At 36.7% G+C, this 112,126-nt stretch overlaps 12 protein-coding genes across 26 annotated transcripts; 5 read left to right on the top strand and 7 right to left on the bottom strand.

Annotated features, from left to right (window-relative positions):
- Nucleotides 1-2,365: 2,365 nt before the first annotated feature.
- LOC140036893 (squamosa promoter-binding-like protein 8) lies at nt 2,366-5,264 on the bottom strand. Its single transcript, XM_072079982.1, has 4 exons — nt 4,799-5,264; nt 3,683-4,394; nt 2,970-3,133; nt 2,366-2,831 (listed from the first exon to the last, which is right to left on the bottom strand). The coding sequence occupies exons 2-4, from the start codon at nt 4,336-4,338 to the stop codon at nt 2,665-2,667; spliced, it is 987 nt and encodes a 328-aa protein (XP_071936083.1). The 5' UTR covers nt 4,339-4,394; nt 4,799-5,264; the 3' UTR covers nt 2,366-2,664.
- Nucleotides 5,265-22,333: 17,069 nt separating this feature from the next.
- On the bottom strand, nt 22,334-27,991 carry LOC113731757 (uncharacterized). 3 transcript variants are annotated; one of them, XM_027257173.2, is made up of 6 exons: nt 27,703-27,991; nt 26,568-26,666; nt 26,225-26,483; nt 25,305-25,449; nt 25,103-25,172; nt 22,334-22,619 (listed from the first exon to the last, which is right to left on the bottom strand). In XM_027257173.2, the coding sequence occupies exons 2-5, from the start codon at nt 26,649-26,651 to the stop codon at nt 25,154-25,156; spliced, it is 507 nt and encodes a 168-aa protein (XP_027112974.1). In that variant the 5' UTR covers nt 26,652-26,666; nt 27,703-27,991; the 3' UTR covers nt 22,334-22,619; nt 25,103-25,153. The 3 variants fall into 3 exon arrangements, with proteins under 3 accessions (XP_027112974.1, XP_027112971.1, XP_027112975.1); XM_027257170.2 differs by having other exon boundaries at nt 26,568-26,653; nt 27,703-27,851; XM_027257174.2 differs by lacking the exon at nt 22,334-22,619 and adding an exon at nt 24,727-24,941 and having other exon boundaries at nt 26,568-26,653; nt 27,703-27,851.
- A 237-nt stretch (nt 27,992-28,228) lies between these two features.
- Nucleotides 28,229-30,408, bottom strand: LOC113731758 (malate dehydrogenase, cytoplasmic). The gene is made up of 7 exons (XM_027257175.2): nt 30,144-30,408; nt 29,816-29,974; nt 29,544-29,719; nt 29,013-29,293; nt 28,761-28,896; nt 28,576-28,687; nt 28,229-28,422 (listed from the first exon to the last, which is right to left on the bottom strand). The coding sequence occupies exons 1-7, from the start codon at nt 30,280-30,282 to the stop codon at nt 28,328-28,330; spliced, it is 1,098 nt and encodes a 365-aa protein (XP_027112976.1). The 5' UTR covers nt 30,283-30,408; the 3' UTR covers nt 28,229-28,327.
- Nucleotides 30,409-31,578: 1,170 nt separating this feature from the next.
- On the top strand, nt 31,579-38,325 carry LOC113731759 (3-hydroxyisobutyryl-CoA hydrolase-like protein 1, mitochondrial). Its single transcript, XM_072079977.1, has 14 exons — nt 31,579-31,944; nt 32,036-32,116; nt 32,257-32,325; nt 32,432-32,495; nt 33,374-33,453; nt 34,319-34,402; nt 34,973-35,057; nt 35,916-36,001; nt 36,091-36,212; nt 36,747-36,807; nt 37,279-37,377; nt 37,468-37,569; nt 37,656-37,697; nt 37,876-38,325. Exons 1-14 carry the CDS (start codon nt 31,810-31,812, stop codon nt 37,993-37,995), a joined length of 1,230 nt encoding a protein of 409 aa, XP_071936078.1. The 5' UTR covers nt 31,579-31,809; the 3' UTR covers nt 37,996-38,325.
- A 577-nt stretch (nt 38,326-38,902) lies between these two features.
- LOC140036891 (uncharacterized) lies at nt 38,903-42,442 on the top strand. Of its 3 annotated transcripts, XM_072079980.1 has the most exons (8): nt 39,401-39,525; nt 39,804-39,870; nt 39,974-40,207; nt 40,549-40,891; nt 41,384-41,468; nt 41,542-41,628; nt 41,723-41,965; nt 42,075-42,442. In XM_072079980.1, the coding sequence occupies exons 3-8, from the start codon at nt 40,137-40,139 to the stop codon at nt 42,149-42,151; spliced, it is 906 nt and encodes a 301-aa protein (XP_071936081.1). In that variant the 5' UTR covers nt 39,401-39,525; nt 39,804-39,870; nt 39,974-40,136; the 3' UTR covers nt 42,152-42,442. The 3 variants fall into 3 exon arrangements, with proteins under 3 accessions (XP_071936079.1, XP_071936080.1, XP_071936081.1); XM_072079979.1 differs by lacking the exon at nt 39,804-39,870 and having other exon boundaries at nt 39,387-39,525; XM_072079978.1 differs by lacking the exons at nt 39,804-39,870; nt 39,974-40,207 and having other exon boundaries at nt 38,903-39,525.
- A 152-nt stretch (nt 42,443-42,594) lies between these two features.
- On the bottom strand, nt 42,595-45,337 carry LOC140036892 (uncharacterized). Its single transcript, XM_072079981.1, has 6 exons — nt 45,125-45,337; nt 44,771-45,029; nt 43,961-44,113; nt 43,506-43,587; nt 43,275-43,389; nt 42,595-42,962 (listed from the first exon to the last, which is right to left on the bottom strand). Exons 1-6 carry the CDS (start codon nt 45,170-45,172, stop codon nt 42,924-42,926), a joined length of 696 nt encoding a protein of 231 aa, XP_071936082.1. The 5' UTR covers nt 45,173-45,337; the 3' UTR covers nt 42,595-42,923.
- Nucleotides 45,338-47,428: 2,091 nt separating this feature from the next.
- LOC140036890 (elongation factor G-2, mitochondrial-like) lies at nt 47,429-58,569 on the bottom strand. The gene is made up of 20 exons (XM_072079976.1): nt 58,034-58,569; nt 56,704-56,925; nt 56,002-56,123; nt 55,754-55,904; nt 54,622-54,693; nt 52,602-52,697; nt 52,423-52,511; nt 52,258-52,324; nt 51,822-51,860; nt 51,424-51,484; nt 51,230-51,339; nt 51,079-51,153; nt 50,877-50,945; nt 50,628-50,749; nt 49,862-49,987; nt 48,767-48,887; nt 48,459-48,559; nt 48,293-48,353; nt 47,997-48,050; nt 47,429-47,903 (listed from the first exon to the last, which is right to left on the bottom strand). Exons 1-20 carry the CDS (start codon nt 58,454-58,456, stop codon nt 47,799-47,801), a joined length of 2,286 nt encoding a protein of 761 aa, XP_071936077.1. The 5' UTR covers nt 58,457-58,569; the 3' UTR covers nt 47,429-47,798.
- Nucleotides 58,570-65,860: 7,291 nt separating this feature from the next.
- Nucleotides 65,861-68,793, bottom strand: LOC140037233 (cell number regulator 6-like). Its single transcript, XM_072081419.1, has 4 exons — nt 68,698-68,793; nt 67,686-67,800; nt 67,271-67,539; nt 65,861-66,181 (listed from the first exon to the last, which is right to left on the bottom strand). The coding sequence occupies exons 1-4, from the start codon at nt 68,791-68,793 to the stop codon at nt 65,933-65,935; spliced, it is 729 nt and encodes a 242-aa protein (XP_071937520.1). The 3' UTR covers nt 65,861-65,932.
- Nucleotides 68,794-70,018: 1,225 nt separating this feature from the next.
- Nucleotides 70,019-83,057, top strand: LOC113731760 (uncharacterized). 9 transcript variants are annotated; one of them, XM_027257181.2, is made up of 19 exons: nt 70,019-71,094; nt 72,074-72,610; nt 72,708-72,827; nt 72,910-74,853; nt 74,958-75,074; nt 75,210-75,392; nt 75,496-75,558; nt 75,920-75,991; nt 76,106-76,369; nt 77,018-77,137; nt 77,892-77,951; nt 79,234-79,274; nt 79,457-79,534; nt 79,622-79,706; nt 80,097-80,259; nt 80,380-80,522; nt 80,919-81,105; nt 82,102-82,206; nt 82,662-83,057. In XM_027257181.2, exons 1-15 carry the CDS (start codon nt 70,207-70,209, stop codon nt 80,229-80,231), a joined length of 4,707 nt encoding a protein of 1,568 aa, XP_027112982.1. In that variant the 5' UTR covers nt 70,019-70,206; the 3' UTR covers nt 80,232-80,259; nt 80,380-80,522; nt 80,919-81,105; nt 82,102-82,206; nt 82,662-83,057. The 9 variants fall into 9 exon arrangements, with proteins under 9 accessions (XP_027112982.1, XP_027112983.1, XP_027112980.1 ...); XM_027257182.2 differs by having other exon boundaries at nt 70,046-71,094; nt 82,697-83,057; XM_027257179.2 differs by having other exon boundaries at nt 70,046-71,094; nt 82,078-82,206; nt 82,697-83,057.
- Nucleotides 82,846-86,034, bottom strand: LOC113731762 (uncharacterized). Of its 3 annotated transcripts, none has more exons than XM_027257187.2 (7): nt 85,640-86,033; nt 85,474-85,533; nt 84,877-84,989; nt 84,410-84,478; nt 83,658-83,709; nt 83,453-83,540; nt 82,846-83,104 (listed from the first exon to the last, which is right to left on the bottom strand). In XM_027257187.2, the coding sequence occupies exons 1-7, from the start codon at nt 85,940-85,942 to the stop codon at nt 83,082-83,084; spliced, it is 708 nt and encodes a 235-aa protein (XP_027112988.1). In that variant the 5' UTR covers nt 85,943-86,033; the 3' UTR covers nt 82,846-83,081. The 3 variants fall into 3 exon arrangements, 2 of the variants coding, with proteins under 2 accessions (XP_027112988.1, XP_027112986.1); XR_011840454.1 differs by having other exon boundaries at nt 82,893-83,104; nt 83,341-83,540; nt 85,640-86,029; XM_027257185.2 differs by lacking the exon at nt 82,846-83,104 and adding an exon at nt 83,146-83,346 and having other exon boundaries at nt 85,640-86,034.
- A 5,711-nt stretch (nt 86,035-91,745) lies between these two features.
- On the top strand, nt 91,746-95,350 carry LOC113731763 (SPX domain-containing protein 3). The gene is made up of 3 exons (XM_027257188.2): nt 91,746-92,237; nt 94,490-94,646; nt 94,799-95,350. The coding sequence occupies exons 1-3, from the start codon at nt 91,992-91,994 to the stop codon at nt 95,164-95,166; spliced, it is 771 nt and encodes a 256-aa protein (XP_027112989.1). The 5' UTR covers nt 91,746-91,991; the 3' UTR covers nt 95,167-95,350.
- A 10,402-nt stretch (nt 95,351-105,752) lies between these two features.
- On the top strand, nt 105,753-106,343 carry LOC140036157 (uncharacterized). Its single transcript, XM_072077457.1, has one exon. The coding sequence runs from the start codon at nt 105,753-105,755 to the stop codon at nt 106,341-106,343; it is 591 nt and encodes a 196-aa protein (XP_071933558.1).
- The last annotated feature ends 5,783 nt before the right edge of the window (nt 106,344-112,126 follow it).

Raw genomic sequence — 112,126 nt, 5'->3', positions numbered from 1 at the left:
TTCTCAAAATTATTTTTGTTTATGGAGTCTACAGTGACTCTACAGACAACTCCAAAATTACACTCAAATACACTAAAAAAATAAGTAAATAAATTGTCATCCCCTTTCTTTTTCCGCAGATCACCAACCAACACCGTCAACAGCCACCATCCTTTTTCCCTATCTCTCTCCTCCCTCTTTCCTTCTGCTCTCTTTTCTCTCCTCCCCTCCCTCTTAGGCGCAGTGGAATGCAGGGGAGGGAGAGGAGGAAAGAAGAGGAGAAGACTGGTGGTGAAGGTGGAGGAGGGAGGGGCAATGGGTAGGTGGTGCAAAGTTTTCAAATTTTCAAAAGTTCACCAATAAAAATTTAAAATTCTAACCGTATCCCCAAAATATAGCTTCAAAAATGCCAAATTTAAACAAGATTAGTGATTAAAGAATATTAATCCACATATTATATATGTAATGTAATTTTAGAGTATACTAATACTTGCAAGTTAAAAGTTACACATTCAAATATTTAATAATCCAAACATGAATGATGAACCAATGTCTAAATTCTAATTACTAATGATGTGTAATATTTAGTACTATACTTATTATCTAATTATAGTTATGTATAAAATGATAAGTATTATAGTTATGTATTATTGTATATTTGTATTATAATAATCATATAACAAATACTAAAATAGTATGTTATGCATCATTATATATTTTTATTATTATAAGTACCTAATAATACTATATACTATCTATTATTAATGGCCTCTAACTATATAATATATTAATACTATATAGTATTTACCTATATATTATATAATTTTATAAACTAATTTGGTATTCAAATGCTGTAATATGGTACCCTATTTCATTTTACCAAATTTGAATTCGAAATCGGTTATTACCAAATTAAAATTTTCATTACCTATTTCATACCACATTAGAATTCGACGAATTTGATAAATACCGCTTTTTGTACCAAATTACCGAATAGTCGATTTCAAATTATCAAATTGAATTTAAAACCGGATATGAGTTTGATACGTATTGAATTTGCTCGCCGCTAGTCAACTATCTTTGAAACTTCATTCAAAACCGGTATTTTCAAAGAAAGAAAAAAAATAATTAAAAGGAAAATACGGAGTTGAATTCACAATAGAAAATAGAGGACGATTCCCCTTGTGAAAGGGTCCAAGCGAAGGAAAATTTCGTGGAACCTGCGGGGAGTTTTTATGCCTCATATCTTTGCTGAGGAAAGTTAATAACTCTCCTTTGCCCCACTATGTAGCCCCCACGTGGAAAAACTTCTTCACATGTGACACAACATCCAATTAATTGTGCATGTGAACATAAGCTGGCTAGACATGCCAAAATTTTCCAACATCAGCCATTCGATTACTTACTCCAACAGCAACTATAATTAATAAATATACTTCAATGTTTTCTCAGACAATTTTACGTTACGTTTCAGATTCCTGGATTTGTGGCCGGATGAATTGGTTTTTCGGAACATTAAGTGAATAGCAAAATACTCTTAGTCAAAGAAAGAAAGCTTAAAAAGAGAGAAGCAATGGAAGCAGGATCAATCAGAAGGCTTCTACGCACTTAAATTAAAGAGTGATAAAATAAGGCAATGGCTGGCATCATCCCCAGTCAATCAGTTGCAAAGGGGTCCGCTACAACAGCTCTGTCACCGTCCTTAAAATCACATGCCAATGCACAGTCAAAAAAAAAAAAAGAAACCATCATGTTAAAATGGACACAGGAAGGAAGGAGTCGGAAGAACAGGAAGCAATTGATGAATTGGTAGGGCATTCGTAACTGGATCTGGTACTATTCCTCATAAATCGGACCCACTTTGTATAAAAGCTTCGTCAAAAATAGCTCCCATGCAGGAGACAGCCTGACTTATTGACCTCTTCTCCAACTAGCATGTTCACTCGCCATGGCAATATTCCTCCAACCATTACTCTTATTACTGTTACTCCCACGGTCAATTAATTTCTCCTGTTTTTACCCCCCCTTTCACTGAGTTTTCATGCAATAAATATCATAGCACCGGACAAAAGAAGATAATTGCGCGCACCCTAAAAACGGTAATAATCATCGGCCCGCCCCTATGAATGAATGATCTTCTCTTCTTTTTTTTTTCCTTCTCTGCCAAAACCATATTCCTATTACCAAGGCAGAGCAGTGGGTGGAACAAATTCCACCATTATTCTAAGGAAAGGATGAAGATTCCACAAAAAAAAAAAAAAAAAAAAAAAACAAACTTTGAAGCGCCTTTACATATAAGTGCCCCGAGAAATTCACTCGCTGCAAAGCTAAGCTACACAACATGCGAATATTGAGGAAATTGACTTGCGTACGAGGAATATTGAGATTGGACAGAGAAAAAGATGATGCTGCTACATATGATAATACTAATAGTTATACATTTCTCATGCAACCCTTTTTAACAGACAGTGAATCGGCAAAGTGGAAGACTTTAGAGGGCCAAGTTACGCCTATCAATTGATATATCGTCTTCTTCCCTATGTTATTTGCTAGCTTATATAGGCTACCATATATATATATATATATATAGTACGTGAGCTTAAGACGAGGTGGTTACCACACCATATCATAATCCAACATTGGATGGCTAAAATCAAATAAGTCATGCATGAATTGTGATGAAGATCACCCGTCCGAGAAAAACAGCGAACTTGTTGACGCGGATGAATTTGTTGCTGCTGCACCAGCTCCTTGATATGATGCTCTTTGCCTAAAACAGTCCAATGAAATTCTTGGTGGCGAAACTGCTACGGTCACCGATGATGAATGAGCTCCCGAGTCAGGTGGCGACCCTACGAAAATTCCCAGAAACAACTCTTCCTTGAGTCACAATAAAGTAGCATATCATCATGATTTCAAGTTTTTTTTTTTGGGGAATTCAAATCCAACACTGACGTGAAAGGAAAAGCCAAATTAGTGCTAGAGCTTACTCGTATTGTCATTTGGGGACTTCTTGCTGTTGGTGTTGCAGTGTTCTTGGTTTGGCTGTTGCTGCTGCTGCTGCTGCTGGGATTTTCGCCTTCTACGGTTGTGATCAGCAAGTCTCTTCCGGCAACTTCTTTTCCCATTATCAAATTCAGAGAGGAGATGGAATCTGGGATTGGGAAAAATCTGTTACAATTCTGCAACTATTTTTTTTGGGGTACATGCACCTAACAAAAAGCTGAACAATGCGTTTTTACATTCTAGAATGTACAATTCATTAGAGTCCGCTTCCGCCCCCTACGGAAAAGAAAAGTATACTTTTCGGACTATAGTACGTTTTTCTAGCTTGATTAGAAAAGCTTATGCCCCGTAACATTTATCAGTTATCACAAGGAGGAAAAGTAGCCCTTACTATATAAAGCAAAAAATGCAAACCGTACGTAAAAACGTGAACCGCGGTGCAAACCTATGAGGAAACATAATTTTACGGACACAAATGCCCTCGGGATCGCCCCCGTACGGCCCAAGTCCAATCATTACCTCGTCCACATCCCCCGTTTCCCGAGGGCATTCTCGTCAATCACCTTATCCTCAACCAAGATTATGGTTTTCTCCTCGCAACAAAATGTCAGGGAAACGAGCAAAAACTTTTGGGTTTAGAGGGGAAAATGCGAGAAGAGTGCATGCGCGGGGGGGGGTGTTTAGGTCATTTTACAACCTGCTACACTGTTGGCAGAATCGCTGAGTCAACCCGGAGGCAATGACCGTGGCGGCTTTCGAGTGGAACTCACACACCTTGTGTCGCCGGTGGTAGTGCTTGGCGTTTGTCAGGTCGGCATTGCAGCCTTCAGCTTGGCATCTTGGGGAGTTGACCGAACCCGGTTCAACCACCCTGGAACGGCGATAAAGCCGGCTCACGAAGTCATCCTCGGATGAGGAAAAATAAGTCCTCCCACCCAAATTCAGCCCAATTCGACCGGCGGCAGTAAAATCGGCCCCTCCAACCACCGGCTCGCTCTTGGGTATAACCATGAAACCGGTTGAACCGGCCGGTTCAAGCGACAGCATTGAAGCTTGATGATGCGGGTTATATGAGGACGCGCCATAGGCTGCGCGTGGGTCGAACAGGGAGCTGAAGTGGGCGTTGCTAGACTGTCCCTGCGGGTCATGTGGGTGGTGGAAAGGATTGCCAGTGTGCTGGTGATGAGCGGCGGCGGAGTAGTGGACATTCTGGTGGACAAGAGCCGCGGTGGCTTCGCCGAAATTCTGGGTGCCGTAGGGGTCGAACAGCTGGCGATTTTGGTCAGCATCTTGGGTGGAATCATCTCCGGTGAACATGACCGCTGATGGGTTTCCCCATTCATAGTCCAACATTGCCTTCAAAAACTCTTATTAGCCCTCTTGGCTGGAAAAATTATGAGTTTCTTGATCTGCAGAATGAATTGAAGAGAAAACACTTGTAAGAACTGGCGAGTTCATTTATAGCAAGAAAGGGGAGTAGCAGCTTGAATTTGCAGTGTGTAGCATGGGAATCAAGAAAAGAACGAAAGCTGTCAGCTTTAAGGTGGGGGTTTGAGGATACTGTGGTGAGAAAGGCTGCAGAGATTTCTGGCGCTTGGCAGTGTGGGTTTTTTAGTAGTAGTAGCAGTAATTGGTTGCTTTTTGAGTTCAACTTTGAGAGGTTTTCAATGCCCTTTTATGTCGGGGCTAGAGGGTCGTTATTAGTTCATTACCCGTGAGGGGCACAAGAATTCCGAAACCAAAAAAATATAAAAAAGGGGGGGCGGGGGAGATAAAAGAGGGGCAGCAAGAAAGGGAGAAAGGGAGAACAAACCTTGTGAGGAGTGACAGTTTGGAAGTGAGGACTGAGAGAGATTTGCAGTGTGGAATTCAAAACCCTAGTACAGCAGCGGCAGTAGTATTACTTACTAGTGTAGGTGGTCTAGGGAGCTAGCTTAATATATAGCTTTAGGTCTTTTTACAGAGACATGTAGTAGGTGATCACTTGATTGTTGAGGAGCACCCCGGGGTGGGAGGGGGCAATAGCTTTGATTTGCCTTTTGTGCTCTCTATTATGGCATGGTAGGATTGGTATCTCTTCTCTACTGCCCACTGTTACTAACTCCTCCTCTGGGCTATAGGCCTCAATTATTTATCTTTGTTTGTTTGTGTCTGAGTTTGTAAGTTTGGAGGGTGAGGAGTGAGAGAGAGAGGAGAGAAAAGGTTTTGTCTATGAATTGTGTAGGGTGAGCAGGTTGTGAGAGCAGAGCTGAAACTACTGACTTATGAGGCGGCTTTGCTCAGAGATGCCGCTAGTTGTGCAAACGTTTTTCTGCTTTGCTTCTTTTACCATTTTAGCCTACTTTTATCTGCGAAATTGCTGTCAAACCTACCTCCTCCTGGAATTTTCTTTCTTCCCTGTATGTATGGTTCCCGTTAACCATGCGTCTCATCCACGGCTTTCTTTTGTAAGTAAAGACTTGAAAGAAGACTCGTCAGTTTTCCACTTTCTTTAAATCGATGTTATCTGAGTTTGACTCAAGTATGAGGCATCCACCGTTTAATCCAAGCTCATGTCTTATTAATTTGCTATAGGCTTTCCAGAGCTGATCATGAAATATAGAGCTAATTTTTATCATCCTTGGAAATGCGGTTTAAAAAAAATACTATAGAGCTAATCTTGAAAGGGTGGTGATCATTGACACATCTCCTGTCAAGGAAAATGGTGCAGGCATTCTTGATCTAAAATTCAGCTGCGTGCTTCTTGCCAAGAAACAGTTCCTAACTTTGGGAAACTCACATGTAGTATTTTTCGATCAGAACTAGTCTAGGTCTTGCCCTTTTTCCTTTTCTTTTATATGTACACTTGAGCATTAACGGTGTAGAGTCTGGCATTGACTTGCAATTTTTCTCCTGTAGGGTTGTATGAAAATTTCTTCGAGGAGCAATTCTTTGATTCCTTTGGTGCCTTCTCTTCTTTCAATTTATCTAGTTCAAAATATATAGTTAAGAATACGTGACAAATTAATGAGGAGAAGAAAAGTTTCTCTGGCTAGCTAGTACCTCCAAGACTCAAAATGAAGAAGACTAAACTCTTTGTTTAACGCTATATCGTCATTGTCAACATCCGAACTTTATGACAAAAGATTTATATGATGGTTTTGTTAGAGCGATAAAGAAGAAGAAGAGCTAGGATTTCTTGGCTATCATGAGAAATAAAATAGTCAAAAATTACAATACATCGATTTTGATTTATGAAATGCCATCCACGGAATCTAAGCTAGATTTATCAAACTTCATAATTGGTTACCACAAGTCGGTTTCAATTAAGTTCAACAATCAATATATATGCCTAAGCCATGATAACAGTCATTTATCTTACCTTTTTTCGGTTTGCAACTTTTCTATTGGTGGGACAAAGAAAAGCTTTTCACTTGAAATTGGGATGCCTAGTCATGAATAGGGATGCAAACGAGTTAGACTATAGCTTATTAAACTCTTAAAACTTGAGTTTAAATTCGACTTTGATTTGATTTTAGTTGTTCAAACTTGAGTTTATAATCAAACTCGATCGAACTTATCAAGCTTTGAGTAAATAAATGAATATTTTTTACATAATTATAAACAAGTGATACAACAGGTATTTAACAATAATAAATATAAAAAACAAAGTTTAACAAATACTATATTTGAAACTCGATTAAACTCATGAGTTTTCAAATCTCACATGTAAGGCTCGAATTTAAACTCATCAAGATATTCCAACTACTTAAACAAAGTTGGAGTTATGACCAAGTAATTAGCTCACAAAATAACTGCACTTAGCTCACTTCGTCTCCACGCCTAGTTACGAAACAACGGCCTTGTTTGGTAAGCAAATTGTTGGCCAAGTTTGTCTACTACAAATTTTTTAACAAATTTAGTTACAGTAATCTAAAAAAAAAAGTTTTCAAAATTTTTAAACTATATATTTCAAAATATCTAAAAATTTACATATCTCAAAAAAAATTTTACAACTTCTGCAGTAAGTTATAGTAAAATTTTAGACAAACACCCAAAAAACTCACTTGCTAAACGGCCCAACGATGCTCATATCCTACTTTTGCTTGTGTCTCCTGCACGGCTTAGCGGGAGGACACCATTAAACAAGACCTGGGACACAAAAGAGAAAAAATTACGTGACAAACAAAATGATAGCAATTGCTTAAAAATTGAGTTTGCCCATTTTTCTTCTCCATGTAAACCACACGAGGAATTGACCGAAAAAAGAAAAAGAAAAAAAACTGGACAAAGTGAATGAAAATGCATTTTACCTTTGTCAAATGAATCAAAGGGCAAATGAACGAAAAAAAGGCATTTGTCAGCTTCAGCTTTATTAGAAACGAAAGTACCTTCACAAAAAAAAAAAAATGCTAACTACAAAAAGGTATTTTTATCCACTAACATTTATCAGACTTTACGTGAAAAAAAAAAGAAAAAATTTGTCAAACAACTTCAACAGTAGTAGTTTCGCAGAGTAAAGTCATGGTCTGAGATGGAGATTTGCATTGGATTTTAGTAGGGATAGTTTTGTCATTCTAGAAGGCCTTTAACCTTCACCAAGACAAAAACGCGTAAGCGAGCTGATACATACATCGGCGATGCAACAACAGCTTTCCTTGGCTGAAGAGGAAACAAGGAACGGGAATCGCTGCAAGTTTTCTCGAAGCGGGTGGTCAAAGTTGCCCACGCAACATGCTAGCGCGTGACGGCACTTTCCTATAATTAGGTGTTGCAATTGAACAGCCACATTTATTGTTGGACTAGAGCAGTATCATCACCCACCGACCGACTAAATTTCCTTGACGATACTGTCCTTTACCAAATTCGCCATCCTCCTCCTTTTTTTTTTTTTTTTTTTTTTGTTTCCCCCTTTTTGTTTTTCCTTCTCTTTTCCTTTCCATTGATAGAGTGAGAAAGGGAAAATTTTCTGGTCTTCGACTTGTATTTTGTTGGTACCGACTACTGAGATGCTTTCAATTTCTTGAATTTGGAACCAAAACACAATAACTCATAATTCATTTTCTTTCATTTTCTTTAAGAATGACACTTTAAAGAAAATCAACTTACTCTAAAAGAATTAGAAAATAAAATTTTCTAGGTCCCTAGAGAGTTGTCTAACAAGGTCTTGTCATCAAGTTTTAGCAAAGTAACTGGATCTTACAGGTTACTACAGATTAGATGTGTCAAAATGAAAGACTCGATGGGGTTTGGATGAGTTTTCGATAATAGGTATAATCGTGTTACTTAATATATTTATATCCATTTAATAAGCTGGTTCAAATTGGTTAAATCATTTATACCCATTTAATAAAAAGGACATAGGTATATTTATAGGTATATCCAATTACCTATTATGACCTGCTTGAAATTCTACTTTTCGCATAATGTTTGACAAGAAATAACGATATTTTATTATGATTAAATTAGTGAGAAATTTAAATTTATCCCCCTAATACTAACCAAAAATTGAATTTGAATATATAATTATTTTAAAATATGTATAAATGCATGAAGCGAATCAACCCATTATACACCAATTAAATGGGTCTAATCCAAACATTATTTAAACCAATTCAAAGTGTAGTGCATACCCAAATTCACTTATTAATGAGTTTGTTTGGATGGTTCAACACAAATGAATTGTGATTAACATCTCTACTTCAGATCAATGTATATTGCATGTTGATTAAATACAGATTTTATCTTAATCAAATCCTCAACTTGATCCTATCCTCTATTTTTTTGGTGCATGGCTCCATGAGATGGATTTCACACGTATTTGATTCACAGGGAACTGAAGTTTATGACAGCAGAATGCAATACAAAGGTGCAGCCTCTTCCAACAGTAAGAACTGTTGCTGTCTGCTTTAAAGAGATCGATTGTCATCCTTATACTCTAAATAAATCTATTTGGTCAAAGATTTCAAGTGAATAATGATCCTGTAAGCATAATTTTTTGTCTTCTCTAACAAATGTACTCATGCTCAACTTCCATTCTGGTTTAATGTTTTGCGAAGAGGCAACCAGAATTTCACTCCTTAACACCATATTGTACTACTGCTACGTACGAAATAAATTTGCATAACTTACCACAGGGGACAAAAGTTCTGGCAACTGACTTTCCGCTAAAAGACGCAATAAACTGGATAAAACTGTGGAAAATTTCACTAATTTTAGCTTTCACTAGATGGGCATGTGAGCTAATATGTCACCTGATTTATGTCAGAAACCACCCAAAAAATGCACGGAGAGATCAATTTTGGTACACTATCAAAATCTGAATCCAAAGTAGTAAATTTGATAAACAAAAATGTAACTTCAATATTAAACTTATTCATCTAGTGTTTTGTCATTTAAAACGCCCAAATGAAAAGTTAAAAAAAGGTGAAAAAATGCGAGACAGATTATTCACAGGCAAATCTTGGAGAGGAATCCCCTCTCCCACACCCCCTCCCCCAAAACCCAGAAGGAAAAGGGAAAAAGTTTAGAACTTCAGGTTTTGGCCCCCAACAGGGTGTTCATAAATATTGTAGGTAAACCCTCCCTACATCCATGTATGCATAGATGTATTCGTCTCCCAATGTTCAATTCCTGAATCCGATTGTTTTCAATATTTTGTAGGTTTCAACTGCCCATATTTTCACCCAAAGAACATAGACTATCATTTAACTTCAGAATACAAAGTTACAGATGAGTTGAGTCGAATTGAAATCGAGATTTGGTTTAATCGAATCAAATTCGATTCAATTTTACCAAGTTTGAAATGGAGGTCGAATTCGATGAACTTTGAATGTAAAATTCGAAATCGACCTCGATTTCAAATTCGAGTCTAGTCGAACTCGAATTCGAGTCTACTCAAACTTTAAAAAGTAAAAAAAATAATAATTATTTTATTTTTTTAAAAAATGAATAAAATAGTCATTTTTCTTAATAATAATAAAAATATTGAGAAAATATATGTAATTTTACTATTAAAATAATACACACACATATATGTATATGTATATATACATGTGTGTATGTATATGTGTGTGTATATTTGAATAGACTCATGAGCTAACGAGTCAAGTTTCTCTATGCTCGACTCAAGTTCGATAGCTTAATTTGGTTGATTCGAGTATCATTCGAACTCAATATTTACCAAACTTGAGTCAAACTTTAACCCAATTGACTCGCAAATGACTTGATTTGTTTGCAGCCTTATTCAAATAAAACATGAGAGATATATATGAGTTCTAAAATCAATTAAAAAAATCTTTTCTAGAATTGGCACATTCGTAACATTTTCCTTTTTTTAGGAGAAAATAAATCAGAGAAGATAATAGCAAGATTTGAAAAATAGAAATTTAAAGAAATTTTTTTAAGTATGCCACAAACATGCATATGTGTGTGTATGCACATGTACATGTGACGTCCCGAAAATTTTTTTTTTCTTATTTTATATCTATTCTATTTCTTTTCATGCATTTTCTTTATATTACTTTATTACCTTAATTTCCTAAATATTTTTATAAGTGAGTCAAGCTTTTAAATCATTTTCTTGGTATAAGTTAGTACATGGTAAGTTTGAAATGTATTATGGACGTGGGACCCGCTAGTGCGGTAAGTGCGGTAAAATTTTGACTATTAGGTGAAATTTTACATAAAGAAATGTTATTTTATAAGGTGCTAGGGGATAATCAGAGGTTAACTAAATAAATTAGTTTTGGAAGACAAGAAGATGATAACAAAATCCTAAGAGTCAAGTGTCGCGAAACCGTTGGAAGTTGGACTTTGACCAAACCTTTCTTAACTTTACTAAAACCAAACATTGACCAAAATTTTCTCTTTTCTTCCCATTTTTCTTAGTCTTGGCTGAAATTCTTGAGAGGAAAAACAAGGGAGAGAAACTTCATCTTCAATCCCAACTTTCTTACTTGAATCTTGAGCTCTAACCATAGTTTGTACAAACTACTCCATAAAAGTGCTAACTAAGGTAGGTTTTAAGGTGTTAGTGGAGTAATTTTGGAGGAACAAGCATTAAGTTGCCATCTTTCTTGAGGTTACAAGGTAAGTTTGCCAAGAAATCCCTCTTTGTTTCTAATACTACTATACTAGTGGTTTAAGGTTGTTAAAGTGGTAGTTTTATGGGAAATTTCATGAGTTGAAGTGGTGTTATGAAAATTTTCAGTTTTTTTTGGTAAATTTCTGCCCACATATGATGCTTGAGTGTCGGCCATGGTTTGATAGCTTTGCTATGTGAAATATTGAGGTTTTATAGGTTAGTTTAACTTGTCTAAAGAAATTTCCAACTTATGTGCATAAATTTCAGTTTAGGGTTTCCAATTTGGGCTTGATGGTGGTTGGTTTTGGAGTCATCAATTAGCTAAAATTAAAGGGTGTTGTGGCCCTGATTAAGTGTGTTTAATAGCTTATGATTTGTATGTGCAATTGAGGCTGTTTTGGGTGAACTTTGGTGTTGATTATAGGATGGATGTTGATGTCTTCATAGGAAATGTAGACCTATGTCTTAGTTTCGAAACGCCATAAGATTCATCTCAATCTGATAAGTGTAGCTTCAGTTGTGATTAAAATGCCAAAAGGTGGGAGGAACTTGATGATTTTAGAATTTCCTTTACTTGACATGATATTTGTGATCTAGGGCTTAGACTTGAGCAAAGAAACTATCTATGACGGATGAGGATCATGAGCTGTGGTTGATGAGTGATTTCAAAACTGTTTCCAAAGTTACTTTTCGAACTATTTCTTACACTGCTTACTCGATTGCATATCATGTGTGCTTGCGTGTGTGCTATGTAATGATTTGGCTCAAATGAGTGCTTGGAAGTCTTGTACTTAACACCAATGTCTCCACCTTAATGACATTTGACTTGTCTTGAATGTTGGAGCACCAATGGCTCCCTTGTGTTACGTGATTGTTACTTGATCTATTTGAGCGTTGGATGTTTAAGTACAATTATTTCACTGGCTCACAAGAGCAATAAACTTACATTTGATCATTGATTCATGACATCATCTAAATGCATTATTGTGAAAACTTATTTGATTATTGATTTTTACTGGACCCTCGCTGAGTTTCTAACTCACCCCAAATATTTATTTTCTCTCCACAGGACTCGAGGCAAAGGAAACACTTATATTAACTTATTAGTGTGACTGGATGGAATATCTCATATATACTTTGAATTTCGATTCACTTGTGGTATGTAAATTCGTGGAGTATTTGATGTAATATTTGAGATTTACATTGTAATTTATTTGAGAACTGTAGTGAGGTAGGGTTGTCACAGTACATATATACACACACGCATACACACATGTACAAGAATTTTGTAAAATCAACTAGGGGTGTTAACAAGTTGAGTCAAACTCGAATAGTGCTATGTTCGAGTTTGAACTCAATGATACACAACCATACTTGGACTCGAGTTCGACTCTGTAAGGACCCGTAAATTTTCTTTATTTCATAATACTTTATTTTATTTTCTCGCATGCATTTTCGTCACTATACCCTATTATATTGATTTGTCCGAGATTTTTCCTTATGGTTATATGTCTGTGGGAACGTTGTCTTAAAGATTGATTGTATCTTATAGTTCGGCTCAATCGGGCTCTGAATGTTATTTCCTCGAAATTCTTCTGAGCGTTTGGTAGGGTTTCCGTTCGTTCCAGATTTGAGTCCCGACGAGAGTTGGGCAGGCGGTCCGCCGAACCCTTTGGTTCGCATTTGAGGGAGGTGGGGCTGTCACAGACTCGAGTGAACATAAAACTATGTGGCTTAACTCCACTCATTAGCATGCATTTCCAAGCTTGAACTCGACTCGTTAAGGGTGAAGATTAGTCTTGAGTTTTAACGAACTTCAAGGCTTGAAATAAAACTCGAAAAACTAAAAAAAAAAAGCTCAAAAATTATGGTAAATTACCTAAAATTCTAGTTTCTTTTTTAGTTTTTACAGTATTACTTTTTTGCCATTTAAGAATTTTTTTAAGTAGATAAAACTTATGATAAATTACCTAAAACATAAACCCTTATTAGTCATTACATAATTAAAATAAATATATAATACAAATAATATATCGGTAATTGAGCTATTTGACAAGCATTCGAACAGCACAAAATGGAGACTCAAACTTGACTTGGTATATGCATCGAGTTATTCAAGTTCGAACTCGATCTCAATTAAATCAAGTTCAAATCGAACATTTGATTAAATCGCTCGCGAGTGCCTCAATTTGCGGCAAGCCCTAAAGCCAGCTGCGGGTTCTTTGTTATAACTTTTCCTTAGGATGATGAATTGAATGATCTCTCACACTCAACTCCAAGTTCCAACCTCCAACTCCAAACGTTTGTGGAATTGGGGGGACCTCTGGCCAAGGCTACAGATCAAAGGAGAGGACTAGAACGGAGATTGAAGCATGGCCAAAAAAGTTCGAGTGGGAGGCATCTCCTGTAAATAAAGTGAAGCAGGAGGGTAGCTGTTGAATACGAACAAGGAGACAGATGAGGATACGATCGTATCTTCTAACGTACGACGTTTTCTTTTCATCTCAGCAATGCAATACGTGCCTATGCCCCTACTCCCACATGCATGCTCGCGAAATTGTCAGCACGCTCTCTCTTTTATCATTCATTCTTCAGTGCCCGCTCGCTTTAATTCTGTGCATAAGAACTTGGATAAGTTCATACTCTGATTATCAATCAAAATTTGACAAGTGTGGCGGCAGAGCAGCCGGAATTAATATGTTCTGAGCCGAGGAGTAGAGTTAAAATCATAAATGTACTGCGCAATGTGTTGTGGCTGTAGGCAGACGCGTCAATTGGGCTGGACTACTCCAATTTCGCTTTGATTTATCCAAATTCAGCATGTTGTGTCTTATGCGACGTGAGTTGAACTTACTATAGATCAAAATAATTTGCTTGATTTAAATGTCAACTGAACTCGAGTTGTATTAATCGTGGCCTAGATAATATATATGCTAGGGCTCATTGTTGGGGGGGGGGGGGGGGGGGGGGGGGGGAGGGGGGAGATTAAAAATATTTGTTTATCTAAATCTAATCAAATATAGTATTGAAATCCATGCCTTGATTGGAATTCGATTTTTTTTAGAGAAAATTTTTTATATTTTTTGTGAGTATTTCTCCTACATAAAATTTAATTATTTTTTTTATCTTCATACATCATATTCTAAAAAATTCTTAAAGTAACTTTTTTCTCCCAAAAATACATCCTAAACGGGCTCTTAAATGACTAATTTTTTTGATAAGTTGTTATTTTTCAATCTCTAGTTGACAAGTTTACGGATGTTATGATAAATTATATGATTTTTATCGTGAAATTGAAATTGTTCTTTAGATATTATAGAATGTATGTAGATTAGCTAGTTGTTGCAAACTTAAAAAATTCATGAGGTGAATTTGGTCCTACTCGAATTACATTTAATACCCAACTTTTGTTTTGGTGAACCGAGCATGAATTATAAAAATGTGAATCTAACTACGTTAAACTTGGGTTTAAAAGAATGATATTTTACATGAGTTAAATTTGAAGGTATCAAAACCTAACTCACATCTCCTAATTGATAGGTCTATCTATAAGATGGGGGATGTCCTTTCCTTTCCAAAGCATTTCAACAAAAAGTTATCAATTCATAAGTACCGATAGAAAATAAATAATAGTCACTCTTGTTGGTGTCATATCTTTGCATACACAGCTAGAGAAAACTATTTACTGGATGAAGGAACACAAGAGATTAATGTAGCGATTTGGATTGCCGGTTTCCGTCAAAAAATTACATCTTTTCCGTGATCACATTTTCCTATCACCTTTTTCCCTCACATACATCAAATCGCTACAGTATTTTTTCCATGAAAAATCACAGAAAATGCAATCCAAACACAACCTAATTTTTCTCATAATATATATAAATTTGCATGAAACTAGTCTTGCAATATGAATAGTACAATGATGATTGGAAGAAAACTGAAAAGATTGTGGAAATAATTGATCAATGCAATCATATGTTTTGAGTGGATGCTGTGAGAATTAGGGGATATTTTGCACCCCACAAACTTCCGCAAATTATACTAACATGATAGGCAGCAGGAGACGGTGAAACACGAGAGGAAGCATTATAGTAGTGGGGGGTGGTAAAATATTTATGGCGAGTGCAGGTATCATCAGAAAATCTGGGGGAGAATAGAAATTGGATTATAATGGAGAGGAACCACAAGAACGGAGCGTGGGCTGTCTCTTCGGGTGTGCCTCTGGTGGGAAAAGGCTGACACAGACGTTGACTCGCATTGTACGGAATGTCGACTTAGTCGGACTGTGTGTGTGTGAGAGAGAGAGAGAGAGAGAGCTTTGCGCCCTGTTCAACAACAAAGAGAAAGAGATGAAAGAATTACTATCACATTATCATAATTATCAAGCTAGCTAGGCGCGTGTGTTCCCTCGCCCCCTCCCCGCCTTTTCTCTCTCTCTATATATATATCTCTCTCTCTCTCTCCCGGGAACCCAAAAAAAAAAAGAAGCCCCCAAAACACAAAAATGCACTCTTTTTAGGCTAGCCTATAAGGCTTTTTTCAGGGAGGGTAGAGAAGGATGGACTTTTCAACTCCACGAGGCTCGGCTGTTTTGTTTATAAGCTTTGGGGAGTTCTGGTTTGTTTTCTATTGGACTAGTCACACTTTGATCCCCTGGACTTTAGGGCAGTCACACTTTGCTGCCACTCTACTTCTCATAAAAACTAGTTAACCTTGAAATTCTTAATTCCATCGGTTAGTGGTAAGAACTTATGATGCTACTGTACTTTTATTGTTGAAAATTACTATTATTGTCTTTTTATTGTAAAAAAAAATAAAATTTAAATTTAGATCCTATTTGATAGTCCAATTTAGCACTTAAACTTAATGGATTCAGCTTTTAACATATTCAAACCGTTTAATAACAAAAAATTTAACATCTAAATTAATTAAGTGGCACTGAATTTTCTATATAAAACTTGCTCTCAAAATTAAGTTATAAGCTATTCACTTATCACTATAATATGCACTCAAATGTATTAGATTTAATATTAAATAATTCAATAATTTAATAGATTCAAATTTCAAATTTCAGTTTTATCAAACGCACCCTTAATCTCCGTTTTCTTCTTCTAAGCTTAAAAATAAGACATATTAGCCCTTTTGAGGCAATTTTGGTTAAGCATTTAATGTTTCACTAATTTGATAAACAAAAAATGACAATAAAATTATTATTTTAGTTTATGTAAGCTTAACAATGAAATATATATTTTGAAAAATGACAAGCTTAATATTACCTTATGTGTTCAAAATTTTCCTAAATGTCTTTATTCTTATCACTATATTATTTATCCTTATTGTTTCATTTAAAGTCTAATAAGTAAGTAAGTAAGTATGTAAGTACGTATGTATGTATGTCTATGTATGAACATTAATCCAACAGGAAAAATTTTAAACATAAAAAATTAAATATAAAACTTTTTTTTCTTTTACCAAATTGATATTTTTGTATAATGAATACTAGAAAAAAGGTGTATATCTCTTAATAATAAAAGGAAAATAATAGTATGTTATAGATAATCTAATAGATAAAAGGGCAATAAAATCATTGCACTCACTTTTTCTTGCCTAATTTAAGATTTCTAAAATTCAAGGGGGGCAAATATGTGACTAAATCTTTTCTATTTTCCCCACATTTCTCCTAACTCCTATCGTCCACATGTTGTAGGCCAAGCAAGCATCCAAACCGATCAAGTTTGGTGGTGAGAAAACATGGGAATGGCCATCGGTTTAAGGCCATAAAACAGGCCTACTTGGCAAATCATGGATCTTTGCCTGGTAACTCGAAAGACTGGGACTGCATGGGAATGGCAGGCACCTGCCCCGTGGGGGGATTAATAGGCGGGGGATGGGGCGCCGGGAGGGGGATGGGAAGGAGGAGAATATTTTTCCTCTGCCCCGCCACCCATTATATATATATATATATATATATATATATATATATATATATATATATATATATATATATATATTTATATGTATATATAATATTTAATTTAATTAGTTACAAACTTACAATAATGATATTATTAGTTATAGTTATTATATAATGTATATTAGTATATAATTGATATTATCAATTATACTAATAATTATGCATGTCTACTAATAGAAATTATTAATTAGTTATACTAAATTTTTAATTATACTTAACACAATAACACTTATTTCTCGAAAGTGAAAACTTGACGTGCGACAAAAAAAAAAAAGAAAACTTGACTATTTTAGTTGTATTTGTTTCATCAAGTTAAATTGTATTCAAATAGTTTTTATGAGTTCAATTACGAAATTACAATGAATAATGATTTGATGAAATGTTGATATTCTAGTACTGAATTATTTATTAAAATTTGATTACAATAAAATTATATGACAACTTTTTATTAACCCTGCGCCGCGAGAACGAGAGGGAGGGGCGGGGTAAGCAGTGGGCAGCGGGGCGTCCCCACCCCAAACCCGCCCCGTTGCCAATCCTGGGAATGCAGCCAGTTACCACCCGACGTCCATGAGTCCATCATTTGGCTTATATAGGACACGTATTTTGGCGTCTTGACTAATTTTCACCTTGTTCAGACGTAGTTGTGTATTCTGTTAGGTGGGTAGCTAAATGAGAAAAACATTTCGAGGATAAGTTTTCTGCGGGCATGCTCTATGTACATTATCATTTTGGAAAAAAGACCGATGATCAATCGAAAAAGTACTTGCTATGCACTTCACTTAGTGGGTTTGAATTGAATTAGTTCTTCTTCTTTCAAGTTTCAAGTTTGTTACATTTGTCTCTTCTTGGTTTTCCACTTTCCAAAATGGCAAAAGAAGCTTTCATTAGTAGCTTTCAATTGGAAAAGTTCCATGTCATAAATCACATGTGCCTTCCATTCGCAAGCAATTGGCACATCGGTTGCCGTCTCTGTAGGCAGCTATAGCACGCTAGGCCTTGTTCTCCTCTCCGTCACTAACTTCTTGCCATCTCAAAGAAGTGACAATTAAATGGTTACCAGCATAATGTCTCTTTTTACTGTTAATAATTTGTGGCAGATTAAGCTCATAACGACCACTCTAGTCTTGTTCACTTGGGATAATATCAGAAACCTCCCTGAGGTTTCTTTTAATATCACCTGACACCTCTAAAATTTTAAAAAATCACTTAACTCCCTTATTTTTGTTATTTGTGTAACAAAATTTTTAAATATCATAAACTACCCATTTACTTGCTACATAAAAATTATTCCTAAACCGCTTTGTTTGCTTCGAAAAAAAACCTTTATCTAAAAAACAATTTCTAGTAATACTACCACATTATAATGCTATAGCCCATAAAAATATAATTTTGAAAAATAAAAAAAGATATTTGCAAAGAAATACACTTGCACCAACGTAACTCCATGTGCTCAAAATTAATTTCTTATGAACTTTATATTCTTTTCCAACCTCTTCTCAACTCGTGCCCAAACTTTTAAATTGTACCGTTCACTGTAAAAATCAATTCAAATTAAGTAAATAAATCATAACCCACTCTATCACTATCGCAAAAAGTAAAAGATAAATAATATTTAATTTATTGTAATTTATAAATAAAATATTGCGTAGTCATCCAAAAAATAAGTAACAGAGAATGTTGGAGCAAAGGGAAAGAGAAAAAAATGACTTTCATTTCTTTCTTTTTTTAAAAAAAATTTTTGAGCTCCGTTTATTTGATACGTGAATTATGTATCAAGTGAGAGTTAATATAATCTTTTTTATAATTATTAGTGAGAGTAAGTGATATTTTTAAAACTTCAAGAGTGCCAAGTGATATTAGGAGAAATCTCAAGGGAGGTTTCTAATGTTATCCCTTTTTAGTTAGACTAAACTTCTCTAAAACTTTTTCCACGTAAATACTTAAAAACTCTTTTTTCTTATTCCCATTTTTAAAAGCCGACACTATTCATTCAGGAAAATACTTGATCATGATCTGTTAAAGGAACATCACTGCAGAACCCAGCCCCCGCGTGTCAAAAGCACAATATACTACTGGTTCTGGTACCAGCAATAATTTTGGTTCACCAATCCTATGGTAGCTTGATTGACTCTGTAGCTCTGGCCAAGGTATAATTAATTGTGAGGTTAGGATGGATAGCTCATTTCTGTCTAAACAACACACGGGACCAGTCACATATGGTAGTAGTTTTTTTTGGGGGCAATATCATTGAACTCAAAATCAGAGATGACCCAGGTTTTGACGTCTTCCGGTTAGTGTAAATTGTCAAAAATCAGCAAAATGGTTAAAACAACGCAGCACAGAAAGAGAAGCAATCCGAATGCTACAAATTGAAGGGCTGTCTGTTGGTACTCGGAATAGAGAGTGAATGGCAAAATCGGAGACATATGCATCAACATTTTGGTGGTAGTTAAACAAATTGACATTTTCATCATCCACCAATGCATTTCTACCCTTTAATGACTTGTCAATTCTCTCCTGTATTTAGTTCTCTCTTCCAGCTGAGTTCCCTTTTTCTAGCCCATGTGATCATTAAGCATAGAAACTTTCCGCATGGAAAAAAAAAGAAGAAGATTTCATGCAATAATATAATCCCACATCGTCAGCCAAAGTCTCTAAGTTAACTAATAGTAAAAATCTTAATCCCTCCAATTATTTTCAATGAATTTTGAGTTGAAACCTCAGGTTCTTTAACACCGCTAGCTCTAACCATTACTATAACATTGTAGTTGGGGTTTTAGTCTTGTGCCTTTATTTTTATTTGGTTGGCATAAAGTGCACAAGTTCGTCAGTCGAGTAGTTTGTGAATTGGAAGGTCTAAATTAATTAGGATGCCGACAATTCAGTTTAGATGATCTAAGAGGATTATGAGTTATGACACCTACCCACCACCAAAGCACCACCAAAGCCCAATCATGGGATGCAGCTGTTAATCTTGTCTTCAGTCGATGATTTAACATCATCAAACGACTATTTCAATAGCCTAGGACAGTCCGAGCAAAAATCCTAGCAAGGGGGTCTTCACTTCTGCTGATGTTGTCTCTAGTGGAAGATTTAACATCATCAAACATCTAGTATTTTGATAGCCAAGTACAATCCGAGCAAAAAATCTTTGCTAGGGGGTCTTCACTTCCTTTGAATTCTGTCTGTCATGCGTAAAGGGAACAATTCAGTGTAAACCATCGTTCCTATCTTTTAGAGCAAGGAATGTACGGGAAAGCAAAGGAAAGTTGAGATAAGGGAAACCATTTCTAAGATTAAAAGCTGGTGCATTTTCTCAAAGTCATCCATCTGTTTGGTTGAAAACGAAACAGTCGCAGGTGCCAACAAAAGACTCAACCGAACCTCAAAAGAGTTTTAACCTTCGCTATTTGAAAGCAACCTTCCTCTGCCTCTTTTCACAGACGTTTTATCTTCAACAGTTTGGACATAATATTATCCCACCTGCCTAGTTAGGTATATTCTTGAACAACATTTGTTCTAATTGACAGAGTCAAGCCCCCAAAAGTTGGCCCATATCAAAACATAGCTGATTGAGCTGAGTATTACGTGCATTCAATCACACTATTGATGAAGGGTTAACAACTCATATTTTGCACCCCCCCCTCCTTCACACTATTACTAGAGTCACATTTACTTTGATTTATGTATTGAAGCCCCACCACATCAACATGTCATTAGGCAAACAAAAGGAAGTCCATGTGAAAGACACCTAACTTGCATATACTGAAGGTCAAATTGTATGTAGTCTGTCACGCATCTAAATGATTAACAACTCCTTTTATTGATAAAAAGAAGTTGCGACATGCTTAAACTTCCCTTTGTTTTTTTTTTAAACCAAAAAAAAAAAAAACTGTCCAGTAACTTTTTTAAGGGATTAATTTTTGTGATGGTTATCTCCGTCTTAGAGTTTATAAACAGCACTTTAAGATTTCATGCAACTATAATGGAACATGCATGATGATTAACCTAACAGTAGTATTATTGCCTCCATTTCTTGAAGGGATCCCGGCTCCACAGGTCTTGTCACCTTAAATGACAACAAAGGCAAGAAGATCGTGCAAGAACATACAAGTCAAATTGGAGGTGGTAACCGTGGCTACCCCCGTTTCGCCAGACAGAAAATATAAAATTGTAGGAAACAGCATAATATTCGCAATGCATGCAAGTCAGGCAGCATTATCATCATTGAATACTTGATGTTGAATACTTACATAATAGGCAAGGGCAAGGGCAAGAGTAGTTCTGCTGCGCCAAAACTATTTTCTGTGGCTTGTCAACATCTCAAGTCTAATGATGCAGAAAATGATAGTGATAATACATTCCCAATACAGTGATTTAGATTATAAATCATGTGCAGGTCCCTCTTTGGCTCGTACCGTGACTCAGAAAAAAAATATCAAGTCAAAATGATATGTTCGCCGCACTGACAAGAAAACTTTTAGGCATTGGTCCACTTTTTAAGATTCTAATTTATTGTGTTACACCAACATGACAACGTCAATCCAGCTTGATCACTAGAACAACACCTACTCAAATTTTAGATCGATGAGGAATGGCCAGAAACAATAAAGCGTCTGAATCCCACATAACACGAGATGAGAAAAAGCATGGATGATTATAGCATCAGACACAGAATTATGATGGTCTCGTATCTTCTGTGGTCCAAAGGGAAACATGTTTAGTCATTCCATGGATTATGACGTCAATAAATGCAAGCAATACAAATCATCACCAGAGAACCAAAAATCATGAATGGCGAAGCCAGTTTCAAACAGGAGATGCAGAGAACCAAGCGAACATCTCGCATACTCAACCAATGAAAAGGGTACGATGCCCAAATTTAGAATTTTTGGATGCACAATTATTGTTCTTTTTTTTTTTTTTCCAGCAACGATAACAATTTGTATAATCTATTCTAACCTAATCTAAGAAGAAAGAGAGGGAAAAGCCACAAATAGTGATTGATGAGAGGCAAGGATCAAACCCTTGACCTCCCACCTCCACCGAGACTTGACTTAAAGATGTCTTGGTGGCACAATTATTGTTCTTTTTCCACTTGACAATTTTCTTTATTTTCTCTCTTTGTAACTCGTTGTTTGTAACGTTCATTTCTAATGGGACCATATGTTGATCCTCTGATTAATTGAGTTAAATGGCGCGCGTATGGGCACACGCACATGCAAGAGTGTGCTTAAATGTTTTTCTTTAGTGTTGCAGCACAAAAAAAATAAAAGTTCTGAAAAGTGCCCACCAATCTCCAGGTATCAGTAGAAGAACTGATTGTGCCTTTAATGTAAATATATTCAGCAAAATGATAATGCAAGTAGACGGCCAGATGTCAAAATCTTTTAGTTTTTCAAGGAATAAGTTACAGGCATCGGGTGCACATCATTGAGATAATTGTTCTGGTTCGCAGACCGATTTGGATTGTTTGTTGAATGTTGACGAGAGATTGGAGAACACCCTGGAACTAATCTTGTTAGCATAAACTCCAATCCCCTTTTTCTGACATTTAAAGGGGCCTCTCCGTCACTTTGCTCCACGCAAATTCTGCATAACATTTCAGCAGACAGGCAATTAAGGACCAAGAACAGGTGGAGGGTCGAAAGTAGTTAGATACTTCAAGCTGTACAGACAAATTTTGCCTAATGTGGTCGAACGCACTAGCAAGAATAAGCAGCAGTGAACAATTAACACTGGTTTTTCTTTCAAGATCTTTACAAGTAAACAAAACGAACTTCGCTGAAGGTGGAAGATACCATTGACATGCAAACTTACAGTAAGACCATTTTGAATATAGGCTAAACGGATCTCACGTAACAGTAGCGAGTTAAAACCTTCAAGAAAAACTTTGCAAATACGCATAATCCATTAACCTGGGATAATTCGTGATCTGTCACATCAAAGGCTTCTACAATTCAGGCAAATGCAGCGTCCAAAGCCACAAGAATATATATATGGGCCAAATTAGGTTAGCCTGAACTCCCCATCAATTTTTCTTTCAAACTGCCATTGCTCCTTTGACATGTCAAGGGTTCTAGCCTTTTAACGAGGCAGTGGGATCAACCCTAATATGTATATGCTAATGTAATACAGGACTTTTGTGCCACACAAAATGCATATTTACACCAGCGAGAGCTTCTAGAGAAACTATTCCATGAACATCTAAATAACAAATTCATTACAGTCAACCATATTGTATCGCTCAGTTATTTTGCCAACCAATCCACCCTACCTAAGTTTTAGTACGTTTAGCATCTCCTTCCGGCACTTTAAGCAACTATTACTCCATGAATTCGATTTGCATCTAAAGGCAATTGTGGATGACATCTCCGTTCCACAGCACATATCTATGTTCATAGCGTCATTAAGCAAATGATTGTCTACTTTCTCGCATCAGCAGGATGCTTTCCCGGCCAACTAGATTATTTCAGTATCCAGCAACCAATTCAAATGAATGTACACCAAAAGGTTTCCAATGAATTGGCCATTCAATGTTTACCTCTTCCCAGGAACCAATTCAAATGAACGTACACTGAAAAATTTTTCTAACGAATTGGCCATTCAGTCTTTACCTCTTCCCAGTGAATCAAGACCAAAATGGAGGGAGAGAAAAAAGATGGGGAAAAAGGAGGAGGTTAGAGAAGACATCAAGCAGAATTAACGGCATTGCTTGAATGTCTTCATACCAACTTCAATCTCTGAAGTTGGTGTGAAAAGGAAAACTCCCCAGGACAAAGAGAAGAAAAATCACTAATCATCTTCTTCAGTTATAAAAGTTCCATTTGGCCCCACAGCCACCACATAACTACCACATTAACATATACTACGTCTATTGTACAGGAAAACCAAGAATTCTTACCAGGCTTATGTAATCCAATATTCCTGGACCTATAAAATTTACGGAGAGTATCAATCCATACTTACCTTCGTAACACTGGAGCACCAACCAGAAAGAAATAAAACTTTGACAACAAGATCCAATTTTGTTAAGCTACTAGCACTACATGCATACAATTAGCAGAACAGCAAGCACATTTTTCCAGTAAATAACACTCAGAAAAGAACCACCACATTTCTGCATTAAGCTGTAGAACATGTAATAACAAATCCAAATGCCCAGACTATAGGAACTAACTACACAGAACATTTTATTTTCCTCACAAGATGAACTCAGAGGAGCAAAGTCAATGGCATGACAAATACTATGAAATCCAACTCCCAGCTAAATAAGTTTGGGGTTGGCATTGGCCCTCGGTGAAACAAAATGAAAACCCCACTGACAGCAACCTATTCAATTAGTTTGCCAACAATCATGTATTGTATATATCCATTGACACAATTTAACTTTGCAATTGGGCATAATTCTACAAGATCCTCAAAACGGTCATCTCGACCACTAATGAAAAAGCTTGGTAGCTCATAGAAACAAGGTACAAAGAACCTTCACTTCTCAAAAGCACAAATTAGTCCCATGAAAAGTACAAGAACACAGACAAATAATCTAATAAGTATACTTGAATGATGAGAAGAGGAGACCAACCTTGGGAGTAACTGCTATATGCTCATGAAGCCAGGTATTATATACACAATAAGAAAAATGAATGCGAAAGATACAAGTTCACAAGTTGTGAACAGACTAACCATGATTTCCAAGTTCACAAAACCTGTATGATGTGGTGCTTGATTACACATTACCCAACATGAATGAATACACAAATATACATCCATGGAAGCATACAGTTTCTTGCTGAGTCACAAGTCACAATGCCAAAAATGGAATTTCACCAAAAATATAGAACATGCACAGTGGACAAATTACAATTCTCTTAAAGAAAAGGCTCCTCCCAGCTTTCTCATGGCTTTCAACAGCTAGATTTGAGGGATAATGCATGTGGATTTCCCAGCAGAGATATACAGATATCAAAAGAGTGGATACACAGAAAAGGCAATACGTGAGTGAGTGAGTGTGTGTGTGGGGAGAGAGAGAGAGAGAGAGAGAGAGAGAGAGAGAGAGAGATTTCACTAATAACCTTTCTGTCTCCGAACTTGGTTTTTGCAATACAAAAGAGGACTTGGATGATTTACTCCTTTTCCTGATCCCTGGATGGGATAATTTGCCCGTTAATGCATAGGATAGAGAAAGAAGAATACTACAGAGGAAATGTCAACCAGGTGTCTCACCTAGATATACAAGGAAAAAAAGTACCGAATGTCTAACCATGCAAAACTTACTTTGTCTGATCTGTTAGAGTAACAAGAGACCTAAGAACACCCGGACTGATCTTGTCAGCAAGAACTCCTTTTTCAGAAATCCAGAAGGACTTCTCCTTGATGTAACTTTGAAGTTTTTTAGCTTCAAAATCTAACCCAGCTTGATCTACATTTCATTAATACAAGATATCAGCATTCCACATGAAATTTCCATTTCTCTTTTCTTCCTGGGGATACCAGTAATCACAACATCTGGGAGAAATTTAAGGCATATGAAGGATGGTTGTAATAAAAAGCAACAGTAATGTGGAAGCCTTGTTTTTCTACAGCTTCAAGCAAAAAGACAAAGTATCTAGTCAATAGAGTATAACAAACTTATAGCGAGTTCCCACTTTTCAACAATCCCATTTCAAGCCATTGCACATGATAATTACATATGATATGACCATATTAAGCAGCTTATGATTATGTTTTGCCCTTAGCTTATGCAAGAATAACTCCACTGCAATATTGTTCAGCATCTAAAAAAGATTCACCTGGAATTCTTATGACACAAAAAACCATGCAAATACCTTTTTGTTAAAAAAAATAAAAATAAACATAAACATGCAAATATGCTATTGCTCTATTACGTACCTGAAGCAATAAACACATGCAAGCGGATCCCACCTTTATATTCACATAGCCTCGGATATATTATTACAAATTAAACAAAGAGATGGCAGTAGCTTACCCTTTCACTTTACAGTAAATTATTCTTAAATGGTGCAATAAACTAAGAAATATTCTCACGAGAAATCAAATGATTGACATTCTGTTTTGCTGATATAAGGACATCACGTGCACAAAATTTATGTGAGCAGACAGAATATCTGAATTCTAATAAAATAAACAGAGTGCAATTTTATGAAGACACTAAACAAAATGAAAAAGTAACACACCTTTATCCAAAATGGCATGAGCAGCATGAAATGGTATACCAGCAAAAACGTCAGTTCCTGGAAACATCAACCATGTATTCTCTTTGCCATCATGGTTACCACATGTTCCACAAATTTCTTTCACCAATGGCCTTGATTCAATCTCCCTCATTATTGACTCAAAAGGAGAAGGGATACTTGTTTTGGTTGTCCTAGCCCTTTTCCTTAGTGCTGTCAATGCTTCCCTGTTGCCATTCCTCAATCTATCGTTTTCAACTAACTGCAATTACATTTTTACAAACCAGAGACGGTTGAAAATAGGAAATTATCCATTCTTCTCAAGGCTTAGATAGTTCTCACTTACTTGGTGTCGCGCTAACAAAAAATTTTCAGCTTCAATCTCAACCTCCATCAGACCATCCTGAAATTGCTTCATGGTTTCATCCATTTCTGTAAACAAAGTCTGACAAATCAAGAAAAACCATCTCACAATCCTGGGCAATTAGCTGTCACAGAAACAACTGTCAGAGTCAAACTCTTCGCAAATACAAGAACGGGTTCTAGGATTTGGTTGACATTTTTTGACATGAAAACTAGTACTTAATAGTGTTAATACTCTTTGTCAACCAGGAAACTGAAATGAATAGCAGTTTTAAGTGTCTTTGTCTGTGTCCGCTTTACCTGCTTTCACTTACAAATTTCCACTCTTATCTTTGTAAATTTCCATTCTTGTTTCTTGTCCCAACAAGCCGAATAAAAATTATTCATGAAACAAAGAATTATTTTTACTTAATCTTAAAAACAATTTCATCTCAATCGCCTCAAATGTAATCATGCTTATAGGTCTCAACAGGTCATGCTTTACAAAGCTGTCTCAGCCATCCACATTGTGATCTCCTTCCCCACCCCCACCCCCACCTTCACCACCACACCCCCTCCCCCCCACCCCCCCCAAAGAAAAAGGAACACCAACCGATACATGTCTTTCCAAACCAAAAGAAATGAATCCGGGAGCTTAGTCGTGAGGAAAGAAGGTCAAGGCGTTCGCTGACATGATCACCTCCATACCCCATGTAAAACCAGCTACGCGCTCAGTTTGCATTCTTACAACATTAAGCAAAAATGAATTTGCTCAGGACAAACAAACGAGTAACCGGCGTCAGATTGACAAAAGGAAAATTTAACACTTAAGCATGCATAACAGTTGGCGTTTATTTTTCCTTTCCCGGGTTTGACTCGAACAGTTAGTAAGCAAACCTCCCAGTCGCAACCTCCATACGAAATTGAAATTGAACAGAGAAGAACCGAAAAAATTCTCCAAAAACAACGACAAATCCAGCTATTTTCATCTCATGTACACAACGTTAAACATACATATAAGAAACGGACAGAATAGTTTCCCAAGAGATCCTAGGTAATAAGCACCACAAAAATTCTAAATACTCATAAATTTCAGATAAAATAAACAAAAATTAGAGAGCTATGAAGAAGGATATTACAGTTCTATATGAAAATCTTCAGACGTGATTACGCTTGTGGCGAGCAGAAATCGTGAAGTTTCCTCCCTACGTCCTCCTCTTTCCCTTTTTTTTTTTTTGGCCTTTTATTTTGCGCCGGTGATGGGTAAAACAGAGGCGATGTCGGGGATGTCAGAGGAGGCGAGTGACGAGGATAAGAGACAAGGACGACAGGTTTTTTGGGTTGGACCGCTCAGGCCTTTGTCTGTCCTCGCTAGAATTTGAACCTAAGAGCCCAAATCAAGTGGGCTGATTTATTTCTTTTGAATGTGAGAAAACCCAATGAACTACCTACCCACCCACTTAAGCAAATGAGCTCGTTGTTAATAATGAATACAATTTCATCTTTTTTTTTTCTCCCCTTTCTTTTTCTTGTTTTCAACATATACATATATATATATATATTTTAACTAGTTTTCTTTATCAAACTTGTGGGTTTTTAGTTCCAGACAACCCATACAGTACGAAAATATGACGACAATGAAATGGAAAGAATGCAAATATATAATTGGACATGGCAAACATTTATCCAAATAGATTGGAAAGGTATCTCATTTCCAACACTTGATGATGGTTTATGAATTTAGTACAGCTTAAATTTTAGTATTCAATTGAGACACGAATATGCCAATTCTTTTTCCTCGATCAATTCTTTTGCACTTGCTTCCATCTTTGCCTTCGAAAATGCATCAATCTCCAAACCTGCACCGCATGCAGACCATTATTAGTAGTATTATTATTGTGTAGCTATCTAACTTTTAACTTCGTAGAGAACGATTGGATGTATAAAACCAAAGGTATAACTCGCACTGCACAAGCATAAAAACAAATGTAGCATCATTGTATCACACTAACCTTGCACGATTGACCATTCTCCTTTCTTAGAGGTTACGGGAAAAGAGTATATTAGGCCAGGTGGGATGCCATAAGATCCATCCGAGCAAACTCCCATGGATACCCAAGTCCCCTGAAGGAAAGCCATGAGAGGGAATTAAGATTCTTGCACAATGAAAGAGGGAAACCCTTCAAGTGAATTCAACCTTTGGAGTTCCAAGAACCCAGTCATGGATCTGATCACAAGCAGCGCTTGCGGCAGATAGCGCACTGGACAGCTTTCTGGCTTTAATGATTTCTGCTCCACGCTGCTGCACTGTCGTGATGAACTCCGTATTCAGCCTGACACATTCAACCGGTATAGAAAACTTAATACAAGAGAAAAACGATAGCAAATTATTTATGAAATGCAGCAAGATTGATTATTTCTCCTTGGAGGAAATGCAGAGAAAGCTTGCCATTGATCATCAGACACAACTTCTCTCACAGGCTTCCACCCCTTGCCAGTGTTTACAGTCGCGTGATTGGCGTCTGGATACTGAGTTGAGGAATGATTCCCCCAAATGATCACGTTCTTTACATCCCCAACATGGACTTTTAGCCTCTCTGAAATCTGACCTAGAGCCCTGTTGTGATCAAGTCTTGTGAGGCAGCTGATGTTTTTCTCCGGGATCGAAGGTGATGCAAAATGTTTCAAAATCAGTGCATTGGTGTTGGCTGGATTTGCAACCACCAGCACCTGTATGGTACGAGCATGGACTGATAAACATCAATTCTGCAGCAAACATACATTTTAATCTACAGGTAGTAAATACAAGAAACAATCAATATACAGCTAGTCCTTTGATATAAGGGCAGCAGAACCTCAAGTTTGCTGTTGTGTTCAGGTGTTTATCTATCAAATACTTATAAGCATCCACGTTCCAGGCTAAAAATCTTTAGGAAACAAAAGAAGAATCAATCAGATTTGCTCCAGTTGCAAAACCTGCCTTGCAGCCTGGGGCAGCGAACCGCTTTAAAGCCGAAGCCTGTCCTTTATAAATCGATACGTTTCTGGACATTACATCCTTCCTCTCCATTCCTTCCTTTCGTGGGAATCCACCAACCATGATTGCTATTTTAACACCTTTGCAAGCTTCAGCAGCCTTTGTAGTAGAAACAATCCCTGTTGACCGAAAAATTTATGCTACTAAAGCATCGCTACTAGGGACAAGTTAATACAACTACATTTAACTTAGCTCACTAGTTATTAGGTTTTGACCTTTAACAAGAGGAAAGGCTGCATCAGTCAATTCCATGGTTACAGCCTTCAAGGACAGAACTGCTGGTTCAATATCAAGCAAGTGTATGATTACCGGCTGATCAGGACCTAGCATGGCCCCTCTAGCAATCAATGGAACCAGAGCATAACCTATTTGGCCTGCAGAAACAAAAGTCTAAACAAAGTCATTTAGGCATTTTCTTTCCCAACAATGAAGTAGATATCTCGGTTCTCATTCTGATAACTGAATTAAATAACCAGCAATCTAACAAGATACAAATAGATAATCATCACATATCAGAGTGGAAGAGAAATTGAAGTAACATGCCTGCAGCACCAGATACCAAAACTTTTATAGGTTCCTTTTTTATTTTCGCGAGGCCCCATATGTATCTAATGATCTTCCATGACAAGTATGCACAACCCAAAAGAAATAGAGACTTCTCTATTGCTGCCAAATACTCCATATCACACGGACCACGAAAGGAACGATGATGATTATTCTGCTCAGTTTACAGCACAATACAGGACACTGGTCATTTATGTAGATAAGAACCCCAAAACAGAACTAGACGGACAAGTTACTTGATTCCAGGGAAATTCTGGAATTGACAAATCCTTAGGCCAGCAAGTGAAGTGAGGTATAACGAAGACAAAACCAATAAGTTATGCTGCAATGCTGAAGAATATCTTCTTTCCAACGAAAAGAACAATCAAATAACTTGTTACAGATAAGTTAACTAAGATAAGAAACAGGGTTGATCTAAAACACGAGAATCAAGATGTGGTAACAAGTTTTCTTTAACGTAAAGCCGTAAAGGGTGATAACATGATGAAAAAACCGCAGCCATCATTATTGTTGTTAGGGGAAAAGGCTAAAGAAAGAAAAGAATACGTGGTTTATCATTCATCATGGGCACAGGGCTAGACTACGTATTGAGCAAGGCGATTGAGGGATGGTTTCCAGCTACCTATTTTCATGCAATCATCAAGTTTTATGGCAAAAATATTTTCAGTTTGATACAGTACATTGAGAACCGGGGAAGTGGTAGGGATACACATAATTAGATTCAATAATTGTTTGAAACATATAGTATGGGATCAAGGATACAGCAAAATTTCCAGTGAAAATGGTTTGTACTACATATTAATAAATATGCATAACGTGTATAAAAGAACCACCACATTTGTCATTTTTAGTTATCAAACTTGGCCAACATGCTTAATTTTGCAACTAGTGTAGAATATAATTTCCTCAGTTTTCCTATAAATTTTAACAAGCTCTTCAAATATTCTAATTTTTACCTTTAAACATCTAAACCTATCAGTGTTTTGACAAGAAAAAAAAAATACATTGAGTACCATGAAAGTGGCTAAAAAGACATTTAATAAAATGGTTAGATGATGTTGAAATATAAGAAATAAATGTTTTAGACTGATTCTTCCAAAACAAAGGAAAAACAATCATTACTTGACAAATTGTCAAAAATCCAAAAGGTAAAATTAAGTTATGAAATATCAAACTGCGCATTTGCCCAAAACATAAATTAGCTACTTGAGATATTGATCAGGTGCTTAATTCCTTAATTTGACCATCAAATTCTCCCATCTTCCCTTCCCTCGTTATAAGGTTTGTGACTCCAAACGTTTGGGTCTGTTTAGATTGCCTAGTTTTTCTTCTACAAAATTTTTTAACGATTTTAGTTACGGTTAAGGTTGTATTATGCGGAAATTAACCACGCTAAAAATTGTAGTAAATGCTACTATACTTGATGTTTAGCCCCAGAACTTGCGCAGCAGTAAGAACTTGCCACAGAAATTCTCTAAATCACAGAAAAGCCCCGAATTACTTGAAGGATGAATCTTTTCGGTTACTGACCGACACCGAGCCTGAGCTCAGACTTCCTCTACAGCAACCCGAGAAAGGGCGGAAAGAATAGCATCAAGAATCCAATCCCTAGGATACATTTATCAGATTGGAGCTGTACATAGAGATGCAACGAGTGAAATCTGCCTCATCTGTTTTAAGCCGTTATACAGCAAATAATAATGGTGGCTTTATCTCCAGGCTAAAACGATGCCTTTCTTCTCTGTCCAACAGTCCCCTCACCGATGATCAGGAAAACTTTGTAAGTTTTCACTCTTCTAATCTTTTTGGCTGTATTTGTTTTACATAATCAACACTTTGACGAAGACTTCTCGACGACTTTGTGTTTTCAGGTGTTGGTGGAGGGAAATGGCGCTTCCAGAACTGCAATTCTCAATAGACCCTCTGTGCTTAATGCCCTTAACACTTCAATTGTGCGTGTCCCATTTATCAAGATTCCTCCTTTTTCTTGTTTTTATTGATAAATTTAGTCATGTGGGCTGTAGTTTTCTCCAAGTTCTTCTGGACCATTTTTTGTTGTTAGTAATTGCTTGATGTTGTTATGGAATTTAAGGGGGCTAGGTTACAAAAGCTGTACTCAAGTTGGGAGGATGATCCTGATATCGGGATTGTGCAATTGAAGGTATCTCTTTTCCTTGCTAACTATTGTGAGTGTTTGCTTCTTATCAATTCTGCGTTTTCTGCACTTTATGCGAAGTAAGCCAATCATAGTTTTGGAACTGTTGAAGGGCAGAGGCAGGGCATTTTGTGCTGGTGGTGATATTGTAGCTCTTTATAATGTGATACGCCAAGGTACGAAACCATATATTTTTACTTGCTTCAAGTGTTTATGACATTAATTGAACTAATCCAGAAAGAAGAAAAAGAAATTTATTCAGGGATTGGGAGTGTTGTGCTGACACCAAATTTAAGAAATTCAACCATGTTTTTTTTTTCTCAACATTGCCATTTGTATCGAACGACCAAATGAAGTTAATAGTGTTTCAAGCTCTAGTGACTTGATTCTGTAGTTAACAACCTAACATGATCAATTGCTCGGGCATCAACACTTCTGAATTTAAATTCTTAGAAACTTTCTAGTGTTCTTTTTCTTATGTATCAATCTCACTTGAAGATATTAGTGGACTGACTCCAGCCTTACTCCAACTAATTTGAACTGTTGTACATGGCAAGTTTTAACCTTCTTCTGGTTTCTTGGTGGATATATATATATATATATATATATATATATTGATGAAAGATCATAGACCTGAAAAGCAAAATGTTGTTAATATTAATATTGTTAATTCTCATATTACTGCCTTTTGGAAAAAACGAAATAATTGTGAAAAGAAGCCTTTATTCTATTTACAAAAGGTCATGGATTGTTGAATAAGTTGAGAGTAATTAAATTCAAGATTCAGGATGACTTAGGAATGAGATTATGAGGCTTTTAATGGGAATTTGACGGAACTTTGCTTCTAAAATTTAACTTTTTCAACACTTCTGCACTATTTATGCTTTAGTTGTTTCTCTGTCATTCACAAAAGTGATGCAGCATGTGAATTTTTGTCCTGCTGTTGAGTGCCAGCTCTTTTGCTTATTTTCTTGACAATAACCTCTTTACTTCAGTTTTGTTCTTTGCCGTCTTTGGATTAATGATTAATCAAGTTCTTGTTCAATTTATTCAGGGAATATTGAACAGGGTAAAGAATTCTTTTGGACAACATACAATTTCATTTATATGCTCGGTACATACTTGAAACCACATGTAAGTATCATTTTCTTCTAATTTCTAGGTCAAGCACAAATATAGTAGTCGTCATGTTGAACATGCTCTTTAGGGCTACATACGGCTTTCAAATATGATACTGTTGTATGATTCAATTTCCTTCTTGTGTCCAAAGTCCCAAAAAGGGCTTGTACTGAAAATAGTCAAAATTAGAGAAGTATCTTTATCTTCAATAGCTCCTTTCTTGATTAATAGAGAGAATGGAAGATAGAGGAAATTGAGCAACTGAACTTCATAAAGTCCAAGAGGTCTAAAGAAGCCTCCAAGCTAAGTAGAAATAAGATTCTTGTAACATAATTATACTCAAATGGTTAAATTTTGTTACTCGTAGTTATTTGACTATACAAGTGGTCATTTTTACTAGATTGCTATGTTTAAAAGTGGCCCAAAACTTCCAACAAATTAGTTAAATCTTCCACCACGTACAGAATAAAAAGCTCTCCAGCATGTTTGTGCATGTGATGTTCGCCAGACACACACAGATACACACACCAACACGCGCAGAATCAATTTCCCAGCTACCTATGGGATAGGGATAGAAGAAGAGAAAAAACAGAAGATTTCACATTGTACTTTTGATCCTGTTCGATCCCAAAGAGAAGGAAAAGATCTGAAATTGATTCTCGTTGTAATTTTTCTGGCCTCCGTAACTCATGTGTTGCTTATTGTTTGATCGTCAGAGTAAATATGTCTGTGTTAACTGTCACCATTATCATCCTTATTTCTCTCTTGTCTCATCATGTTTGTTATAATCGAGTGGCACATATAATCAGTGAGGTGGCATTTTGAGGAGCTGATTTACTATTGTTTTATTAAACTGTAGCATGCATTGATGTTGATGCAGGTTGCACTATTACATGGAATTACTATGGGTGGTGGAGCTGGAGTCTCAATTCCTGGAACATTCCGAGTCGCAACTGATAAAACTGTAGGAAACAAGCAGACTTTTTAACTTCTTCACTTTCCTTCTTGCAGAAGTCTGTTAAGTAGTGCATACAATTCCTAGGTCAACCATCCAACGTTAGTGTTCTCACTAACTAGTGTTTGGATTAAAACAGAAAAAATAATAATCTGGAATTGTGTAAGGTGCACACCTCATTCACATATGTGTCAATGTGGTGAAAACATAAAATTTTTAAATAGGTACAAAGATTGCATTAAGGAACATTTGAATTTACTATGGAGACAATGACAAGGAATGTTCGTTATTTGTCATATGTTTTAGTGGTTAGTCAAGAATCTGACACTATGCATGTTGGGTAAGAAAATAGTTGGAGAAGATCAGCATGTTAACTGAGTACTCGGTTGGATGTAAATAGGGTATTGAAGGAACACAGAAAGTTTGCATTGACCTTCAAAAAAGTATATTGATGTTGCGTCTGGTTTTATATCAAATAAGTTATTTTCTATTTGCTTATTGTGAATATTTCTTTTGTAGGCTATGTGAATATTCATCTTAAATATCAATGAAGCTGAATCTTTGTTCTAATATCTCTAGGTTTTTGCTACACCTGAAACATTAATTGGTTTCCACCCGGATGCTGGAGCATCTTTTTACCTCTCACATCTGCCTGGTTATTTAGGTATGTATTGACAGTCATCAAATTGTGTTTTGAGCCGTTATTTATGTCTAGCGGACATCACCAATTGGTTTCATATTTCCATATAAGAATTTTGTTGCTGTTTTGTTCATTTTTCAAATTTGTACTTGGTTATCTTCTGACTTCATATGTTACCAGCTTTATCTCAAGTAGCATCCATCAAAAATTTTGCCAAGTGTCCTGTCCATTTTTATTTAATATAAGGGCCAAGTTTGATGCCAACTTAAGTGAAGAATCACTCTTTAGTTATACTAGCATAAGTTTCTTTCTTTTCTTCTCCTTTTCTCTTTCAAGGTTTTAAGCCTGGTATTTTAAGTCTATAGGAATTACACCGAACAAAGCTTTCACATGAAAAAGAATTAAATCTTCCCAGTAAGGCAGTTGGTGCTTTGATCTCTTGGTAACCACAACTATTCTTATTCACCCATCTGCTATAACCATAATAATGTACTTTTGCATTTGTCTAGCTACAAAATCAATTCAATTTGAATGTCGTTCCACTCTTGAATATATGTCTGTAATACTTATTGACCTGTTGTTGTTCTAGGAAGATTAGTTTTTGCCAGTTATACATCTGAATCATGGTGGTATCGAAAAACTAGAAGTTAATAAGAATTGCAGAAGAGTAGCTCACTTTTATATCTTGATGACCTCTGGACTCTGGGGCAAAAGAGTGTCAAAAAATGATTAGGAAGCATAGAGTTGAGATTGTTCACTGCTGAAATCTTTGCTCCCTATCTGATCAGAACTTTGCCTACTGCAAAATTACTATTTTTGTACTAGGTTGATTGACTGGGCAGTCAACTGATTAGAAGGATCTAATGGTATCGCTGTTAGCAGGAGAGTACTTGGCCCTCACTGGAGACAAACTCAATGGAGTGGAAATGCTATCCTGTGGGCTTGCTACACACTATTCACTAGCTGCTGTTAATACCTTTGAACTTAAGTTTGTATTTCTGTGTTTTTTTCTGTCTTCAAAACAAATTTTCACTTTTTCTTCTTTGCAATGGTATAGAAGCTTCCTTTAATTGAGGAACAACTTGGAAGCTTGGCTACTGATGATCCGTCTGTCATCGAAGGTTCTCTGCAAAACTTTGGAGACCTTGTCCACCCAGATCCAACAAGTGTGGTTCACTGGTAATCATTTGCCTATAGAAGGATTTTGGGAGAATGTCTATGTAATCTCAATTTATTCTATTAACAGTCATCTCGTTCTCAAGCCAATCACCATGATACCGTATTCCTCGTTATCAGAATGACATCAAAAGACATACTAACTTGGGCAGTAGCTGATGAATACACTCATCTATCTCATGTAACTCTAATTTAAACAGGGAACGCTTTCTATTTTTATAAACCTATAACTTTTGAAATTTCCTTCCTTGGGTCAAAGTGAGAGAGATGAAAGTTTGATATCCTGTATACGTGCTATTATGAATGAGGTAAAAGCGAGACTTGGTAATGGAACCTGCAAGAGTTATGCTTTGTGAAGTTTCAGTTACCTAACATTTCTTTGGTGCCTGCAACCCTCAGCTGACATTTTACTTCCCTTTGTCATGTTACTATTGAACTATGCGATTTCTTGCATGTTTCTTGCTTTTAGAACTATTGTCTTCTCTTCGTTATTTGTGTAGTGAACATAGCTGATCCTTCCTTTGCTATTTTTATTAGGATTGAAACACTTGATAAATGCTTCAGCCATGACACAGTTGAGGAAATTGTTGATGCTTTGGTAAGTAAAAAGCTTTTTTATATCCTTTTTCTTTCTTATTGGAAGTCTTGTGTCCCATTAATTTGTCTAGTAGATGATATCTTGAATAGGTAGGACATGTCAAAGCTGAAAATTCCTTAACAATTATATAGTTTTTTGATGTGTTTCATCTAAGCTAACTTAGATCCAGCTGAAAGAAATGGAGAAACAAATCATTATTCTTTCTGCTTGGAAGTTTATGTATGTGCTAGATTTAGTAAAAGAAGTCATGGTGTTTGTGCATGCAATGACATTTCTAGAACATGAACAAGTAGGGTCTACCTGTTTGATCTATCAAGAATCAGGCAAAAGTGATACATTTTTAAGTTGTGTGATAATGGTTGGGCAGTAAAATATCGACCAGTGCATAATGTAGTTAGTTTTAGGTTTTTCATTATGTAAAATAATTTCATTGTCAAAAACTGACAGTTCATAATGCTAAAATTTTCGTAGGAAAGTGAGGCTAGTAGAACAAAAGATATGTGGTCTACTGCAACATTGAAGAAACTCAAAGATACCTCACCATTGAGCTTGAAAGTTTCCTTGAGATCCGTAAGTCCTGTTGATATTTTAGTTCACAATACAGCTTGCGCAGACCAAATGTCAATATCCATTAACTATTTACAAATGCGTCTTGTCCAGATACGAGAAGGTAGATTTCAAACTCTTGATCAGTGCCTAATTCGTGAGTACAGAATGTCCCTACAAGGGATCTCTGGAAAGATTACCAGTGACTTTTGTGAGGTATAAAGTATATCTTGATTGCAGTTTTATTGGCACCAAATTTGATTGCTTCCTCAATTGTGGGTCGTTTTGTCTCTCTATATCAGGGAGTTCGAGCACGATTAGTGGATAAAGATTCTATGCCAAAGGTAAATCCACTGATGTTCGCTGTTGCTTAAAGAAATCTGTCTTGATATGAGCAGTGATGATTCTTATAGGCTATAGCGAAGCTCTATCTTAAGTTTTGCCATTCAATTCTAGTTCAATCATAAATGGCTGTTGGTACAATATTCCTTCAGTTTACACTTGATATTTCGCGATGCACAGTGGAACCCGCCAAGCTTGGAGCTAGTGACTGCAGACATGGTAGACGAGTACTTTTCACCCGTTACTGCTCTTGAGCCTGATCTGGAGCTTCCAACAAAGCTGAGAGAAGCTTTTCTATAATTCTTGGCAGAATGTACTTATGAACTTGCCTTTTCCTTAGCCCTGGGCGCATTTTTTGAGGAGAAGCAAGCAATTTTTGGCGAGGCTGTTGGCTGTAGATCCTGGATGGTGAGGCGAGTTTCATTTTGCCTAAACCTAGGTGTTTATATCTTATGATTAACCTTGATTCCGAAAATTTAGAATTGTAAATGATGGAGGAGGCAAGCATGAAACATTTTGCCCTTCGTAGATAGTTGAAGCCATCCATATGCCTCAAATACATTTCTTGAACATAAAAGAATGTACTTTGGTTCTTGTAATCTGAGCTATTATTAGGTTTCTTGTCTACAAGATCATATTTTTCTTCATCATAGGCTTAGCTTAGTGTGTTTCGATAGGAGATTAAATGGAATGGTACCTTTAATGGTGCTTTTATTATGTAAAAGTATTTTCTTTTCTAATAAAAAAGACCACACAGTAAAAGTACTGTCATCATGTAAAAATATTTTTCTAACAAAAGCACCGGAACAAGAGCTCTTAATTGCCTATAGTTAATTTTTCAAGTTTTTTTTTTTTTTTTTGAAGCTACACTAACTAACAGGCATTAATTGCCTATAGTGAATTGGTTAATTGGTTATGGCAACTGACTAAAACTAGCATGTGGTGGCACAAATCCATTACCTCTAAAACGTAATCCTTGTACTATTTCCTTTTTTTTCCAAAGAAAGAAAAAAGTAAACTTTTAATCTTCCTAAATTATTTTTACAAATAATTAAAATTTTCTTACAATTACACACCAATTAGGTGTGCCATTAATGGGCGTGCAATTGGGATTAGATTATTGGCACATCTCTATTAATTGCTATGCTCACAAGTAGACCTAGCAAATATTTGCTTTAAAAAAAAAAAGAAAAAAGAAAAATCGAGTTTTCCGTTGGATTTGTGACTCTCGCTTTCTCTGTGTCACAGCGGCTGTCACGCTGGCACTGCTTTTTGACTTAGTAGTGAGTAGTAAGGAAGGATGGTGTAAAGCTGAAGAGTACTTCGCCTACCGCTTCTGTCTCCTTCCTCTTCCAAATCCCAACTAGTAACGGAAAAGCCATGCCCCAAGACCTTTATACCAACATCTTCTCAATTATATGAGCTACTCAAATAGCTGGAATCCTCGTACTCCATCTGAAATAATCTTCAGCTTTGTTTCTTGTTTGTTAAACCTTGTACTCTGATTCCTGAACAATCTTAGCAATATTTTTTCGGAGCCAAAGTTACAGAGCGGTGGGAGGCTTTGATTTAGGTTATTGGTTTTGTGATTCGATACTCAATAAGGATTCAGTTTTGTTGCTTGATTTTTTAAAACAAAAAAAAAAAAAGGAAAAGACCCTGAGAAACAATGGCGGGGATAGCTATAGTAATGGATCTTCTCAGGAAAAACCCAAGTTTAACTGGCCGGACAGTCCATTCTTATGGGCTCTTCTCAGCTAAAGTTGCTGCCTCTGCTGCCGCCACTTCTGCAGCTGCCACGGCTCCTTTTGCCACTTGGGCATTTTTTGGGTAACCCCTTTATTTAGTGACATTTTTCTGTTCGTAGATTTTCTTTTTCTTTTTTTTTGGGGGTTTTTTTTTTTTGGGTCGGGATAAAATTTAAAGCTAGATTCAAGATGGATTTGAACTTTATCATTGAAATTCATTAACAAGTTTGATTTTTCATCGAACTTCTAGGTGAATAAGACGTTTACTTCTACGTTGAAAATTGCAGAAAGGGCCCAAATTGGGCTGCCTCTATGATCAACTAGATTTGTTTAAAATTGTTGTGTTTGTTATCTATGAAGAAGTTCAATGTTTCGTGGAGCTCTGGCTGTATGTGAAGTTTGATATTATGGTGAAACACTGGAAAAGGTTGAAACTTTCTATAGCTTCTAATTCAGGGAATACATGGGGAGTAAATATGTGAGGCCACTGTTTTACTAATCCTTTTTGTGAAATTTTACATGGGATGCAGATGTTAAATTTTGGTATTATGTGGATATGAAGTCCTATGGCTTGGAAGTGCATTAAAGAATATGGGGCTGCGTGAGTTCAGTCTGCTCACTAGGCTGTTGATGAGACATGATGGGGGGTCTAAAACTACAACAATCAGCTGATGGCTTTTCCCTTGTTGTATAATGTGTATAACTATCATCTTTTCATATTCTTGCCATGCTTCCTTGTGGCTGAGACTTCATAATTGGCTCCGGTTAGTGCTTATTGGACTATGATACAGATCATTCTTGATCCAAATGTGTACAAATATAATGTGAAACTTTGTGTTCTACATGATAACATAAGCATTATATGACCTCCTTAGGTTCCTCTTCTTGTCCATATCCGAATTCCACCTGAAACAAAGGGTTTCTCATTTTCTACGTTTTCAGTTGGGGCAAAAGGGAACGGAAAGGGTGGGAGGGTGGATGGTCATTGAGGATGTCGAGGGGTCGTTTGACTGCTCACTTTTTCTCTTCTATTAGAGTTCTTCTTGCTTGTGCGTTGACTTACAGTTATAGCCAGAATTCTGAACATGTGGTGGTTATGATGCAGTAAAGGTGTTCCTCAAGTTGCTTACTGTGATGCTGGTGCAGCAATAAATGGAGATTACATATCTCGCATACGGAGTGTGTCTGAGAATGTTTTTGAAGAGGAGGACTCTGTAGATTACAGCACCAAAGAGTATATAATTGAGCTAAAACCTTTGTTCTCAGCATTTCATTGGAAGACTCTTGCTTTGACGTCACTGAGGTCTTTTCTATTATTTTATTTGCCTCTGTTGGAGCCACATGCAAATATGGACGACGATGATGATGACTTTCTGCAGGATACTCACGAAGAACGTGTAAATTTGGTTGTTCCTTTTAAGAAATCTGTGAAGCAGATTGTACGCGAAGTGAGTTAATTAGAATTCCTTAAGTATCCTTATATCAGTTTTAAACAATTTTAGGTCAACTATAAGCATCAGAATGCTGGACGTAACTAAATTTTTTAAAATTAGGCTCTCATCATTTTCTTCTAGATTTTTTCTAAAAGTTTAATATAGCATTGATCTTTTTCTTCTGTTAACCTTGATCATAAAATCCTAATTCACTAAATTTGATGTCTGGAAACAGCTGGAAAGTGGTAATTCTAGTTGATAACTGAAATGGTTTTTTTTTTTGCTGGAAGTTCCCATTTCGCTTTTTATTGTGAGCTGCATTAGATTTTCTGATATAAAAGGAATTTCCTATTTCCTTCTGTACAATTGCTATTTGAGGAGGCTGATCATTTATGCAATTTCTATTGACTACTCACAAGCATGATTAATATGCAAGCTATTTTAGAATCTAACAGTTCTTTTGTCTTCATGCATTAATTTTTCCCCCTTTTTTGGTTATGGACCCAGACCACTGTTGTAACTACGAGGCGCGTACTGGAAAGACTTGCTGTACATTATGTTTCACAGCGTTTGGCGTGGAAACTTCTAAAAGGTACTTCAGTGCATTACACTTGCCAGAAGTAGTTTTTTTGAATTGGTCTGATTGCCTTGATTTGCTTTTGCAGATACCCCCAAGTCAGCTGCACGGAAGGCTCAAAGGGGAATGCCTACTTTAACATACATCTATTCTGTTGGCAGAACTACTTTTAGAGGTTAAACCTCCAATTCTCAAAGTTCTAGTTGCAGGCTTCATTACTGGCATAGCTTAAAGTTAAGTCCATAATACTTGATCTTCTGTGGAAGCAGGACATTTCCTTGCAGTTCTAGCATCATGGCTGGTCCAAGTTGGCATAGATGTGTACCGCTTCTTTTTGCGTATATGCGGTTCCAAAGAAGAAACTGATGAAATTGATAGAGCAGCAGAACTTCAGCTTCTTGGAAGAAAGATTTATATTGCTACTCTTAGGTGTGGTGCCTCGCTCATTTTTGCTTCCATCGGGGCAGGACTAGGAGCAATTATTATCAGGCCTACAACGGGTCAATGGATTGGTAAGCACTTTGATGGAACTTCTGAAATCAGCATTTTGATTGTTTTTTGTGGTTATTTATCTTTCCCATGCTTGTAATTTCTCATGCCAAAATGAAAATATTTTTGTAGGCTGTGCACTTGGGGATCTGGCAGGGCCTGTTATATTATCATTTTGTGTCGAGAAATTATTTCATGTAGAGTTATGACGCTTCTTCGTACCTAGTTGGATTCTTATGGAGGAATCTTGGAATTTGCATGGATATCCGGGGCCGATAAAGTTGCACTCTCGTTAAGCGTCGCACTGGTCGTAAGGGGATCTTGAGATGATAATGTGACTGTATTACTAGTTTCTTCGTACGAGAATTTGTTGAACTTGTAATTGAATTCCCAAACTGTAGCTCAGAAATTTGTTGAACTTGTAATTGAATTCCCAAACTGTAGCTCAGATTTTGGTTCCATCATCTGTTCTTCATTAAATTAAAAAGGTAGTTTAATTCTGTCGTTGCAATTTGTAGTATCTATTTGATATTGGCCAAAGGAACATTTGTTTATTTTCAAGTTCAGCTATGGAATGTCACAAGTTTTTACTTATGGTGCATTTAACATTCAAAAAAAGGTAAATAATGCCATAAACGATCTCATAGATGACTAAGATCCACAAGCCCAACTGCTGCATGTTGAAGTTACTCATTGTCAGAAACAACAGTTAGCGTCTATCTACAATTGAGGAGCTAAAATTCAGCAAACTACCTGACTGCACGTCACAAAATTCTAAGAATGGACAACCCAAAAAACAATTCAGATGTATCTTGAACACTTCAACTTCTTAAACTCTTAGAGTAAATACTGAGATATCAGATGCCATAATCGTCTTCTCTGTAGAAGCACTTAAACACTCCATCATCAAAATAAGCATCCAACCATCTTTTCCCATGATCAAAACATATATTCTGACTTACCACAATCTCCTATCAGCTACTAATCAGCATCCCTTGGGGAGGCATCTTTTTGCACAATCTGACATCACAAAATACAGTTTGGTTCAGTAATGCAAGACTGGGATAGAACTAACCTTAGGGAAGAATCTCAAGAGCCCAACCTACAGTGATACCTTTTTTTTTTCCAAATAAAATCTCAAAGCAGTGTCGAAGTGAACTCTAAAGAGTGATATCTCAATTCCCAAGTGAAGTAAATTACCAAAAAGGAAATTTTGGAGAGAAAAGAAATGGAGGGAGCAGTTTAGTTAGAACTTTATGGGGGTAAAATGTTGAGTGAAAGCAAAACAACAAAGTTGCATCAGAAACTTGAATGAAAGAAACATCAGATTACCTCCATTACATATTCCTTTATTCTACGATTGACTGCTTCATCTAAAGCTCTCTCTGCAAACTCATAGAACAAAGTATAACCTTCAGGGCCACTAACTTTGTCTTTCTGTAAATATCTACAAAAAATAGAAGCAAGACGGAAACATGGATTACCCAGATAGCCGTGCCACTTGTCAGAACGGCCACAAAATGCATTAGGTATGAGAAGCACATTATACATTCTAATCCTAACCTCTGCTGGACAAGTGCTTCCAATGCCAGTTTATCTTCATTCTCACCCAATCCCAATCGTCTCAAATGATGCCAAAGATTATCTTCAACATCAATCAAGTTATATTAACTACAAAGCACTATATGGACAAGACAGACAAAACCAAAAAAAAAAAAAGAGCCTGTGCATGCACACAAGCTCATACATGAAAGTAGTCAAGGTGGGGAACAATAGGTTTATGTTCCGAAATATTCCATAATTCTGTACTTTTTGGCATTTATACCATGAAGCAGCCTGGAAACTAGGCCAGCTGAATTCATGACATGCGATAACTGCTGAAAGATGCAATGTTCACCAACTTATCAAGATTAAAGGAAACAATTGTACAGCCCCCAAGTTCTGTCCATATTAAGGCAGTGTGCTTAACAAAGAACTGCTAGCAGCATGTGGTAAACATAGATGATAAAAAGGCATACCTTCTGTGATCTTGCCTCCAGCAAGGTGGATAATACCGAGGACAACAAAAGTAAAACCAGTTACATGGGATGTCTCGTCATTCTCCACGTACTTCTTGTAAACATCTGCTGGTAGCTGGCTTATAATTACATACGATTTCGCATCAGCCCCAGCTGTAAACCATGGAACTTATAATCAGAAAAATAAGGCAAGATAACACTTCATGCTTGTTAGCACTAAAATCACAAGATAACAACTGAAACCCATGAACACCGCCCATGAAGGAGTTACTAATAGAAACATAAAAAATCAATACGTATAGATCGATACAGTATAGTGCACCTAAAAAAATATATATTCACACAGATATTTCCGTGCATAGAACTGCCAGCAACAAGAAAGAATAGCAGCCCAACGGCTTAATCATTCTTTCATTTATATATTTTTTTATTGTGGATCCTAATTAAGATCAGTGGTTGAACCGAAGAAGATCCAACTCCTAATTAATCAGTGCAATAATCTCAGATCCTAGTCAAAAAATCTCGTAAGTTTCAAGCAATGGTAGCCATATGCTAATTGTTAATCACCCTTCCGGCCGTAACAAACATTAGTAGCATTTGATTTGACTTTGAGTCAGACTCAAAAAACAGCATTCGAGAACCGACATTCAATTAAAAACAATAAGAATATTCAATTTCCCAACTAAATCACCAAAAATATCAACAAAACAAATTTTAGAAAACTACAACCGCTAAAAAGTCAAGAATTTAACCAAACAAATTTCAAAATATGCAAAATAATGATAAAATAATGCAAGCAGGGTTTCTCACATTGCTGTGAAGAACCGACACGGGTCTTTTGGGTGGCAGAAGAAGGGCGCGACCGTTGAAGCTCGCGCAGCTCGTACCCGAAAATGCTAGAAAGCTTAGATTTAGCTTCATTAATCACAAAAGCAGGTAAATTCTTCTGCCTGTAACTTTTTTTGGTAACAATTTGGGTCAGCTCTTCCCTCTTTATTGGACACCCATTATTTTGTGTCGTTTTGAATAGAATGCATCGAATTACTTCGCCAACCAGCTTATCTTTTTCCTGTATTTTTTTTTTGGATGAAAAAATCGGAGAAACAACAATACAGCATCAAACAAAGGTTTATTATTTCTGTCAGGCACAAAAATTAGAAGTACCTCGTTAGAGATGTCGAATTGGGAGAGTTCGTCTCTGGCGGACGACATCGTTGAGTTGAAGAAAGAGAAACCCTAGGAGGAGGACTCGGAAGATGCGTGGGATTTCCCGCCATAGTGAACTGGATATTTTGAGTGTTCGCGGTTCGGATTTGATCCACGGACTCTGTCGTTACACGTCAGCTAAGAGATTATCACTCTTTAATTGTAGTGTTGCTTTAGAAGAAGACGAGAAGCATCGTCATTCCTTTTTTTTATTTTTGGGAAAATCGCCAATTTAGTCCCTAAACTTTTTTTTCTGTCGATTTAGTCCCTATACATTATTTATAGCCAATTTAATCCCTAAACTTATATTTCGGTTCCAATCAAGGAGCTTAGCGGCGGAGCCACCGCATAATTTCCATCAGCGTCCCAATCGAGCAACCCAAAAGGGGTATTTTCGGAACTTCCATTCTGGAGCCTTTACCAAAATTAACCGAAACAAAAGTCTTATGAGAAATACCCACCCAAAACCCAAAATGAAAACAAAAAAATTTCTTGGGCAAAAATTTCTTGCTCAGCTCTCATAGAAGAGGGGTGGTGACCTTGTGGCTTTCTTTCGAATCTTGGAAGAATTTTTGAAAAGTTCTCACTAAAAAATCTGAATGCATCCCATGTTTGTGTTTTATCATCTAAATCTTCTTAATCTTCAGCCAACCAATTGATAGAATAAATGCAAATGAGAATCACAAGTAGGAATACCAGTAACAAAGGGCAGCGCTGCCCTTGATTCGGGCAGAAGAAAGAAGCCCTCAGAGGCTAGAGCCCGTACAAGAAACGCCCAAGGTGACGCACTTCTTTCAGAGAGCACAAAAACACGCACAACACCCACTAAAATACGACTCTAACACGTTTCACAAAATGGTGGCTTCAGCTTCAATCATCCCATCAAACCCAACCGCCACCGCCAAATTTCCCACCACCTCAACAACTGCCACCACCTCTCTCTCCCCACCATCCTCCCTCAAATTCGCCTCAATTTCGCCAAACTATCCCTCCACTAAACCCCTCATTTCCCATTCTGCTCTTCCCCATTTCCAACACAAGCCCCTTTCCGCCATCACTCCCCCCAACGCCTCCACCACTCCTCCTCCCACCGTCACCGCTTCCACTTTTCATGGCATCTGCTACGTTGTCGGCGACAACATAGACACTGACCAAATCATTCCCGCCAAGTATCTTACCCTGGTCCCCTCCAACTCGGAAGAATACAAAAAGCTTAGGTCCTATGCTCTAACCAGACTTCCCTCTTCCTACCAGACCCGTTTTGTTGAACCGGATCAATTCAAATCGAATTACTCCATCGTCATCGGTGGTGACAATTTCGGATGTGGGTCGTCCAGTAAGCACGCCCCGGTGGCGCTAGGTGTGGCAGGAGTGGCAGCGGTGGTGGCTGAATCTTATGCGAGGATTTTTTTCAAGAATTTTGTGGCGACTGGAGAAATTTTTTTGTTTCATTTTGGGTTTTGGGTGGGTATTTCTCATAGGACTTTTGTTTCGGTTAATTTTGGTAAAGGCTCCAGAATGGAAGTTCCGAAAATACCCCTTCTGGGTTGCTCGATTGGGACGCTGATGGAAATTATGCGGTGGCTCCGCCGCTAAGCTCCTTGATTGAAACCGAAATATAAGTTTAGGGATTAAATCGGCTATAAATAATGTATAGGGACTAAATCGACAGAAAAAAAAAGTTTAGGGACTAAATTGGCAATTTTCGCTTTATTTTTTTTCAAATCCAAAAACTAATGATAATTTAACACATGCACGAGAAATTTATATTGGCCCGCACTCCGTAGCAATTACCTAATACTTGATCATGAATCAGGAGTAATGAGAAAGTTCCACGCCAATATATGAAAACCTTACTAAACTCTTCCCATCCCCCTTTAATAGTAGTATTATTGATTTTTTCCTCACACACAATCTAAGATAAATTAGTTCACTTTATCGAAAAAAATAAATTTATCCTAATATCTTTTAAAAATCTCCTTATATTAATATTAAGAATATTACTAATCACTATACATTTGCATCAATTACAACAACAAATATTACACCATTTAGGACATATAACAACGCAATTAGTGGTGAAAAAATTGATTGTATTAAATAAAGTAGACCATATTTACTGATAATCAAGTATATTAAATAAGAATATTTTAGATAAATTAAAAGTTAATTATATTTTTCAATTGTAATATGAATTATAATTTGACACGGATAAAAAAGGATAAATAAAACTATCAAAGTTAGACAAAGAAAATGATAAACTGTAGTAACCCAACCAAACAAGCTTTGTACACTAGAAGCAATCAATAGACCTAAATTATCCAATAGTAGTTTACAAAGAATTGCTGCACTTCCAAATTCACTTTCATGGCCACATATTGAGACATCTATTGGTATGCAAGCCTATAACTAATATATGATGTATGGTACAAACCTTCTGGAGGTCGGTCGAAGTAAATTGTGAGGAAAAACAATTATTTGAGGTGGAACATTCGGTTGATGCAAGTGTCTATAAGAACATTAATTTATGGCTGTTCCAAAAATGTATGGCCTTCTAGCCCCTATAAACATATTGAACTCAACTGGAACTTAAAAAGAGTAGTGGTGTGATCATCGGAGAAAATGCTTCCAACTATGAAGTACCCTTCGCGGCCTTGTGTGTGTTAATCAATTGTGTCTGCACATCCTGAGCAACTGGTAAGTGCTCTATGTATTCCATTGTAAATTCACCTTTACCCTGTAAATAAAGAGTAACCGAAGCATTAACATACTGATCTATGTCAATTTATCGGATCCATAAACCAATTCCTTCATCATGCACTTATTTCACCTGGGTCATTGAGCGAAGAGCCGTTGAGTACCCAAACATATTGTTGAGCGGGACCTGAAAATCACGTACCGTGTTCTCAGACTACTGGAATAGTTCTAAGAGGATTTATTCTAGTAATCCAAACATAAAATTGATGAGATGTTGGGATATCGAATTTTCATGAAAGTTCATGGTGTCGAATAGCTTCTCCGAATGAGGTAAAGCATAAGAATCCCCATGGAGGAAAAAGGAGAAAATAGGTAGCAGAGGAGAGGGATGCGCTATGTAGCTGAGAGAGTAGCAGAATAGGTACATACATGCGCAGTGATGACAGAATCATCATTTTCCTGGTCATTCCCCACAATCATGCCTTTCCTCCTGCCAGGGATTAAAAACAGTAAGTCAAACAGATCTACCCCTTGCGGGATCATTGACATCTATTGGCAAAATAACATGATAAACACAGAAAGTAAAAGTACTAACTTGTTGATATCGCCAGTGACAGTGCCCTGAAATTCTGTCGGTACTTTCAATTCCACCAGCATTATGGGTTCTAAAATGACAGGTCTTGCGGCTGAATAACACTGTTCAAATAAAGGATATCAATTAAATTCTATTAAAACTAGCTCCAGTCAAAGATCAGCGTCAACCACCTAGTCAGTGCCCATCCCTCTTGCCGGACCCATTACAAGGAAGGAAACAAAAAAGCAGTGCTGCAAAATGCAAGTAGCAGAGCATTTGTAACGTCAAGCAAAGAAAGTCTTTGACATATAAAATATGTTATTAAGCACCTGTCTAAATGCATATATTGAAGCTAACTTGAATGCAAGTTCACTTGAATCCACAGCATGCGATGCACCATCCGTCAAAACAACTTGAATATTCTCAACTGGATGACCTATTAATGAACCGCTGGGGCATAGAAAAATTAAACTATTAGAAAATAAGTTAAAAACTACTGCTAGAAGAAAATAAAAAGGATCAATTATCCAGGATATGAACAAAGAATTGCTGCAATTTAGGCATTTGGAACTGAAAAAGGAGACCTAGTCGCTACAATCTAAGACGTGATTACAGGCACAAAAAACACTCCCAGATATGCAGATAAAACTCCCCACTGAAAACTGAAGAAAAATATTTCGAAGTGCCCGAATTATCAACAGTTCTGTTAGGCAAGCATCACGAGATATCTTGGCTTCGTTGGAGAGCAACTTTGAGCTGATTCTTAGTGAACCGGGAAAAAGCTTATCAACTATGCAGTTCAGTAAAATTTTCCCTTGAAAAAATTGAATTCCATTCAACACCAAGATGAAAACAGAAGATAACACTATCCTTTCTTGAGACAAAATACTGATGTATAGTAGAGTTTTGGTATGATTCAGAAACATGTTAAACTTTAACAGATAACAAAATTGAAACCTTTCCCAAAAAAATTTTACTTTCCCAAAAAAAGATTGAAACCTTCGCATAGACTTGGGATTATGTACTGTATTTACAAGGTAAAACAAGTAATGGCAATGTGATATTGAGGTTGGTGGAGACAACATGTCACATCTTTGTAGTTTAAACTTATCAAGAATAGGGGACATCCAACAATATTTCCCTTTATTCTGGAGATCAGGGACTATTTGCAGACTCAGATAAATTGAAACCCTATACTTGCAGGCTTGGGCAATTATCTCATTCAGAATGTGGTACTAGGCCACAGAAGTATATTCAAAACAACAATGATACCGTACTTACTAATGCAGAGGTTTGGGGATTTTTTTTTTTTTTTTGTTGTGTGGGGGGGGGGGAGAAGGTCCTCCTAGTCATCACCACCTTTGCAACTTTCATGCCAAATAACATTATAAAATAATTTAATAAATAAATAAGATGATACTCACGAGTTGGCAGCTTCTTTAAAACCCTTCTCAATTGCTGGGATAAAGCCAGATGGTATAGCTTGTCCAACAATCATGTTTTCAAACTCAAACTTAGCAGGTGAGCCTGCTGGAAGTGGTTCCACATACCTAAAGAACAGAAATCAAGTAATCCCTTATTTTCCAACTGTAAAAGACATGGCATCAAAATGGGTGCAAGGCATTTTAGACAAGTATGCCAAAGAACTAAGAAAAGGCTAAAGCCTCACAGTGTATTTGAACAAAACAGTATACCACATACCGACAAGATTATCATCTCAGCCAGTCAAACATGTATGGAGCAGCAAAAGTTAGAATCTAAGCCCATCATGCCCCAATGCTTTTGTTAGCTAGTTAGATCGGTTGAGTGTCATTAAATTAGAGAAACACAGAAGCAATTAGATATGTCAGAACATCAAGATGTCCCCCCCCCCCCCAAAAAAAAATAAATACACACACACAATATCCATCATAGACAAGGGACAATATGCGATATAGGAAGAAACAGACAGAAGAGGTAGCTCTCTCTCTAGCCCCACTCCTTCCTTTTCTTCTCCCATCGAAGATGCATACAGCAGACAAAAGGACAGAAGAGGGAATGTCAGTGGTGGTCATGGATGTGACCATTCCACAGTCATCATATGTACATAAGGCGGAAATGTTCAGAAACTGCCAAATTCACTTCATACATAACCAATAAAGTACCTAAAACAGAAAGAAGCATGGCAAGGTCAGGATATACTGAACTTACCCAATCACCCTTCCGTATTGACCTTGTCCTCCACTTTGTTTCTTATGTAAGTAATCAAATTCAGCTCGCTGAGTAACAGTCTCTCTGAAGTTGACACGAGGCTTTCCAACAGTTGCATCAACCTTAAGAAAGGGCAAAGGAATAAGGCTTATAATTGGGTAAATAAGAAAAGATATTCTGTAAAGAATTTTTTAACTGAACTGCAGTGGGATAATTTATGCGTAGTTCTATTGAAGAAAAGGAGGGTACCTTATATTCTCTTCTTATGCGCTCAACATAAATGTCCAGATGCAGTTCTCCCATGCCAGAAATAATTGTCTGCTCATTAAACCCACCATGGTTAGACAATATACTTCCCATCCCCCTGCCCCCTTCTGCCCCTCCTCAATTTCACAAGTACAATCCCAAGGCAAGGGATCCCATTAAAGTTTGGATCAATGAAGGATCAAACCTGGCCACTCTCTGGATCTAATCCAACACGAAAGGTTGGGTCTTCTTTTTGAAATCGATTCAGTGCTTTTGAAAACTGCCCATGATTGTATTTAATAGTTATAAATCCCCAAAATACTAGGGAAGAGTAATTTTTTAATGCAAGAACTCACCTGGCCTCCAGAATCTTTGGAAACTGGCGAAACAGCCAAGGACATCACTGGTTCAGGGACATTCATTGAAGTCATGGTGTATCTAACCGATCCATCAGTAAATGTATCTCCTGATGAGTTATGAAAGAACTAGTTAGCTAAGTCTCCCAATAAACTTTTGCATTTGTTCTCATAAATCTAAGAAATTGATCAACCTGAAGCACAATCTATCCCAAAAACAGCAACTATTTGTCCAGCATGAGCCTCTTGAATATCCTGTAGCATAAAAGCCCAAGAAAAGCATCACACCTTGCCAGTAAAAAGGAAAAAAAAAAAAAGAAAAAAAAAAGAGAAACGAAAGAAAGCAAGGAGCTACAAAACAGTATATTCACAAAAATCTTCCACAATATAATCCACGAAATTCTTTCATTCCCTTGATCTTATAGTAACCAGAATTTTGTTTCCACAGGATTAGAAACAATTTGACCCTTTCAATGGGCAGGAAAAATTGAAAAGAGAGAGAGAGGGAGAGAGAGAACAAGAGGCAAAAAGAATCCCCACAAAAGTAAGAGGAGCAAAGAAGAGACCGACTTATATAAAAAGAATGGCATACCTCCATCTCATTAGCATGCATTCGAACCAAACGAGGAATCTGTCAACAAGTAATATTAAATGAAAGTGAGTGATTATCCAAGAACCTCAATTAACAAGCATTTCGCATTAAATATAGACTTATCACCCATATTTCGATCAGACAGTATTTGTATTCAATTAAAGTGAACCATATGTACATGCAAATACTTCTCATACTTCAAGGTATCAAAAAAAAAAGGTTAACGTGCTTCTAATTTCTCATGCAAAAAGGACCAACATTAGCTCAATGTCGAATTAATTTAACAAAAGGAAGCAAACTTCAAGAGAGCCTCCTATAAAAAACAAAATAAGAAAGCAATCTCCAGCCTATCTAATAGTCTTCCCTATCCCACTAACAATCCCAGGATGGATAAGTGGAACCAAAATATTAACCCCCCAAAAAAATCTGGGTTCACCTTAATCTTCTTGCCTGTGTTTATGTTGACCATAAAATCTCCCTTCTGCAAGATACCTTCATATATTCTGAACAGAAGTAGGAATTATCAAATTGTCCAAATAAAAGCAACAAAGAAACGGCCAATCAACGAAAGAAGCACAAAAGGCTACAAACCATGCTATACCTTAAGTACGTCAACTGGCCAAAACGTCCTTCTTCCAATTTGAAAGCCAAGGCAACCAAATGTCCCGCTGGATTTCCAGACAATGTAACCTAGTAACATAATAAATCAAACAACGCTTTAATTTCTGGCTCAGCTGTTAAGCAAAGGTATGACATCAAAGAACTCGACTTGATTAATACCTTCTCCTCATCCTTAGTTTGATCAAGTGCATAGTTACTAACTTCAGTAGGACAAGGCAAATAATTGAGGACACCGTCAAGAAGAGGCTGAACCCCCTGTCATCCAGAAAATGGCAGGAAACAAGGATCACAACAAGCAATGGCAAAATAACAATAATAATATATGTGACATTGATCATGGAAAGTGCAGAGAAGAACAATGTTAAAGTTCTGTCAGTAAAGGTTAAGGAATCAGATTTTGCAAGGATCAATAGAAATTGTCAGAAAAGAAATGCATGTAATACTCAGCCCTTGAATGAATACCAATTAACCACATCAAAAAAGCAGCTGGATTTAAGATCATACTAACATCTAAGGTCGCTGTAGCTCATAACATCATAAAAAGCTTTTATTGCTAAGAAAACCATGATTTTAATACAACAGAATGCATAACTGCACAATCATTAAGCAATTCAAGTACTGGCTCACAATCTGGGCAATCTTAGAAAGATAGTGATACAGTTGCAAATCGACAAGGGCAAAAAGTCTACCAGTGCCTGAATAAATTTTCAGCTAGGAATGGTTCTAGTTTGATAGATTTGTCAGTCATTTTAAAGATATTTTGGGCATTTGGCCTGGCTATCTTTCTTATTGGTCGGTTTTTTATGAGTACTACTTCTTTTTAGTTCTAAGAGCATTATGGGAATTTAGCTAAGCCTAAATTTAGCATATTATCTAATTAGGAGTTTTAGAGTCAAGGGTGGGGGTAAAGGGGGAAATTTTTCAGAGTTGCCATCGGTGTCTTAGTGAAAGAAGATAGTCACACCGCCACAGCAGGCTATCTTGTTTCTTTGATATTGCAATTTATAATTGAGTTTTAGTCTTTGATAGTGCCAGAGTCTTAGCTAGTCTGCAGCATCAGGTGCCCACGAGATGACCAAAAATGAGTAGCAGTTGCTTTTGCATGATTAATCTCATTGCACTCTACTCCGGACAAGTCTCATCTTTCAGGGTATCAAAGCCTCATGTTAAAAGCCCCTCTGTAGACAACAAGACAAGCAGAATGGGAAGCTATCCTCTCCAACCATACATGACATAATACCACCCTTGACCAAATTAAATGGAATGTAACACCCTTACCTGCCCTATCTGGCAAACCCCTCATCCCCTCAGAATACATATATAAACATAGAAGCTCTTCTTCCCCTTCCAAATGGTCCCTTAGGCCCAGAGTGGGACCCATATGTTTCACAAGCTGACATATATGAAGCAGCTTGCTTACTAGTTCCATAGGCCATAAGATAGCTATGCAGCCACTAAGAAACACAGTAAACATTGAGACTTATGATCAATGGACAATCCAATGATACTTAAGATGAAAGTGCAAGCTACCTAACTATATAAACAAGACTGGACCACTAGCAGCTTCCAAACATCACAAGAACACACAAGGTACTAGAATCCAAGATCAGATTACTAAGTGAAGAAGTTAAGATCAAAACAGTAAGACTTGATAACTGATTAATTCCATTTAGGGGCATAAACTTACCAAGACAAGTAAAACGGTGAACAAAATTTTCTATTGCATGTTTAAGCAGAGCTTCCGGAGGATAGCATGCACTATAATCACTCCAGATGTCAATGAAACGCAATGAAAAACTTAGGAAGCTACAGAAAATGTTAAATTTGCAACAAGATGAATAAGCCCAGTTTTAAATGTCTGTTCACACCAAGTGAGCAGTAAAGACATATTTGGGAAGGTGAGCATGCTACAGGAAACTGTCGCATGTCGACATGGAAGCACTGACCTATGCCAATGGCAACTGTAAACAGGTATCTTGGGAGGAAAACATCTAGTCACCGTATTATGAGTGACCAACTAATATTTATAGGAGTACAAACCTAATCGACTATTTACAAGAATACCCTTACTAAACAAATGATACAACATACAACAGCAACTTAGATTGCTAGAATCCTCTAAAAGTAAATTGGAGGAAAAAAAATGACCCTTCAAACAAAGATATAGTGGTGTCCGCACCTTGTTCTTAAATGCGCTGCCCATAAAAACAGGTACAAATTTTCTCGCAATGGTAGCTCTCTTGATTGCCTCCTACAGGATGAGCAAAACAAGAGGTTTAGTACTGATACCATAAGACAAAAGAAGGTATTAACACAAATACACAAGAAAATATTTCACATAGGGAAAAAGTAGTTGGCACAGAAGAAAAAAGTCTCAGCAGAAAAAAGACAATAATGACAGCAAGAAAAGCAACAAATGGAATAATGAAGCACTTTGAGGCATCTCATTCAAACTGAATTAACTTCTCCCTCCAGCACAGGGAAAGATGGAAAAGGAAGACAAACTCGTCAAGATTTTCCCTTCATTTCTCTTAAATCGTGGTTTGGCAACTGATTGGCTTGTGTGTCTAGGGATACATCATAATGGCTGTTTGTGGAGCATAAAAACAAAAACAATGATAGCTTAGGCTATGATGTTGGCTGTTGGATTAAGTTTATCTTCATCAACCAAACATGAGACTACCAGAAAACTTTTTCAAAGGCATCTCAAAAGGCAAAGCCAGAACACCAGGATCTGCTAGTGCAAAGCTAGTAAGGTCAGGTCACAATTTTCTCCTGTAATTAGAGTATGCATAACCGCATTTTAAAAACCTGATCATAATAGGGAAAGTACGAAATTGCACTGTATGCACCAGCACTTGGTTATGTTCAACCACCCTCTACTATCTGATAAATTAGAACTACGAGTTGAATATCCATCTACTTTCCACTTTTTCCTCAACAGATTTTGTCTGAGCCATCCTTATTTCATTTAGTCTACTAGATAACTATCATATTGTGCATTAGCATTTTTCAAATGATCATGTTCGCATTACAGCTTTATCAATCCATGCATACATACACACAGAACTCGAACAGAGAACAAGTCACCACCAGTATTTCGACAGACTGGGCGAACATTTCTGCAGGACCCTGACAGATGAACCCATATGGGGTTAATACTTTGCAAATTGACCAGAAAGCAAGTTTACCAATGAAATATCAGAAGCACCATCCCAAGAGAATGCAATATTTTTGCAAATTAAAAACAAGGGGCAGTCATATAATGTAATTGTGTCAGCATTTAATCCAGAAAAAGATTATGTTCAAACCTCAAGATCAGTGGATGATATAGGGTCATCATTGAGAAATGCCTCAGCAAGCGTCTCATCAACCTCAGAGACTACCTCAATAAGCTCCCGACGCTTTTCCATAGCTAGCGCTTCAATGTTACTGGGGATATCTTCAGTGACCACTTTCTCACTGAAAGCAGGAAAAAAAATTTCAATTATTAGTAAATGACATATAGAGATGGAATTTTTTTTTTTAAAAAGGCAGTCTGCAACACATTAATACAGACCCATTGGAACCGTGAAAGTAATAAGCTTTTAAATTCACAAGATCGACAAGACCCTGAAAATCATCTTCCAAGCCAATTGGAACTTGCACGGCAGCGCTATGGTGTCGAAGCTTGGCTCTAGCCTACCAACAAATAGAAGACAAAGGAAAAGAAATGAGCACCCTAATATCAGTTATTCCAGCTTTCAGCATGACTTTTAAGGAACCTACATTGTTACTTTTCATCCATCTGATTTGTCTTGTTTGAATACCTATCAATATTTATCACAGACAGGAAAAGATGAGTTTGTTACTTTTTTTTGTTATCTGGTTGGGAACACAAAGGCATAAACCAGCTTATGCACGATAATACAAATTACAGAATCATGTTATGATTAAAGAAGAACCCCACATCTCAAAATCAGCGAATGCCAAGATGAAATGTCTTCATCCTCGTGAGCAAGCATAATTATTACTTTAACCATGTTTCATATGTAAATTAGACAAAGGAAAGTAAAAAGAATAAAATGAATCAAATCTATGAAAAAGGAGTCAAATTCACATCAGATGGACTTTATTTGCTAAAACTTTTAAATAAAAAATGCCAAATAATGTGCAGCAACAATGCACCCAACAATGGAAAAGTAATACTGCGTTCTTAGTGCAGGAGCAACATTTCATTATTGATTCTTCATTAAACAGATAGTTCATTAGAAAAGCATACCTGATCGAGAACTTTCCACGGATCTGCACCCATTCGATCTAATTTGTTAATAAAAGCAAGTCTTGGAACCTCATATCTTCTCATTTGTCTATCAACAGTAATTGACTGACTTTGTACGCCACCAACACTACAAAGAACAAGAATTGCACCATCCAGAACACGCAAAGCCCTCTCCACTTCAATGGTGAAATCTACATGTCCTGGAGTATCAATTATGTTGACCTACAAATTTGTGCAGAACAAAATATAAAAATTAAAACTATTAATGCACTAATAGACTGCACTGAGATGAAATTGATAATAACAGCAAAATAAAGAAATAGAATTGTAAGAAACAGAATATTCATGTTCTCTATTTTTTGCTAAATAAAAAATCATATTGCAAGTCTGGCGTAAATACAACGTCATTTTGTCCTACTGAAGTATTTACAAGTTCCACTACAGCATTAAGTAACCCTTGGCCATCTATGGAAACCAAATAAACCAGGTGTACCAGGTAATACTGTAACAGTATAGCCCATATTACTCAACTTATCAAGGTAAGACGAGAATTTTAAAACCACTCCAGGAATGTTCACATGTGAGTTAAGAGATGGAAAAACGAAGATCAAATCTATATTAGACCAGATTTCATCATAACCAATATGCAACTGAAAAAAGAAGGTAGAAAAACAGTTGCATATCCTACCTCTAAATGACCAAGCAAACTTCTTCTAACATTCTTGTAAGCCTACCCAACTATATGTAGGGTTTGCCCATTGCAATAGCCAATCAAATTTTACCAAACAATTAATCACAGCAAAACAGCCACTATCAACATATAAAGCTTTTTCTAGCCCATGCAGCTAAAAAGCAACTAGAGCTTGAAGTAGCAGAAAAGCTAATTCATATTTCTCTACTTACTATTTCTTTTCTACGTTTTCTAAAATCCATTTCTTTCATTTACTTGGAATTTTGCATTTTAGGTAAAATATACATCTTCCTCCTCTGTTTTTAGAGCATGTCTAGCAGTTGCTAAAAAAAAATTTCTTTTTCTTTTTTCTGCTTTCTTCCTTTTTTTGGCTCAATCAGCCACAATATAACTACTAAGGGGCCCAATTCAGATTACCGTCACTTGTTATGTCAAATGTACTGCCATTTCAGATTCAAATCATGTCCTAAGCTTCAACAATTATAAAAAGAATAATTTTGTTCAAAGTCTTCCATCTTCCCAATTCCTAATTCATCAGACAACATAGAAATGAGAATATGCAATAATTAAGAAAAAAGCAACCGAATAAATTAGCAAACTTGATGAACAAATCCTACTGAAATTTGGAATAACTTTCACCTGATAATCTTTCCAAGTACAGTAAGTGGCAGCAGACTGTATAGTAATCCCTTTCTCTCTCTCTAAATCCATAGAATCCATTTTCGCACCGACTCCATCTTTCCCTCTTACCTCATGAATCTCATGGATCCTACCCGTATAGTACAAAACCCGCTCAGTTAAGGTGGTCTTGCCCGAATCAATGTGCGCCGAAATCCCGATATTTCGGACCTTCTCCATCGACTCCTTCCACATAGCCTCTTTCTCTTCCCTCAGTCTCGCGGCGGCGCTGCCGGCAGAGAAGTAGCGGAGGTGGAAGTTCCCGGCCAATAAAGTTGCAATTGGGGTTTTCGGTGGGCATTTCGGAATGAATAGTGTCGTTTGGATGCCGGAGCAGAGGGTGTAGAGCAGGCACGTCGCAGAGGATTTTGCACTCCGAGCCATAAGTATAGACTGCAGGGTTTAGGGTTTTGCAGAAAAACCCCGGCAAGAAGAAACAAATACAGAAATGGGCGGGTTTTGCAGAAACGGATGCCTGGTTAGATATTTGATTATCGAAATTAGTCGATGGTCCCTAAACTATTTGAAACACTTCAAGATTACCCCTCTAGGTCTCATATTTAACTTTAAAATCTTTTGGATCCGTTTGATTTATGGGATAATACAATATTGGCTTAATCATCTTATTTCATTTCATATTTGGTTGCATTTTACAAATAGGATGACATATCCCAACTAACCGAATGGCTTCGATGACTACGAGATAGGATGATGAAATTTTAGATTAATTTATCTTTACAAATAATATAAAATTTATACTCTTATAATTATATAACCTTACCCTTATACGATAATATAACATGAATGAACTAATTTGCTCCTACTAATTAATTTAAATTTTTTTGACAATTTTACCCCTACTACTAACAAAATAATATTTGAACTAATTTGCCCGTGCAAATGATACAAATTCATATTGAATATTATACAATCAAACTCGCAGACAATGATATGATAATAAATGGACTAATTTGCCCCTACTAATTATATTAATTTTTAACTAATTTGCCCCTATTCATTATTTTAAATTTTTTGACAAATTTACCCCTATTAATGAATTTAAACTTTTGACTAATTTACCCCTGCTTACATCATAATAAAAGGATTATATTGCCCTTATTAACCTTATTTTCTCAATTAAATTCTATATAAGCTCAAGCTCGGCCCAAAGAAAAATATTCTACTGGCTTGAGGTTGACTCATTTAGAACTTTAAATGGGTTGAATTTTGTTTAATTTAACCCTAACTCAGTCAAAACTCACCCCATTATTTAATTAAATTTAAAATTTAGATTCAAAAACTAGGTTAGAACCTATTTTTAAGGGTCCGAATAGAATGAGTTTTGAATGCAAATTTTTATATATCAAAACCCTTGATTTACTTTATAATTCTAAAGTTTAAAATTATTTTATTTTAATGAAATTTACAAATTTATAAATTATTTTATTAAAATGATCTTGTAAATTAAGGGGTATTTTGGTCATTAAAATAGTAATCATATCTCATCCAATCTCTAACCAAACACAAGATAGGATTATGTCCCGATATATCCTATCCAACTTAGAATCAACAAAACACTGGATGATATGGATTATTAATCCGAGAATGAATTATCCTACCTCATCTAGTCCATGAACCAAACAAGCCCTTTAAGTTTTACGATTTATCCATACTACCTAAATTCAAATGGCATCTAGTTAATTACAGTTAAAGTGCCACAAATGAAAAGTTTAAGCTCTGCAATGTATAAAATGTTGATGTCATTGAAATATTGTAACTGAGTTCAAGGACTGTTCGAAAAATATCGCGGATAATATTTTTAAATTTTGTATTCTAGACTCAACAATTTTATGCGACTTGAGTTAGGTTGGAGTTTAGAAAAGAAAAATAACATTTTATCGAAACTTATAGTACCTTGGTTAAGTTGGAGTCGTTAACCAAGGAACGATAAAAAAAAAAAAAAAAACAGAAATTTCAACCAATTTTCTTTGCAAGTACCTTGAGTTTTTAGAGGCATAATTAACTAAAATTTGCAACTTATCAAAACGGTTAACATCATCCATGTATTACTCATAGAATAAATTAATTAAACTTATTGAATAGCTCCAAATATTAATTTGCTTTCTAAATGCATAAATCAGCATCTTTTTCGAACCATGCTTTGTTAATTGCCAGCGAATTGTTTCCCGTGCTTGTATACGTACAGGTGCAGCTACAAATCTCCCAAGAGCTAGACATGTTTGCCACTAGTAACTGTAATCTTGACATTTTTTTAAGGTAAGAATCTGGATGTCCGAGTCATCTCATGCAATTAACTTTTGGAGACCCTAGACGAAGTACCAAAATCCTATATAATTTCGTGCGTCCTGCATTTTCATCAATGGAAGATGAGGCATCCGGTTTGTTACCAATACTCATCTCTTGTTTGTTAACAACGTTCATTTCTTGAACTGGGGGAGGATTCACAATTGTTGTTTCGTCTGCGTCATAATCAGAAAGGCGGCACTTCATTTCTCTGTGCTTTTGACATATAGCACACCAATGACATATAGCACACCCATGCTCTTGAGTTTGTTAACTAGTGCTAATAATTTTCTTTTGTTGTCCTTTGATCTCTGTCTCTCTTTACCTTCCTCATTTTCATGTAATGTGCAATTGTTCAGTAATCAATCACATTTCATAAGTTAGGGTAACTTAGTAAAATTACTTGTACTCATGTCAAGTTAATATTTGTGCGCTTCAATTTCCTTTTCTATGCAGTTAACCTCTTTCTAGGAGTTGTTTCTTGACAGACTATTAATACTCTTACAAAGAATGTAATAACATGCTGTAGCATTCAATGGGTTGTGCATTCAAAAACTCTTCCGTCTCTTTTGATGGCACAAACAACAAAATTCAAGCTGTGATTGAGTCAGCTGTCTGCCCAGAAGTTGTGGAGCTACTTGTTTAAGTATCATTTTATGTGATTCGCTTCTTACTTATCTTTGTTAGTTGCCATTAATTTGTGAAATTCATGATCACATTATTTGATTTGTCAGGCATCGATCTCATTCTGTGCCCATTTTTGCACTTCTCACAGTTGAAAATATTGTAATAGGAGGTGATTATCATATACTTGGATATGATCTTGAGCTGGCTGAAACGAAGGTGGGAAATTCCTTTGCCTAGAAATTATCCATGCTTTGGTTAAATTGCTTTCAGTTTCAATAACTTGACTGCGATCAACTTGGACACTAATGCTTTGTAAGAGTTCTTCTACTGCATTGGACTGATTTTTTCTTTGTTTATGTGATTTTTAGCCCTTATAAAAGACTATCTGATCTTTTATGGGTCAAGGCTGGGTCGTATCAAAGGACAGATAGCAGATAGTCTTTGAGGTTGGCGTTGTTGGTGAATAAAGTAACTGTTGTGCATATTGAAAAAGAACCGAAGTGTTGCTCGGGAGTTTGAAGAGGCCACAGTCCCAGAATCTGGGGTTGATTTGGTTACTGGAATTCTAATGATGCGCCTTGTCGTTCTTAATTTGTGTGACTAGCTAATGCGTATGGTTTAATATATGGCAGAAAAAATGAAAAAGCACAGTAGTAATGAATACAGATTAATAAAATTTCTAACGTTGCTATTACATGCCGACAGTTTTCTCTAATATTTTTTTTCTTGCCGAATAATTGCTACAGAAATGAGATATTGCTGATAGGAAAATCCTATATTAAACAACATACGATTTAAGCGACGACATAAACAAACTAAATGAATATCCCGCCTCGTACTTGATTTTGGAGATTCTCATATTTGTATTTATCACTTGATGATATCAGTGATTTATAATCACTTTTTGTAGGTGAGCTCTTGTTTATAACGGATCCCCTCTGACAGTAACATTCGGACTTCCAGATGCACAAAGGGCAAAGATGAGAATGAAATTCTTGATTCAATTAGAGAAATAAATTATAGGAAATTCTCGATCACTACAAAAAAAAAATCCAATCAACTTATTTTATCAAGTGCAGAAGCGTTTGGCTTCATGATTCTTAATATTAAGTACAGCACAATAATCTCACTTGGGATCCTCGGTGACAAAGTTTTCTATGCCAACTCAATGCCACCTATAATATTTTGTCAAGTGTCCTGTTATTATTTGCACTTTAATTTTCTAATAATTCAACTGGTTTGATTTAACACAAGTTTTTTCTATTCTCTAAAACTTTGAACCAAACCAAACCAACCGATCTAATTCCATTCATCATTGATTGCCTTCGAACAAAATTGCACAGGAACTCTTTTTGACGTTGATTGCTTTGAAAAAGCCAAAAAGAGAAAATTCCCTGAAACTAGTGTGCTGAAAATTCCGAAATGGTGACTCGCACCGCTGCTGGAAATTCTTTCAGCTATATTGTTGGCTGATTCCGATGAGCTCCACACTTCAACGACGTCATCCTTTTGATTCCTCCACCAGCTCCGCCAATTAAGAAAGATAACACTGCTCCAAGTAAATGTACCTTCTCTCAAAGGAGGACGTAAATCTGGTGCCCAGTTTTGCAGTTCCCGGCTGATGCCCAATTGAATAGCACCAACCTGACCTGCTCCGAGGAGTGCCCAATAGCAATTAGCTGATAACAAAAGAAAATTGCTAAAGTTGAATTGAATCATCAAATAACTCATCCTAGGCAGGTAGAATGATTCCACACACAGCTTGCATGATTAAGGAACCACGTGGTTTTAAATTTGCTCGAAAAATTAATCCCACGGTAAGGACTAAAACCTCAAACACCACCAACCAACCTCCCAAAAGAGACCCCCAAAAAAAAGCAATAATAATCAAAGAAGAAAGATTGAAGCAGAGCTAAGTTACATCAAAGAAACACTGGGGTTTCATTGGTTATCAAAGAGCCGCAGACATAGCCGCAGAAAGCTTTAATTTGAGGACTTCCTGAATAGGTCTTGTCAATTTGCTTCAACAGTCGAAGGCTACAGTTTTAGCTTATTAGGCAACGGTTGAAGCTTTCAGGGACTTTTTCTCTTTTTGACTTTGTTCAAAGCAATCAACGATGAAAAGGTTCGGACTTTGGAGGCAATTTTGTTTAGGGTTATCTTTTTCTTTTTCCTAAAGCAATCGATCTTGAGTGGTTGCTGTACAAAAGTATTGGTAATGGAATTAGACCGGTTGATTTGGTTTGGTTCAAAGTTTTAGAGGATAGAAAAAACTTGTGTTAAACCAAACCAATTGAATTATTAGAAAATTAAAGTGCAAATAATAACAGGACACTTGGCAAAATATTATAGGTGGCATTGGGTTGGCATAGAAAACTTTGTCACCGAGAATCCCAAGTGAAATAATCTTGCCCAAACAGCTATAGAAAAACAGCTAGGATGGCACCCAAAGAAAGCTCAAAAACCTTGATCCAAATAAAACTGCCCAGCACATAAAATACTACCGTCCACTCAGTGGTCGTATGACCGCTACCATCTTCCCTGATGCTGTCACTCAATCTTTAAAGATCCAAATGAACTAGAGATAGAGCGGCCTAGTGTGTCATCAAAGACATAGCAGACGTCCCCAACATCTGGAATTTCAAAATGGACCTGCTTGCATTTATATCCTCCATCTGAGAAAGCATCAAGCATGAGCTTTTTCACCAATTTCGGTAGGAGCACCCTCATGGTGCTATTAGGTCCAAAGTTTCTGAATCTGACTTTCTTATCCTGAAACAATTGAAAAGCTGTTCGTTCAGAAAGAGTTGAATCCGTCCTGTAAAACCTCACAACCATTCTTACATGCAACTTCTGTTAACATACCGAATTTTCTGTCCATCCAGTATTCAGCCACGATCCGTTCAATGCTTTCTCATCCCCAAAAAGCATCAAATATCTAGTCCCCAGTACTCAACCGAAAGCGTCACTAAACAACACTTAATTGACATAATATCAGGAATTGTATTGTTCCAGAATTTCAACAATATCTAAGATGAATGAGATTATGGAACACAAGGCTATAGATCAAACAATAATATGTTTTCAGATCAATATAACTAACACCCATCATACCCCAAAAGTTTTGATCGACTCGAATAGGTCAAAACTCAACTTGGATCGACTTGTTTGTAACCTTAGCAATGGTTGTGTTATGCTATGACCAGTTCTACCTAGTATATATACATACATATAAATATATACACATGCATAAATAACCAAGGCATGTCAACTTCCATTTCGGTCTAATGTTTTGCTACTCGAGCGTCGTACTAGTTTTTGTCCTAATTAAGTAAAGTCCATAATATATCAAAGCAGACAAGAGTTCTAGCAAATGAACATTTCCACTAAAACAAGTACTTAACTAGATAAAATTGTTGAAAATTGTAGTGATTTGGCCTTGACTGATATGCACAAGAGCAACTTTTGCCTGTTTGGATTGTTATTTTTTGAAACTTTTGTAGAAAAATATACTGTATCTATTTAATATATATAAGAAAAAATGATAATTAAAAAATGTATTTACCGAGAGGTAAAATTTTTTTTTTTATAAAATTGCAATCGAAACATGGCATATATTTCGAGGATAGATTTTGTGTCTTACCATTCGAACTCGAGCAATTTGATCTCAATTTATTCCTGAGAGAGCTTATTCTTTTACACAAGTTGAACTCAAGTTTCAAAATTAAAAAAAGTTTATCGTGCACGGGTTTAGGTAGCTTACTTCGAACTCAACCTAGAATACATTTTCAGCGTGTGATGCAACCCACGAACAGAACGTTGGTTGACCCGCTTAGAGCATATTACAAAAATATAAAAAAAAAAAAAAAAAAAAAATTTTGCTCATGCATAAACCAACCCAGGTCTGTAAAAGGGAGTGTTAGTAAAAGAGGAAGCGGAAGACGGGTTGAAATACTGAATATGCAAGGGATTCCGAAGAGAGATAGCTAGCACTCCTTCCTTCTGCAGCTCATTCACCTTCGACCACAAAACATCTGTGTATTCATGGAAGTAATTGAATAAGGTAAATCTCAAATTGTTTCCTTTCTTCTAAAAATGTTTGTGTCTTCAAAAGTGGTCTTGTCTTCTTTCTTTTTGTCAAATTTAGTAATCAAATGTTAAGGGACACCAATTTTTCCTTTTTGTTCCTAAATTTGTCAGCTAGAAAGTAGTTTGGGGCCCCCATTTTTAGTCAAAGGAGTTGTGGGTACTGAATACCTCCTAAGAACTGCAAAAAAGGAATACTAAATCCTGGAATAGGCTGACTTTGAGATTCAAATGTGTGTGTGTGTGTGTGTGTTGTTTCTTTTGAGTTAATAATGGCTATGGTTAAGACAGTTTGATAGGGAAGTTTCATGGATGAAATACACGGCTTAGCATGTCATACTTCTCGTGTGCTATCTGTATAAATTTAGCTGCTCGTTTCATACTAGAAAACTAATTGTCTTGAAAGTTTACCCTTGATTTCTTTTCTGTAGGGTGAGTTTCCATTCACTACTCAAGAAACTCAACAAATTTATGCGACTTGAGTTAGGTTTCTTCGGAACTTATGGTACCTTGGCTAGGTTGGAGTACTAGTTAACCAAGAAAAATATATAAACAGAAATCCAAACTAGTTTTCTTTGCAAGTACCTTGAATTTTAAGTGGCATAATTAACTAAATTTTGCAACTTATCAACCTGGTTAATTAACATCGGCTATGTAACATTCGCAAAACAATTAATTGGACTTGTTGAACAACTTAAAATGGTGATTTGCATTTTAAAGGTATTAATCAGCATCCTTTTCGAACCATGCTTTGTTAATTATTACCTAATTGTTTCCCATGCATGCTTTGTGCACATATAGGTGCAGTTACAAAATCTCCTAGACAAATTAAGTGCCAAAATCCTATATAGGTTGCAATTCTAAGTTCGTGCGTCCTGTATTTTCATCATTGGAAGACGAGGTCTCTGGTTTGTGACCAATACGCATCTCTTGTTTGTTACCAACGATCATTTCTTGAACTGGGGGAGGATTCACAATTGTTGTTTCGGTTGCATGATAATTAGAAAGGCGGCACTTCATCTCCCTGTGCTCTTGGCATATAGCACACCAATGTAAACATAGGTGCACCAATGAAGGCTCACATGGTGAATCCTGTAAGCAAACAATGACATAGATACATGAGAACCATCTAAAACACTATAGATTTGTCCTTTTGGGAATTAAACCTAAAAAAGCATGGCTCCGTAAATGTTTTTTAGAGTGTTTTTAAAATATTTTACTGTAATAATGTACGTGAAAAACTTTTACTGTACCTATTTTTAACAGTGTTTTTGAGAATAATTTTGAAAATATATTTTGGGTATTTTTAAAATTTAAAATTTTAATGAGATATTTTTAAAATTGCATAAAACCTTACCACCACCCACCACCACCCCTTCCCCCCCTCCCTCCTCCCTCCTCCCTCCTCCCCTTCCCTATTTTTGATAGTGTTTTTGGAGGTATTTTTGGGGATATTTGGGATGTATTTTGGGGGCATTTTTAAAATTTAAAATATGTTGGGGTACTTTTTGAAAAATTTACACCACTTACCACTACCACCCATCTCCACCACCTCCTCCCTCCTCTCTCTCCCCCTCCTCCCTTTTCCCTCTCTTTCTCCTTCCTCACTTCCCTCCTCCATTCTCCCCCTCTTCCTCCCTCCTCTCTTTCTCCTTCCTCCCTACCCCTCTTCCCCTACTCCCTAGACCCACTTGAAGATTGCCGGCCTAACCTTCTTGGTCGCGACTAGTGCCACCAAAAGGTCGCAGCTGGAGCTACTGCTGGTTCTTGGGGGAGGAGAGAAGGAGGGAGGAGGGGAGAAAGAGGGAGGGGGAGGAGCAACGGTGGAGGTAATAGTGATGGTCGAGGAGGGAGTGGTAGATGGTGTTGGTGTTGGTGGGTGGTGGTGATTGGAGGAAGAAGAAAAGGTGATAGGATTTATTTTTATTTATTTATTTTTTTAACTTGTATTTGAAATATGAGTGTTTTTTGATGGTGTTTTTGGAGTGTGTTACTGTAGATTTGTAGATGAAAAACAAGTATTTCAAAAACTCTCAAATCCGAACGGAGCTCCGGTATTTAGTTCGCATGGAAAATATTAGCCAAAAGCGATAGCAATGCATGATTCACTGATTCTGCAATGCGGTCTCAAACATTTCTGCACGCAAATAGCTTTCTCTTAAAGTAATAATATGAGATCACCTTTAAATGATACTTTCTCTGTAATGCTTGCCGTGCCATGCCCGTGTAGACACCACATATCCACCAAGTGCAGAGAAGACCTTCTGTTATAAGCCCTACTGTCTGGGGATCAATAGCACCATTAAACGCAGCCATAAGTGCTGCAAGAGTAATGCCGCCTTCGATGCATATCACATGACCCATACATGCGCAAGAATATGAGACTTCATCACTCAAACTCTCAACATTGCGTCCAAATAACACACAGGGGCAAAACAATCCAGTCCAACCTGCAAACAAAGATCATATATATATATTAGATCGATATTACAGAAAGTAACACTACTTATATATATATGTATATATCAGTTGCAAATTAATTTGTTTCTATATGTCTTCTATGCTTAATGAAAATACGTTTTGTTAGAGATCTTACAGCTATCTGGATCATCAGCACAACCAAAAATCCCAGTACTCCAGTCTTCGTTAGCAGGGGGATGGTAGCTTTCAGGCAAAGCTTGACCACATTGAGGACACCTAGCTGCAGTTATCTGATAGATGATGCCGTGAACTACTCACATTAATTATGTTTTCAAGGTGCAGTAAAACAGTCACAAACTTTGCAAAAAAAAAAAACAGAAATACACATGCAGATTGTTAGAGGTTATTGAAGTAACTTCTTCCATGAGATTTGTACATAACAAATATTATGATTAGTTATTGACTACCCAAATCATATAATGTGTCGAGTACGAAGTTAATCTTGTCACCTTGATTTGGTTAACATTTATGCACAGACGCTTTCTCAAGTATCAAGCTAGACATTCATTAAATTTGCTTTTACGAAGTTATTCACTAGCTAGTTTACAAGTTCATAGAAATATACTATAACTAATCATACTTTTAAATCATGGGTTATATATGAGAGAATACAAAAGAAAAATTACTGCTATATATAGTAGGATTAATCTTCTATACACTGACAGTGTATACACTTTCACCAGTAGATGCATGACACATAATCCGAATTTGAATTTAAAACTTAAATTTTGTATATGTGTCGTATATCCAACCGTGACAGTGTGTATACGCCGTCAGTGTATATAAGATTTACTCTAATTATATAATATATCTTCTAAGTTTCTAACCATTTTACATGATACAACTTTCTCATATTATCTATACGAATACTCCTGCATATGGGAGATATCAGATGTGTGCTATGATAATCATACACAACTATATATACCCTATATCTGATGATATATAGTGCTTTTTTTTTTGGGTACAATATTTGATGATATGAAGACATAGCTCGTGTATTATGTTTGAATATTATTATGACAGCTGAAGATGGCTCAAAGATTGAACCCATATATAAATGACGATTAACATACATATTATCGTGTTCAAAGGATATAATAGCTGATGTTTAATATGGGGACTACCTGAACAACATCGATAGGTTGATTAAGCTCTCCTGGAGTGATGTCCTCCAACGCCTCTTGCTCCTTTGTCAATTGTACATAAGTCCCATCAACCATGTTTAGTAGCTTTCAATGGCCGAAGACAAAGGCTAATTGAATATTTTGGTAAAATTTTGTATAGATGCTATGGAACGTAAGAACGATTGACAGAAGCACATCAGGAAAACTGAATGTAATAAGAAAGAAAATCCAAGCTCTTGAACACAAAAAAATGAATGAAAGTTGTTACATATGGATAGAGAAAAAAAGAAAGGAGAACGTCAAATGAGACATTCTAGGCACTCATGCCCTCTATCTCTCTCTCTTTCTCCATATCCCTCTCCTTCCCCTTCCTCTCTCCACCTCTATCCTTTCTCCGTTACAAAGCTGAGGCCTATGTTGCACATCGACATTGAAAATAGGAGATTAATATGAGAGAAATGGATCATAGTCCACCCAAATTGCTTAAGCTCAATAGGCCAGATCACATTGCAGTTGTCCATTTTCTATTTTGATTGGTCAAGTTCAAGCTTCACGAGGAAAGAATTATTACATTCGCTATTTTTAAGGTTCGGGCATTGGTGGGGTTCAAATTCCATATGAAGCGGAAAAAAAATTCAAGGGTGATACTAAAACATTTCTTTGGTCTAGTAAGATGTATATACCTGCTAGTGCTCAACACAAGCTTCTTGAGGCTCCTTCTTCTCCTGTAATCTAGGATAAAATAGGTTATACAATTGTTATCGTTTTCGGGAAAAAAAATGGGTATTGAGTAACAATATTAGCATAATAAAAAAAATGATTAAGTTAGATGAATTTAAGTAAAAATTATTTGTCAAGAAAGAAGTTTTGATCTAGTGGCTTTCCTTCTAAACCTGTCAACTGTTGACTAAATTAATTAAGAGTTTTTCCTGACTAAATTATTTAAGAGTTTTTTTTAAATTGTTATTGGACAGTTAGTTAATGCACACACTCTATAATTAATGCCTTGCATGAACTCCATATTAACCAATGGAAAAGTTTAGGTTGGACTTAGTTGGAAGAAATTCTTTTAAGAGATATTTTTTAAGCACATTTTTTATTCCAGCATTTTTTTTCTCTCAGACATAGTAATATAAAGAGAAATGCTATAGTAAAATATTTTTTTGTTTAGCTACTATTGTAAATATTTTTGTAAATTAGAAAAAAAAGCTTTTGTCTCAAAACACCATGGGTGCCAAACGGATCCTTGCTTGAGATTTATTGAAAGAAAAATAATTGTCGCTTCTGGAATATAATACACAAGAAAATCCACGTCAAACTTCAGAAAATATCCCCTTGCTTGGATTTTACTTCCATCAATTAATTAATCTCCACGGTCCCCGTCTCCCCTCATAGGAACCGTACTTTTCTCCCGCCTCATTTCACCACCACCGCCGCCGCCACGTACCACCACCTCTGCTACTATCACCACCACTCGGATAAACAGAGTTCTTCCTAACAAAATTCAAAATGCAAAGACAAAAACCTAATTACAGTTCAAATTTCCCAATGAATTCAGCTCGTCAACTCATCGATTCCCTAACTTCCCACCTCTCTTTGTACCACTCAAGTTTCCCGAATTCAAACCCTAATCCTAACCCCAGATCATCAATTATCAAATGGTTCTCATCTTTGTCAGTCCAACAACGCCAAGCTCACCTCACAGCCGTTGATTTCAAGTTCACCCAAACCCTTCTCGAAATGCTCCTCAAGCTCAAGACCAATGGTCATGGATTCTTCTTCATCCTAGCCGATATTCCCCGTGCGGCTCCTGATTACCGCCACGCGTCCGGCAGCATTAGCCTCCCCAGCCTCTTGTTTCGTAAGTCTAACGGGTTGTTGTCCCGAGTCGCTGGGGCAAATCAGTTTGAGCTGGCTATTCGCGAGTCTATTCGGTTGTTCAGCTCGGAAGAAGGTGAAAACGTTAATGATTTTTCGCGGTTAGGGGCTGATGTTTGTATTGATTCGATTACTGTGAGTGAGGAATTTGTTGAAAATGTGGAGATGTTTGTTGAGATCATGGATGGGGTGTCGAATGGGGCATTTTTGAGAGGAGAGGAAAGTGGAGGGTTGGCGGCCGAATGGCCAGAAATGGAGTGGTTGAAGGCAAAGGGGTATTGTAGCATGGAGACACTCGTGGCAAATAGATTGGAGGTTGCATTGAGGTTGGCTTGGTTGAATTGTAATAACAGTGGGAAGAAAAGAGGTGTGAAATTGAAGGAGAAGATCAATGGGGCTGGGGTTGCAGCAAATGTGTTTGGGAGGAAGAAGGGGTGTATAGATTGGTGGACGAAGTTGGATGAGGCAATGAAGAAGAAGGTGTTTCAATTGGTAGTCGGAAAAGCAGCAAAACTTCTGGTATATTTTGTTGTGGAACTTTTCTTATTCTATGATTTTAGTTTTTCTAAATTGCACGTAATGCAGCTTACGATTAATATTTGGTGAATGATGATTTTCTAACATATAAATTTGGGAATCATCTAGTGGTTCTGGTTTTTGTTGCAAACCTGATTATGCATTTAATCTTTAGTCTTGACGGTAGAAAATGGTGTGCTAGTCTTGATAGCTACCTTATCGAAAATAAAATTCTAGGTTGTTCACTGTCAAATAGAATTGACCTACCAAGTTGGCTAAACTATAATATCCAGACAAAGGTCAAATGCGAAGGGGAGTTGGTATTACCTAAATTAGTGTATAGGAGTAGGTAACTTTCTGTGAGTAAGGAAGAAGGGTAGTGTGATTTTATGAGAAAAGATGGGTTAATTCATGTGAAATCAATTTTCTCTTGCCAATGCAAGCCATATGGGGAAGCATATAATATGTATGAAATGAAGTTGGGAAATAGAGCAAAAAAAAAGAAGAAGAAAATATAATAAGGTGGTTAAAAGCAGCACTAATGGCGACATGCTGACAAAGATCATAAGATGTTACAAGTACCCCCCAACCCCAAAAGGGGAAAAAAGAGTTGCTGAAGCATGATTTGTAATTACTCGTCGAGTAGCTGCCTGAGAAAAAATTCACACTTCTTCTAATCATTTATAGAGTTGGGTGAAAAGTCTAATGAGTAAAGAGCTTATAACATATGACTGATAAAGAAATGGTTATGAGAATGGAATGACTCAGCAATCCTTAATTCTGCTGCAAGCAAATGATGACTGTTGTACATTGCATTCTTTTCTGCTTCTTTTTTTTTTCCCCATTTTTACATATGGTGATTTCTTGCATTATGATCTTCTTGAATGATTGCTTATATTAATTTTATTTACCAAACCCCAGAAAATTGAGGTTCTTAATTTGTTGGAAGCTTGATCTGATCCCTGATTGTTGTAACTGTCAGACTGCTGAAACTTTGAAAGGTAAAGATGTCTTGGAGAATGAGAGGATGCTCAATCCCAACACTGAACAACCATTGGCATACAACACCTTTTTGTCACTTGAAGAAAATGATGGGCGTCCCCCAATACCAGATTCAAAAGTTGAGTGCAGGGCTTCTGTATCAGTTTCTAAATATCCCTTCCAACTAAAATGCATGCTTAGTGTTTTGATTCTTCTCGAGGATATTTCTTCTATGTTGTTAGTGTTTCAGCATAGTGGATATAATGAGGACAAGCTGTTTTTTAGTTCACTGGATTCTGTTAGTACAACTTCTGACCTTATATTAAGAAAATTGCGGGATATACTCATGGTGATTTCACTTGATTGTACAAAATTTGAGCTACTTGAAGAGGGAAAAATGAGTTCCTCAACAAAGAAGCAGAAGGAAAAGCTTGGTACTAGTAACCACAAGAAAAAGGGGAAGAATCGGAATTTGAAAAAGCTTCATTCTGCAGCAAGATCTTCAGAACTTGATAATTCACTTCCTAAACCTGCAAAGGTACATTAAATCCTCGCAGACTCCTTCTAGAAAACTGAATCAATATGGATGAAATTTTCACTAGCAGTAGACCTTATTCTGTTGAAGCGTATTTCAGGAAAATGGTACTGGACTTCCACATAAAAGAAGTTATAATTTAAGTCCATCAAGCAAGGTTTCTGAAAAGGTTAAGGAGAGAAATCCTTCGACAGAGTGTCTTGTCTCAAGAATTGACATGGTTGTACTTGTCTTTTTTCATATGATATAAATCATTTTAAGCTAATAATTGAAATGGTTTATAACTGATTGACTGTCACCAGGCCCGCAATAATGGAAGTGCTTCCAGGAAGAGTAAAAAACAGAGAAACAAACTTAGAAGTTCCAGCACTCATAGCTCAGTAGAAATTGAAAGTTGTCAAAGAAGAGAGGTGGAAGCTGTCTTAGTTTCCTCTAATTGTCAGAATGGGAATGCAGAGTCTGATTGTATAGCTGAAGATCCAATTATTGATAATGCACATGAAGGGATAGGAAATGATAAACATGAGCCGAATTCAAGTAATTCTACAGTTCCAAAGCCTCTTAACTCTGGTAATTCTGAAGGCACTAAAAATCCTGGTTTCAGGGACTGCCAGAACTCTGGCATAGTGGTTGTAACTAATGGAGCGGTTGCCAGTCTTGAGTCTGTAAAAGGCAATGTGGACTGCGAGGCATCTCCTTCTATGCCAACACAATATTTGATTGATGATTTAGGCAGTGTGGAAACCAAGAGGGCAAAGAGTAAGCAGCAACATGAGGTGGACAGAAAATCAAGACTTTTGACAAAACTGAGCAAAGATAGCAATGTCAATGGAAAAGCTACTCCATTTAGGGAGCAAGGTACATCTGGACTCTATGATATAGGCATTATAAACTCTTCTGCCTATCTCTCTTATGAATGGCCAACTGTAGCTCCTATACAGATTCCACCTTGTAATTCGCATCTCCCGGCTGCTACTGATAGATTGCACCTGGATGTTGGTTATAATTGGCAAAATCACTTCCATCAATCCTTTGTACCAGCAGTTCATAGAGTGAGAAATTCTCCAGTTGAAACTGGGTGCAGTGGCATTACATCTCAACCATTACCTATGAGTTTAGACTGGCCTCCAATGGTGCGTGGTGTCAATAGAATAGCTCCTTCAGTCGCTTGCAACTATGATTCAGGGTTCATCTCAAGGCGGCAATCTTCTTTTCAGCAGGGCTTCTCAGCTTCAGGTGTCCACTGCAGTGTGATGACTGCTGAGGATGAGAGGGTTTGTTCCAGTGATGTGATGGACTTTTCAGATGCCATAAATTTGCATGAGCTGGCTGATGATCAGGACAATCAGTGGATGTCTGAAGAAGAACTAGAGCTACATGCAGTTTCTGGGATGGATTATAATCAGTATTTTGGGGGTGGTGTGATGTACTGGAATCCTTCTGATTTCCCTGTGAGCAGCTTTTCTCGTCCTCCTTCTCTTAGTTCAGATGACAACTCATGGGCTTGGCGTGAAGCAGACATGAACCAAGCTGTTGATGATATGGTTGGCTTTTCTTCTTCTTATAGTACGAATGGTTTGACTTCTCCATCTGCTGCTTCTTTTTGCTCTCCTTTTGATCCATTAGGTCCAGCACACCAGGCTGTGGGTTACGTTTTATCTGAGAATGAGATAGGTGGCAAAGTTGTCCCCTCCTCATCAACAATCGCAGAGGTAGTTACAGATGACAATATCTCAGGATCTTTTTCCAACTTGTCTGGTGACTGTGAAGCGAAGACTGGAGATTCACTTCAATACCCCATTTTGCGACCGATTATCATCCCAAATATTCCAAGAGAAATACCAAAATCAGATTTTAAACGTAATCTTGATCGTAAAAGCCCCTGTATTCCTCCTATTAGCCGGGAGCAGCCTCGGATTAAGAGGCCACCTTCACCTGTTGTTCTTTGTGTTCCTCGTGCTCCACGTCCGCCTCCTCCCTCTCCTGTTGGTGATTCTAGAAAACATAGGGGCTTTCCTAGTGTTCGGTCTGGTAGCTCTAGCCCAAGGCACTGGGGTGTTAAGGGCTGGTCCCATGATGGAATTAATTTTGAAGAAGCTTGTATACGGATGGATGGTAGTGAAGTAGTTTGGCCTTCTTGGAGGAATAAAAGCCTCCAAGCCCGTAAATTGACGCAACCTGTGCCAGGAGCTTTGCTGCAGGATCGCCTGATTGCTATTTCTCAGCTAGCTCGTGATCAGGAACATGTACCATTGTTAATCATGTTTCTACCTTTCTGTTTTCTTAGATGATTTCTGTCCTTTCATTTTGTTCTCTATATTTGGCTGAATATTCTGATATATGTTTTCAGCCAGACGTTGCATTTCCATTGCAACCACCTGAGTTGCTTAATTGTTCCAATCACAAGGCATCTCTCTCTGTGATCCATGGCCTCCTTCATGATGAAATTGACTCTTTCTGCAAGCAGGTACAGCGCTGAAGAGTTTGCTTATGTATTTAAGATGAATCTGCAGCTACTATTTTGACCTACGTTTCGCTGTTTTTTATTTAACGTGGTGGACTACCTTAACTAATAGGCCATACTCTTGTTATGATACAAAAGGTTGCTTCAGAAAATTTATTGTGGAAGCCTTCTATTAATTGGGCTGTCAAGCGAGTGACACGGTCTCTTCAAGTCTTGTGGCCTCGATCCAGGACAAATATTTTTGGTTCAAATGCTACTGGGTTGTCACTTCCATCAAGTGATGTGGACCTTGTGGTTTGTCTCCCTCCAGTGAGAAATTTGGTGAGATTATCTTATTGTAGCTATTCTGGATTACTCGTCTCTTTCATTTGGCTTTATGTGTTGAGAACAGATAAAATGGTATCTAATTCGTCTTCACTTTTAGGAACCTATAAAAGAAGCCGGGATCTTGGAGGGGCGCAATGGTATCAAAGAAACATGTCTACAGGTTTGTACAAAGTTCTTTATCCATTTTCTGGACCAGAAGAAATTGTAATCTTATCCAATGTGGATTTTTTATTAGTAATTTTTGAGCTCCTGGATGCAAACCAATAAGGATTTTTAGAATCCCCCACCCCCTCAGCCCGGAAATAAGTAAAATAAAATAAAAAGCATAATCTCTCTGGACTTCCATTAATCTATGGCAGCTATATCATCCAGGATAAGAATTTAGATCTGCATCAGTTCTTGTACAATAATGTAAGCAGCAGTTGTACTCACCCTGCTGCATGCTGTTAGGTATCTTGAAAAAAGAACAATATTAGCTTATTTTATGATGGTAACTGAGGGGGCTGTTGTTTTCCTTGCAGCATGCGGCTAGGTATCTTGCTAATCAGGAATGGGTTAAGAATGACTCTCTCAAGATTGTCGAGAATACTGCTGTAACGTCTCTGTTTCAGTTTCTTTCATTTGCTACTTTTTTGGGATCCCTCCTTTCTAATCTTGTAATCCCTTTCTCTTGAGCTTTCATCTTGTTATGCCTTTTCCTTTTTTAGATTCCAATTATCATGCTCGTGGTGGAAGTTCCTCAGGACCTCATTGCATCTTCTGCATCTAATGGCCAAGCATCAAAAGAAGAATCAGTTCAAAAAACTAGTAAAGAAAACAACTCTTTCCAGGCTGATCCCACTGGATTAGCAACCGGTGCTTCAAATAAGTGCTGTCATATGAAGTATGAAATGGAGAAGGATGTAAAATCAGTTCGTCTTGACATTAGTTTCAAGTCCCCATCACATACTGGACTGCAGACTACAGAACTGGTACACTTAGGTTTTACCATTCTTTTTTTCTCTTCTCCATTCTTTTTCTTCCTAGTAGGTTTTGCAGAATGAAGTTGTAAAAGAGGTTAGGAAAAATAAAGAATTTTTCCACATTTCCCCAGTAGGAGGGTTGGTAGGGGGGAGGGCAGAAGACGGGTTTCTAGGTTCAGCTGGTAATCTGGATGATGCTGGGAAGAGGTTTGCTTAAGCTTATTAACCATTTAGTGAGTACTTGCATGGGTATTTGAGGTATGCCCCAAAAGATCCATGCAGAAACTATTAAAACACATCTTAAGATGTTTGCATCTATTTATGATGTATTGCTGAGACCTATTTCTCAAAGAGAAAAATATATATGAAATTCCCCCCACCAAGCCCCCAAAAAAAAGGCATAAATTAAAATGCAATTCAACTGACACGGGTACCTCCTCCAGCCCATTTGATATGGTAGGATTTCACTCAGCATGTGATATTAGCACAAGTTGAAATTAGAATTAAATGAAAAGTTGGGGAAATCTGGTTTTATAATAGGAGTAGCTTTACGGAAGGTCTGTGTGTTTTATGGTTTGTGTCCAAACCACTACTAAGACCTTTTGACTTTCTTTGGTTTGCTGTTTCCCGTGCTGATATATTTGACTGTTTATTTAGGTCAAAGAACTTACAGAACAGTTTCCTGCTGCTAAACCGCTTGCATTGGTGCTAAAGAAATTCTTGGCAGATCGTAGCCTGGACCAATCATATTCGGGTGGTTTAAGCTCATATTGTTTAGTAAGTGCCTACCTATTAGATCTGCATTGCAGATGAACTTTTTGACTTCAAATGGATGAAATTTTTTTGGTTAGTTAACATGAAATTTTGCAGAGGAACTTTTTGACTTCAAATGGATGAAATTTTTAGTTCTCTTTGGTTTTTCTTTTCAATTTGATTCTTGATAAATAGGTAATATTGGGCTTGGCATCAGAACATGAGGTAGATGAGATGGCCATTGCTCATCGCTTTCAAGTTTGTGGGAGCATTTAACCCTGAAATTCCTACCATTCGAACAATTTCCGGTCTTTGGGTGCACCTTTTTTGCAGTGATCAAGCCCATTAAAAATTATTTTCAATCAAAATTCATGGTCCCCTCTTAATTTCCTGTGTTAGTATCCCTTTCCTGAAACATTTATGTGTCTGGATGGATAGAGCTTAAACACAATGTGTGCGCTCTCCCTACCTGCTCAATGTACCTTAAACACAATAAACTTATGATTGAGTGTATAGAACTCTGTTGTCAAATCAGATGATATCTAGTTTTATCCTGATCATCTTATCTCTTATCGTGCGGTAAAATGGAAACCAACTGTTGATGCCTGTAAGGACATTGATTTTCTTTCTTGATCTCATAATTTCTAATGTGAATACAACTATGAGCTCTTTTTTACAATCATTTTTTAGTTTATGGAGAATTGGAGATCCTTGTTTATAAATTCTTCATACCTCTGTAAGTTGTGGTTGCTGATTTTTTTTTGTCCCTGTTGTGCAGGTACTGCTGATCATGCGTTTTCTGCAGCATGAACATCATCTTGGCCGGTCTATTAACCAGGTATGGATGTGGACTATAATGAGTTCACACTTTTGTCTTTCTTCGACCATATATGAAATGTTACATTCAGATGTCTTAAAGAATTATTCTTGCTACTGTTATCCCTGTTAAATTTACCAAAATTATACTTTTAGCTTCACTTCTCTTGTTCTTACCCTACCATGTAACTAGGGCATATTCCATGTTGATACCGTTTTGAGTTAATATGCATGGTAGCATATATCATTTTTAGTGTTTTTGAACTTGGAATAAGTCATTGCACTTTTTTCGCAACTTATGAATATGAAGAGTTAACAGAAATGTAAATGTTTGATAGAGTCAGAGAGAAAATGATGAAACTGTATTGCTTATAAATTTGGAGGATGCATAACATATTTGGGATAATTTAATTGAAATATTAGATCATTGTAACTAAATAACTGTTAGCTCGGATGAAAGTCACTTTTATCTAGTATGGGACTAAAGAAAGACACTGAGCTAACGGTTTTATGAACTTTGAACTGAAATTGTAGAGAAGTTTACTTCTGTTTTTTCCAAGAAATGCAAAAACTAACTGATTAGTTGTTTACCTTCGAAGGTGTCAATAGCATGGTTATATGCACATTCTAGCTTTTGATTTGTACATTTTAAATTCATGATAAGTTGGCATCACATTGATGTTGACTTGTTATAATCAATTTATTAATAGACAGGTTGAAAAGATTGAGACTCTATCAGTCATTTCAAGAATTCAAATTACCTTCATAGTCTAAAGAGATTTGATTTTGAAACCTTGTCATTCTACCTTTATATGTTAGATTTAAGTGGATGTAAAGAAAATACTAGTCGCTTAACTATCCGGCTTTTCTTACTGGGCCACATCGAGATAGTACCACTTTCCCTAACAAGGTTTTCACCTAATGTATAACTTCTTTGGCCCTACTTTGTACGAGGAAATGGTTGATGCTAGCCACATTTTTTACCTACAGATTTTTTCAGCTCTTGCATGATATTTCTGGCAAGTAAAAGTAACATTTTTGGGTGGGATAGATACAATAATGCTTTTGACTGGTACCACTTTTCATAAATTCTCAGTATGCTTTAATCTTGGAATTTCTATTGTGAATGTCATGTGTGCTTGCTGATATGCTAGGGAATGTTTTTCATGAACATTTATTTGGGTTTTATTCAACGTAAGAACATTGACTTTCAGTTTGATATGTTTGTTGTGTATATATGAACTTCCATTCGTTGGGTTTATTAGTCAGACTAACTCTTAACATGCTTACTGGATGATTTGTAGAATTATGGAAGTCTCCTCATGGATTTTCTTTACTTCTTTGGGTAAGTCAAATGCTTCCATGAAATTTTCCTTTTTCTGTTTTTGGCATTCACTCTTTTAGTTCTATTATCAATTGTAGACAAGTTAGTTGTCATACACTGACGTATCAGTATCATTTTCTTTTTTTCCTTGTAAGGGTGAAAGCCTTGGATTAGATACTGATGTAAAGCCTTTATTGATCTAGGAACGTATTTGATCCTCGCCAAATGCGTATCTCTGTACAGGGTAGTGGTGTATACATAAATAGGGAACAGGGGTACAGGTAATTGTATACCTTGTTAATTTCTTTACTGGGGTACTAGGTTTTCAATTTGTCCTATTGACTATGATCAAATTTTTTAATTTGCAGCATTGATCCAATTTATATTGATGATCCTCTATATCCAGCAAATAATGTTGGGAGAAATTGCTTCCGGATCCATCAGTGTATCAAGGTTAGCTAGTTTTTAGTTTCAGCGTCTTCCTTTTTTTTTGGTGTCCCTGAGAATTTGGTAATAAATCACATTTTTATGTTACTCAGTAATTGTCATATTGGGTCTTGAATTTAATGGGTGGTGGAGACTTCCAGTTAGCACTATATGATGTAAAAATAGGCGTGCAATTGATTTAGTTTGAATCAATTTGGGTTCTGTGGGGTGTTTTAGCAAGATGTTTCATCTTCGATTTTGTTGTAGCCAAGGAACTTTCCCTGGAGATTGGTACCAATTATGATAGGATTAGGATTGTGTGTGTGTGTGTGTCTGCTCTTGATTGTTGGACTGCTATATGGTGAGTGCAGGTCACAATTGATTTAAAGACCTAATTAAGGTAGTTACATGGTGCAGGCTTTTGCTGATGCTTATTCTACTCTGGAAAATGAGCTTACTTGCCTTCCCAATAGCGATGAATTGAATACAAAGCTGGCGTGTAAGCTGCTCCCAAAAATTATTCCAAGTATTGGTCTTTCTGGTGGATCCTAATTATCTGAAAAGATTATCCTACTCAATGGTATGTTGAGAAACTTAGAGTTTCTCCAAGTTCAATTGAATCAAGAGGATAATAGTCTATATAGTTTTAGAGAGGTTTAGTTCTTTCTCTTCTGTGTGTTCTACTGTCCTCCTTTTACAGATCATCAAACACTTATGGCGAAGTTTGAATTGCTGGTTTGGGGTCATATGGTGAAGCTGTCATGCCATTGTTACCAATAGCTACACAACTTTCTGGCAAGCTTGGTCTTACTTCAAAATTAAACAATCGCATGGCCAATACAGGTATTTTGGACATTCTTTTTGTGTTTCACAAGCAACGGCCGTAGGCAAGACATATCTATAGTGCAAGTGGTTATAGAGTTATCAATTTGAAGCTTGTCACCTATTGCAGAATGGCTCAAACTAGTTGAAAGAAAATATTTAACAATCAGAAACCTAACTTATCAAGTGTTATAGCTTACAACTTCATTCACCACTTCATTATTGTTGATTTCTGTTCACTATATTAGTAAGACGTGTTGTTCTAATCTGTATATTGAGATAAAGTTACAGTGTGTTTGAAGCATGCAATTGGGTTTACATGGTTGGTAATTGGATTGAAAACAGCTTCTTGGACTAGCCATTTGTGGTTTCTTATGTATGGAATCGTGACGAAATTTTTATTTTCTATTCTGGCAGAGCTATGCAGCAGAAACTCGGAGGCTGGAGATGTCCAGTAAAAGTGCAGTAAATGTCCAGTAAAAGTGCAGTTACTGGAAGGCCTTTAAATGTGCCTTATTCCTCGTACTGCTGATCATGGTCTGAGCTTGTCCATCTTTTCTCGTTATGGCTGGCTTCCACTCTCAGTACTGGGAGAAGTGATCTGGTAATGTTGCGTGTCCTAGTTGATACTCTTTAATTAAGATAATGGTGATTGACTAGTAGTGAAACACATCAGCAACATAAAATTTAAGGAAGTAGCAGGAAACAACCTATTATTATGTTTTGAGTCGACTTTTAGAAACTAATGACACGCATTGAGGTATACATGATTTGTTTCTAGTATTGAAGGCTCTATATTGGATATGATTAGTCAACACCCTTGTAAGACGGAACTATCTCATCAACAGGTGCAATGACAGTCCAGTGCAGCATTATAGAGAAAGATTCCAGTTTTTAATTGACCTACTGAAAAAATGAATGAAAATTTATTTATACCCAGACAAAGTGAGTGCTACATAGGACACATTGTGTTTAGATCTCATACAAGTGCCAACATGATCAGCCCCGAGGGAACATCTAGATCTAATTTGAACATATAATCTTTTCCCCCTTTTTCAAAGGAAAATCATCTTGAGATAATGGGGTGCACAGGCAGAAGCCAAGGAAAATTGCTCTGATTTGCCTTCTTGTCAGAATAGAATTTATCCTGCACCATGGGGTTCTGCCATGTGCTACATTAGTTTTTTAAACATCACACTGAAATCTTTGGCGCAGGAGACATCTAAATTTTGCATATAGGCTTTGTTGCATATAATGGTACTGGTGTTTCTACCATGACAATTTCTTCATTCTGCAGAATGAGAACTAAAAATCTAAGAACAAAAGGAGTTCCTGACTAATAATTTGGAATTTCAATAGTTTGAGGGAGAGGATATATATATATATATATATGTATGTATATATGCATAATTTGGATCTAAGTATGCAATAACTTTAACAAATTGAGTAAAAGGCATTATGTGCATATCTGTCAAAGATACTAGATTAGTCTCTCACATCAATTGTGAAGATTTTCTTTTTAGTTCCTATTGTGTTTGTATGTATATATACTCCTGACTTTTTGAGCTATCTGCAGAAATTTTGACTATTTAATGAACAGATTAGCAGCAATATCCTACAATACTGCACTTCCAGATCAACTCTGAATGTCTGTATGAAACCACTATGTTGCCATGTATTGTACTCGCACTTCTTCTGGTTCAAGGTATTTATTGTGCCATAACTATTACCCCAATGAGCTAGACATGGCCACTGATATTTTACTGGTTTGCTGTTCTTCTGCCAATTTTTCCCAAATTTTTTAGTAATTCAGACTTCTATAGTAAAATTTACTACATCATGTAACTTGTAAGAATTTTCGTGCAATGATTTTATTGTTGGTAAGCATAATAACCTTTGCCATCTCTTGATTGTCTTGTTCCATAGTTCCCAATACTCAGAAACTATCTTCTCACACTTGCTAACCCTGAAGTTGTTGTACGTCCTGTTTGTCACCCTTACTAATTTCTATTCGATGTCCAAGTTTACAAGTTTTTCCAATGAAGAAGCCACCATTTATTATTCTGTATTCAAGAAGCATATTCCATTCCTTTTAAGAAGAAAAAGTAGGATATTTTATCTGAATTTGTGTTTCAGTCAATCTCGTCTGTTTTTCTGCAGTCAAAACTGTGTCTCAAGTTTTTGCTGTCTATCAGATGCCATTACTAGTGGAAATCCAGATTGTGGCGTCCATCTTGGAGAAGGGCAGATTTCAAGTCTGGCAGATGAAGGATGTCAGTGCTGCATCTATGTTGGATGAAAGGATATCTGCAGTAGTGCTTGTTCAGTTGATTTTCTGCTCCGATACAGTAACATGCATTTTATACCCTTTCCGTCCTTGGACCCCAGAAATAACAATCGATTTGTACATTTTAGGCAGGGATAAGAAATTTGATCAACCAAATGTTTTATACAAGGAAAAGAAGTTGGACGCATTGATAATTGGAATCTTGATGTCTGAAATACGTTGTAATAAATAATTGATTGCTGACTCACTGCTACAACGCAGTTTCAACCTGTTGCTCTTCCAGAAAATTGCTTTTAAGAACGCTTCCATAGCTTTCCTGTATTGGCATTAACAAGGAAAATGAAATCACAAAGCAACTTGACAAAATGAGGAACCAACTTAAAGTTCCACATGTTTTGACTGCTATCATAGTAGGGGGAAATGTACTCCTATTAGATTTGTCTGTATGTTTTGCAATTATTGGTATGCCTCCGCCACAGCCCTATCTATCATTAAACGATGCAAAAGATTGCAAACATTACAAATACAGAGGTTTGCGGAGAAGAAACCTACCCCGATCTGAGATAAAAAAGAATAAAAGAATTATGAACGCATGAAAACATAATGCAAATTTCTGAGTAGCAAAGATCCGCTTAAAACGACTCAACATTCCTGGCAGCACAACCTCTAAGTTTGTTTTGGAGGTCCAACTGCTTGGGCAAGACAAGTTCAACTCCTCCTCCTGACTCTGAAAAGTACTTTTCGAGCACCATCTGTCATTGAGGAAAATGGAGAAAATATTCACACTTGTATGCCAGATATCAAATCCACCAGAAAAACATTCATTCAAACGTGCAAAACAAAATGGTAATGTTGAATACAAAGCGCACCGCAGCTGCATAGGCATCAATCCTCCCCCGGCGACCAGACTTGCTGTGTCCCCTGCAAAATTTTGGTACATTTAGTCGGTCTACAGGTCCTATCTTCCAAATAAATGTCCCGTTTCAAGTTCATTAAATTCTAACTCATGCTTTCAAAGATAGTGGCAATATGTAGTATGGCATACGATAATCCACCCATGGACATCTGATTATCTTCTATTGATCTCACTAGCGATTTACACGTTTGAGAATCTTTTTGCTTCTTTTGGAATAAAGAGCATTTTGATAAATTCCCTTTCACTTATCTAACCTATCTCCCCGTCTTCGATGTGCCAGTGAATGTGTGTGCTCCCATAGTGGAAGCTCTGGAGGAAGATTTTTGTGGAATGGACAACCTTACCCTCGTGCTTTAATATATGAAGAGAAAAGGCTCCCCATTTGCTCTTCAAAAAGATCTTAAGCAGCTGAACTGGACTAACCAAACTCTTATCCAAATCTGTACTAAGTTTTAGTAATCTGCCGAAGTACTTGAAGAAGCTGTGGAATGTGTCTTTGAGGGAAAGTTTAATCAGCATTCTACTATTTATTTCAGGTTTATGGATGCATGAGTAACCTTGACATTTTAGAAGCATAGCAGCTCAGCGCAGAATACGTTCCTTTTTTTTTCTTTACCACTCAATGGCAAAAGAAATTTTGATAATTCTGCAAAAGAGCTGTTCAGGAATCTAATCAAATAAACAAGAGGAGAGGAAACGAATTACATGTCTATCATACGATCAAGTGCCTCAGTTGAGGTCCCATATTCATCCTGCAAGTACACTCTCAAGCCCCTGCATTGAAATAGAGATCAATGTGATAGCAGAAAAACATTTAGAAGGTTAACAAGTCAAGCAAGTTCCCTTGCAACATAACTGATGAATAAGTTCAGAAATAGAAGGTTAATACAGATGAAGGTATTAGTCATACCTTGACATGAACAGATAAAAAGAAGTTCATTACAAAATCTATGAAATAGAATTTCGACTTATTCGTCCTGCAAAAGTCTTACCATAATGGCAACAAATTTGTTACATAATTTGTTGAAGACTAATATCATACAACCGCATCCTGAATTCCAATTTACCATTTTATCAAGCAGGGTTGCAAAAACAAAACCATCATGAATGTCAAATTAGAAGTCTGAGAGCATGACATCCCAGACAACAAAACCTGTTTATTATCACTTTACCTCTCAGCAGCCCGGACGGCAAGTCTACCAGCAACACTACGGACTTTATTCGACTGTGGTGTTTCTCTCCCATCAATAGATATTGGAAGCCCTATTATGAACTCGTCAACCTCCTAAATTCCATATAAACCCTCAGGATTTAGATAAGATATTTTACTTAAAAACTCCAAAGCAAGAATGGAAATTGTGCTCAATAGCGGAAAAAGTCAAGGCTGAAAGCTATAAAAAGCTAACTGAGTTTGAAATCAAATGGAGCTTGAGTTGAGAAGGGCGTATGGCAACAAATCAAAACACTGCTAAACAATGATTTAGCGTACATGAAGTTTTCAAACTCGGCAAATAAGCAAAAAGCCTTGAACTATACATCAAGCTCCCTGAGCTGAGCTCGAGTTCAGTAACCAAAAACATGATAATCAAGTAAAGCTCGAATACATTTTAAAGCTCGTTAAAAAATCAAATTAAACTTAAGTACTATATCCTCCGGCTTGAGCAATTCTTGTTTAAACACTCATAGCTCCAAAAAGATGGAAACCTTCATTGCGATTCCCTTTCAATAGCCACAAAACAACATGCCCGCCCAAAAACTCAACTTTGTACCTGGTTTTGAGCAATATCAAGTAGACGAAGCTCCAGCTTTTGGCCTCTTAATTCAAGAACCTACAACCTCTTATACATAAGCCCACAAAATGCAACCAAAACAATAACAGATGAAAGCCCAAAAAATTAAGTAAAAATGTTTTAAAGGCAAATTCATCATACATACAGTTAAGGGACGAATTACAAAGCCTTTGCTGATGGCAAGGCCCGTCCGCGAAAGACCCAGGTCTACCCCTAGGCTGAACCCACATCTGGATGAGGAATCTTGCTTCTTGCGAAGGGCATTAGGCCGAAACTCTTGTTCCAAAGATAAAGATACTGTTTTCACTGCTGCAGAAGACGAAGTTGAAGGAAAGCGCAGAGACTCGATAACGCGTCTGGGGTTCTCATTTTGGGCAAAAGGGTATCCAATTGGGGGTGGAAAAGGTAATCTGGTGATGGCGTTAGTCACTGCAGCCGCTGCATTCATGGACTATTACTGAAGAGGGGAGTCTCCGCCGAGCTAAAATGAGTAGTGGAGAAGAAGACGAATTTGCTTGAACTTTATGTGTTGAAATTGCATTCTTGCCCTCAAATTTTGAAAGTCGTTTTATTCTAGTCCCTCACAATCATCTGTTTCGTACTATTGGGAACATTAAAAAGAAAAAGTAGGATTAACGATTTTAACTATGTTTATATTTGGTTTGAATGCTTCACAAGTTTTAGATAATGTTTTCGATTCTTAGAAAAAGTCGAGTAGTTTGATCATTTTGAGTATAGATTTGTGTTTATATTTGGTTTGAATACTTATCAAGATCTCATTAGTGTGATACTAAATTACCACATAGTTTTATACCTGTAATGTGCCAATGAAGCCATAATTTACTCGTTACATTAATTTGAGCAAGTCGTAAAAAAGTGAACAAATTGGTGATTCCTAAAATTGAATGGCTAGGATGAAATAAAATTTCAAATGCTCTTTTGTGGGAAAAAAGCTGGTAACACCTACCCTAAAAAATGCTGGTAACGAAGATAAAAAAGAGAAGAAGAAGAACGAAGAAAACTGATGGGACTCAATCCTCTCCGGCAGCAAAAATTTTCGTGTTCTTGTTGAACAACGTGTTCCTTGGATCCGAGTTTGAGAATTCGCATTGAATATCACCTGTTGAGCAGTAATCTTTTGCGCGAGTTAACCCTTTTCCCTAGAAGCTACAATTAAGAAACACTTTAACCAGATAAAAGTGCAAATTATAAAACTATAATTCCATTATGTTTTCTGTTAGTAGTTAATATGATTTCCATAAGAAAATAGAAGATGTCGTGAAGCAGATTACAGCTTTCTTTTTCCCTCCATATCTTATGTAGTTGAATCTCACTGACAAACCCAAGTTATGGTTTCTGATACAACTACTTGGAAGATCTTTTTTTCATAATGCAGTAAGGATCATTATGGATGAAACATCTAGAGAGGCACTCGCTGCTCTTGGGTGTTCCAAATCCTATGCCAGTTTTACAAATTCAACGCAGAGCACGACTCGTTTCTTTCTTTTGGTTTTTCGTTTGGAAGCCAGAATTTAATTGTGGCAAAAGACGAAGAGACGAGAGCACGATTTAGATAAGTCTGCATCTGGGGTGTTGATCATCACATAGATTTTTAAGCAGGAAGGAAACTGTAAGGTCCCCATGAAAGTGGTTCAACACGCTAGCTATCTTCTCATTCACCCAACTCTCATGTGCCCTTTAGCCAGACCTGCAAATGCGGGACTCCATCAATATTAGACATGAAGTGCATGTATCAGATGAACCATGTAATTAACCAGCCCATTGCTTGATTCAGGCCTTGAAAAACTATGCATCGAGAGAATTTGCAGTTCAATCAGGATAACTTGCATTGTGAAAGAAAGACCTAGGTCAAATGCGTCAAGAATACCGAAACCATCACGGCATGCACCACCTTAATACACAGCAATATGTCAAGAATAATGAAAATTCTTTGCACACCAGGGTACCAGTGGGGTATTAATTGTTTTCAACTCTCAAGATTAGTACAAGGTCGATCTCTTTCAAGTTTAATGTTATGTACTTATCAGGCAAAGGCCTAACCACAATGATAACTCTGCTGTTGCCACCGCGAATAAGATCGTCAGAGCAGCAACAATTTTCTTCCCTCCCTCCATCTTATGTAATTTTCTAACCAACAATCTCAATCTATGGATTCTGATAGCACAACTTGGAAGTTCATTTGTACATGGAGAATTACTTAATGCAGTTAGGATCGATATCGACGAAACCATAGGTTGTTTTCATTGCTTTTCCATGTCAGATGCCAGTTTTACCAGTTCACTACAGAATTTTCTCGTTTCTTTCTTTTAGCTTTTCGTTTGGAAAAGACATACCACAATGCTCCCCAACACGGAACTCCCAATTCAATTTGTGGCAAATGATAAAGCGACAAGAATGCAAGATCTGGGCTAAAGATCATATAGATAAATATTTGATTGCAGCCTTCACGCAAAGGAAATAAGGTCCTCGACTGTGAAAGTGGTTGATCAACACGCTAGCTATCTTCGCATTCGTTCCCCCTAATTAGTTCTCATGTACCCTTGATTAGCCAGACTTGCAAATGTGGGACTCAATATTCAGTGTAAATTTGAAGGGGCATCATTCCCTGCGTTATCTTTCAATTGAGTGTGTATCAGATGAACCAACCACCATACCAACCAATTGCAAAGATTATGCATCAACACAAGTATAAGGACTTTAGGATACTTAGATTGCGAAAGAAAGACTTTGGTAGAATATGTCTTTGGCTTCTTTATATCCAGGTCTTGGAAATCCTTAGCCACCGGAGAGCGAAAATATGCCTCCCGCACCATATATTTCCAGATGGAACTGTTGGAAAATTTTTCAAGAACAATGAAAATTCTTTGCATCATGGGCGGAGCTATAGTCATTTTAAGCTCAAATTTTTAAAACCTATAACGTAACCTATAAAAAAATTGAATTAATATTATATACATTATCGGTATAAAGAATACTTACACTAGCAAATATAGATATATGATACATTGATGAATTTAAAATTTAAAATATAATGATGTTGCTTTCATCTAAATCTGCTTGTCACTGACGGTGTATAAAAATTAATCTCTAAAAAATTTACCCTTTTTTATTATGGTCATGCTCTTGCCCCTCTTGAATTTTCAAGATATTCCATCTAAACCTAAAATTGTCCCCCAAAAATGTTGAAAATTTCCTTACCATTTCTTCTATGGAAGTTTGAAATCAAACACGATGCTTTTTCTATTTTCTTTCTAATAAAGTTTTATTTACTTAAAATTAAATTTTACTTATATGTCCCAGTATATGAATTAGAAGTGAACCAAATATTCTATTCATACAACAATTTAACTGTTCATATATTATCTGCACATATGTGTAATAATAAATTAAAATTACAAACTATAGACATTGAATAAATTGGTTCATTGCACCAAAAGCTCACAAACCACGTGTTTAACTTAAAATTATTGCACCCCGTGAACGAATGTCCTAACTTTGCCAATTTTGCACGCCTGTGGGTTTTGTTTTTTTTTCAACTCTCAAGATTCATCTCTTTCTTTCTTTAGGTTTGAAATTACGTACAATCTTCCTTCCACAGCCAAGTTCGTGTTAGGGCCCGGTACGAAGACCAAAATCTTAACCACAACGAACAGGTAAGATTTGGATCAACTTTTGTGGAAATCTAATACTAACTTACGTGCAAATCCTTCCGGTAGAATGCTAATGCAGCACAAACCGTAACGTCTCATAATGGAAGCCTGTTGGAAATTCTTTTTAAAAACCAGAAGATTTTCAAAGAAAAATTATCTGTAGCATATTTATCTATAGCACGTCTGACATCCCATCCCAACCCACTTTTTATAGAACGAGGTGATCACGAATCACCTCTCAGGATTAGGGATGTACGCGAGCCGAGCTACTTGCGAGTAGCTCGCGAGTAGCTCGGTCAACGACTCGGCTCGAACTCGGGTTGACCGAGTTCGAGCCGAGTTTCGAGTAACTCGAATGAAAATCGAGTCGAGTTTCGAGTCGAAATAGCCCAGCTCGAGTCGAATCGAGTAGCTCGACGAGCCGGAGTTATTTAAATAATATATTTATAATTTAAATAATATATATGTATTATAATTATAAAATGACCATTATGGGTATAAGTTATATGAAATTTACAATATATCCTTCTTTATAATAAAATCCTATAATGGCAAAAAAATAATAACATAATTGTAAAAAGACCTAAAATGAAAAAAATTTTCGAGCCTCGAGCCTAAAGGAAATTTTTCGAGTCAAGTCTCGAGTATCGATTTTTTGGGCTCGCTCGAGCTCGAGTCGAGCTCGAGCTTTGGTGTATATGAGTCGAGTCGAGCTCGACTCGACTCGATTACACCCCTACTCAGGATCCCGCCTCGAAACGGAGGAGCCAACACAACGAAATTTATTTGAGTGTTTTGCCTTCCAAAAATAAATATTGGAAGCCTAGTTGTAACATCGAGGTTTATAAAATATTTCTACATGCAATAATCATATTTTCAGTAAACTGTGAACACAACGAATATAGTGTTTGGATTATAGTTTTCTATATAAAAATTTTTTTACGCTTTTCATGAATATATTTTTTTATTATTTTTTTATTTCACATATATCTTATCGTTACCGTACATTTTTCTATAAAAATTCTAAAAAATAGTAATTCAGATAGGGGTAACTATCAAGATTATTGTGGAGAAACCAGTAAAAGGCATTATGGGAGAGGCATGTCGTTTTAAACTTTGGATTAAGAAAAAAATGGGGTGACACTTATCCTATTTTATGGGACCAGGCCGTGGCGGAGAGTTTGGAGCTTGAAAGGGAAGAGAATATGCGAAAAAGATGCTGCCCAATAAAGTATATTCCTTGAAATGTGCGATGAATTCTGTTGTCATTTTCATGTTCTGAAATTACGAATTGGGAACACGCCTCTATCCAAAAAAAAAAAAAAAAAAAACAGAGGAACAGGAAAAATCAAGAAGAAGAAGAAGCCATTATTTTTTGTTTCGACTTCAAGGGGCATATGCTTTGGTCTTCTTTACATTGTAACGTTTAGCTCCAACCACACAAAATATCTTGATTAGTTTGTTGGTGCGTTATATTATAATTCGTGGTTAGAAAACTTTTTTTTTTGTTTTGAAAAATACAAGTTTGGATGGGTTCGACTCCAATTATCACTACAGGTCAGAATATGTTCTCGGAACCATATGTCGCTCACAGGATTTATACATATTACCTACAAATACAGTTCTTGCACCAGTAACGAGATTTAAATACACTGCTCTTTTGTGAATAAGTGATCCGTTCTTACTAACTTATCCAACTTATGTGCACGTTGCCGAGACTACAAAGTTGTATGCGCCTAGACATATAGAATGCGATGGACTTTCAGCTCTCCTCAGCACCCAAAAAAAAAAAAAATCAAAAACAAAAAAACTCTACATGTGATTCTTATTAAATCCACAATGTGCCAATGAAGTTGAGATTTCATTCATTACAAAATGTGCTAGAAATCACAGAAAAGTGAAGATCTCGGTGGTTTCAATCCAACATTTGTGGCAGGATTTGTCCACCCATATCCAAGCCAAGCATTGTGACAGCACATTTCAAATAAGTACTTTTCTTAGGAGAGAGGACAAGAAAAGAAAATGTCAAAGGAGTCGAAGATTTTGCACATTGATAAACGTCAAAAAGTCGTACGATGGTCACTGTTGCTAAACTGGCTGAGCCCACACATACTGACTGATATACTAAAAAAATACAGCATGTACTGCTTGCTACCAGAAGTTCAAACATATATCGAGATATTCCTCCATTTGGTGCTTTCCCATTGAAACCTTCCCATTAATAGCTTTGATTTTCTCATGATAGGAGATTCCAAAGCAGATTCCCAGGAATCATCCGTTTCCAGAAGCCCAATTCCTCCTCTTTCTATCCTAGCGTCACAGCTTACACTAGCCAGAACCTCAATGACAGACATCAAGATCCTGCCATCTGTTAGTGGTCAACTGCTTCAATGCTTATACAACTTTTCATTTTCTCACATTCCATGTCACTTTAGTCCAATAGACCACCTAATTTCCTCAATAAATTACTCGTAAGAGTGCCAAAAAGTCATTAAGTAGCCTTAGTCACAGGCATGACTATAGTAACCGAATATGCCGAGAATTCCCTTACATCGAAGGCCCCTTTCTATACCTTTCCTGACTGCCACTTCATCACGCCAAGCATATGCTCCCTAAATATTCTATCTCTTTTTTTACTACAAATATAACCGTCCAAAAATTTTCCCTTCTCATTCCTTCCCTTCGTCCATCGCAGACCCAACATATTTTCTTACCATTTTTTTCCTTCAGGTTTTTGGGCTCTTTTTCATACCTGATTCTCTCCTCGATCGAAGTTTGAAACGTGTTGAAAGTCAAAAAAAAAAAAAGGCAGGGTGGGGTGGTGGGATGAAGTTTGGCAAGAGATTAAAGCAACAAATTCAAGAAAGCTTGCCGGGCTGGCGAGACAAGTTCTTGTCCTACAAGGATTTAAAGCAGCTTCTAAATTTAATCTCATCAGCTCCGCCAGTGTTGAGTGGATCAGTCGAGTATGTTCGAGCAGAATCGGAGTTTGTAGTCCTGTTGAACAAGGAGATCGACAAACTCAATTCATTCTTCATGGAGAAAGAAGAGGACTTCATCATTCGGCATAAGGTAACCAACCAACCAACCCTTTTTTACTTTCACGAGTTTGGATTTGGAACAACTTTCTTTTCTTCCCTTTTTTTCAGTGGTAATGACTAATGTGTGATAATATATGGTAAAATGGGCCGCTGAAATTTTGGTATAGAACTCAGTCAGTAGTGGCTTTTCTCCCTTTCTTGGAGCTTCATTTGCTTGTTAGACCAGAGTCTAGACCAGGACGTAAAAGTCACAAGCACTTGAGTCAGTCAACCGAGTTTCGTTTCGTTCAAAATTGCAACAGGAACTCAGACATGTTGGGACCCACAACTTTTCTTTTGCTTGTCTTTTCTTTTCTTTTGTGGGTCCACTCGTTTTCTTTGTCTGCATGGCAACCCGGCCCCCTTGGGTCTTAGTACTCAGACTTTAGTCCATTTATATGAACTGATCACTCAAAGCCCGATTAAATATATAGCCCAAAAACGATTCTCCAAAAGTGTCCAGCCTAGTCATATAAGAGGCCAAAAGGCCCAAACAAATTACCACCAAAATGAGTAATTGCGTAGGATTTGTTGTTTAGTAATTTTTAAAGGCAAGATGTGGTATTGTGTTTATGCTGTTAGACAAAGGCTGTAGAATTTTTTGATGAAAAATGTTTGGAAGTAGAGTTAATGCTTCGCTAGAGCAGTGTAGAGTCCAAGGATATAATGTAATGAAGTGATGTTATTTAGACTTGGCTCTTCTTCTCTATTTACAAACTTTCTAAGGTATAGATTCATGTCAAGTGTTTTAAGTTAAAAAAAAAATTAATGATTAATCTTTCCTACACTAACCGTGTATACATTGTCAAGCTCTGGATGAATAACAATTATATAAAATTTAAAATTGAACTCCAACTTTTACACATGTGTCATAAATCCAACGGTGATAGGGTATACATTAACTGTCAGCATATATAAAATTTACTCAAAAATTAAAGAGACTTAATTGATAACTTGATGATATATATAGGCTCTTGTTTTGATAACTTGATGATCAGAATTTGCATCAACTACATATCAAATAATCATTCTCAGATGAAGATGTTTGTGGAATAGCCTGTATTGTATTAACAATTAAATACATGTCCATCCAAAATAAAAATGAAACTAAAAGGAAAAGCACTTGGTCTTCGTGAACTTGCCGACCATAGTACAATGGGCTGCCTTTATGTTCTGTGCACTGATTCGATAATATAGCAAGGTTGAGGTCATCATACTTCTTCTAAGTAGATATTCTGGAGGGTTAATCACATTTTATCCCCTTAAAGAATATCCCATTTCTCAGTTTACCCCGTAACCTTTGATTTTGCTCACTTAACCCCCTTTAGGACAAAATTGCCCTTGCATTATTTTGACTTTTCATTTACCTTATTTTCCTTTCTTTTATTTCTTTATTTCTTTCTTCTTTATTTAATTCTTTCTCTTTCCCACAAAAATCTTCACCTTAATGATTGAAATTAAAAAAGAGGAATTGCAGATATCTATCTTCTCCTTAAATGATTAAAAAAATATTCAAATCACTTTCCTAAAATACAATTTTTTTAGTCTTTCAATTCTTTTAATTTTGGGTTTTCCTCTTTCCTTTCTAGTTTCTCATTTTATTCTCAAGAAAATATCATAAGATGAAATTGTTTTCCTTTCTTTTATTTCTTTTTCTCTTTCTTCTCTCTTTCATCCTTCCCAATAGAAATTCCATTTCAACGAAAATTTTTGTTTTGAGTTTGTAATTGCATATTTCTAGGTGAAGGTTTAAAAAGCATCAAAAATTAATTTTGATTTTTTGTGTGATGCCACATGTCACAAATTTCAATTGATGATTATTAATCAAGTCACAATTTCATCTTAAGATATTTTCTTGGGAATAAAATGAGAAACTAGAAAGGAAAGAGGAAAATCCAAAATTAAAAGAATTGAAAGGCTAAAAAAATTGCATTTTAGGAAAGTAATTTGAATATTTTTTTAATCATTTAAGGAGAAGATAGATCTCTGCAATTTCTCTTTTTTAATTTCAATCATTAAGGTGAAGATTTTTGTGGGAAAGAGGAAGAATTAAATAAAGAAGAAAGAGAAAAAAAATAAAAGAAAGGAAAACAAGGTAAATAAAAAGTCAAAATAATGCAAGGGCAATTTTGTCCTAAAGGGGGTTAAGTGAGCAAAATTAAAGGTTAGGGGGCAAACTGAAAAATTGGGTATTCTTTAGGGGGATAAAATGTGATTAACCCTATTCTGGAATTCTGGATGTAGGAATTGCAACAGAGGATCCAAAGGATGATAGCTAAATCCGGGAGCGAGGCGTCGGAGATAGATTACAAAGCGGAGATGCGAAAGATCAGAAAAGACATTGTTGATTTCCACGGCGAAATGGTGCTCCTTATCAACTACAGCAACGTCAATTATACAGGTAAATGCATAAGCTTCAGTTTTCCCATAAATATGCAAAATTTTTCCATATGGGGTTTCAGTTTTTTGTGTGAATGAACTTCCCTTTGCTACAGAATACAAAAACTATGTGCTTAGCCACAAATTTTTTTTTTTGGTCCCTCGAATATGTAGGATTGGCTAAGATATTGAAGAAGTATGACAAAAGAACAGGCGGATTATTGCGCTTGCCCTTCATCCAAAAGGTGCTGCAACAGCCATTCTTCACCACGGATCTCATATCAAAGCTCATTAAAGAGTGTGAAATCACAATAGATTCATTGTTCCCAGCTCCTGCAGAAAAGAAAGCTAGAGGTGAAATAGAGGCAATAACTGTTGCTGGTGAAGGAATTTTTCGGAATACGGTGGCTGCTCTTCTGACCATGCAAGAGATCAGAAGAGGCAGCTCCACTTACAGTCATTTTTCTTTGCCACCTCTCAACTTGCCAGACACTGATGTTGTCAAATCTCTGCAACTCAGTTCACCCATACCCATTCCTTAGAACCATGTATTATTATTACGCATTATACCACATGATATATGCTCCTGACACTTGGTTGATTAGATGATAGATCAAGAATGAGGCATTCCCAGTTATTTTTTGTCAATCGTTTTTTGGCCTGAAACATTTGAGATTGAGCTACTACTTATAGCCAGAAATTGAAGGCCCTGTTTTTGGTGGATTAGCTCGCTTGAACTTTTCAGGGGTTTTTTATGCCCCAAAAAAAAAAAAACTGTGGTGCTGTTTAGATGCAATATGAAAGAAGTCATTACCCTATTTAGCTGGTTAAATTGTGATCATATTTTACAAACTACATAGGGCTTGGACTGGAGGAATGCATATGGCTAAAGAAGGAAAAGAAATATTGCAAGATACACTTATTTAATGTATACTAAAGAAAGTGCAGATAAGAGTACATTTTCAACAAGAAATTGAAAATTGAATGCAAAGATTTACTTATCAATACTAGTGTTGCACGAGAGTGAAGGCCCAAAGGTCAGGTCACGAAAATTGCGTAATTCTCTTTTCAGAGCTGGATTTCTGCCCCACTGGGACATGAATCGAGACCGGGATATGCATTTGCCCTCAAATAAGCAATAAGCCCACTCAAAATCTTTCTCCACACATGAAATCTCCTTGGTCAACTGCCAAAATCAGCTGCTGCTAATTGCACAAACTTTGGCCCTTTATCCACTGAGACAGAGAACTCTGCAGACTTCAAATCATCTTAAGCTAGAGGTGTAATACTACTGTATATGTGTTGAAAGCTTAATCTCAACTGTATATGGAACCTATGGATAATAACTCAGAGCTGATTATTCTTTTGCTACCTTAAACGTGTTTCTATTAAGTATTCCGTCAACAACAGCCGTACTTCTGCTGGTTAACTTGCGTCGTTCTCATCCCGTGAGTCATCATAATTCAGAATCTACGACTAATTCGAGCCCAAATTATTAGCATGGGAAAACGACTGATATTTGTCGCTCTTCCAATCTTTTGCGTTTATAGATTGAAATCTCACCCTTCCATGCAAGAACAGTTTCTCCAGCGTTGGCTGAAAATATATAGTTAAGGCGCTTGCGAGTTGCAAAACTAATTTTTGTATGGAGTTGGAGATGATTCAATTTTGGCCTGCAAGTTTGCTTGTGAAATCCTTGTTCCATTACTTCATGGGTTATATTATATAATAACTGATAACGGAATAAAACTTTTCTACAGACAACAATTGAATGCATTGATAAGATCAAATGCAATGGTTGTTGGAGTTATTGGATGCAAAACCATCTATTCTAGACAAATGATGGTGGGGAATCCGGGGGACATTTTGTCAAGCAGTCCTGGTAACAGACGGGATCAACATCCCCAGAACGGGTTCGGCAGTAGAAGGTACAGGCTTTGTCGCAATAGTCTCGGCACTCGTCGTCATGGCAGTCCTCCAGACCGATCGGTCCTTTGTGAGTTGTCGTTGAGTCTGCAATCGCCGCTGTCAATAGCATCGCCAGGACAAGGAGGAGTGTATTCTTTACCCCCATTTTCTGCAGCTCTCTTCTATGCATACAATATACTAACTAGTAGTATTAGTTTTGATAAAATAAGTTGGAAGCAGGAAGTGTTATATAGTACTTGGAATATATACAAGCAATTAATGTCCAATAAATAGATTTTCATCCATATATATGCATCTGCATAGATGCAAAAGATTATTTTCCATATAAAGCTTTGACCACGTGCTCTGAATGCTTTTTCCATTTGATTTTTTTCTTTTTTTTTTGAGATAACTTGCTCTTTATCTTCTTTTTTTTCCGATACGATAAATTCTATTATACGTCTACTTATCTTTTGCCAACTGGACAACGTTAAGATTATTTTCCATATAAAGCTGGTTTTTTGGGATAAATCATGCTTGCTTTTTATCCTTTTAACAACTACTACGGACTAATAGAAAGAGGATCTTAATCAATTTGCCAAAGCTCTTTGGAATATCCAGATTCTCAGTCAAGTAGGGGACCACTTGACTGATCGATCATAAGAGCACTTTAGATATCTACCTACACCACAGATGAGTAATTCTTACACAATAATTACATCATCAAACCAAGGCCACCAAAACGGGATGGTAATACTTACAAGGAAGATATTCATAGCTACTATAAAATAAAATAAAAAAATGGTATCTGCTTCAAAACACCATATGTGTAGGAAAGATATTCGTTCAATTCTAGATAAATTTATCATCATCAGAACATGTACTAATTTGGATTGCTGAGTTTTTTAAAAACTAATTTTTCAAATACTATTAAAATTTTTAAAAAGTACTCTAAAAGATACTTTAAAAAGTAGTCTAATTTTTTTTTATGTTTAAAAAATATCCCAAAATATATTCTAAAAAATATTTTACTCTTAAATATCCCAAAATATTTTCTAAAAATATCTCAAAATATACTATAAAAACTCTGCTACAGTTGTAGACACCAAAATTTCATTTATTTTATTCAATTTTAGCTTTATTCTTGTTTTATTTTAATTGATTAAATGAGAGTTAATGTTCATTTTGTTTATTTTTATAAATTAGGTTTATCATTTTCATTTTTAAGGTATTTTGCATTAAATTTCTAAAAAAGGAAAAATTCTCAGAAAAAATTCAAAATTTGTCTTTAAACCTTTTAGATTCATTTTTTTAAGATAAATAAAAATCGTGCAATGCATTTACAATTAGGAGTTAACATTTTTTGTTCTTTACCTAAATTGATTTTGAAAAAATATATAATAAATAAATAAAAATAAGAAGACAAGTGTATTAGGGGATCTTTAGACAAGTGTATTAGGGAGATATTAAGCAAGTGAAGTGCATGCAAATAGGACAAGTGTCTTCATTCTTGGTTGACAACACATGCAAGGGGGGTTAGGTAGCTAGACACTTGGAAGTCTAGGATAATTTGGAAATTTTGGAACAAAAAAAAAGAAAAAAGGGCAAAAGGAGAGCTCGGGTGGTGATGAAAATGGAAAAAAAAAAGAAAAAAGAAACTAGAGGAAGCTATGGGCTGAGGGTTTTAGAGACAAAAAAAAAAAAAAAAAACCAAGCGAGCGAGAGAGAACTAGGGGTGACGGCTGATGAACAAAAAGAGAGGGAGAGATTGAGAGGGGGGTCGGCTGGAAAACAGAAAGGAAAGGAGAGGGGGGCTGAGGAAAAAGGAAAGCTATGGGCTGAGGAAGAAAGAAAGGAGTTTGGCGGCTGAGAAGGAAGAGCTTCAGGTAGCGGGCAGAAAACTAGAGAAAAGAGCTACGGGCAAAGCAAGAAAGGAAAAGGGGAGGATCTGAGAACGAAAAAAGAAAAGGGGAGAATCTAAGAGAGGATCAAGGGAGAGAGAGGGGCGGCAGCTGAGCAAGGAGAAGGAAAAAGAGGGTTTTGAGGGTTGGCGAAGCAAGAAGAGAACCTGGAAAAAAGCGGGGGGAATTCATAATTGCCTCTACCATCTCCGTTCCTGTCAACATGTTATCAGTTGCTCCAAAGCCTCCATAAGAATGAGCGTATGCTTGCATGCTTTAAGCTCCCTTGAGATTTAGAGTTTTAGTACAAGTCGCTCCCATTTGCTGAGCATGCAGTGAAAGAAGGTATTCGTAACAATCCTAGTGAAAAAAGAATTGCTAGTTGCACGCGGTGTAAAAATGAAAGGCTGTACAAGACGTAGTTCATATGTTAAATTTTCATAAATAAAAAGTTAATTACAGAAAGTATATAAATGCAAAGAAGAGAAATAATTATCAGTGTATGCATTTACATGATATGTTATATATGATTTTGGTGTATTAATAAGTGCTCAATAGGTACTACTAAAAAAACTTAAAAAAAAAAAAAGAGATACAGTATTGTTTCCAAAATTTGATGAGTGACTTAACGGCATAAATTTATGCATACGTTGATTTTAGCGTTTTGTTAAAGACAATGCATTCAGAAGTAGTGAAGTGAAATTCCATAGCCTTCCTTGACGGGAAACATTACATATTTACCTACACTTGGACGATGGAATTAAATTAACCACACGTGGACTAATGGAACCAGGGAATGAAATTAAAGGACTAATTGTGTTCATCAACTGAAATAGAAAATAATATAATTAAGTAGAGAGAAAGTACAAGAGTTGCTCATTCGAAGAAATAACCATGAAGATCTCCTAGTGATTAGAAACAACCACCAATGTTCTGATTAGCGAATAGCTATTAGTGGCCAAGGCATATCTAGACTGATGATAGCTGACTAAATCACGACAGATTTATAAAATGCCTTGATTTCATTTAGACCCACAGAGTATGTGTGCTGGTAATCTCTCAAGTTTAGATGTCCAAACAACTTATACAGAACTCTCAAAAAATATAAAACGACAAATGCCAACACAAATTGGTTCAGTTGACAAAAACGAGTTACAAACTCACAAAAGATTGTGTGCTCAAATTCCGCTGCTCATGTGAAAGCTATGTTGGTGGGTGATTTGTAAGTACCTCTATAAATGATCTATGGTTCCGAAGGTCTACCCTGACTCGTAATAGTGATCGGAGTCTAATCTATCAAAAATTTTAATTACCAAAAAAAAATGAAAGGCAAAATTAGTTTTACAACTTAATATATGAAGCACAAGATAGGAGAAACAAATTCTTGAAAAGGTATACGTTAAGGCAGTGAGGTAGCAGAGGAAGAAGTATGTAACGTTTAGATAGGAGTTAGTACATGAGTAACAAACTGCCCTGTGAGCGTAGTAGTACCCCTACGGCCGCGCCTTGTAAATAGGAGTATCCTTTTCTCCATTCTCAATCCTGATGATGTCAAACGTCTGACGTAAATTGTCTGACAACAGCACAATGATGTACCGGCACGAGCTCAGCATGCTTAGCCTGAAATTTTTGGGACAAAGTTTCGTGTTTAATTGAGTCGGCAGAATTTGGACTTAAATGTAAAGTTCGAATTAACTGTTCTAGGAGACGAAATTGGCCCTCTGACTATTTAGTTGTAATTTTGACTACTTTATTTCTTGAATTCTAGTATCTCAACCCTTGAATTAGTTTTAAACTTTTTCACAACTAAACATGGAGGAAATACCTCATAGCAATAAATGATCAATTGTTTAATAATTATTGAAAAAAGTACTAAATTTTTGTGTTTTCGAATCATCTATTACTTTTGGACTTATTCATTATTCTTTAAACCAAATTTTACAACTTTAAACAATTTTGTGAGTTTTTTTTTGTAAAAAAAAATAAGATATTGCAGTCACTAATGTAGATGTCTCCATAAACAAGTAACGCAAAATGATCATTAAACTATGTATTGAGGGTAATTTTAACATTTAAATTGTTATAAAGTCTAGATTATGGGTGTTTATGTCATTTTTAACAATAATGAAAAAGGATGGATCACCTGTTAGTAGCTAGAGTTAAGACTCCACGAGTTAGAGATTTTAAGTTCTAATCTCTCTTTTAATCCCATCCCTTTCCTGCTAAAAAAATTAAAAACAAAATGGGCAGAGTGCGTAAACTTCTTTTTAGAGTGCTGAGAATAATAATGCATATAATCTATTAGTGTATATATATATATTATAAAGTAACAAATTAATAATTTACATACAATTATAGAACAATACTTAAATATTAAACATATATTAGATATAAGTTTAGTTGAGTTTGAACCGAGTCTGATATAAGTCCAAAGCCTCACATGTGTATATATATTTCTGAGTTGAATATGAAACTTATAGTATAAGCTTGACCGAAACCTAAAAGCTCTAATTCTTTTTGTGAACCGAACTTGGGTTTATCGAAACCCGACTCACAAAGCTATATTGTGTTAGGACAGAAGGTTTTAGAAATAATAGTAAAAAATAGTTAGAATTAATGACTGAAATAAACATTAGTGATACGGCACCGTTTTGAGGTATGCTGAGTTAGTTAGGTTAGTTAGTCAATAATAATAAGTAAGGCCCACACTTGTAAGTTTGCTCAGACGGTTATGAACAAGAAATCTCACTTTCTCTCTCCTTTCCTCTCTCTCTCTCTCTCTCTCTCTCTCTACATTTTTTCATCATTCCTTCTGATTCAATTCTGCAATTCATCATCTCAATATTCTAAATTCCTAACAGATTGGTATCAGAGGAAGCAAATCCTTAGACAGATCCTTACGAAATCATGGCAGAAGGCACTAGATTTAAGACACTGGAAGAACAAGTAAGGAGGCAGGAGACTAAGCAACTAAAAATAATGGAGAATCTTCAATCTTCGCAGTTATCGCTTCAACAACTCAAAGAGGAAATCCGGGTGGAACTAGAAGAAAGTAATAAACGCATGGAGAGCTTGGTGGCTGGAATGTAACAGAAATTTGGTGCATTTCTGGAACACAAATTTAGTTCACTGATGCTGAATGTGACAGGCGGGAAAGAGAAGTTGCTCGAAGAGGAAATCAGGGGAAGAGCAGACCAAACACCGCCATTGTCACCAACTCCTCCTCTTCAATCCAGACTATATCCAGAAACAGAACTTCCAAGAGCTCCCAGGAGAGAAGGTAAAATCCAAATTCCAAATCCTCCAAAAATTGATTTACAACTGTTTTCAGGGGAAAATCTGAGAGATTGGCTGAGAAAATGCAACAAATATTTTATCAAATACCAAATTCAGGATGATCAAAAGGTAACAATAGTAGAGATGTATCTTGACGGAAGGGCTGATGAAACCAAGACTAACCTGGGAGGAATTTAGGGAGATACTGTGTAAAAGATTCAATGATAATGGCTACAGAGGTGTGGTTGAGAAATTTAACGTGTTACAACAGAAAGGGAGTGTTGAAGAATACAGGGAGAGGTTTGAAGAATTGAAGTCATTAATGATGATCAAGAACAAGAATCTTGATGAGAGTTATTTTATTTCAAGTTTTATCAGTAGTTTAAAAGAAAAAATTAAGCCTATGGTATGAATGCTGAGACCAACTACACTGTCTGAAGCTTTTGAAGTTTTTCAGTGGCACGAACACAACATTAAAGTCCAATCTAGATGAGTTAAAGAAGGCCACAGAGTATTGCAGAGAGTAAGTTTGGGATCACCAAGAACACTGCTTCAATGGCAGTCAACACTAACACGTGTAAAATTCCTTCAATTGGGAATTTTAGGAGCATTAAATTCAAAAATTTGCAAGCTGATCATCAAGATTCAAAAAGGATTTCACCTCAAGAGATTCAATACAGAAGGAATCATGGCTTTGTTTTAAGTGTGGGAAGAAATATGGACTTGGACATCAATGTAAGTTAGGTCATCTAAATTTTCTGATCTATGAGGAAGAAGATGACTCAATGTTTGAGGATGCAGTGGGGGAACAAGATGACCAAACAGGAAACCCTGGCCAGGTTATGGAAATGTCCCTTCATGCCTTATTTGAGGCTTTAAAAGGGAAGACTATTACCATAACAGAAAAAATGGAGGGGGAAGAGGTGTTAATTCTAGTAGATACTGGCAGTTCAAACAGCTATATCAACAATGAATTGGTCATTGGCATGGATATTAAATATCCATTGGTCTCAAACCCATTCTCTGTGATCATGGGAAATGGAGCCTGTGTTACCAGCAATGCAGTTTGTCCGGGTGTAATGTGGGAAGTCAATCAACACAAATTCAGGTTTGATCTTAAGGTAATGGAGTTGGGAGGTTGGGACATCATATTGAGAGTGGATTGGATGGTACATTTCAGCCCAAGTACGTTTGATTTTCATCAGTTGATAATCTTCTTGTTCAACCAAGGACAGACAGTACATCTACAGGGACAAGCTGAAAATTGTGACTTAGATTTGATCAGAGGGAAAGATTTGAAGTATTTCATTGAATATAAAAGACATGTGTGTGCAGCTATGTTTGAGTCAATGTTTGAGAATGCAGTGGGGGAACAAGATGACCAAACATGAAACCCTGGCCAGGTTATGGGAATGTCCCTTCATGCCTTATTTGAGGCTTTAAAAGGGAAGACTATTACCATAACAGGGAAAATAGATGGGGAAGAGGTGTTAATTCTAGTAGATACTGGCAGTTAGATAGCTATATCAATAGTGAATTGGTCAATGGCATGGATATTAAATATCAGATGGTCTCAAACTCTTTCTCTATGATCATAAGAAATGGAGCCTGTGTTACCAGCAATGCAGTTTGTCCGGATGTAATATGGGAAGTCAATCAACACAAATTCAAGTTTGATCTTAAGGTAATGGAGTTGGGACACCATATTGGGAGTTGATTGGATGGTGCACTTCAGCCCAAGTACGTTTGATTTCCATCAGTTGAGAATCTCCTTGTTCAACCACGGACAGACAGTACATCTACAGGGACAAGCTGAAAATTGTGACTTAGATTTGATTAAAGGAAAAGATTTGAGATATTTCATTGAATATAAAAGATATGTGTGTGCAGCTATAGAATTAAAAGAAAGTAAAGGTGGAACTGAGAGTGTGATACCCAAAGAAGTAGAAGGCATTCTCAGTGAGTATGCTGATGTATTCAAAGCACCAGATTCCTTACCCCCTAACAGAAGCATTGACCATGAGATTACTCTCAAACCAGGTCAAGCTCAAACCATATCGTTATCCCCACTCTCAAAAAGGGGAAATATAGAGACAAGTTACAGAGATGTGAAAAAAGGAATAGTCATACACATTACCAATCCCTTTGCATCTCCAGTCCTGTTGGTGAAAAAGAAATAAGGGTCCTGAAGATTCTGTGTAGATTATAGGAAACTGAATGAGATTATTGTTAAAGACAAATACCCAATACCAAATGTAGAGGAGCTACTGGATGAGTTAGCAGGAGCTGTATTCAAATCAAAATTAAACCTAACAGCAAGATATCACCAGATTCGAGTACCCACAAAACAGCCTTTCAGACTTACTGTGGCCACTATGAGTTCCTAGTCATGCCATTTGGCCATACTAATGCACCAGCCACTTTTCAATCCTTGATGAACAAGGTATTTCAACCATATTTAAGGAAATTTGTCCTGATTTTTTTTATGACATACTAGTTTACAGTCCCACATTGGAGTCACATGTCTAGCATTTGAAAATAGAGCTTGATACATTGAGGCAAAACTAGTTATATGCAAAAAATTCCAAATGTGCTTTTGCTCAGAAGATAGTAGACTATTTGGGGCACATTATTTCTAAGAAAGGTGTTAGTATGGACCAATCTAAAATCGACTGTATCTTGAAATGGCCTGTATCTCAGATTGTGAAAGAATTAAGGAGTTTTTTGGGGCTGACAGGGTATACAGAAGGTTCATACAACACTATGGGCATATATGTAAACCTCTGACTGAACTTTTGAAGAAAGATAGCTTTACATGGAATGAGGGAGCTCAGAATTCTTTTGAGCAATTGAAGCAACTCATGGTCACTGTACCAGTACTTAAACTACCTGATTTCAGTAAGCCTTTCATCATTGAAATTGATGCTAATAGAAGAGGTCTAGGAGCTATATTAATGCAGGAGGGCCACCCTATTGCATTTTTAACCAAAGCACTTTTCCCCATAAATCTTGGATTATCTGTGTATGAGAAGGAATTCCTTGTCTTGGTCATAGCTGTTACTAAGTGGAAGTATTATTTGGTAGGGTATTACTTTATCATGAGGACAGATCACCAGTCACTGAAATACTTGCTTGACCAAAAACTGAACACTACTCTATAGCACAAGTGGTTAACCAAGTTATTGGGGTTGGACTATGAAATTCAATATAAAAAAGGTGCTGAAAATCTTGTTGCAGATGCACTTTTAAGGAGACATGAAAGGGTTGTCACAGTAAACAGTAACACTAGATCCTGTTTGGCCCTTTTTGGTGTAAAATCAGGCTGGATTGAGGAGCTGTTGAAAAGTTATGAAGGTGACTCACAGTGCCAAGAAATCGTGTCTCATCTACTACTAGATTCAACATCCTAACCTTCTTATACCCTGACAGATGGGATACTGAGAAATCAAGGAAAGATTTATGTGGACACAGGGAATGGCATCAGAAACAAACTTATCATAGCCTTACATGCATCTGCAATAGGGGGAAATTCTGGACAGAAAAGATGTTGGCACAGGATTAAGTCTTTGTTCTACTGACCAGAGTTCAAGAAAGATGTTATTACCTATGTATCGGAGTGTGATGTGTGCCAGAGAAATAAGCCTGAACACCTCCCATATCCTGGCTTATTACAACCCATTCCAATTCCTCAACAAGCTTGGTCCCATATTTCTATGGATTTCATTGAGAAGCTTCCCAAATCACAAGGCTATGATACCATTCTAGGTGTTATTGACAGATTTACTAAATTTTGACATTTCTTGCTACTAACACACACTTTCACAGCAAGATAGGTTGCACAAGTTTTCCTAGACAATGTTTTCAGGTTGCATGGTTTACCAGAATCTATTATCTCTAATAGGAATAAGGTGTTCACATGTTGTTTTTGGAAGGAGCTGTTCAAACTAGTGGGAACTCAACTCAGTTACTCTTCTTCATACCATCCACAGTCAGATGGCTAGAGTGAGAGGCTTAACTAATGTTTGGAATCGTATTTGAAATGCATGACCTGTGAGTTTCCATCGCAATGGAGCAAATGGATACCTACTACAGAATGGTGGTATAATTCTGCATACCACACAAGCCTGGAACTCTCACCATTTGAAGCTTTGTTTGGGTACAAACCAACTCCTCTCCCATTAGGACCCTATTTGGATTCAATGATACCTGCTGCAGCCCAGATGTTGCAGGAAAGAACCAGAATTGTCAGTAGCATCAGAGAGCACATTTCCAAAGCTCAGAATAGGATGAAGCATTTTGCTGATAAGCACAGGACTGAACGAGAATTTGCAGTAGGGGACTGGGTATTTCTAAAATTGCAGCCTTATAGGCAGCAATATGTGTCAGTTAGAAAATGCTTGAAGCTCTTTGCCAAGTATTTTGGACCTTTTCAGGTTGAAGAAAGAATTGGGAAGGTAGCTTACAAACTGAAACTTCCTGCAAGAGCCAAAGTGCATCCAGTATTCCATGTATCCTTACTAAAGAAGAACGTTGGCCCTCTGCAGCAGATGTCTACTACATTGCTAGAATGGGATGAACATGATCTGTGCCCTCTAAAACCGGAAACGGTTCTTAAGAGGAGGGCAATCTTATAGGATGGACAACCTATTGTGCAGCTCTTGATCAAATGGAATCATCTCAGCTTTGATGAAGCATCTTGGGAGGACAAAATTTTCATTGAACAACAGTTCCCAGATTTTGCAGACTTGAGGAGAAGTCAGATCGAAGGGGAAGGGATTGTTAGGACAGAAGGTTTAGAAATAATGGACAAAAATAGTTAGAATTAATGACTGAAATAAACATTAATAATACAGCACCGTTTTGAGGTCTGCTGAGTTAGTTAGGTTAGTTAGTCAATAACAATAAGTAGGGCTCACACTTGTAAGTTTGCTCATACGGTTATGAACAAGAAATCTCACTTTCTCTCTTCTTTCCTCTCTCTCTCTCTCTACATCTTTTCATCATTCCTTCTGATTCAATTCTGCAATTCATCATCTCAATATTCTAAATTCCTAACATATTGGTAGCCCTAAATAGTGACCAAGGTGGCCTAATCAAAAGACAAAAAACTATTTAGTTACGAGAAAGGGATTAAAATTCTTAGGAATGTAAGTTGGGTGTTTGAAAACTGCATCGTCAATTAAAGATGTAGAGGATGTGCTGTACATTGCATCTCTCTTGACCCGATGGTCCACTCCTTCTAACCCTTCATGTAAATGGTACTAATTAATTAAGACCATATTCAGGTTAGTAGTTTTTTTTTCAAGTTTAATATTACTAATATACTAATGGTAGTAGTAGTTCTTCTATTATTACTAGTAGTAATTTTAATATTACTTGGACACTATACAAACAGTATTATTAATAGAGTTCACTTACAAAAAAATTATTCTAAATTATAATATTTCTAAGTGGTAGACACAAATATGAGAATTCTTAAAAATAATGAGGTAGATTATCTATTAGTTTGTTTCTATCACTTAAAGCGTATGTTGTTTAGTAGATGATTTTCCTTATTAATAATACTAGTAATATTTTTCATATTATTATCACTTGGGTCCGTTTGGCGGGTATTCAATGGGCACTAACTGTACATCGGTTAGTGTAGAATTTTTCTTGTTAATAATACTGGTAATATTTTACATAGTATTACTACTTGAGGTGTTAAAATTTTTAAAATATAAAGTTAATTAGAAAAAGTGTATAAATACAAAAGAGGATAATAATTATTAGTACTTAGATTTATATGATAAGTTGGTTGTGATTTAGGTGTGTTAATCATTGAGTTGTGTTTTCTTTTAAATTTCCTTACTTTTTGATAGTGGATCTTCATTGCTTACCCATAAAAAGACTAATTGGATTTGCACCCCTTAACCCATGACTAATTCTCATTTTGCACTATCAACTATAGTGTTGTACATATTACACCTTAAACTTTAGATCCCTACTAGGTTACCACTTACAACTGAATATCTCTCTGTAGAATAGCATGTCTTTTAGGAGTATCTTTTTCTGAACAGATACTCCTTTAACAAATAGATACCTTTACCGGGCACATATCTTTATCTTTTTGTTAGGAGACACTAACACTTGTTTGATAATCCAATTCAACATTTAAATTTAATGGATTCAAATCTTAATTATTCAAATACGTTTGATAATAAAAAATTGAAGCTGAATTAAAAATAATAATTATGAAATTAATAGAATTAATTTTGGGTTTAGAAGGCTCGAGGCCTAGGTGCGCATCCTTTGACATTTATACATTATTTAACCCAACAGTCATAATAGGTCAAATACATTAAAATTTGGAATTTCCTTTTATAATTTTTTCACTATCCAATTTTATTTTATTTTATTTTTATCAGATGGCAATATCTAGCATTACCTACTTCTACTCTTACTCCTACTCTAACCTATACTAAGAGAGGGGAGATCCCTAGTGGAACCTAAAGAAATCGACGAGAACTGAACCATCATCGGACTAGACGGGCGTACTATGCATCCATATAAATTTAGAAGAAATCACATATAGTGACACATTGATTGAAGGCAAGTTTGAACCTTTGACCTTTCACCCCACTAAGATTTAAAAGCCTTTGGTGGTGGCCAACCATCCAAAATGCCGTTGATTACTATCCAATTTTATTTGAATTGGTGTACAAATGTATGTAACGTTTTCATCCTCTACAAACTTTTCAATGTGGGATCATCAATAATTATATCCAACAATAATGACATAGAATGTGTACTGTTGATGCTGGAAAATTTTGTGACTTAACCAAGCTTTTTATCCTTTTATTTTCTTAATGTGTCATCCAAATTTATCGAAAGACTGGTCTAGAAAACAAGCTCAGATTTCTTATTTTAGGAAGAGCGGGACTTGTAAATTTTGAAGGTAAAAACCCCTCTCCTTGGCTTGACGGTTAACGCTTCAACCGCTCTCCAATTGACAACAAAGTGTGTGAGCCAAAAATTTCGATGAATCATGATGTGACCATTTCCCAGCATCTAAATGCAGCAAAATAATTTATATAGGCCAAAATTTAGATGCCAGGAAGGGTGGAGCCCCTGTATTAAAATTTTCTTTTGGCATTCTTAGCGTCCAAATCCAAGTGAAGCATTGAGCGCAACGGATCTTCTGTCCCACATCCTGTGCCACTCTCTGTCCCTTCCTAAGGAAACAAAAAAAAACTAAAACATGATGTTTATTTAGGAAAAATAGCAATATAAAGGGAAACAAAAAAAAAACTAAAACATGATGTTTATTTAGGAAAAATAGCAATATAATAAAAAATGGGACAGAGAATGGCACAGAATGTGGGACAGAAGATCCGTTGCGAGCATTGAGATAGACGTAACTAAACTTGTGGTGGCACAGCACAAAGCTCCTGCTAGGCCAATAGTCGAAGATAGAAATAAATCATATTGCATGAACAAAACTTCGAAAATTAAGACATGATTCTCGAAACGACAGCTCCAGTACGTATTTCAGGTGGGCTTTCTTCTATATTGGGTGGGAACGAGACTCCTCCACTATGGCTTTCTATTATTTGCTACCTAAAAGTGCAACACCTTATCACAGATCTTAGTATGATCACGATGACACACATCCCCCTTTAAGTATGAGATAGAACTCAAGTTTACCTCTAAAAAAAATCAGTGGTTCCATTCTTCTCTCTATCATGGAAACTTGTTCTCCCTTTTCTCCCACAAATCCCAAAATCCAACCTCATAGCATTTCACGTATGAATAATCCAAACAGAAAAAAGTAAAACCAAACTGAGTAGCTTCCCATTCTATTGTAAAATTGATTCTGCCAATTTCTTTGAATTGACTGAAAGTATTTTAGAGGAAAAATAAGATAAGAAACTGCGAGAAAGATTAGCCAATCTGGGAGGAGAAGAAGGAGAAGACGTGGAGGGAGAGAGGAGAAGAACCCTAATCCTTTTTTTTTTTCTTTTTTGTCTTAATCTCTCCATTAGAAAAGGATCATCGTTTGCTGCTTGAGTTGGTGAGAGTTGAAACTTAGAAGTCTTTTATAGTTTAAAGATGACACATGTCACCGTATTAAGATCTGAAATAGGGGTGTTATGCTAGTTCTAGTTCCATATCTACCGAAGATTCCTTATTCCATGGTTCTTTCCCTCAAATTTGATCAGGGCCACATTTGCTTTCCAGCCCAGAATCAATTCCAACATTAAAATGTTCATGTGGCTTTTGCTTGTGAAAGGTTTGTGTCTGAGAATTGAAATGTTTTCGAGAAAATTTTAATTACAATACAAACACGTTGAAATAATATAGTAAAAACTAAAACGTAAAAGTTTACTGGATTTCATACTTGTTATTGCATTTAACCCTTAGTTTCAGCTCGCTAACCCAGAATCAGAGTGTGGCACTAGTCAAGGAATTACACAGGTGATTTTGTCCCCTCTTGGGGTGGTTGCTGAATAAAGATGCTTCCATTGAACAGTTTTCTTGCCAGGTAAACAAGAATATTAAGCACAGTTGTGAGTCCTGTGAGAAGCCCATTATAAATGCCCTGAAGTACCGGAAATGCTGAGATGACAACAAATAATACCCAGGAAGTGTAAAGGGCTATTAGGCCATGAAAGTGTGGGAGAATCATTGATACTAGCGAGAGACACGAGACTACTCCAGCTGCCAGAGCAATGCGGTCGAAGATCTTCCAGTAATCATTACTGCGATTTCGTGATTGCTTCATTTTCGAAAGCAACAGGGAATAAATGAGAATGGTTATCAAGAAACTCCAAATATGTACAGCAAATCTTTTGGATGGGTCTTCAGAGATCGCCTGGTACTTGACCGCCACAATGGCAAGTAAAGCTGGAGTCAAACCTTTGAAGACCGTATGAAAAGGAGGCTTGGTACTGCAATCAAGTGGCAAGAAACCCAATTACTTCACAGTAACATGCAGGCGCAAATTTCTTTATTGATAAACAAAATTCAATTGTTAGCAACTGAGATGGAGACAGATTCATTTGCCAATAAGAGAGACCGGCGAACCCTACCCATCTCCATCTGCAACAAAGTTCTCAGAGAGCCACAATACCAAAAAAGAAACAGAGAGAAACCGAAGGAAGTTCACTCCAAGAATGCGGGCCATGTTGCCAAATGCAGGAGCCCCTGTAATAATTTTGTCCAACAGGCCCGGTATTCTTAAGAATGCAACGCTGTCGACCGTATATGTTAAGAATATAGCAGAAGAGAACCAACCTGCGGCCACGGACACCGACTGGAAGAAAGCGGCCACTTCCAACGTGGTTGCATTTGCGCCTTGTAAATCTGTTTCTCTTTGTTTTCGATGTCTGTAAACCGATTGGGGTCTCCTCCCGGACTTCATCGCCAAGGATGACCATTGAATTCTCCATCTCGCTACAACCACGAACTGGAAATGGAATGAAACAAACGAAACAGAGTGCTGATGCTTGGAAGACCGGTGTGCTGACTCCAGTAAGCTACAATGAAAATCGTGAAATTTAAAGGGGAAGTCGTGAAATTTAAATGTGGTATTTTCTGCTAAAAATGGTAGGACCCCTCCTTGTTGGTTGTCCTTAAAATGGTCGGGACGGTTGTCTTGCTATGCTATGTCATACAGACAACGGAGTCGGGAGAAAGTACGGTTGTGTTGGATTATGATTGTTACTGTTGTTAGTCTAATTGATCCCTTTTCTGGTCGTCGAGCTTGGAATCATATGCCAAGTCCAAAAAACAGGATCCGCAATCTAAACAAAACGCGCAAAAACTCCTGCTTCTATTATTAAACCACCCAATTTCACCTTGCACTCCCAAGAATTTTCTGCTGGACGCAAACTCATTGGCAATGCGGCAGGGAATGTTCACCCCTTTTAGCATCAGAAACCCTTTTTGCCACCATCCTCCCATGGTACATAAGACACATATGCAACTCCGATGTCTTCCCTTAGTGCGCAGGACCCATGTAAAACCCTCTGATGACGTCACTTTGTACGTAGGATCATAAGACTCTGACGTCACTTTGTACGTAGGATCATCAAGACTCTGGAAATCCTCCCATAGTGCGTAGGACCCGTATGTAACCCTTGAACTTGAGAGGAAGTTCTCCGTTGGTGGGTGAAAATTTTTCAATTTCTCACTCGCCATCAAAGCTCATTGTCGCTTTTCCAAATCAGCATCTAAAGTGTAAGAATTGCTTGTAATTATCATCTTTGGCCATTTTAATATCGATTAATCTAAATATTAAGATTCAATACTGATTTTCTATCAGTTAAGGAGTTGTTGTACACTTCAATATTGTGTGAAATTTAGATAAATATGTAAAACAACGATTAGTTGTAGCTTGTGTTTCCTGGTAAATTGTTTCTTTCTCTTTTTTTTT

The sequence above is a fragment of the Coffea arabica genome, chromosome 2e (genome assembly GCF_036785885.1).
Source record: "Coffea arabica cultivar ET-39 chromosome 2e, Coffea Arabica ET-39 HiFi, whole genome shotgun sequence".
NCBI classification, from domain to species: domain Eukaryota; kingdom Viridiplantae; phylum Streptophyta; class Magnoliopsida; order Gentianales; family Rubiaceae; genus Coffea; species Coffea arabica.
This window is presented reverse-complemented; position numbering and strand designations above follow the sequence as displayed.

Excerpts from the sequence above, each read along its gene's own strand:
- LOC140036893 (XM_072079982.1), bottom strand. The coding sequence starts at position 4,338 with ATGTTGGACTATGAATGGGGAAACCCATCAGCGGTCATGTTCACCGGA. Across the intron at positions 3,134-3,682 it reads TTCTGCCAACAGTGTAGCAG|ATTCCATCTCCTCTCTGAAT; the intron begins GTTGTAAAATGA and ends TCCCAATCCCAG. Across the intron at positions 2,832-2,969 it reads GTCCCCAAATGACAATACGA|GGTCGCCACCTGACTCGGGA; the intron begins GTAAGCTCTAGC and ends GAATTTTCGTAG.
- LOC113731757 (XM_027257173.2), bottom strand. The coding sequence starts at position 26,651 with ATGGATGAAACCATGAAGCAATTTCAGGATGGTCTGATGGAGGTTGAG. Across the intron at positions 26,484-26,567 it reads TTTTGTTAGCGCGACACCAA|TTAGTTGAAAACGATAGATT; the intron begins GTAAGTGAGAAC and ends ATGTAATTGCAG. Across the intron at positions 25,450-26,224 it reads TCATGCCATTTTGGATAAAG|ATCAAGCTGGGTTAGATTTT; the intron begins GTGTGTTACTTT and ends AATGAAATGTAG.
- LOC113731758 (XM_027257175.2), bottom strand. The coding sequence starts at position 30,282 with ATGGAGTATTTGGCAGCAATAGAGAAGTCTCTATTTCTTTTGGGTTGT. Across the intron at positions 29,720-29,815 it reads AGCCTTTCCTCTTGTTAAAG|GGATTGTTTCTACTACAAAG; the intron begins GTCAAAACCTAA and ends TTCGGTCAACAG. Across the intron at positions 28,897-29,012 it reads GTTGTGTCTGATGATCAATG|GCTGAATACGGAGTTCATCA; the intron begins GCAAGCTTTCTC and ends TGAATGTGTCAG.
- LOC113731759 (XM_072079977.1), top strand. The coding sequence starts at position 31,810 with ATGCAACGAGTGAAATCTGCCTCATCTGTTTTAAGCCGTTATACAGCA. Across the intron at positions 34,403-34,972 it reads GAGTCGCAACTGATAAAACT|GTTTTTGCTACACCTGAAAC; the intron begins GTAGGAAACAAG and ends TAATATCTCTAG. Across the intron at positions 37,570-37,655 it reads TTACCAGTGACTTTTGTGAG|GGAGTTCGAGCACGATTAGT; the intron begins GTATAAAGTATA and ends TCTCTATATCAG.
- LOC140036891 (XM_072079978.1), top strand. The coding sequence starts at position 39,365 with ATGGCGGGGATAGCTATAGTAATGGATCTTCTCAGGAAAAACCCAAGT. Across the intron at positions 40,892-41,383 it reads TGAAGCAGATTGTACGCGAA|ACCACTGTTGTAACTACGAG; the intron begins GTGAGTTAATTA and ends TTATGGACCCAG. Across the intron at positions 41,966-42,074 it reads TACAACGGGTCAATGGATTG|GCTGTGCACTTGGGGATCTG; the intron begins GTAAGCACTTTG and ends ATATTTTTGTAG.
- LOC140036892 (XM_072079981.1), bottom strand. The coding sequence starts at position 45,172 with ATGTCGTCCGCCAGAGACGAACTCTCCCAATTCGACATCTCTAACGAG. Across the intron at positions 44,114-44,770 it reads TGTCGGTTCTTCACAGCAAT|CTGGGGCTGATGCGAAATCG; the intron begins GTGAGAAACCCT and ends CATGGTTTACAG. Across the intron at positions 43,390-43,505 it reads GAAGCACTTGTCCAGCAGAG|ATATTTACAGAAAGACAAAG; the intron begins GTTAGGATTAGA and ends TATTTTTTGTAG.
- LOC140036890 (XM_072079976.1), bottom strand. The coding sequence starts at position 58,456 with ATGGCTCGGAGTGCAAAATCCTCTGCGACGTGCCTGCTCTACACCCTC. Across the intron at positions 52,512-52,601 it reads AAACTAAGGATGAGGAGAAG|GTTACATTGTCTGGAAATCC; the intron begins GTATTAATCAAG and ends TTATGTTACTAG. Across the intron at positions 47,904-47,996 it reads CTCTTCGCTCAATGACCCAG|GGTAAAGGTGAATTTACAAT; the intron begins GTGAAATAAGTG and ends CTTTATTTACAG.
- LOC140037233 (XM_072081419.1), bottom strand. The coding sequence starts at position 68,793 with ATGGTTGATGGGACTTATGTACAATTGACAAAGGAGCAAGAGGCGTTG. Across the intron at positions 67,801-68,697 it reads AACCTATCGATGTTGTTCAG|ATAACTGCAGCTAGGTGTCC; the intron begins GTAGTCCCCATA and ends ATCATCTATCAG. Across the intron at positions 66,182-67,270 it reads AGAGAAAGTATCATTTAAAG|GATTCACCATGTGAGCCTTC; the intron begins GTGATCTCATAT and ends GTTTGCTTACAG.
- LOC113731760 (XM_027257181.2), top strand. The coding sequence starts at position 70,207 with ATGCAAAGACAAAAACCTAATTACAGTTCAAATTTCCCAATGAATTCA. Across the intron at positions 71,095-72,073 it reads GAAAAGCAGCAAAACTTCTG|ACTGCTGAAACTTTGAAAGG; the intron begins GTATATTTTGTT and ends TGTAACTGTCAG. Across the intron at positions 79,535-79,621 it reads AATAGGGAACAGGGGTACAG|CATTGATCCAATTTATATTG; the intron begins GTAATTGTATAC and ends TTTAATTTGCAG.
- LOC113731762 (XM_027257185.2), bottom strand. The coding sequence starts at position 85,942 with ATGAATGCAGCGGCTGCAGTGACTAACGCCATCACCAGATTACCTTTT. Across the intron at positions 84,990-85,473 it reads TTGATATTGCTCAAAACCAG|GAGGTTGACGAGTTCATAAT; the intron begins GTACAAAGTTGA and ends TATGGAATTTAG. Across the intron at positions 84,479-84,876 it reads GCCGTCCGGGCTGCTGAGAG|GGGCTTGAGAGTGTACTTGC; the intron begins GTAAAGTGATAA and ends ATTTCAATGCAG.
- LOC113731763 (XM_027257188.2), top strand. The coding sequence starts at position 91,992 with ATGAAGTTTGGCAAGAGATTAAAGCAACAAATTCAAGAAAGCTTGCCG. Across the intron at positions 92,238-94,489 it reads ACTTCATCATTCGGCATAAG|GAATTGCAACAGAGGATCCA; the intron begins GTAACCAACCAA and ends TTCTGGATGTAG. Across the intron at positions 94,647-94,798 it reads CAGCAACGTCAATTATACAG|GATTGGCTAAGATATTGAAG; the intron begins GTAAATGCATAA and ends TCGAATATGTAG.
- LOC140036157 (XM_072077457.1), top strand. The coding sequence starts at position 105,753 with ATGACCTGTGAGTTTCCATCGCAATGGAGCAAATGGATACCTACTACA.